Here is a 110,778-nt window from a genome sequence, read left to right as displayed (position 1 = left end):
ACTCAACATCTAAAACATTACATACATCATGTATTGAACAGGGACTAACCAAGTCTTAGGGCCAAGCACAGTACTAATCCATAAACATAACTCCACTTACTTTATATTACATTCTCTTACAAATCATTATCAATATATAATACATGTCCACACTAAAAGTACTAATCTAAAACTATTACATAAGCATAACCTTTGCTCTCGAGACTTCCCGATCAACCTCTAACCTGCAACACTGGGGTTGGGGGAGAGGGGTGAGCTAAAAAGCCCAGTGAGTAGAAACAAAGAAAACAGTTCATTAATTACATGCTTTCATGAAATGCGTCATAGCACAAACAAATCATATCACGGATTGGACCCAACCCCAAAACATCCCTTCCAGTCTCAGTATGCCCGGCCCAGCCGGGTCTCACAACCTTCGTATGCCTGGCCCGGCCAGGTCTTACAACAACTGTAAATGTATGCCTGGCCCGGCCAGGTCTCACAACATCTCTAGGGCTAGTGGGGTCGTCCTTGGTCGAATCTCCATCAACAGTAAATAATGCAATATTTCATATTCGTGTAACTAGTGCAATCAACTTATTACATATAAACATGATGCATGAGCATGCTTTAGGCATTTGATTTCATAAAACAAAGATTAAGTTTAGTTCTACTCACCTCTGGCAGACGCTGGATTAACTCCGCAACAGCTAACTCTGATGGCCTCCTCGGTCCCTCGGGTCCGATCCTACACAGGTGGACTCGAATGAGGTGCCAACACACTCTAAACAACTCCCCAAAAACCCTCTAAAACATCACTTAAACATGCATAGAAAACAACCTTGAAAAGGCTGGACAGGGCACTTTCGGCGGCACCTTCGGCGGCCGAACCCTCTCTCCAGAGACGAAACTCGGGCACTTTCGGCGGCACCTTCGACGGCCGAAAGTCCCTCTCCAGAGACGAAAGTCAGGCACTTTCGGCGGTCGAATCCTTCCTTCGGCGGCCGAAAGTCTGCTTTCAAGCCAAAACTCAGCTTTCGGGGGCAAGGTTAGGCGGCCAATCCCTACATCCAAAGGCAGGTTCGGCGGCCGAACCTGAGTTCTTCCCAGAAGGGCAGAACTCAGCTTATCATGCATTCAAGCCTCCCAAACCTTCCAAACACCCCAAAACAAGCACTCAACCTTACCAAAACATGCATAAACCCTTAACCATGCACAAAGGAGCTTAATAGCTTGATTAAACTCCAAAAACAACATCAAAACATACATAGATAGCTTATGACCCCCATAGGCCAAAACCATCAAAACAACCCATAATCTCACTTGCTCTTTCCCACTCATGCATACACTCTCCCACATGCATAACCTAGCCTAAACATTCAACATAGCATCATATGAACATACATGAGCATCACATAATATACATTGGGCATAAAACCCACATAAATCCCAACATGCATATCTACCCATACTCTACCATTAAAACCTTCATAAAACTTCAAAAGACACTAGGAAAGCAAAGATCTACACTTACCTTTTGAAGATCGAGGGTTGCGTGATCTCTAACTCGGAGGTGTGGAGAATCCAAGCCCCAAAAGCTCCAAGCTCCCAAAACTTCGATCTAAGCTTGAAAACTCTTCAAAAACAGCCATGGAACTCATGAAAACATGAAGGAGATGAAGAAAAACATGAAAACGGCCAAGGGAGAACAAAAACTCACCTGAGCTCGAGAATGGGGAGAAAACTCGCCCATTTCCGATCTGAGGGCCCTTTATAGGTGGCCTGGTCAGAGACCTTCGGCAGCCTAACGTGCCCCTTAAACTCATGCATGTTCGGCGGTCGAACTTGAGGTTCGGCGGTCGAACTTGAGGTTCGGCGGCCGAACCTTGGCTCGTTCAAACAAGACTTTCGGAGGCCAAAAGCACTCCCGAAGCCTTCCCATGTTCGGCGGCCGAACTTCACTTTTGGCGACCGAACCTGGCAAACGCCTCCTTGGTCTTTTCTTTTCAAAACTCAATTCTTTTTCATTTAAAACCATGAAATCAGTAAAAACCTTTTAGAAAACACATTTTACCCCTCTAGAAGCCTCTGGCATCTTCGGAATTCTAGATTCCAACGGAGATTCCGCCGGAAGGTAGGGATTCCGATGCCGGAATCTAGCCGGGTATTACATTTGCAATAACAGCTCCATCTCTAGCCAATGTCAAGTGAGCATTCATAGCTTTGAGTGCAAACAAATGTTTCCTGCTAAGAGCATCTGTCACCACATTTGCCTTGCCAGGGTGGTAGTCAATAATACAATCGTAGTCTTTTAACAGCTCCATCCATCTCCTTTGTCTCAAATTTAACTCTTTTTGAGTTGGCAAATACTTTAGGCTTTTATGATCCGTATAAATATAACACTTTTCACCATATAAGTAATGCCTCCAGATCTTTAATGCAAAGACTATGGCTGCCAATTCTAAATCATGAGTGGGATAGTTTCTTTCATGTGACTTTAATTGCTTGGAAGCATAAGCAACAACCTTTCCATCTTGCATCAACACGCAACTAAGTCCATTGTGAGAAGCATCACTATAAATCACAAAGTCCTTACCGACACTGGTTGTGTAAGGACAGGTATAATACCCGGCTAGACTCCGGTATCGGAATTCCTACCGTCCGGTGGAATCTCGGATGTCGGAAGCCTCTAGAAGGGTAAAACTATGTTTTCATAAAATGTTTTAATGTGTTTTATATTTTAAGCATGAAAGAAAATGAGTTTTTGCATGAAAACAACCAAGGAGGAAAACCCAGGTTCGGCCGCCGAACCTCAAGTTCGGCCGCCGAACATGCATGCGTTGCGGGTGTGCTTTAGGCCCCCGAAAGCATAAGTGAGGGAAGTCCAGGTTCGGCCGCCGAACCTCAAGTTCGGCCACCGAACATGGCATGCATGCGGAGGCACATTCGGCCCCCGAACGTGGTCTGGCCAGCCACTATAAAAGGGTCCCTTAGCCGAAAACGGGCGAGCTTTTTCCCCATTTTCGGCCAAGGTGAGCTCTCCGCCGTCCCTCACCAATCTTTGATGTTTTTCCTCTAGATCTTTCAAGATTTTCATTTATTTTAACTTTATTTTGAAGATTTGAGCTTTTGAGCAAAGTTTTGGAGCTTGGAGGTTCAAGAACCCAATCTCTCCCAACTCCGAGTTTAGGTCGTCTCTCTCTCGATCTTCAAGAGGTAAGAGCCGATCTTAAGCTCATTGCATGTTTTAAGTAAGTTTTAAGTGGATCTTTGGGTTAGAATGCATGTTTAGGTTATGGTTATGTTTTTGGGTATAAATGTATGTTCATGAACAATGTGGATGCTTGATGTGTTGTAGATGGGGTTTATGATGGTTTGAGGCCCCTAGGAACATGTATGCTTGTGTATGTGTGTTGTAGAATAGGTTTGATGCATGTTTGGAAGGTTTGGAGGCGAAATGTGCAAAGGGAGCCAAGTTTCTGCCCTTTGGCAGAAACCAGGTTCGGCCGCCGAACATGGCTGGGGAGGCAGCCTTTCGGCTGCCGAAGCTTGCCCCCGAAAGGAGACTTTCGTCTCTGTCTGGCAGTTTCGGCCGCCGAACATGCATGAGTTTCGTCTCTGTCTGGGAGTTTCGGCCGCCGAAAGTGCCCTGTCCAGGCCTCCTTTGCATGTTTTTCTATGGTTGTTCCATGGTGTTTTAGGGGGTTTTTGGGGAGTAGTTTATAGTTATGTTCAGGTATGTTTGGTCCCTCATTTGAGTCCACCTGTGTAGGTTCGGACTCGAGGAACCGAGGACCCCAGCAGTGAGTTCAGCTGCTTCGGTATTGTCAGAGTCAGCCAGAGGTGAGTGGAACTAAGCTTAATCTTTCAAATTGAGAAATTAAATGTTTTATCATGTTTCATGCATCATGATTATGCAATAGGATGATTGCATTAGTTTTCACGAATATGCCGCATTGCATCAATTGTTGTTGATGTGGGTGAATATTGGATGACCCAAGTAGTCCATGACAGGAAGACCAGGACCCCATTCTACGGCCTGGCACAGAGTAAGGAAAGACCAGGACCCCATTTTACGGCCTGGCACGGTTATGGGACTCGAAGACCAGGAGCCCAGAGGAGGCCCTGGGAAAATGGTAAGTAATGTATGTTATGACAGGAAGACCAGGACCCCATGCTACGGCCTGGCACAGAGTTAGCTTGGACTAATTGGTGACAAGTTCACCCAACCCTTATGTGAATTGTCTGTGTTATGATGCATCTCATTGGAGCATAGTGTTAATATGTTTTATAGTTCAACTCACTGGGCTTTTAGCTCACCCCTCTCCCTTTTACCCCCAGGCTTGCAGGTACAGGATAGAAGAGGAGGTCGGTTAGAGTAAAGCTTGTTTATGTAATAGATAGAATGTGGACATGACAAATCGTAGAACGATGTAATGTAAAAGTACAGTATAGTTATGTAATGATGTTTATGGATATTAGAGGTGTGCTTGACCATAGAATGTTGTTATCCCTTTTAATACATGATCTTGGATATTTTATGTCATTTATGCAAACCAACTCAACATATGTTATGTCACCCATTTGGGGGCACTGATGAGATCCCACAGAGGGATCAATGTTTATGATTTATGTTATATACAGAGCATGCACAGGTTGAGTATGGTTGATGTATATGGAAAGAAAAGTTTTAATTTTTATGTATGTTGTTGATCATGTATGGGATTATACAGGTTTACAGGGTATATGTCAGGCTTGCTACGGGTCCCGACGGCCTTAAGCCGATCTGGATCCTAGCGCCGGTAGCGGTCCGATTTCCGGGTCGTTACAACAGGTGCCTCTGTGAGCATAGCCTTTAATCGATCAAAACTGGCCTAACACTTGTAATTCCATTCAAACTTGACATTTTTCTGCAACAACCTTGTCAGTGGAGTAGCTATTTGAGAGAATCCTTTTACAAACCTTCTGTAATAACCATCTAACCCCAAAAAGCTTCTGACTTCTGTAATGTTCTTGGGTGGCTTCCATGCAAAGATAGTCTCTATCTTTTTGGGATCGACCCTTATGCCTTTTGCAGATACTACATGTCCCAGAAAAGATATTTCATTCAGCCAAAATTCACATTTGCTGAATTTAGCATAAAGCTGTTTCTCCCTCAGCGTTTGTAACACAATTCTCAAGTGCCTATCATGCTCTTCTTTTGTCTTTGAATAGACAAGAATGTCATCTATGAACACAACAACAAACTGGTCCAAGAAAGGGTGAAAGATACGATTCATCAAGTCCATAAATGCAGCTGGAGCATTAGTCAATCCGAATGGCATGATAAGAAATTCATAATGCTCATATCGGGTCCTGAACGCAGTCTTTGGAATATCTGTGTCCTTTACTCTGAGCTGAGAATAACCTGATCTTAGGTCAATTTTAGAAAAGACACCCGCTCCCTTTAGCTGATCAAACAAATCATCTATACGGGGCAGTGGATATTTATTTTTGACGGTCACCTTGTTGAGTTGTTTGTAGTCCACGCACAATCTCAGCGAACCATCCTTCTTCTTAACAAATAGCACTGGTGTACCCCAGGGAGAGATACTGGGGCGTATGAAACTCTTATCGAGTAATTCTTGTAGCTGCACTTTTAATTCTTTTAATTCTGCGGGAGCCATTCTATAAGGAGCAATTGATAAGGGTGTAGTGCCTGGTACAACTTCTATGGCAAATTCCACTTCTCTTTCTGGAGGTAATCCTGGTAGTTCATCTGGAAAGACGTCAAAGAAGTCGCAAACAGTAGGTATATCTTGCACGATAGGTTTCTCCTTCTTAGCCTCCAAAACACAGGCTAAGCATGCATCACAACCCTTCCTTATCATTCTTCTGGCTGCAATAGCAGAAATAACATTGGAGAGAAAGTCTGATCTCTCGCCCACAACTACTACTTCTTCACCATCCGGTGTCTTTAACATGATTCTCTTCTTTCTACAATCAACTATAACATGGTGTCTAAACAACCAATCCATTCCTAGAATCACATCAAACTCCTGAAAAGGTAATTCAATCAAATCTCCATGAAAAATGTGACCGTGAATCAAGAACGGGACATTTGGGGAAGAAGAGGGTCTCTTACTCTTTTTATTTTCTTTTCTTTTTCTTTCTTTCTTTTTTTTTTTAAAAAAAATTAATTTAGTTAAGTGGCTAATATTGAGCCACTTGCCTAAAATTCAATTTTTAATTTACCTTTTTTATAATACCCGGCTAGATTCCGGCATCGGGATTCCTGCCTTCCGGCGGAATCTAGGGTGTTGGATCTCTCTAGAAGGGTAAAATGTGTTTTCTAAAATGTTTTCACATGATTTCATGGTTTTAAATGAAAATGATTTGAGTTTTAAAAAGGAAAGACCAAGGAGGCATTTGCCAGGTTCGGCCGCCGAAAGTGAAGTTCGGCCGCCGAACATGGAAAGGCTTCGGGAGTGCTTTTGGCCTCCGAAAGTCTTGTTTGAACGAGCCAAAGTTCGGCCGCCGAAAGTCAGGTTCGGCCGCCGAACTTGCATGAGTTTAGGAGGCACGTTAGGCCGCCGAAGGAGGTTTAGCTGGCCGCCTATAAAAGGCTCTCAGACCGAAAGTGGGCGAGTTTCTCCCCATTCTCGTGCCCAGGTGTGTTCATGTCCTCCCTTGGTCGATTTCAGGTTTTCCTTCAATCTTCTATGGTTTTCATGAGTTTTATTCTTGGTTTTAAAGAGTTTTAAGCTTGGATCAAGGATTTGGAGCTTGGAGACCCCGGAGCTAGTTTCCTCCACATCTCCAAGGTTCGGGTCACACCAACCCTCGATCTCCAAGAGGTTAGTGTAGATCTCTGCTTTTCCTTATGTTTTAATGAGTTTTAAGTAAGTTTTATAGAGTTTGATGGTTGAGTTTGGGTAGAAATGCATGTTTAAGGATTATGTGGGTTTTGTGCCAATGTATGTTTATATGATGTATTGTTGAGGTTTAAGCTAGTTGATGCATGGGGGAGTGAGTATGCATGATTTGGGAGAGAGTATGTAAGAATTTGGGTGTATTTGAGTTTGGTTTTAGGCTTGGCAGAATCGGACCTGTCGTCCAGAGGGGACCAGGTTCGGCCGCCGAACCTGCATGGGAGGCAGTCTTTCGGCTGCCGAACGTGCCCCCGAAGGCTGAGTTTCGTTTCTGTCCAGGGGTTTCGGCCGCCGAACCTACCCGAGTTTCGTCTCTGGAAGGGACTTTCGGCCGCCGAAGGTGCCGCCGAAAGTACCCTGTCCAGCCGTTTCTTGGGTGTTTTCTATGCATGTTTTAGTAATGTTTAGAGGGGTTTTTTTGGGGGTATGTTTATGAGTTGTTTAGGGTATGTTTGGCACCTCATTCGAGTCCACCTGTGTAGGATCGGACCCGAGGGACCGAGGAGGCCAGTAGTGCTAGCAGTTGCAGAGTCAGTCAGCGTCTGCCAGGAGGTGAGTAGAACTAAACTTAATCTTTATTTTATAAAAAATCAAATGCCTAAAGCATGCTCATGCATCATGTTTATATATGTAATAGGATGATTGCACTAGTTTCACGAATGTGATGCATTGCATAAATTGTTGTTTATATGATGAGATGGGTGGACCAAGGCGACCTCAATAGCCCGCAAGTCTGTTATTGAGTCTTTGTCAGTCGGGCGAGTACATGTAGGAAAGCCCCATGAGAGCTCCTTCGGGGCCGAGTGTTGACAGAGGGAATGTTGGGGTCATGTCTAACCCTGAGGGGAAGGACGTTTCGAGAACCCTCTAAAATCACCCGCGAGAGGAAGAGAATGCTAGCGTAAACTCAAGCGGGAGTGAAAGGATTGTTGTGATTTCTTTGTGTTATGACGCATTTCATGAGAGCATGTAATTAATGAACTGTTTTCTATGTTTCTACTCACTGGGCTTTTTAGCTCACCCCTCTCCCCTAACCCCAGGTTTGCAGGTTTAAGTCAGAGCTCAGGAGTCAGCAGGATAAGAACTAAGTGATGTGTGTATGTAATAGTTTATACCTATGTTATAGTTTAGTAGTTTTAGAAGTGGACATGTAATATAAGTTGATGTAATGTAATTTGAGATGATGTGTGTAACTGATAGTAGAGTGTGCTTGGCCCTATAGATTGGTTAATTCCTGTTGATGCATGGTTATGTAATGTTTTAGATGTTGAGTTGTTTGAACTAATCTGGTGGCATGTGTTGTTTACCACGCTATGGCTTGATGAGAACCCTAGTGGAGGTCTTATGTTTGTGGTTTGATGCATGCACAGGTTAGGTTCTAGTCCTTTGGATGTGACTCCGGCTTGATGTATGATATGTTTACCCAGCTAGAGCATTTGATGAGGGCTCTAGCAAGGGGTTCTTTATGTTTTCAGTTATGTTGCATACAGGTCAAGCTCGGTATTAACATCAGATGTTTAAGCTTTTATGTTAAAGTTTTTTATCATGCATGGGATTATACCAGTTGTACAGGATGTATGTTTGGCTTGCTACGGGTCCCGGCGGCCTTAAGCCGATCTGGATCCTAGCGCCGGTGATGGTTCGGGCTGTTACATTTTTCTTTATCTTTTTATTATTTTTTTTTCTTTTCTTTTTCTTTTTCTTTTCTTTATTCATATTCTCTTCTCTCTCACTTCTCTCTCAAGCTCTTACAGCTCTCACTCTCCATGAAACAAAAGGCTCTCACTCTCCTAGAAACTAAGGTCCAAAAATGTTAATCAATTTTAAAAACACAGAAGAACCCGCAAAATGAAGTCCCTCTAGAAATTCCTTTTAAAGGCTTTATTATTTATTTTCTTTTACTTTATCTTTATGTTAATGAATTTTAGAGATAATCTTTAATCTAACTTGAGTGTCAGAGAGTCTCCACCGGAGCATCTCCGGTGGACCTGTAATCATTTTTTTTCTATCTTACAGGTCCTTTTTCTCAAAATCGAACACGGAGGGACCTAGAAAAATCATTTATGGATCAATGGTCAACCCATTCAATTGAATTGCTGCCCATGTGTCCCCATCCAGATACCCTGATGGATCTCCCCTTATCAAGTGGCGCTATCTGTGGGAAAAAAGGAGACTATCCCGTCGCCAGAGTTTCCAAATCAAATCCATTGAGATCCATATGATAAACTAAGAAAAGCTAATAGCCAAACAACAAGAAAGACGAAAAGAAAGAGAGAGGGTAAAAAGACTCAGGAGTCACCAGTTGCATCTAAAAGCCACATAGAGAAAAATCAGATAGAAAAAGATGTTGATGCGAGAAGAAAGAGCAACCATGGAAAAGGAGCGTGCACGAGTTACCCAATTTGTAGAGTTACTTTCTTTAACTCAAAGTATATTTGTTATTACAAACTAGTCAAAAAAGTTACAATCTTAGATAAAAGCCTTGTGTATGTGAACCCTAATATAATAAGTACACTAAAGAAGCTTAAAATCTCCCATTTGTGATTAATTTTAGCATAAAAAAATATTATCTGTTTAAAGTATATTGCATTATGATTTAAAAGGTGTGAAGTAATTTATGCATGAGAATACTTATTGGATTCTTTGGAATCATATGGAATAATATAGTTGCATAGAATTAATATTTGTTGTTAATCGAACCACGAATCTGAAATATCTTGCTATTCAAATTAATAACGGTCATTCTCATTACATGCACTTTGGTGCAAGTTTTTATTTTTCAGAAAAATTCAAAAGCAAGAGAAAGACAAAAAATTGAGACCAAGAGTTCGAAAATCACTCAAGGTAAAAATGCTAAGGAGCAAATCTAGGACTAAAGAAGTCCGAAAATCAACCAACAAGCCAAGGAGCTGGTCAAAGCTAAAAAGCCAAAAGGACAAGATAGAGCTAAGTTTATCGTACGCTCAATATTCATTAACAAATATTACTCAATTAACGGCAAGTATTCTCACTACATATATATACATGCATAGTACAAGTTGTTATTTTGCAGATAAACTCCAAAAGTAAGAAGAAAGGTTAATAAGCCTAAAATCGCTAATAAGGCCACGAGTCTGAATTCCAAAAATCGCCAGTAAGGTTATGAGTCTGAATTTTCGAAATCGCTAGTAGGGCCATGAGTCTGAATATTTAAAATCGCCAGTAAGGCCACGAGTCTGAGTCTTTGAAATCCTCAGTAAGGTCACAAGCTTGAATCTCAGAAATCGCCAGTAAGACCACAAGCCTGAATCTCAAAAATTGCCAATAAGGCCATGAGTTTGAATCTTTGAAATCGCCAATAAGGCCACGAGCCTGAATCTTTGAAATCGCCAATAAGGCCACGAGTCTGAATCTTTGAAATCGTTAGTAAGACCATGAACATGAATCTCAAAAATCGCCAGTAAGGCCACAAGCCTAAATCTTTGAAATCGCTAGTAAGGTCACGAGCATAAATCTCAAAAATCGCAAGTAAGGCCACGAGTTCGAATCTCATAAATCACCAGTAAGGCCACGAGTTTGAATCCCGGAAATTGCCAAAAAGGTCACAAGCTAGAATCTCAGAACACCAAGAAAGGCCAAGAGCCTCAACCATGAAGCTAAGTATTTTATACAATACACTGTTCATTAATGATATTCAATTAACAATAGGCATTCTCGCCGCGTATAATAAAAGTAAGGTCATGAGCCTAAGTCATGAAATTTCAAGTAAGGCCACAAGCCTATATCCTTATAAAAAAAAATTAGGGCTAAGAGTTCGGAATTGAAGTTAGGGCCAAGTGCCCAAGAGAAATGAAAGAGCGAAAATGCCCAAAAATATGCTAAGGACAAAAGAGTCCAGAAGCGAAACCAAGACTAAGAGCCTGAAAGCAAAATCATGGCTAATAGCCCAAGGTTGAAGTCAGGGCTAAGTGCTTAAAAAAAATAAAAGAACAAAAAAGCTCAGAAACACGCTAAGGGCAAAAAAGCCTGAAAGCAAAATCATGACTAATAACCTGGGGTTGAAATTAAGGTTAAGTGCTCAGAAAAAAAAAAAAAGAATGAAAAGGTTCAGAAACACGCTAAGAGAAAAAGAGTCTGAAAGCAAAATCAAGGCTAATAGCCCGGGGTTGAAATCAGGGCTAAGTGCTAAAAAAAATAAAAGAGTGAAAATGCTAAGAAACATGCTAAGGGCAAAAGAACCCGGAAATAAAAACTTAGGTTTGTGAGCTCGGACTAGAATAGAGAGCCTGATCATCTTTTTCTATTTTATAGGTCTCTTTCCTCAAAATCAAATACAAAGAGACCTAGCGAAATTATTTATAGATTAATGATTAACCCATTCAATCGAACTGCTGCCTAGATGTCCACATCTCGACATTCGCTAGATCTTCAAATATCAAAATTATATATTTTACCTTTATTTAAACATCAAAATAATTTTTTTCTTTAATAAAATAAAAGAAAATTTTTATTTTTATGGATTATTGTTTATTTATTCAAGTAATATGAGTTGTTTTTAATAACTATTAATTAGATTTTAGAAGAATTAATATTGCACTCACAGGCTTAACCTGTTAATAAGTGTATTTGAATAAATCTGAAAAGTTTCATGTTATATTCCCTCCCGGTCCCCATTTAAAAAAAAAAATATTTTATTATAATTAACTATTTCAATCATAACACTAGAATTCACTGCCAAAAGAAAAAAAAAATGGTGGCACACACTGTTTCTCATAACTAGTTTGAATTTGATGGTAGACATATGGTCTTAATAATTTTGACTTGTGGAAAATGATTTTACCAGTGAAGGTGGCGTCGCATAAAGAGGAGGAAGAAGTGGGTAGAAATTGAAAATCTTGATGAACCCACACACCCGTACAGGGTTCATACTCCATGGCCACCAAAGCCACCATAGCCACCAAAGCCACCAAAGCCACCATAGCCACCAAAGCCACCAAAGCCACTCAGGCTGTCCAAAAACTGTATGGCGGTTCCCCGCATCTTTCGGCTTCACACAAAAGAGAGTGCCAACCTCAACTTCCCTATAATCTTATGTAATAACCAATTTTCTAGGACAGCCCAGCCATCTCCCTCCCCTTTTCTTAACCAGTATTAATTTACAAAAACCAACCTTGTCTCCCCCCTCTCTCTCTATATATATCCCCCCACAACTTATAATTAATTACTTCCTACATTTGAATTAGCTAAGACAAGTTGCTGTCATATGTTAACCATTGTTATTTTATAGGCTGCCCTGAAAGAAAACTTCGATTTAAATTCAACTAAATAAAACAAACATAAGCAGAACCATGTCGCGGGACGTTACACATCAACCAACCCAGCAGCTCTCAATTGTAATTTCTTCTTCATCCTCTTTTTCTTCTACTTTGAAAAAAAAAAAAGTATTCTTAGTCTTTTTAACATTCGTTAATGTGAATGTGAATGTGAATGCATGTATGCATTTATACGTAGTTATAAGTTTACATTCATCGTAATAATGTCTGCAATCATCTTGCTGTGTTATTCGTTAACAAGCATTTCAACGTTGTTTTCTGATTTTGGGAATATATATGTCCGAAGATTTCTAATATTGGATTCTTACATGATTAACTATATTGGGTCCTCTTTGGTTAATTCCCTCTCAGTATTGTTTGTTTGAACAATATGGCGTTTCTATATTAATTTTGAGTGAAAATTAAAGAAAACCTTATAATGAAGTTGCTTATTGTTAATGCTATTTAATTGTTCTTGCTAATCTTGACTTGTTACTACATGACACATGGAGCATAGATACACACGCCTCTTCCTGCTTTTCTTACATACAGAAAAAATCCACCATGATTTTGTCCTCCTTTGGATAATTGATGTTTTCTTAATCAAATATGGAAATTAGACTTGTGCTTGTTAACCATTCCATGAAGTAGACTAGCTATTTACGTGTCCCATTTCAATTGCTCCACTGTAATACGTAGTATAAATATATTGATGAAAACTAAAAGCTTGATTAAGTGACATCTAGCAAATTTTAAGCATATGTTTGGACGGGAGGAAAGAAAATAAGAAGAGGAAAATAGATTTTTTACATGTGGGAGGGAAATATTGGATAGAAAGTTATTTTTTAGACAGTAAAATTACAATTTTAACCACCTATATATTCCAAAGAGCATCATAATATTTTTCCTCTCATCCAAATTTTCTTTCCTCTCTTATCTTCCTCCAACCCAATCATAGTGTTAGAGTAACCACACCCTTGATAGCTTTCAGGCATAAATTCAGTTACATTATAGAATATTGCCATTTTAAGTTTGATATCTTTATCAAATCATGGTCTATATGAACAGACACATCGCATCGATCAAAGATCAAGAATTAGATCCAAACCCATAAACAATGAAGAATCATGCTTGGCGTGTGCCTTAAGGAAGGCCGAGTCTAAATCATATTAACATCGTTTTCACTGTCTTACAGGATGAGGTTTCAAGCCCATTCAGTGCTCAGATTTTGGAATTCTGCAACCCTGAATTCTTCCTGCAAGATTCTGAAGTCACTTCAACCATAAACTTTTGCTATGAGGAGAATTCTTCCTATACGAATAATCTTGCAATGCCACTAGACAAAGAGAAGTTCAATAGTTGCCCAGACAATAATGGGAACAATAGCAACACAACTACTAGCACCACCTTAGCAAATGTAAACAATATGAACAATAACAGTTTCCCTATTATTTTTTATTCCCAGGATGAGCTCGATAATGAAATTTCAGCTTCCATAGATTTTTCTTCATCTCCTACATTTTCCGTCCCCCAGTTGACCACTACCCAACGTGATCAGTTTGATTTCTCTTCTGTGCAACCTCAACTCACATTATTAGATATGATGTCTGCTGATGGACTAACCAGGTATCCTGCTGCTGATTCTGTTGCTCCACTTATGAGGAATTCATTGCGATCAGTTCTTGAAGAAGATTGCTTGTCTTCATTTCCTTCTTATGTACCTTTAAACCCTACGTCCCCTTGTTCTTTTCTTGGTCCTGATATGAGCACATGCATGTCTGCTGGGACCTTGACTGCTGCATTATCTGTTGACAGTTCTAAGGTCTTCACTGGAGACGTTCTTCTGGGTTCTGAATTGCAATTGCAAGAACTGAACTATCAGGGTGATAATAGTGGAATTTACTACCCTGATACAATCCCTGAAGTCTTTAACCCAGGAGATCTACAGGTACTAGAAACTATAAATATGTAAATAACATTATGAATTAGCTTTATATCTTTAAATAACTGAGTTTTGAAGCCCAACACAGTTAATTAATCCTTTCTGAGCAAGGTTACGTCCTTGCATGGAAAGTATCATGTCTACTTCTCAAATGGCAGAACATAGGAATTAATGATCGTTTTTACTCTTCTTAATTTTGTTGCCATGTCCTCCGAAAGGCACTCAGCAATGAAACGCAGCAATTGGTGGGTGGAGCTGGGAATTCTACTCCTTTGGCATCAAATATTTCAAAATTGGAAGATTCAACTTTCAAGGTCGGCAAACTCTCAGCTGAGCAAAGAAAAGAGAAGATCCATAGGTACATGAAGAAAAGGAATGAAAGGAATTTCAGCAAGAAAATCAAGGTTCTCTCTATCTGTCTCAACAACGTGCCTCCATGCCTGTATATTTTCCTTCAAAGGCATTTTGTTCTTTTGTCACTAATGGTTAAGCAAATTTGCAGTATGCCTGTCGCAAAACACTTGCAGATAGCCGACCTCGAGTCAGAGGAAGGTTTGCAAAGAATGATGACTCTAGCGAGGCCAACAGGACGGCTTATATTAATCATGAAGAGGATGACGAAGACGAAGTAAGGTTTTACTCGATCTACTTAGCATCATTTTCCTTTATCATCAATATCAGTAAAGTCCAGAGTACTGTTGCACTTTCACATTGATATTGCTTCTTCAAATTTAGCGTGTGATTGCTTTGCTTTGCATGCAGATAGTAGTGAAAGAAGAAGAAGACATGATTGATTCCTCAGATATCTTAGCTCATATCAGTGGTGTGAACTCCTTCAAATGCAACTATTCCATCCAGTCCTGGATTTAATGAGCTTTGAAGTATCAAACATCTCTACAATTTTGCAGATTCCCTCCTGGTTTAATAACTGAACATAGAATATTTTGGCTCGTTTATATATCATAATCTATGTAAGCTGAAATAGTTGACACATCCAACACAATCTTCTGTGAGATTTACATGGAGGACTTAACTTTCACAAGTCCTAAATTTATTTATGTATCTCAGAATTCTTTGTATTAGTGGATGATGATAGAACTTTCTCGTTATCTAAGATTTCATCGTAATTTTAAACCAATACTAACGACACAGGCACAGACACAGAATCCAGTTTTTCTCTGCTCTGTCTTGTTGCCTTTTGGTCCTGAAGTGCTCTTTGCGATTGTAAACTTTGAATGTGGACCACATCCTGGTTGGGCTACTTATCATGAGTCTGATATTATTATTTAATCCCATTACAAACTGGGAAAATATGTGAAAGAAATTATTGGATTTTTCAATATTCTGTTCTCAAGGATTCTGACGTAAAATGATATCGAGGTTGAGGTTGAAAATTTTGTATGATTAATTTGAGCACAACGAAAGTCATCGTCCTTGAACCTTCAAGGCATGGGTTGGTTAATCTCTGGTTTTCATGGATTAGGAAATTTCTGTAGTAATCTGATCCACCATGATCGATTTAAATAAATGAGTTTTTTTATGAAGCAAGTAAATGCATCTATTTTAATATTTTTTAATTCATAATGAAGAATTTCTCATTTCTTCATCACCTTATGAATTTTCCAGAAAAACCCATCAATGCTTGGCCGGGCATCTAACATAGTTAGTAATGACAAATGATTTATACTGTCAAAATTGTATAATACAATTTTTGTAAACACAAAAATAAAAATAAATACTATAATTTTAATAAATAAGTGATTCGTAAAATTATTAAAATTAAAATTAAAATTAAAATCAAAATCAAAATCAAAACTGATCGATAACTTCAAATTATAACCAATTAATTCAGTTTAAAAATCTATTTATAATTGTTAATCGATAGCTAATTATTAATTATAGCCGAAACATTAAAAGCATTTGATAAATTATATTTAACTATAACTATTTTGTATTCATAAGTTTAGTCTGATGGTAAGTTTATTTGGACATTTCTGAGAGATCTCAGGTTTTACTCCCCAATTTTCAATTCAAAAAGAAAAAAAAAACTAATATATAACTAGGTTATATCTAATTTGTGTTGCACGTTTTTATATCTATTATAATACTGGTGATTTATTCTGTAAATAATAGAATTTTAAATTATATACTGGTGATTTATTCTGTAATTAATAGAATTTTAATTTGTATATAATTTAAATTTTATATAGCTTATTTTTTATATAATTTTATATAAAAAATATAATAAAATTAGAATTTAAGTATATTAATAATTATTTTAAATTTTTTAATCCTAAATATTAAATTTATATTAATTTTTTTAACTAAAATTAGTTTTATTGTAATAATTTTAAATTATCCTGAGTAATTTTAATAATTTAATTATTTCATTTTTTTAACTATATATATAGTTTTGTTAATTTTATTTTAATAGATAAAATAATTTAAATTAATTAGTATTACTTATTACATTTAGATGGTAAGATTATTTAAAATTTAAATTATAAATTATAATAGAGTTTTTGATATAATTAGAATTATTATTAAAATAATTTTAACTTGTATTTATTATTAATTATAATAATATTGATAGTTAAATTTATTTATAAATGTAAGATTTTACATAAATTTCATTATTTAATATTATTATTCACATAATACTTGCTATTAAATTTTATTAATGATAATTTAATATATATTAATAATAAATTTATTATTACTAACCCTATTTTTTTACAGTGAAACATGAAATAATATTTTTTAGAAAAATATTTAATAATTTTAATTTTTTTATAAATTTTATTTTAAATTATATAATAAATTAAAAAAAAATAAATTTAAACATAAGTAGGATAAAGACTTTAAATTTATATAAAATTTAAAATTATATAATTAATTAAAATTAAATAAAAATCAATTTTTAAATAAATTAAAATTTTAAAATAACAAAATTTTATATTATTTCTTAACCAATCAAAATAGAAGATAAATTAATTATTAAACTTAAATAGGAGTAGTTTATATATATATATAGTATAAATTATTAATTAAAATAATAATATTATTAAAAAATATTTTAAAATAAAAAATAAATTAATTTATAAGATAAATAAAATAAAATACATCATATATATTATATATAAAAAACACAGACTATTAAGAAAAATAATTTTATACTAATTTTATTCAACAACTAAATTTTATCATCTAATAAATAAAATGAATGAAAATTGTGCAACATCATATCTCAGAACTTAATTTGTGAATTGCCCTTTTCATTATTTATCTCTTACTATCAATGCTTCAAACTCTTAACAGTAATTTTTTACTATAATTTTATATAAAATTATCTCAATTAATTTTTAATTTATTACTTAGATATAATAAATCAATTCATAATAATAAAAATTAAAAATATATATAAATAAAAAATAATTCACTAACAAAATAAAAAAAATATAATATTACATATTCGGATAATTTAAAATATGAAACATGGCAGGTTATTCTAATCTAAATATAGAATTAACCTAATTTATAGATTATAAATATTACTATTATGGGGTGCATTCGGTCGGTTCGGTTTAAAACCAAACAGAATCGAATAAACAGAAAATCGAAATTTTAGTGTTTATAAAAACCGAACCGAACCGATTTTGATCAGAAACCGAACCGAACCGAACCGGTCTGATTCGATTCGATTCGGTTCTGTTTGATCAGTTTCGAATTTTAATAATTTTTTTATTTTTTACACTTTATTTTTAGTATTTTAAAATTTAATTAAAATATTTTAATTTTAATATGATTTAATTTCTCTATATTATTGAAAAAACATATTATTATTACTAATCGGTTTGGTTCGATTTTTTCAGTTTTTTTCTGATCAAAACCGAACTGAACCGAAATTACTAAAATTTTTAAAATTAAAAATCAAACCGAATCGAAATATATAAAAAACCGAACCAAATTTTTAAATCAGTTCGATTCGGTCAGTTTTTTCATTTTGAACCGAATACTGCTCATCCCTAATTACTATTAATAAATTTATTATATTTTATAATTAAATTTAAATAAATTTTTAATTAAATTAAAATACTAAATAATAGTTATTTTATTTTTTATTGTTTAATAATCATAATAAAAGTAATTGTGAAATTTATCAGATAAAATTTTAATAATAAAAATTTATTTTTACAATTAATAATATAATTTTAATTTATATATTATTATTCTTTTATAATATAATAAATTCAAATGTAAAATAATCTATTTAATTTAAAGTTTTTAAATATTAATAAATTTATATATTTTATTATTTTCTTAACTAATTTTTAAAATTAACTTAATAAATAAATAAAAATTCTCCTTCCAATATATATAGTATTGATAAATTATAAAAATTATAAAATTAAAGATATTTAAGTGAAATAATTTTTAAATTATTAATTCACTAAAAAGTTAGTGATTTTATTTATTTTTATTTTATTTTATTTATTTTTATTAATATTTTTAATATTCATTAATTAAATTTAACTTTTTATATAATTTATATTTTAAAAATATGAATTTATTATTTTAATAATCCTTTTAATATTTATCTATATTTAAACATGGTATTTTAATAATTTTTATTTTAAAATCAATTTAATAATATTTAAATTAATTTAGATCTTTACTTTAAATTTTCTTAATAAACTCTAAAATTAATTTAAAATAATAAAATTATAATCTAATGTATACTTATTTAAAAATTTAATCTTATTGTATTTTTATATATCTTTTAAGATTTCTTTAACTAATTAAAATTAATTTTAAAATATAATTATAATCTATTTTAAAAATTAAATTTTAATAATAAATTATCAACTACTTAAATAATTAAATAAATTAATTTATAAATGATTTAAAGGTTTAAGGACATTATAAAAAATCCTATTATTTTCCCTTTTTATTCTTATATATAATATAAAAATAACGAATGAAAACATATATTATATAAATTATTTATTATTTAAATACATATAAAGTTAATAATTTATAATATAATATATATAAGATTTAAAAAATATTATTAATAAAATAAAATTATTTCTTATGGATATATAAGTTATTTTTATAATATTTATATTTATTTTATAATTATAACAATTTATTAATATGTATTAAAATTTATATTAATATAAAAAATTAATAGTTAATAAATACTAAAAATGATAATATAGTGTAAATAAAATATAAAATTTATCTACTATTAACTGTTAAAAATAAACTCTAAAATTAAAATTGATTGAAAGGTGGTTATAACAGGGGTTCAAAAAAAAAATTCTAAAATTAAAACTGAAGGATGAACCAAATATCCTACGATTCATATCCTCTGATCTGGTCCTGGACTTTGGTTCTAATTGGGAAATCGGCCGAAACCAAACGGGGACGACTCCGACTCTCGTGGTCCTATAAATGTTTGCCTAGCAAGAAATTGCAACTGTGAATATGCAAACCATTCTAGAACTTTTGCTATCTGATGGCTGATGCTACTAGCGCGTATATGGCCAGTGGGGAGGGAAAGAAGATAGTGGTGCCCTGTATCTATCATGGGTACCAGCTCATTTCTTCATTCCCTCTCTCTGTTAAAAGCTTCACCTTCTCAGAATTAGTATTATACTGGACCTAGAAAATTATATAACTTAATTCGTTGAAGCTAAGTGCGTCTTACACGTAACCCTGGATTTGGTGTGTGGGGACTGGGGAGTATAGAGAAGCAATGTGCTTAGTGGAACATCGTGTATTTCTGGTTTGTTGCTCTTTTTCTTTCTTGAAAATGAGCTCAAAATTGCAGGTTAATTTATTGTTTGCTTTCTTGACTATCACAGTGTGATAAGAGTTGAATATTTGAGTAAATATAGTAGAATTGAAGTGAGGTACTTGAATTGACTGAAGCTGGATTTATATTCTGCAATTATATATTTCAATGAGTCTGAGAAGCTCCATCAATTTTATTGAGCATGTATATGATTTGTTCTCTTTCTCTCTCTCTGGGTTTACTATATTACGAGATTGGATGTTTGGATAAAGTTTCAGTCTATTTCGATACCGTTCTAAAAATGTAACTGCAAGTTCTTTCTCTTCCTCTTTTTTTTTTTTTTTTTTGCTCCTAAAGTTTGATATGATTTCCATTTGCAATTTGCATCTTCCATTTCCATATTGACTCACAATTAGGAAATTAACTTTTTCTTTCTTGTGTAACTTTGATTCTGATTTATACTTGGTAATTTTGGCATGTTTTGTCTTAATTTCTGATTTCAGATAAGAAACAATATAAAATAAAACCAAGAATGGAAAGTACTTTATTGATTACTTGCTTCTTTTAAGCCAAATATGGATGCTTGTGCTCTGCCTTTTCAATGCTCTTGCCGTCAAGTTTTTTCATACTAGTCTCTCTCTCACTCTCTTTCATTGATGCAACTCTATCTGATTCTCATTCGAAATTTATGGTGTTCTTCTCACGTATGCTTCTTTTTTGCAATTATTGATGCCAATCAGTCATATTCCATTTCAAATTCCATTGAGATATAACTTGGAGAAATAGGAGAGTGTCTAATATGGTTGCTTTCATTTTCATATTGTTTAGTCGGAGGCAGAAGATGCAAAGAAAAGTTGCCTGCCATATGCCCTATTATAAAAGGTATTCATGATGGAAGAAACATCAGCTGATGCTCAGAAGAGTGGCCATGCTACAGAGGATTCATCATCAAATAACTCCAACAAGGATGGAGGATTATCGAGTGGCAATGGTTCAAATTGTGCAGAATCAAAATCAAAAGGATTGGTGAGACAGACAAAATCACAACATACTTTGATATTGAAAGTAGAGCAATTACAGCGTAGCAGACGTTACAATAAGCAATCTTTTCTTTGAAGCATTTGTGTCCTGGAGAGTTGGATCCCAAAGCATATGGTAACCGTAGATGAAAATATCTTCATCGTTGCCTAGAATTAATTCATATTAGTGTGCATCAAAAGCAGTCCCTTGCAATATCTCCCTAAACTTGGAATGGGGGGAATGGACATTTTGTCTGATGGTTAGTCCAGCTAAAATTGAGAGTTAGAATAGATGTGATTTCGCTAGGTTTCATCTTGATGCCGATTGTTACCTGAGAATGGCAGTGTGGTTGCTACTCCAGCAGGACCGCGGATTGTTGGTTCTATCATGGGTAATAAGAGTATGGTAAATACACTTAGTAGCCCTTTGTTTCACAAATATGGTACATGTGATGGTGATGCCAATTTTGATGAACTGAGTTTCAGTGGCATTGAAGGTTCTACATGTTATTATGACATGAACTCTCCAAGTGTGTTGAGCAATTATTCATCAAACAAGCTGTACAAGGGAGCATCTATATATAAATCTGAGCCGCAGCATGAAAGGCTTGCTTTTGTCTCAACTACAAATTCTACATGTTCTGATCCATCGTCTTCATCTCCTTCTGCCACTCTATTTGTTAATCAAGGAATGCTCCAATGCTCATGGAAGGATGGGAGCCCCCATTTTGTTTTCTCTTTGGATGATCAAAAGGTGGTTTATGTGGCCAACTTATGGAAGGTTGAATTCATAGATGATAAAGCTGTGAACTATACCTATCTATTCTATTTAAGGATGGGTGGCCAAAAGGAACAAGAGATTTGTGATAGTGCCTCTCATCTTGTAGGTAAGATGAAGGTATCTACTTCCTTTACCCTGTGCCCAAACAAATCTAGAATCATGGAGAGAGAGTTTGTTTTATTTGGTTCTAATGAAAATCTTGTGCGAGTGCAAACTTCAAGCCATGACCTCAAAAAGAATGAGGGATTGTCAAAGAAGGTGGCAGAAGTGTTCCGGACCAGTCAATCAATGAAGAAGAGAACTGCCTCCAGATTTATTGGATCCAGTGCCAAACCAGCGGCCATTCGTTCTTGGGAGCCCTTCCAAGATACAGATAACAATACTGATGCCCTTTGTGGGGCCAATCTTTTAGAGAATCATCTTCCACCAAATCTTGAATTAGTTGCTATTGTTGTGAAGGATCATCTTCCTGGGAATCTTCAAGGGAAGGGTGGAGGTTGGGGCTTGAAATTTCTCAAGAATGTGAAACAAACAGATGATCTCATGGAATTCTCACAACCTTCTGGTTGTTGTGTGCAAGATACTGGTGACTGTTCAACAAGTATGGATGTTCTTATTCCAGCTGGTCTTCATGGTGGTCCAACGACCAGAAATGGTGGTCCTTCCAGTCTCATTGAAAGGTGGAGATCAGGTGGATGTTGTGACTGCTATGGCTGGGACTTAGGGTGCCCATTAACAGTGCTTAAGAAAAGATTGGGTAACAAAGAGCTTTCACCCCAACCAGACATGCAGGGAGGGTGCAAATTAGTTGATTTCATCATACAGGTATGAAGATCTCTTTCTTTGCTTCTATTCATGATGATGTGAAGTGACCAATACTATCAGTCTCTCATTGGCTCTAAGCCAAAAGGACCTTGTACACCTTTTTAATTTTAATTTTTTTGTCCTCACATCATTGTTGTTTCCTTTCTTATTTTTAGGCAATTAATCTTCTGATATTTTCCATGTTCATAGTTGAGGTTATGCATTATCTATGAATATTTTAGAAGTTAATATTTTCTGCTTCTGTCATTTTTTTGTTAAAATTTTCAGGAACAAAACGTGGTTCTGGTTTATTAAATTTTTGTTTCTATGAGGTTGCTTGGTGGAAAAAGTTATTCCATTCGTCGTGGGTTCTAGCAATGGAAACAGCCTCTCTGCAAAGCAGGGTTAAGGCTGCATACATCAACTCCCTCAAAGCCCACAAGCATGGGGTGCTTCATGCACTGGATCACCCTTTACTTTTTGTTTTAACACTTCCATCATTTGTCCACCAGATTATATACATGGAGCTATCTAGGTATTTATAGGAATTCTATAGTTATAGTGAGACAAATGATTATTTTATAATCTATAGATGCTATATGAAAGCTAATGTCCCTGAACTTCTTAAGTAGCCCTGAGTTCACTTGAATAAGCACCATTATCACACTGACTGAAATTCAAATTTTCAGGGTTCAGAGAACAGTGCTCCCCCCTTGAGGATGGTGAATGTCCATAGTGGCTTGTATTTTGTTAATTTTCAGTCAATGCTTTCGGCTTTGCAGTCTTTCTCAATAGCAGTGGCATTTATTCATGCCCAAAGTCCTGCTCTCCGACCCCAAAATGTACAGGAGTTCAAGTGGCAAGATTCAGGATTGAGCTTTAAGTAGCTAGTGTAACACTCTTACTGTACTACTTACAGCACTTTGTAAGTCAATATTTAAGTATTTATACACAAATTCTGAAGTTAACTTTTGTCATTTTTCTGATTAGTTAACTTGTTTGGCGTCAGATATCTTCTGATCATAGGTTTGTTGGCTCCTGCTACTGCCAGTTATTGAGATTGTTTATCCTCAATTTTCTGATGAGAAAACTCATGTACTCAGTTAAAAATAACCTAAATAACTTTTGAATTATAATCTGGTAACCTCTCTCAATGTAATCATATGTTGTTGAAGGAACAGAGTGAAGCTCTTGTTCTCGTTATATCCTTTAGAGGATGTTAAAGTTGGAGCCTTTATGAATCTAATTTTTTTTTTTTTTACTAATTTTAATAGTATATTAATTTATTTATTTAAAAATAAAATTATGTTATAGTAAAAAATTTGAGTTAATATAATTTATTATTTGAAAAATAATTGAATACTTTTTTTAATCACTTTAATTAAATACATAATTAAGTATTTGTAAATTTAATTAGCTTAACATTTTTGTTAATTGTGTGTGAATTTGCAAGTATATATATGGGAAAAATCCAAGTATTGGCCCTTAAAACTCTTTTGGTTTTACATTGAGATCCTAACTTCTGCATCTCCTATGTTGGAAATTAGTTTCAAAATTTTATTTATTATTTCTAAGTGAGTTTAATGGGTCCAAACACTGAACATCAACCATTCTAAGGACTTTTAAAAGTCCTATTTGGTATTGTAATAAAAAAAATATGATTTGAAAAAAAATATTTTATTATTTTCATCTTGTAATAAAGAAAATATTAATTTTTATTTTAAAATTATTTTTTTATCCCCAAAAATAAGTTAATTTTTTATTCATTATGAATTATAGAGCATTGCTATCAAAAAATTATAGAGCATCTTATAATAGTTTATTTATTAGTTTTATATTAAAATTACAATAAAAATTATATATATTTTTTAATTTATGAAAAAGAAAGTGAATTTATCTTTATTTAAAAGTTAACATAATTTACTTTTTCTCTTTTGCATAAAAAATTAATTAACATTTTACTTTTTAACTTTATTTTTTTTTCACTAAAATATGATTATTTAATCTCTAAATTTAATAAAATATAATTTTTAAACTCTTAAATTTTATAAAATATAATTATTTAAATATTTATATATATAAAAATGAAATAATTATGTTTTTATAAAAATTAGATATTAACGGTTAAAAAAACAGTTATGTCAATTAATATTTTTTTATACAAGTCAGGGTAAAAATCATATATTCAGGCTCCTTTAAATGGTGTGTTTTTAGTATATTTGAGAAAAGCTTTAAATAAAAATATCGAATTAATTAATTGGTATTGGATACAATGACCGGGGAGTGGAGCGGAATTACAATGGAGAACAAACCCTAGTCGGCAGTCGCTGAGCAGTCTAATATAAATTTCTGAAAACCCTACATTTCTTTCATCGTTTTCCCTTCAGCTGTCGAAAATGTCGAAGCGAGGTCAGTTCTCTCATTCTCTTTAAGCCTAGCATTCTCTATTCTATTTTCTGCCGTTTTCTGCAGATCAACCATGAAAAAGAGTGAAACCATAGATCTTGTATTTGGTTCAATCTGGGAAAACAAAATCACTTTGTTGTTTGCTGGTTTTTATAGGACGTGGAGGATCAGCGGGTAACAAGTTCAGGATGTCACTGGGTCTGCCAGTTGCGGCGACAGTTAACTGCGCCGATAACACTGGTGCCAAAAACCTGTACATCATTTCAGTGAAGGGAATCAAGGGTCGTTTGAACCGCTTGCCCTCTGCTTGTGTTGGGGATATGGTCATGGCTACTGTTAAGAAAGGAAAGCCTGATCTCAGAAAGAAGGTCATGCCAGCTGTCATTGTTAGACAGCGCAAGCCATGGCGCAGAAAGGATGGAGTCTACATGTACTTCGAAGGTCATTATCTATTCCCCGTTATTGTCTTTTCTGCAATCCATATTGCTTAGTATTCCTAACTCATGAGGATCGATAGATTTGATACTTGATTTATAGGTGTATTGCTTGGTTGTTGATTCTGTTTAAGTTACCGGTTAAGCAGCGTACTTGATGCGTGCGTATCTTGATTCTAGGTTTTTGTGCTTACTGTGGTAATATGCTTCCTGAGACCTGACCAGTACTAGTGAGCTAGGAAGTGGAAATTTATCTAGTAGGATATCCCAGTTATGGAATCTTAAACTTTTGGAATTCCATAAAAAAAATTTTGTAGAACCTTTAAACGATTAAATTTTGCTGGCTATTTGGTATTGATAATGTTACCACAAATCTACGTGGTAAGTGCTTTATCATCCCTGTCAGGTTGGGGATGCCTATTGTCTTTATTTACCTATCTTAAGTGTTATACTTGTGTAAACGTCCATTTCCACTTCGGCACTAAGGTATTGCTGGTTCATCAGGCATTACAAAACTTGAGCGATATCTCACTGTTGCACAAACAGTTGTCCAAGTGTTTTACTCTTTTGAAGTGATCTGATAGAATGTGTTAAACCGCCAGACGTAAGTCAGGTATCCTCCTATGTACGTGGTTGATACAGTTACACGTCTGGCAAATTGACTGTGTTCCTCGTTACAGATGTGCTGAGTCTTTTGAAGCTCATATCTGCTCCATTTGAACCCTACATTTTCTGTGAACCCAGTAATTAAGTTCTTTGATTTTGAATCTATGATTAACAGACTTGCTAGTCTGCATGAGGTTTGTAGGTCATAATTGTCGAGGTTGGGCACATTTATGTTGTGAACTTGATAGGCACTACTTGCCATTTATGTAATTAAGTTCTTTGTGCTTGTATTTATATTAGTTAATCAGAGTACATCAGAAATTTTTTGTTGTAACACATTTATGGGATTAAGTAGTTAATATGTTGTATCATCATGTACGGGGTGGTGGTTCCTGTTTGGAAGTCTGTACAGTTGCTCATCTGGCATATGGACAGTCTATTTGTTGTCAGCTTTGTGTCCTGCATTATGTTTTACTATGAATCTGTTGAAAATTTTCTGATTATTCTACAAATGCATTAACAATCTGGTTTATTTAATTTATCATGCTTGCATGTTTCTCGTGTTAGAACAGATATTTGCATTGCAAATATTTCATTTGCCAACTATTATGCACTTTATTGTATAAATTTTCTGAATCAAAAGTGACTTCCTTGCAGATAATGCTGGAGTTATTGTGAATCCTAAAGGTGAAATGAAAGGTACAGACCCCACATAAAGAGAATCTGTATTTTCATGCCATTTAAATGTTAACAAGTTGTAACTAAAGATAGAATATGTAGTGTCATATTGTTCACATGCTTCTAGGTTTATATTTTATAATTCAACTATGGGTTGTTGTTGTGCTTAACCTCCCTCGTCTCTTTATTGGTTTAGGATCTGCAATAACTGGTCCAATTGGGAAGGAATGTGCTGATTTGTGGCCAAGGATTGCAAGTGCAGCAAATGCCATAGTATAAGAGTTTACACACTTCTCTTCCTGTGTCGAGAGTGAATTTCGTGTTTTGTTAGGTTGATGCAGGCTTTTATTTCTTTTTTTTTGAAACCTTAGCAAATTCTGTTTGGATTTTGCATGTGGTTATTAACCATATGAAATAGTTCTGATGGTCTTGATTTTTATTGATCTCAAATTTTGTGGTTGTTGGTTCCTCCTTAAAAGCTGTCTTGTGTTTCTTCATGGGTGCTCCATTTTTCTTCTTTTGTTTAAAATTGGTTTTTTAAAAGTAAATATGATGGTTTGATTTGGAGCTTCATATTTTTGTTTGATTTTGTTGTTTTCTTATTTTGTTTATTCATCCACGCTATCTCCAAGGGCTCGTTTCTTCTAATACTTGATGGTTTGCCGGATTTTCCTCCGAGATATTGTTTCATGTATTACGCGTATGGAGCATGCGGAAAGTTGTACCGAGTAGTAGCTAGTATCTGTACACATTGCTTCGCCCAGAAATGTTTTCTCTCTTTCTTTTTTTGTTTTTTTTGTTAAAAGAAATTAATGTTCTCTATTGCAAGTCCCTTCCATTCGTGATGATTTCACTTGATGGTTTCTGATACAAAATAAAGGTTTTCGATTTTTCCTTGCAAAGTTGCCGACTTGACGCGGGTACTTGCTGTGTGGTTCTCATCTGTTTTATATCAATTCATCTGATGAGTTGTTTGCTAGAACCTACCTTGCCTGGGTCCTGTAATTTTTCTGGCGTTGAGTTTCAAATTCTAAATGGAAAAGTAATCATTAATCATGATGCGATCACATCTGTCGACAGCAAGTCCTCATGCTTGAAGTTAAGGTTGAGATTCATTTTAAAAAAATGTTATTCAATTTTTTCTAACTAAAATATATTAATTATTGATGGCTTAATGGATGAGTTATATAGTGAGTGGTAGCTCTCTGGATCAGTAATACCTTCACTTGTAAAGCGGAGGGAGCAGAGAGATTTAACTTTGATTTAGATTTGAATTCAAGATTTATTAGATTCAGTATCAATGAGTTGTAATCTATTAATAGCAGATTGCGTGTTTATTAGTGGGTGATGTTATATTTATAATTGCTATTTATGCGAAGTGCATGTGAGGCCGAAGGAATAATTTAGCATTGGTTTGGAGCAGGCGTTGATGCATGGACACATAAGTAGAAAATGAATTTTGACTTTGCTGTTTAGGTAAGTATGGTTTTCAATTTAGTTATTACTTGTTAAATCAAGTTTAGTTTGGACCGGTTTAATTTCTGTAGTTTTGATTTTTCAAATTTCATATTTTATTTAAATTTTCAATTTGATTCAAGAAAACAAGGGATTGTATGTATGGATGTGCACATGAATGAGATCCGATAAGGCATAATTCATACAAGGGAATGGTGCACTGTTGCCGTCACATAATGAATTTAATATAGCAAACAGAAACTATTTTTATTTTTAAATAATGTAAATTTCAAACAAAAAATGCATTCTTTGAAAACAAAACATCTGTCTCCAAAACAAAAACATATATACTACAAAAGAATAAAAAGTGTTTGTCTTCGTCAATAACCGAACCAGTTTATTAGTTTAAGGCTTTAATCCGGTTGCCACCGTGTCCAGCATGTGAAGCTCCTGGAAAGCTAAGTGGCTTTCCACCCCCAGTTGTAGAACCCATGTGACCAGTGTCTTAGTTCCTTGATCTAAATCCCCATGTGACCAGTGTCTTAGTTCCTTGATCTAAATCCTATGTACCTTTGTTATTTATATGGGCATCTAATTCCAATTCTCATGTGAAGGAGGGAATGGGAAGAATTCTAGGCTTCTTGTTATGTTTCTCAGGTCTTTTCATCAGTGTAGCAAAGCAGATTGGAACATTTTAAATCTGAAAACAAAGAATGGGTTGAACATGAGCTTGAAAAATTATTGTGAGAGTTGGCGAATGAATGTTGAGCTACACAACATCCAAAACTTTCAGGTTGTGCCTCAGGAATGTGTATCGTACATTGGAACATATGTCATTTCAACTCAATATCAAGTTGATTCTGAAAGAGCAATTGAGGAGTGTCTGGTTTATCTTAGCACTAGCTGCAACCTGAAAAAGGATGGCAGAGATGTGTGGCTATTTGATATTGATGATACCCTCTTATCTACTGTGCCTTATTTCAAGAAACACCAATTTGGGTACCTCTCTTATCTCTTCCTTTCTTTTTTCTTTTCTTTTCATTTCATCAAATGGTAAGTTTGACTGGGTTCTTGAACTTTGAGCAGTGGGGAGCAACTGAACTTGACATCACTCGAAGAATGGATGAGACAAGGCAAAGCACCAGTCTTGGAATACTCTCTGAAGCTTTTCAACGAGTTGAAATCCAGAGGAGTTCAAATCATTTTGGTTTCTTCAAGAAGAGGACATCTCAGATCAGCCACAATAGACAACCTCGTTGATGTTGGTTATCATGGCTGGACCAGTCTCAGACTAAGGTCAGTAACTTTCTTTCTCACTGTCAAGCATTTATGCTCCCTCTTTTAAGTCATGTACATGTGATTCATGGGAATATGCTTCTTGTTTTGATATAGGGGGCCAGATGATGGATTGGATGGGGTGCAAAAATTTAAGGCCAATGTGAGAAAACAATTGATCAATGATGGGTATCGCATTTGGGGCATTCTTTGAGACCAATATAGCAGCTTTGAAGGGCTTCCTGATGTGAGAAGGACATTCAAACTTCCAAATCCATTGTACTATGTTTCTTGAGACATCATCCGTCTATTGCACGTTTGGTTCAAATCATCTGTGCTATGTTTCTAATGTGTTTTTGTGGCTCTACTGATAAACTCTTGTTGAACTTTCTGAGAACTGAAACAATTCCTTAATTTAATTGATTTCTCAAATTACACTAGTATCATTAGTTAGGGCGATCTTTAACGCATCTTAGCCTCACTTCCCTGTTCATTTTTGCACAATGCTCGAAGATGCTGCCATCAGACCAGCGCCGAAATAGCTTCTTTAGACAGATAGCCTTCATCTCTTGCAAGAACGTGGAGCATCCCCCACTCTGACCTGCAGCAATCCTGCAGGCTATTGTTGAAATATAAAAAACAAAGTTTGAAACCAACAAATTAAATAGAAAATTTTAAAGTAAAAATTGAGACAAACCATCCAAAGAGGTCAAAGGAGAGTCGCTGTCCCTCTGTCATGTCCCAGAGCTCTCCAAAGGCTAGCTTGTCAGGAAATGGGTTAGCGTACTTGCTGAAAACGTTTTCAAAATGTACACGCATATATCTGCACGGAAGTTCGGTGACCGTTATTTAGGGATACAGACGAGTAAATATGCTCCAGCGAATCCTTGTCTATTATGAATAATATGAACAATACTAGCAATATTATGAAAAGATTATTCATCAATATTAACATAAATAAGAATCAATGTCTTTTGTAAATGTTGTAAATGAAATTTCACATTATTTTAATTAAAATTAAAAGGATACAAATTATATCTTCTCATAATATCAAACTTGAATTTACAGTATAACTTCAAATTATTTAATAATTCAAACTTTAATTTTTTACATATGTTTTCTTTTCTTAAATATATAATTTTTTTATTTTAATGATTTTTTTATATTAAATCTATGATATATACGAGATAAGTAGCTGATAATGCTCTGGGCTTGGGGTCAATATTTTTGGGCTTTTATAGTAATGGGTCAGAAGCCCAATGGTTCCTAAATCCATTGCCGCAACTAGTGGAAGAACGCAAACCCTGCGAGTCTCTCCGATTGAAAAGACACTAGTCCGCAGAAACTCTCTCATCTTAGCGGGCGAAGAAGAAGAAAATGGCAAGCGAAACCGCAATAGAAGGCACCGCGACAGAGGCTACAGCTTCTGGCGCAGAGCAGCCGCAACAGCACAAGCTAGAGAGGAAGTGGACGTTCTGGTTTGATAATCAATCCAAGCCTAAACAAGGTGCCGCCTGGGGCACCTCTCTCCGCAAGATCTACACGTTCGATACCGTCGAAGAATTTTGGTGGTAGTTACTATTTCTCCCTCTCTTTCTATGTCTATGCAATAGATCTGGTGATTTATTATTTATATTTTAGGGGCTCTTCCTTTTGTTGATTGGTGTTTTTAAGGTTTATGAACTAATGGTTTTTGTCTTGTTTCTGAGCGTTTTCTAGATAATTTGCGCTTTGAGTAGTCTTTTATCAATTTCATTAGGTTTAACACTGATCGATTTAATGACTTACACGGTTTAATATTTTTTTTTGTCCTACATAACCCTCCTTTCTAATGGCTTGCTTTCCTGATGTGCATGCTTGATGAGCTTGCTTAGCATAATAATAATAAATTGAAACTTAAATGCTTTATGCAGTTTGTATGATCAAATATTCAAGCCCAGCAAACTGCCCGGAAATGCTGATTTCCACTTATTCAAAGCTGGAATTGAACCCAAGTGGGAAGATCCTGAGTGTGCTGGTGGAGGGAAATGGTCTGTTACTTGTGGCAGGAAGGCTATCCTTGATACCATGTGGCTGGAGACTGTAATCTCTCTATCTATTATGAACTGTTTTTGCTATGGTGATTTAATCTATGATATTTTCGCATATAACTGACGGGTTATTAATTGGTAGTTGATGGCTTTGATTGGGGAACAATTTGATGAGGCTGATGAGATTTGTGGTGTGGTTGCAAGTGTGCGCCAAAGGCAGGATAAACTTGCATTGTGGACGAAGACAGCTACAAATGAGGCTGCTCAGGTTCAACTCTTTTCTCTCTCTCCCCCTAAAAAGGGTGCCTGCTTCTGTAAGTCATATGGTGAATTTAAATCTCTACGCCAAAGGAAATGGTTTCTTTTGTTGCAAAATTCCAGAGCTCCAATACCAGCAGTCTCTTTTATACATCCCATTTCAAGGGAGGGGGAAAGTGTGATAATATTATGATATATTATCATTTTGGGTTGATGAAAAGAAAAAAAATCCTCTCACATGATCACACCCTTCAATAAACTGAGTTTCCACCATAAAGTATAATACCAATTCGAATTCTACAAATTGATGGGAGTTTGCATGAGGATGGGAATATGGTATTTAATGTGATAATGGAAATGATATGTTATTCTGGTTCTTGCAAATATTTACAAATGCCTAGCGGCTACTAGCAATACTTGATGTTATCATTTTGTGGACTTCCATGGACCCTGATACTTCTTTCACTTTTTTAATCTCCTGCTTATTTGCTCTTTCTTTTCCCCTTTTACTATTTTTGCTTTTATTCTCAATGGTTATTTTTTACTCCCTTTCGTCCCATAATTTTTGTCCACTTTACTTTTTCATACATATTAAGAATGACATTTTTTTATTGACTTTTCAATTATACCCATTTTAAAGATATTAAATTTTATTAAATACTAAGAGATGGTTTGAGATATTTCTTAGAAATGAAATAAAATTAAATAGGGTTATAATAGTGAATTTATTCCTTATTATAGTGTAAAAAGGGAAAGTGGATGATAATTTTGGAACAATTAAAAAAAGAGAAAAGGTGGACAAAAATTATGGGTAGAGAGGGAGTATTTATTTGCTTATTAATTTATCATTGTGTTCCCAGTCTCTTTGTTTATTTGATCACATCTATGTTTATCAGCCTACATAAGGTGCTAGACAATGTTAATGCTAGAACCCCTTTTTCAAGATTAGTTCCCTTTTTTTTTTTCCCTCTTTCTTTTTGTGTTTAATGATGCTTAGGATACCATTATATGCAACCAGTCTCTCTCATTTTTTTTGACATATATTTCTTATGACCTTTTCTTAAGTGGCTGGATATGATATTATCAGAATTTTTAACTATGTTTCAGAGGAAATAGCTGTTGCTTGATTTTAGGCTATGTTGCTCTTGCAATTTAATTTTTCATAAGAGTTTCTATGTGGCAAATCATTTTTTAAGATACTATATTCTTGTGACAAGTAGTTTCCACTGAAAAGCCAGATATTCTGGGCTGTTGTCTATCTTCCTTAAATGCCGTTCTGCCAGATAGTCTGTTTACATTGCTTCTATACATTGGTTTTCTATTGCTTTCTGTAGATGGGCATTGGCAAGAAGTGGAAAGAGATCATTGATGTCACTGACAAGATCACATACAGCTTCCATGTAATCTTTATTTTGTGTTGATATCTGATTATAGGAAATTTTGCTTCTTCTTGAAGGTCTTACTGTGTTGGTAATTGCAGGATGATTCAAGAAGGGAAAGATCTGCCAAAGGCCGATATAATGTATAAGCTCTCCTCAATAGTTTTGCAGTAAAGCTTTTGTTTCGCATGATCAGATATGCAATGAAATTAAAGCGCGCTTCAAGGAAGATTCCCTGAATGGATGTATTTTAGTGCTTGTCTAATTTTGTTATTTGGCAATTTTGAAGTTCTATGGAAGTATTTTAGCATCTGGCAATCTGTATCAGAGAGACTAGAGACGAGGGCAGATTGTTGCGTCTAATACATGTAGAAGAAAATGTCTCAATTCATTTTAATACTTGATTTTCCGCATCTACTAGAGGTTAATTTTGGATCACATGGGTAGATGTGCTATTATTATTATTTATTTATTCAGTTGGCTTCATTTGAATTCGAACTTGAGATTTCATACCTCTAAAACTAAAACTCATTATCTGACTGTATGTATTTTTAGTGGAATCTGTCATGATTTTAATATATATGTAGCAATTTTAAACTGGTCGGTGCATGTATGCAAGTATTCTTGGCTGAATGTATTGTTTTCTTGTGATTGAGTTTGGCATGTTCCAGACCTCCGTCATGACCAAGTATCACAGCCACATATAGCATGTTGCGCTGTGGCAGAATGATAAATACAAGTATTTATGTTGCAGAAATGGATAATAAATTCAATAGTCTTGGATAAAATCAAGTGATTGATCAATTAAAAGAGTAACAAACAATGTCGAGTTTTATTGCTAAAGTTTCGTGATATAATGATTTGTGATAAAAGCTTATTTCTATAATTTGAAGACCGAGTATTACAACTGAAATGAGTAATGACTAAGTTTATATAATTAGTAATATGGTGAACATTATGATTCAGAGGTAACCAGATGATGAGGGCATTAACAGCTGATAGTCCCGTAAACAAAATAAGCCATGGATTTGAATCTTTTCATTTGGTGATGACATATTTGGGCCCTTCCTCAAGCGAGAAACCCAAGTCTTTCTCCATTCTTCTTGGCCAACCTTATCAGTCCTTGCCTTTGTTTTGAGTCTGCTCCTATTGATTTGCAGAATTCTGTAATCACCTGAACATTTTACATGTTAACAACTTAAGCAGCTCAGTAAAATTGCTTGAACTTCATCAATTACTTTTTTTTATTTTAATATCAATCAAATTATTTTGAAATTAACATTTTACGCCTTTCAACCACCACAACAAATAATAATAAAAAAAATCCTTTTAGAATTCTGGCTCCGGCAGACCACTCGAAGCAGTCGTCTAAAAATGGGTTGATGTTGCAGTACAGCTGGGCCGGCGAAATCACACAGCACAGGAAACCACAATAAATAAATAAAAGGAAATATATTTTTAAAAACGTTTGCGATATATATATTTTTTTAGTCTAATCTAATTTGAGGAGATAGTAATACAAAACTATTTGTTTATTTAGAAAATAAATCGTGAAAAGGAAAAATATATCAAATTTCTCTTCTGAATGAGCAGAATAGCAAATCTAAATAAACAATAGTTACAAAAAGAATGGGCTACCTGTGAGTGCAAGGCAATTGCTTTTCCTCTAAGCTGGTTGAACCTTTTCTTTCCAATTATATTGCGGGTGACAACAACAATTGGTGCGAAAAGGCCCTTCCCTTCATTGACGTTCTTCATCATGGGCGCCATTCTTACTGGCTTTGCAACCCTCACATGGTTTCGCATTGTCTTAGCCAACATGCCATACTCTTCCCCAACCATAAATGAACTCATACCAAAACCCCCCTTAAACCCAGTTGCTGAAATTGAAGAAGCCATTTTGGAAAGCCCCCCAGTAATAGTGCTACAAGTTTCTCTCCCTATGCAAATTTAGAGGCTGCCTTTCTGCTTGCAACAATCGGAGCTTTTTTTCTCTTTTTTTCTTTATGTTCTGCGGGTGAGGAGATGATCTGTTTTGGTGTAAAATTTGAGAGCCATAGGATTTTTATTGTGGGGATGGTGCTTCATGGAACACTATTAGCCACATACAGATGGGTTGGATTCTACTGTAGATTTCTAAACACGTGTATTACTTGTGCTGCTCCTCTTCTACAACTTATGGTCCTCAATTAAGTTGGAGACAATCTTGACCTAAAATATTATTGGTTCTTTCTTCTGGGAGGGGCCCACTGAAACCATTTTCCGATTACTGGCTATTCATCTTGGGTAGGAAGATTGCCTAATGAACAAGAAAAGTTGAAATCAAAATAAGAATGGACGACGGGAAATAGAGTTCAAAATGTTCGGTTTGCATAGTAGGGCATATTGATTCAAACTGCATTTCATGGTTCCCAGGTTCTTGGATGTTAGTGAGCTGCTGGCTGCTGCATGTTAACGACATGCTCGTAGAATGTTTGGTTTGAACATTAATCCAAGCTGATTTTATTGATCAGCAGCAACCTACTGACAAAGCTTTTTTAAAGTAGGGGACTAAGGATACAAAGGTCCAACACTAAGACTATTAAATAACTATATATTTTTAACAATTAGACCAAAGCCAAATTAGGCTCCAAGAAAGCTTTTATAATAGAAATTACAAAAAGAAAAAATAGAAAAAACTATTAACACTGGAAAATTTTTAAAAAATAACTGATTATATCTATTCATTCTTAAGTCTTTTTTATACAAGTCTAAATTCGCCCCTTTATTTTTTACCAATAGCCAAATAAATTCATTTTAATTTTTGAGTCCTAACATACTAAACTATTAATTTTTAATAATAAAATGTTAATTCTTTAATGTTTAAACATTAAAACTTATATACTATTTTTAATTAAAATAAAAATAAAATGTGAAAAAAAACATCGTCCCAACAATCCCTTGGCCTGAATCTAAAGTTGTGGGCTGAAGTTTCTCAGATTACCCTATAGACGCCATGGGGTTCACTTTGTTTAAAAAATGCATCACAAACGCCCTTTGCATGGATGATGCCCATACAGTAAGATCGAATTCCAAAAGCTAAATGGGAAACTAACGGTCCACAAATACCATTTTTATTCGCATAAGAATCCTTGAATTAACTGGAAAATCCATGGCAAGATTTAAGTTTAACTGCAATGATGCCTATGCTTGACAGAGGCCATTAACCTCACATTTACCTCATACTAGACAATAAAATAATATTCAAAATCTCCGAAAATATAAATAATGACAATTAGCTTCTTAGATCTCTTTTCTTTTTCCTTTATTTTCCAAAGTTCAGTTGTTTAGCTATTTCTGCCGCAGGCCTTTGGCGTATAAACATTCAATTGAGAAATTTTACTTTGGATTCCTACTTCAGACAATATTGTGACACTTTGCTCATTGTTCTGAAGACAAGGGTGTCTTCCTCATCCCTCCAAGTGTCAACAGTCACCAATTTCAAGCTTCTCAGGCAATGAATGGTATGATTGAGGAAAGCAATCTCCTCTAAAATCTTCAAGCAAGAGCCAGTTAGCTTCTGAAACAACGGAATTTTCCTGTTCTCAATATATTTGAGCTTCTAACCAATTCCTTTAGAGAGCATCTTTTCAGACAAGTCAGAAACGAGAGCATACTTGTTGCTGTCATAGCATGCAGTGGTAAATGCAGCCAAAGTTATTCGATCCACATTACGGTCCTTGTCCAGTAACTTATGAAAGAATAATGCAGCAACTCCTACTTTCTTTTCACTGCAAAGCTTCCTGATTAGTGTATTAACTGTCCGAATCCAGAGTTTTTTCTCTAGTCTCTCCAAGATAATCATAGCGGTAGCAGAATCACCTTGTTTGCAATACTCATAAGCCAATGTTAGCCTAGTAACTTCACATGGAGACAGCCCCTTGTCAATCATGGTTTCATACAACTGACAAGCCTCACTCAACTTAGACTCGTTGCATAAACCACTTATCAGCGCTCCATAAGTAAAATTATCAGGTGTGCAACCATAGTCGCTCATCCTGTGGAAAAACTTTACAGCCAAACTGACATTGCCATCTCGACAGTACCCACTTACCATTGATGTGCAAGTTTCCTTGGTTGGAACCAAGCCAAGCTTGACAGCTTCCTCAAAAAGTTTCTCACTTTCTTCCATTCTTTTTTGCCTACAAAAGGCTGTAATCAGCACATTATATGTGCGCATATCAGGTTTCAAGCCAACCTTGAACATCCTGCTGAAAAATGCAAGGGCCTGCTTATTGTTGTCATGTCTGCAGAACTCAGATATGAGAATAGTATAAGTTACACTATCAGCCACCAATCCGCATTTTAGTCCCTTTCTAAATAGTTTATATGCCTCTGGAAACCTTCCTTTTTTACAGAGGCCATCAATAAATGCATTATACGTAAAGCCATTAGGGGTGAATCCTTCTTTACCCATTAAATCCATCAACTCATATGCCCTTTCAAAATTCCCCACTGTACAGTGTCCATCAATGAGACAGGTATATGTGTTAGTGTTAGGAACCAATCCCTGTTCTTTCATCCTGCTTAACAGCATCTCTGCTCGATTCAATTTTTCTTCTTTGCAATACCCATTAATCATGCTAGTGTATGTATATACATTTGGTTTGTAATTATCGCTCCTAACAAGCTTGAGAAATAGCCTAAAAGCCCTTTCAGTCCATCCCTTCCTACATAACCCATCAATCAATGCTGTATGAGTGTACACATTTGGTTTCCAACCTTTCCTAACCATTTCCTCTAACGTTTCAAATGCTTGCTTAATGCTACCCCTCTTGCACATGCCATTAATCAAAGATGTAAAATTTATCAAATTTGGTTTCAAACCCATCTTCATCCACATATTAAAATACCAAAACACTCTATTCACTAAACCCTTGTCGCAAAATGTGCTAATTATCAAAGTACAGGTAGCATTGTCAACAACGAAACCTGTTTCAAGCATTTCCTTCAACCACCTATCAGCATCCGGAATTCTGCCCATTCTACAATGAGCAAGAACCATCAATTTATAACTAGTAGAATCAGGATACACTCCTCTATCACGCATTTCGTCAAACATGTCACCCGCGTAATCAAGCAAACCCAAAGCATTAGCAGCCTCAATAACAAAATTCAACGTCCGAGCATTCAATACTAAGCCATGGTTTTGCATCTCAATAACCATATTAACAGCCTCTTTCAACCTCCCAATCTCAGCAAAGCTCCTGACCATATGTTGCATAACTTCACGGGCTCTATCCAAATTGCCATTACCAATAAAAGAAGTAGCACAAACGATGTATAACCTCATAAAATGCCTAAACTTGGCAAACCCAGTTGCCCAATTGAAGAAACTCAATGCCACTATCGAACCCGCTTCCTCTGCAAGTGAAGCAACAACCGTAATGACCTGCTCATGGGTCAAAGAATCGGGGTTGATTTGGAGATTGAGATTCGGAGGTGATGGTCTCGAGTATGAGGCTTGTTGATAATAAGATTCACAGACCATTGAACAAATTGATCTGACAACAGATTGAGGAGGCGATGAAGGTAAGGGTGAAGTGAGGGTGTGACTACTGTAATCATCGGTTGTATTGTGGTAGAAAGATTGCGATCTAGAAGAGAAGATGGAGAATAAAGATGTGCTACAAAGGGAATGGCATGTTGAAGGTGAGAATTTGGCTTTAAGTCCATGGGATTTGAAAATGAGAAGAGGCACCATTAACCATCCGGCAATTGATATGGAAGGGGCGCAGGCTCTCTCGCTTCACGGCTACAGTTCTAAACGGGCCTTTCCCTTTCCATCCCCATATAATATCCACAGTATTATTTTTATCCTTTGTTTTTTTTTTTAACCCTTATATTTTGACCAAATTAACTATTTAAATCTTGTTTTTTTTAATATAAATAAAATGTATTATATTTTATAAAATTAAAATTTTGTCATTATGTTGAAAAATTAATAAATTTTATTTTATTTAGATAAAAAAACTTTATTTATTCTTAATTTTGAAAATATTTAGTTTTTCATTTTAATCATCTGTATTATTTAGTTTTTCAAATTAAATTAAGTAGAATTTCTTAAATAAAAAATTAAAAATTTAATTTTATAAAATATAAAGAAATTTTAATTGAATTAAAAAATAATAATAATTAAGTTTGATAAATCATGGAGAACTAACAGTAATTCATACTTTGATTTGATGAATTTTTTTTATAAAATTATTTTTATTTGAATAATTATTAAAAAAAATAAGATAAGAAGAAAGGAAATAATAAAGTAAAAAATGATAGAAGTTAAAGATACAGACATACTAGCATCAGTAAAACTTGGGATAAACAATATTTAAATTTTATATTTAAAAATAAATAAAATATTATTAAATCTTAACTATTCCATAAATCTCCATTTTTATTTTTTTTAATTTTATCATTAATGAAAAAGAAAAATACTATAATACTTTTGGAACGAGCTATTATTTTATTTTAATTGAATTTTAGTAATTTTCAGATCACTGAACTCGAAAAAACGGAAGCAGGCCAACTGAAAGAACCTGTATGGGTATGGCATTTTCTGACTTCTTCAAAACAATCTAAGACCTTCAAGTACATAGTGGACTGCAGAAACAGAGAAAATACCTCATTATCAGGAGCTAAAATGGCATCAATGGCGACCCATTTCTCCGCCGCCTTGTTTCTTCTTCCAGTTGGGCTGCGCCGCCTCTTCTTCTCTTCTTCTCTCTACCTCAAGAACCCTTCTTTGTTCAGATCCAAAACGTGGTACCTCTCTGATCCCAAATGGAAGAATCTCGATTTATATGTCCTCACTGTAGCCTTCCCAATTGCTTCTTTCTCTGAAATCTTCCTTTTCTTGACTTTTACCGGTCACCCCACTTACCGTTTCTCATTCATGCATCAATCCCTGGTTCTTTTCCTTTACTGGGCGTTGGCCATTTTATTTCTTTTGCGAGATAACATCGACCCATTAACCCTTAATGATAACTTTTTGTTTGTATTAACGGGGATTGTGTTTTTCATAGAGTACACAGTTATTGGAAACGGGATTTCTGGTCATATTAGTGAGGTTTTTTACGGTTTGTGTGGTAATTTGACCGTTATTTGTTGCTGCTGCTGCTTGTATTTGGCTATTAGGCCTCGTGCTTTTTTCATGGAGTTTTGTTTTTGTTGTGGATTGGTGTTAAGGGGAACTTGGTTTTTTCAAGCTGCTTTGTGCTTGTACACTGACGTTTTTGCCTTCAAGGGGTGCCATAAAATAATGGTTTCGCCGGAAAGTGAAAATGCTGAGTTGAAGTGTGATCTTGAAGATGATGGATTGAGGGGTGTGGCATTGGTTAATTTGTTATTTATTGGGCATGCAATTGGGGTGTTGCTTGTGAGCTTTGGGGTGTTTGGAGTGTTGTCAAGACATAGGAATTCAAGGCATGGTGAGGCAAGTGGTCCATTGCTGGCGGAGCTCCAATCAGACAGCACTGTGACGCTCACACTTCCTGAGTTTGAGCTGGAATAGAGTGGGTGTATGGCTTTCTTTGCCTTTCAAATCTCCTGTACAATTTTGCTTTATAAAGTTTAACAGATTCTTTTTCTTAGAAGTATGGACATTCTATCCTCTGACATATTGGCCATTTGCACGAAGAAAATTGTTAAGTAGCTTCTTTGATAATGAAACTACTCTCATCTATATTAGTTTACGGTCAAGTTTTGAATTGTTTTCTGAGGTTGTTAATGTTGGCAATGGCAACATTGGTAGTGTTGTAAAACTAGTAGAGGTGGATCAATTTTCTGTCTTATATACGTCCTTTGACAATTGGTTAAGCTCATAATTTTAATGCCTCAAAGAAGTCTAGAGCAAGAAATTTACATTTTGCTTAAAATGCTCATATATATTTAGCATAATATGAGATTGATGCTGTACAAAAAAATGGAATCAAAGTTTTTGCTCTGTGGTGAATGAAGCACACATGTTTTTAAGGTTAAAGGAAAACCTCCTTTTTTATCCTTCAATTTTGTTTAATTGAAAGAAAGTGTGATCAGAGGTTCCAAACCACTTATGTTCAGGAAATAATTTGCAATTGGGTTGTCATTCACCAAAATAAAATATTGAATATATTTAAGTTGAATATGGATAGAAAACTGCATGTATTTGAGTTATGAATCATATTTTAGCTTGCAAGAAAGGGAGGGGGGGGGGGGGGAGGCGGAAAAGAGACATGCTTCTACCTAATTTTAGAGTGTTACACATACCCTCCATGAAAGGAAAAAAAACACAGATAGACATGATTCTTGTAGTTGCACTGTTAACCTGGGCTTGTGTTGATTGATCAGGACAAATATAGAAAATTGATTATTACTATCAGTTTCCGCCTGTTTCCATGGGCATATAATGAAGCTGGACAGAAATGCACAGAGAAGTTGCATTTGGCTGATATTTATAGCAGAAAAGAATATTCAGAATGCAGGAAAATGAATATCATCTTGATGAGTATTCGGAATGAAGGAAAATAATAGCCTCTTACAGCTTTTATCTTACATTTTGTAACCTTGTTCAGAATTTGGAGTGGCTAGATACCTCAAGTTTTCCTTTCTTTGGAAATTGCTGTTTGCTTCTGCTATAGTTATGAAGATATAATATTGTCTGATCCTAAGAAATCAACTGGGCGATCCTAGCCACAGATTCATCAGAACTCAGGATAATGAATTGTAATTGATCTTTTGTCCATTATTGCTACAAACCTGCTGCAAGTTTTAGTAGAGCTTTTGTTCCATTCAAAAGTAAGGATTTATTTAGGTATTTAATTTGAATCCACAGATGTAGAAAATCCTTGTATTTACCTTGGCAGCTCTTCCTCTCATTTACCTCGGTAGCTCTTCCTCTCAATCCTGAATCTTTGTATTTGGACATTCATATTCACTCTCTCAATATGTTTATCCAATGCAACATAAGGAAAGTTCTGTCAACAATATGTTAGTATAATACTTTTGTTAAGCTGTTTGAATAATGACTTAGTTCTTGCATTCCTATGAACCACTTTTGGCCTAAAAATATACTTGCATACTTTTTATACTGTTAAATTGGCATCTCATTGATCTCTCTCTCAAACACACACACATCACACATGTACACACTCCTACACAAAATTTTCTCGGAAAGCTGCAGTTGAATAGGACTGCAAATTTACTATTTCTTGAAAATTTTCAGCAGCATGTCAGTTAGCTGGTTGTTCATTGACACTTTTCTCAAATTTATGCATCTTAATATTCTACTTGGCTTTTGTTTTAATAAAACACTTTCTACAAATGCTAATAGAAGATATATCTCTTGTTTGACTGATCAAATCAGATTGGTAACAGTGGAACTCCTCTGACAGGTAAACATCCTACTTTTAAGGTTTATCATGGAGCTTTTCTTTTCTCCAACATATTATTACAGTATTCACACTTACCCATGTTGTATTCTATTTCATGTTTGAGCAGTAGTTGATAGTAACTGTGAACTTCTAAATTTGTGAAAATCATCAACATGACTAGATAATATTTAATGTGATGTGTCTGATGGCTCCTGAAATTACTTTGCTATCATTTGCACAATTTAAGTAGACTTGGAACATACAGTTTTGCACTTACTATGAGAAAAGGTTTGTGGTAACAGTCACGGAAAACATTGAAGTCCATAAGTGGCAGCATATTGCATGTCCTAACTGCAAATGAACTATTAAATGTAGAATATGAATTAATCTAGTTTAGTATATCTCATTGGAGAAGGAAACTTTGAGGTTGTCAACCATCGTCTCTGAAAACGTCCAAATCCATGGATTTTAATTCGAGAACGAATTCGCTTCATCTTTTTGGTGAATTCACCACATCTTTGTTTAAGCATTGCAGATTTTGGGAACTTTACCAGTTTCCTAACATATTTACACCCTGCATTTTCTGGAAGGAAAACAAAGTATGAATAAACGGAAATGTAGAACAGAACATATTTCCATTTTTCTTGTTTTAATTATCACTCCGCTGGAAATGTTATGCTGACAATATTGATGCACAAACAAGCTATGTATTCTTATATATCCTGTTTCAATAAGTTCTCTAAACGTTTGGATGATGGAATGACTGGTCAGTGGATCGGTTATCAGTTTCTTCGTATCCATCAGTTTGGAAACACCATTTGGTGCAAGAAATAAGAGTATCATTTTCATTTTCTTTAAATTCTTTTCTAAGTTGTCCTTAACAATGTTCAAAAGCCAAAAGCATACCTTTAACCTTTATAACATCTCCATCTTCTTCCTTATTTTCCTTGTTCAGGACCTGCAAGTTGGAACAAGATAATTAGTCTTGCTGTCTTGTTACTCATGAACTTGTTGAAGGTTCCACGAGTAAGTTTGACTAATATTTGTTTGCTTTTGCAATATTAAATTCCTAGGTTCAGCCCAAAAGTAATATTTGGCTTGCAGGACAAGAAAAGAGGAAAAGGCCCTATAGCAAGAAGGGGAAAAGCAAATGCCTTTTGGTTTCTTGAATCTGCTCACTATGAACTATTAAGCTGCTTGAGTTTTTTTAAGTTTTGCAGTTCCCTACCTCAACCAAGCGTTCCAAACACTTCTGCATCCTTCTTTGTATGAATCCTCTAGTGCACTATTCAAAAACTCTCATCAGCCAAAAATGTATGCAGTCCACTTAAACACCCTGTTCTCCCCAACAAAATATACATGAAAAAAAATGTGCCTTGGTAGAATTGTTACCTTTATGTGATTTTTCACATAGGCATAGAAGTTTAATAGACTCCACACAGTCTTATCTAGTTTTTTACCTTCAACATGACGTGATGAAATATCTGAAATATGGCAGTAAATTGTCAGTCTGAAGGTGCACAAAAGTGGTGCTTGTATGTGGAAAGTAACTCAAAAGTGGAGAGGAAAATTAAATGCTGCCACTAATATTAAACGGTCAAACATAGGGTGTATTTCAATGGATTTGGTTCTTGAATTTTGTTTATTAAATTAGGATTAGTAATGTGATTGTTTTCTACTAATGAAATCTGTGCCTAAGTTAATGCTAATGTTTTTTTAACCATGCTATGCATGGTTTTAGATTCAGGACAGGACAGTAGGATACCAAAAGAAACAAACCCTCCATTGGTGCTCAAATCTTCTATAGGTTCTCCTCTCAATTCTGGGGGAGGAATGGGCGACCAGGTGCAAGGTGGTGCTTTAGCCCACTTTTCTGAACTGCCAACGTCCATAAGTTCCTATTGAAAAAGACATAAATGGAGAAAAATGTAATAAAATACTGTTATTTCCAAGATTAGGGGGAAGTGGATCACGGAGCCAAAGATACTGAGAATATCTAATATTACAAACCTGAAAAAAGGCTGTTGCAATAATCACATCTGATGGTTCTTTAAAACGCATTGGGAATACTGCAGTGATTTTTTGTGGCTGTCCCACACATTAATTTACTTTATGTTAGACTGAATGTTGATTAAATATGCAGCAATCTTTATTCTATATAATTTGTTGGAGGCCTTGTTGCCAACCCAGAAGGACGAGTGCAGCATATTGCTGATTGTGTCAGAAGTGAAGGGAGTGGTCTTTGGTTGCTTTTTATGTACATTTCAATTTTGGTGAATCCATATTCGATATATTTGAAAGCAGTTAAGGAGATTTACATAAGAGACGTAGAAGGCTTCATGAACTTACCTTGCAGGCATCTGGCCAGAATGATCTAATGGCATTTTTTACAGAGTCCACATGGTTGGAAAATTATTTTCATATACTTGGATATATACAAAAATTCTGAGTTTTTCTTAGCAGATGGTCATTTTATCATTCAAATGACATGAAAATATAATGTGCTGTGAATTGAAGTTATTGATGGACTGACATTTTTAATTCTAAAATTTTGCGTAGTCCTAATATCTCTTGAAGCCAAATATCCTCCTTTGAGCTTTTATTGACACCTTATTGTGCTGAAGAATTTAACAATTGCTTGTGTAGATATTACCTGTTTGATGACATAAAAGGGTTCTCTTGGGTGGTAGACAAGTTTGATTGGCTTATACATCCCCTGAGACGCATCTTGAGAATTGACATTCTCCAACATTTCTTTCAGCTGGGAACTTAAAATGACTGCTTGCACTGAAGAAATTTGTCTAATCACCTTTTCAGATTCTGGAACAGAAACATACGCATAATCATAATAATGGAATGTCTAATCACCTGTTCAGATAATGATATTTGAAAGGCATCTTCATTGCTGTGATAAAACTTTTGTTTTACACTGTTAATTATGATTTGGTGTCAGAGCTTAATTGAGAATTACCAGCATACAATTTTATCACTTATACTTCTGTTGAGTTTACGGATTGAAAGCATATCACTGGGCACCAATATGCTGTGATACATAGTATAGGTGATGTGGAGTGGCAGCAAACCTTTTTCAGTTGGAATCTTGGAAAAGTCAAGTTTTAGAGTGAGTTGGTATCCTTGTCTTGGGGGTTCAACAATTTCCACAGCATCAGAACAAACTTCCTTCAGCATCTGTTTTGACAACCCATATGAATGCTCAACTCCTTGGGAAAGCAATGGCGTTGATATTGACAGGTAGATGCAATTTGGATCTGCTGCTGATGACTGTTAAAAACACTCATCAGCCCAATTCTCATATACATACATGTAGATGTGTGTGTTTTGAATGCTACTTACCAGCCAAGTGTTGAGGACTTACCTGAACATGGTACTCTACAGATCCAAATTCATACAAGTGATGATCAATCTCCACATGCTTTTCAGCACTGTCATAAAAAAAGTATCCTTGATTGTTATTTACCTCAATCTATAAAAATCATGCCTCTTGAGTTGCGTCTTGCAGAGAAGAGAAGAAAAACATAAAATTTTCATAGATCAATTCAATGCCAGGGAACTTCATTTTCTGTGGGGGCTATGTTAGTATTTTGTTTTGCTTTCTTGAGTGATGGGATTTCACTCTTCGTAATTCCATGTGTTAATCTCATCTGGAAAGCTTGGGCCGTAACATATGTGCAGAGTCTTTTATCCAGAAACACAAAAGAGATAATTACTATCCGGATTTTTTGAAAATTCGTTAATTCATCTAAATTTTAAAAACACTAAATTAAAATAATTTTTATATTTCTTAAAATTAAGTTATTTAGTCTACTGTTAAAGAAATTGTTTGCCATTTTATATTTTTATATTATTTTGCTTCTATAATTTTAACCATATATTATCTAATCTTTATTTTATTTTTTTGTTAGATTAATTGAAATAAGAAATTCAAAATGAGATAAATTCAAGGTGAAATCGGACACTAAAACAAACATTTTATTTCCTAGAGGAATAAACATTAAGTGGAGTTTTACCGATACAACTTGAGCAGTATCCCCTTCAATGCAGGTGATGCCCTCTCAAAGCAAGCCATGCTGAGCTCTCTTCTCATCTCCTAACCTAATTCACATTCACCATGCAAATATTTATCCTTGTCATCCTTAAAGAGCATAGATTTTTTTCAGAAATTTTTTGCCGAAATTAAAGAGTATAGATTAAGTTAAAGAGGAAAGATCGCAATTATTTTTAGCTGCCTTGTAAGCAATTGCCTCTTCCCACCCCATCACTTTCCCAGCGTCACTAGCTTTTCCTTGTAATGGATCAGCTATCCTGTCCATATCCTCGATTGTTAGATTTTGTTCACATCTTATTGTAACAAATCTGGTCTCGTCCGTTTGCTATTGAAGCTGATGATTTGGATTATTGTATTTGGAAATTACTGTATTTGATAGAATTGAAGCTTCCCGCATGGAGCCCCCCAAAGCAAACATCACCCTTACAGCTAACGTACAACTATTATAAAAAAAAAAAGCGTAGCATACCAGATTACCACGTGTCATGACGACCAGATTAACTGACAGGACATGTTCTAAGCATCTACTGGGACGGGACCCACGCGCCATGTTTAGTAGCCGTCTGATCTCCATGCCTAACTAGTTAAAATAAAATATCTAAATCAAAGAAGGAATTCTCTCTCTTTTTTTCTTCAACAGTATTTCAATTTTGAAAATAAAAAGTAAACCCAAAACCCACACTCGTTATACCAGCGTTTTGCTTTCTTTATCTCTTCATTGTCTGGTGTATTATCTTTTTTGAGTTCTTCAAGAATTATAGCAGTTGGGTTTAAAATGGTGTCGTTTCCGTTATTGTTTGATCTGCTTTTCTCTACTATTAATCTTGTATTTTCTACTTTTGCATTTATTGCCTTTTTTGTACATCTAATTTAACTTCTACTCGACGTTTTGTGCATCCTATTTTTCTGTCACTTTCTCGGAAGATACGTTTTCATGTCTTCTCAATGATTTCCATTTTCCGCTCTTCTTGCCTTACGTTTCTGGATTTTATATTTTCTTGATTCATTTCTAAGTATCACGTCTTAAGTAAACGTTGACCTTGAAGTTTAATTGTCAAAATTTATTTGCTACCTTAACCAATCCACCCGTGGAAATTTCTAGTTTTCTTGTTAGGGTTTGTTTATTCCTAATGTTTAGCGACCTGGGTAGATGTGTCTTTTGTTAAATAGTATAAGCTTCCCTAGTTCTCAATTACGTGCCGTTTCCTCTTTCTTACTCAGATTTGATAGGATCAGCTTTTGTGTGTGTGTGATTTCTAATGGATAAAGATGTCAAGGATGCTAATGGATTCACAAACGAGCCTTTGATAACTGTAGACCCTGAAGAAGTTGAAAACCATACTGATGATGCAGAATGTTACAGTGAGTCCAACACTTTGTTGCCTCCTAGGAGAGGTGGGATGTCAAGAAATCCAGAAAGAGTGCGGAGAAAAGTTCAGTGGAACGATAAGAATGGGAACAAACTCGCGGAGGTTTTAGTATTTGAACCAAGGTACTTGTAGTTTTTGTCTTTAACTTGAGAATTAATTTTAACACTTTCTATTTTTGCAAGCTTTTTTTTTTTTTAATCTGATGTTTGGTAAACTTGTCTGAGGTGTTGTTTTTAGTTTGAAGACATGGTCTAGTAATGCATATACATGAGTAACGAATATGAACCCAACTGCAAAATCATTCTAAGAATGGAATATGCAACTACACATGCATGTTTAAATGCTATATGAACCCAACTACACATGCATCTTGTTGGTGTGGTCATTGTGTTTTTTAAAACACTTCCGGCACTAAATGACCTAACTTTTGCTTCAGGCACTGTGACATTTATATTTCTGTTATGGTTCTTCTGAGAGTATTGGTCTCTGTAGTCTATTTGCTGTCCACTGTTTACGAATAATTAATTTTTGGGCTTGGCTTTCTCTTATGCAATGGACTGCTAGCCTAATTATGCACTTTTATGAAGGGTCCAATCTACTCATTATCTATGCAAACTATGCTAGATAAAGAAGACTAAGTCTATGATATGTTCAATTGAAGATTTGGCTATTGAGGAGAGGCAATTTCCATGCCGTTGGCTTAACTCCTCCCACATTAGCATATAAGTGCTTCTACTGTAACCAATGTTCTTACTATGTTTAATTTAAGAAGGCTTCCATGCATTAGATGTCTTTGAGAAATTTTTTTTCCAAGTTAAAGCATGTTACTGGACTTAGCAATTATATTGCATGAAGTTGAAATGGTTATTGCAGCTTCTTTTTTTCCTATTATTATTGCTTAAAGACATATAGGAATTTGATGCAATATCGTTGTAACTCAATTGAGATCAGGGCTTAGTTGGGTTGTGTTTTCTGGAATTCCCAGATTAAGGATATTTGAAAGTTTGAAACTATTGGTGATCACAGTCTCATTTTCACTTCCAGCTGTCCTGTTTCTCTAGTATCAGTAGTAAGCTGTGAAATCCTAGTAGTTGCGCAATCTTCTTGAATTGCTTTTTCTTTTTAAATAATGTATAAAGCAGATGTTAGCAACATTGGCATCTATTTTTCCTGCCTGCTTATTGGTATTTCAAAAGAACCTTGGCAGAGACGTTCAGAGATCAAACAAAAAGCAGATAATAATTTAGTCTTTGTTCAAATCTAGCTTAAAAGTTGATGTTTTCTCTGGGTTGGATGCTTGGATTAGAAACTTGTCATCAGAGTTCCCCCCTCTGTCACTGACTGCCCTTATTGTGTTCCAGTAACTTAAACCAGGAAGCAGGGTTGTGAACACCAAGGTTCTCTCTGTTGGATTTGTCCTTTTTAGTGGGAGCCACAGTAGAGGAATTTGAGAATCTTCCATGTTTTGTGTTGATTCACTTCAATTTTTTGGGATAGCTTATTTTTATGTTATTGTTATCATCAAGTATACAAGTAGAGAGCATAGCTAGAACCTATGATCTACCAAATCCTCACTCTCAAATCATCTAATCTATGTTCTTTTGGCAGCTTCATGGACTGGCTACATTAACACATCACTTCTTTCTTATTCAGAATATAGTGGATTCTGTGAAAGCCTCCAGCAACATATGCTGCAATGGTCATTCCTCGTACTAATTACACTAATGCGAAAATCAAATGGAGGAACCATTTGCTTCCTAGAACCTTTGCTGCCATTCTGTCTTTATTATTCTACCAAGGAGGCTGAGATTAGGGACTGGAGTTGAGGAATTAGCAGTTAGAAATTGTGGGTTCACTGCCTTGTCAGAGAAGATTCATGGTCGTTCTGATAATTTTTCTCTCTTATGTGGAAACTGTATCCCGCTTCCTTCTTCCTCCTTGACTACTTTTCTATGCTTGCTTGGAATCGGAATTTTAGAAAAAGGATCACCATATGTTCAAAAAAATGGAATATTCTGTTTCAGGAAACTACATGAATTATTTTCCCTTTTCTGGTTGAGCAAGTATGCTTCTTCCTTTTTTTTATTAATTTGAGGGGAAGAATAAAGAGGGACCATCTATACTTATCACTTGGCTGCGAGGGCCATCTAAAATTCCACTGAAACTTGTGTTTCCTTAGCCTTGTGTATTTAAGTAGTTTAAGACCTGGGAAGGTAGGTCTAGCGAAGCTGTTCATGGGCTCTTTTATTCTTAAGGCAGCATGAGTTACATTCTGAAGAATCAACTACAACCTGTGGTTTCCAGTTATAGTGTATTATGTGGCTTCTGTAGTGCCAAGGCCCTATAATCATAATAATATTTGTCTATTGTTTGATAGACATAGCTTCAAATGTTGGCCTGCCCTCTAGTTTTTTGTAAATATTTGTAAAGAATTGATGATGCATTTTAGTTGAAAAGTGGTTAATATTTTAACTGTCCAACCATGTTATGGTCAGCTCTGGTGAAACACTGAACTGAAACGTCTCTTTGGTTCAGCACCTTGCTTTAGTCATTTGGTTACTCAGAAGATCTTCAATTCATGCATTAAGAAATATCTGAAAATAGGCAACACCTCATGCTTAGGTAATGATCGTTTGATATATAATCAATTACTTGAGTGTTAGTAATTTTGCACCTCACTCCCTGTTTTCTGTTTGTGCCTGCAGCGACAATAGTGATTCTGATGAGGATGATTCTGATTCTTGTGTCTGTAACATAATGTAGATATCACAGTACATTCTTTTATAGATATCTGCTGGATAAGTCAACGAAGCATTCTCCATGATCACACTTTTGATAATTAGAAGTGAATGGGTCTCTTTTCACCTTCTTGTTGCTGGAACCAAAGGGCTGAAGGCTGAGAATGCAAAATATCATGCATTTCAAAATGCAGTTCAATGCCAGTTCATAAATTTTGTGGCGAGTTCAGTTGCGTGGATCTCGTCCCACAAATTGAAACGGATAGCAAATGACGGTCAATATTTAGATTGTATGTCTAATATGTTGATTGAAACCGACTATTTTTGGTATTGCCATACATGTTGATCTGTGAGAAATGAACAACTGTCAAGATTATTTTGGATGATCATTTGCTGAAGATGCAGTTACTTCAAACTCTGGTCATTTTATTTTGGTATTTTTCAGAGATCTTCGTCATAAGTGTTGTCACACTAGTTTTTGTATTCTGCTGTACTCTTATGGATCTAAGTTCCCACTAGGGAAGCTGATGATCTGAGCTCTTACGAGGAACATGAATAAGATGTGCATGTGTCATTCAGTTATAATATAATGGTGATGTTTAATTTCCATAAGCTTTTTCAGAAAATTGTCCTATTTGATTCCTTATGTGGAGTGATAACTTGAACAATATGAACTTAGGAACCTTTTTGAATATCGTTCCCTCTGTTAAAACTTCATCGCGTGCTTAAGCATAAATCATAGTTCCACAGTGATTCAAGAATAATGGAAGTAGTCATCATTCTTTGGAACAAATGCCCACTTTAGCTAATTATTCAACGTTTTTCCTTTTTCCTTGATGGATTATTGAGGACACCTTTGGTTGTGAGCAAAAGTAAAACTTATTGGTGTTGGTTACAGCTGCTGTCAAAACTAGGAATAACTGGCATTTTTCGCCGCCCTCACCGCTATGCATCTTTTATCACCTCTGAAACCGATTCTAACAAACAAAAACTATTTTTAGTTGTTTTATTAATCACGGGAGAAGCAACGAGAAAATGGGCGGATATAAATGAAAGAATGAGAACATAAATATTTTATCACAACCCAACAACATCATTCTTCTGAAACCAATCAGAAGAAGTGATCAAAGAATCATATGGGAAACAAACAACACCCAAAGTTGTTTCACACTTGCATAGTGTAGGAAAAAAAAAAAGAAGTAACTTTCTGAACAAATTCATTTTTGACTCGCATATCCTTTCAAGCCTCCAAATTGGTGATATCTAAAATAGGCATATCTTCTCCGACTCTCCCTGAAAACGTGCTGCCAAATGAGCTTGTCTTTGATGATACAGTCTGCACAGGGGTGGTGCTACTCTTGGTAATGGATGTAGCTCTGGGCTGCCTAGTATCAGAGGAGAACAACCAGTTTGAGAGACTGGCGTCAACTGCAATTTCTTGCATCTGAGGTGTGGGTTTCTCTACTTGTTGCTCTAATGCTACATTCTCCTTTCTCAGGCGCTTCACCGGTGGCATTCCTTTGGCCTTCACTGCTTTCCACTGACTCAGATTTTCTACTGGGTTCAGCACAGAATGAACATATTGACTCCTATCTCGAGCATTTCGATTCGTCCCAATCGATTTAAATCCTCCCTTATTCATATCTCCAGGGGGCTTCAGATTTTCAGATTTCTCCTGAGCAAACTCAGTTGAAGAATCTCTCTTATTTGAACTCACTGATAAGGACATGAATTTCTCAGAGAACTCTTCTTGGCTTATTCCCATATCATCAATATCACCACCGCTTTCATCATCCTCATCAAGATCATCATCATCATCATCCAAGTCACTTTCTTCATCCTCTTCTTCGTTGCTGTCAATGCAGTTTCGATATCTATAATTCGATGGAAAAGATGCCATTTTTGTCTCCGTCGAATCCCCCTCAGAAAGAGAGGGAGATTGGCTTCCTTTTGCAGTGTCTTTGCTAATCTCTTCTTTCTTTTCGTCTTCCTCAGTTTCCCAGAAATGATCTGTACTTTCTTCTTTTGGAATCGGCTCATAACTCTGGACGTTCAAGTTAAAGCTAACTTTCTTCCTAATTTTGTAGTTCAATGGTTCCCTGTTCTTGTTTCTGTGAGCAATAAACAAACAAAAAGCAAACTTAGCGCACAATAAACACACTAGAAAGGAAAAGAATTTAAGACATTAAATCAGCAACTGACCTGAGTTCAGAGTGTGCGTTTACGGGCTCCCCTGTTATATCAAGAACTGTAGAAGCTGAATCCAGAGGTTCATAGCTACCCAACCCCTGCAAGATTCAAGAAAACAAATGACAAAATTGGAATCATGCTCAAAGAGAACATGAATAGAGTGAGATAAACGCTGAAGATAAAGCTTACATGGTGTCCATGTTGAACTCCATTGGCAGGCTTTCTGCGGTTTCTCTTGGAAGAGAAGCCAAAACAGCCAAGAAAGCACCCCATCAGAATTCTCTAAGTTGGGATGAGGAATGAGTGGCTCGAGGGTCTTCTTGTTCATGGAGATTGGAGAGAGAGAGAGATGATGTCATGTGAAGAATGGGAATTGAAAATTAATTTTGGCTCCAACGGGTTTTTGAAAATAGGAACGTTGAACTTTAATAATGAAAGAAATGAACTTTAATAAAATAGAAGCACATCTTTGTCTTCACCATCTACATTTGCAAAATTGCGGCTCCTTTTCTTCTTCACCTTTGTTTCTTTATCATCATTTATGTCTTTTTTTTTTTTCAAACCTTATAGTTTTGAAGGTAATTTTAGTATCACTGAATTCTCTCTATTTTTTTTTAAAAATCAAATATATACATAGAAAAATTAAATTTTAATTGATATTACATGTTTTCCATGTCTTATTGATTTGATAATTTTTTTGAAATTATATATGATATAATCTAATTAACAAATGTTATGTATTTTTTTCATAATGTTTTAAACTTCCTTTATGATAAGGCTTAATGATTCAACCAAAAATATCTTAGTTTGGTCCAGTTGCTAAAGGCATCTTGCTCACTCCTCAAACTCCCAATCTCCCATTCAAAAATAAAAATTCAATCAAAATAATAATAATAATAATAACAACCACACCAAAATCCACATTTGTTTGTAAATTTTTTAAAGCATAATATATAATTTAGTTTTTAAATTTTATCTGAATAGTTAATTGGCACCTTAATTTTTTTAAAAATTTTTCACACTTAAATTTTAAAATTTATGTGTTATTTAAAATATTTTAACTTATTTTTTAAAATTGATGAATTGAAATTTTTTTTATATATTAAAAAATTAATTAGTAATTTTTCTTATATATTTCCCCTGGCCAAAACATGGTAGCGTTGATACACTTATATCTGCTATCAATGTGTCAAAAAATACAGTTAGTATAATCAAAATAATATATATATATATATATATTAAATCTACTTCCAATTTCTCATAATTTATTTATGCTTTTTTTTCAACCAGTTGCAATAACAATAAAAATTTACGTTGAGTCATCCAAATCTATGACAAAGCTTATTATTATATATAAATTTAAAATTTTTAATAATTAAATAAAATAGTTATATTTGTATTTATTTCATGTTATATATGAATAAATACACCTATACCTAATTGGTATAATTGATTATTGAGTATTGGACTAAAATTATCAAGTAGTGAAGCAATTATTCACTGATCAAAGATTACAGCTATTATCTATTATCTATATTTCAGTAGTCCCTATTGGTACACTTGATTATCTTATTTAGCACTATGCACGTAATGGTCAATACAATATATGATCTAGTTATAAGCTGTAGTTCATTTGCTCAGCCGCTGATATCTGCACCCTCCTCTTCCTTTAGTATACAGAAAGTACGTGGAAGCGTATATAGTCTCTTTAGATCATTTCAAAATTGTAAAATTTTCTTTTACGAGTTCTTCGCGATGCATTACTAGTTTTTGTTATTTTGATTCGACGAGGTATTTTATAAGACTTTAAGTGCTCTTTTTATTAGTCTTCATTAGAAACTTTAGCATATGTTTTCTTTTGGTGTCCACATATTAGTGCAATTTGACTAATTGGTCATTGTGAATATAAACCTAACCTTGTAGGCTTTTCTAATTTTGCATTATGATAGAAAACCTTATTGAAAAGTGTTCAAATGGATATAGAGAATCCTTTATTACTGACCTGTAATACCCGGCTAGACTCCAGTATCGGAATTCCTACCGTCCGGTGGAATCTCGAATGTCGGAAACCTCTAGAAGGGTAAAATCATGTTTTTATAAAATGTTTTCATGTATTCTATGGTTTTAAGTAGGAAAGAAATTGAGTTTTGAATGAAAAAGACCACGGGAGGAAATCCAGGTTCGGTCGCCGAACCTCATGTTCTGCCGCCGAACATGGTGCATTTTAGGGAGCACCTTTGGCTCCCGAAGGTGGTCTGGCCAGCCACCTATAAAAGGCCCCATATCCGAAAATGGGCAAGTTTTCTTCCCCATTTTCGGTCAAAGGTGAGTCCATGCCCTCCCATGGTTAGTTTTAATATTTTCCTTCAAATCCTACAAGTTTTAACGAGTTTTAACTTGGTTTTTGAAGTTTTTGAGCTAAAGATCAAGTTTTGGAGCTTGGAGACCCAAAGAGCTAGATTTCTCCCATCTCCAAGTTAAGGATCACATCTCCTCTCGATCTTCAAGAGGTAAGCTTAGATCCTACCCTTCTTGTATGTTTTCTGAAAGTTTTGAGGGGTTTTAAGAGGGTTGATGCATGTTTTAGAGAAAATGCATAATGTTAGGGTTTATGCTAGTTTTGTGAGTAATGTATGTTATATGTGTTGTTAGATGTGTTTTTGTTGGGGTTTAGGCTAGTTTGAGGCCCCTATATGCTTATGAATGTATTTATGCATGTTTGGGAGTGTTGTGCATGAGTTTGGAAAGTTTGGGAGACAAAATGTGCATGAGAGGCCGAGTTCTGTCATTCTGGAAGAACTCAGGTTCGGCAGCCGAAGTCAGGTTTGGCAGCCGAAGCCATGTTCGGCCGCCGAACCTGCCTATGGAGGCAAGCTTTTGGCTGCCGAACCCTGCCCCCGAAAGTTGGACTTTCGGCTCTGGAGGAGAGTTTCGGCCGCCGAAGGTGCACGAATTTCGTCTCTGGAAGGGACTTTCGGCCGCCGAAGGTGCCTCCGAAAGTGGTTGACTTTCAGCTTTGGAGGGACTTTCGGCCGCCGAACCTGCTGCCGAAAGTGCCCTGTCCAGCCTTCCTTTGCATGTTTTTCTATGAATGTTTTGTGATGTTTTAGGGGGGTTTTTGGGTAGATGTTTAGAGTTATGTTGAGTTTATTTGGCACCTCATTCGAGTCCACCTGTATAGGATTGGACCCGAGGACCCGAGGAGCCCAGCAGTGATAGCTGCTTCAAAGTTAGATCAGAGTCAACCAGAGGTGAGTAGAACTAAACTATAATTTAAAATGATAAAGTTTTGAGCATGTTCATGCATCACGAATGCCATGATATATTTAGGGTTGTTGCATTAGAATCTCACGAATATGATGCATTGCATTCTATGTTGTTGATGTGAATGGATGTTGGATGAACCATTAGCCCTCAATATGATATGATGATTAATGAAAGTCCAAGGCTGCCCATGTCTACGCGTCCTAGCATTTTTATATGATATGATGATTAATGAAAGTCCAAGGCTGCCCATGTCCACGCATCTTGGCATTGTATTGTGTTTAAAAGGAAGTCCTGCGGAGCTCCGTCGAGGGCCAAGCACATTGGATGTAGAAAGTTATTGGTGACAAGTCCATCCGTGATGTGAATTGTATGTGTTGTGATGCATTTCATGAAAACATGATTTATGGCAATGTATTATGGTTCTGCTCACTGGGCTTTTTAGTTCACTCCCTCTCCCTTAATCCCCCAGACTTGCAGGTTCAAGATAGACCGGGGAGTCTTCAAGGTTGAAGTATGTTATGTCTATGTAATAGTGCTAGTAGTGGACATGTATTGTAAAAATAGTTTAAGGATGTTATGTAATGTAAATAAGTGTATTGATGTTTAGAATTGTGCTTGGCCCTAATATATGGTTATCCCTTTTGTACATGATCTTTTAAGTGAAATGTTTTAATGATGTTTTTATGAGATATGAACCTAGCTTGACATATGTTATGTTGACCCACTAGAGCATTTGATGAGGGCTCTAGTAGGGGTTTTATGTATATTGTTTTAATGCATGCACAGGTCAAGCTTGGTGAATGGAAAGTTTTAAAATTTTATGAAAGTGTATGATCATGTATGAGATGTTATCAGGTACACAGGTTGTATGTTAGGCTTGCTACGGGTCCCGACAACCTTATGTCGATCTGGATCTTAGCACCGGTAGTGGTCCGATTTCCGGGTCGTTACATGACCTTATTATACTATCTAAAAGGAAAGAATTAAACATATTTTTGAGTTTCTACAACTCGATTTTGCTGTTATATCACATTGTATCTCTGTCTATTTCAGCAGAGTAATGTTTTTGCTGATTCTCTCTCTCGGTCAAAGTCTTATTCAGTTATTGTTTGGTGTCTCCCCTTATGGGAAATATCAAATTTAATAGTGATGTGGCATAGTTAGATTAATTTTTCTTTGCTGCTATTGCTTATGTAACTATAAATAGTAAAAGTAGGACTGTACATACTATTGCTATGCGAATATAGTGTTTTTCTATTATGGTAGAAAAGTCATACATTGTGTTGACAGCTGTTAAAATGATATAGGCTGTATATTTTCAATCTATTACATGTGAAATTAAATATATTATTGTATATAATAATTTTTGTAGTTTATCATTTACTGCATAGTGAGAAATTAGATACATCAATGGTCATATTTGCACTCATGGTGTAATATCTTTGTTGCAATTATTGGTATGCAAATGTCGATTTGCAAAAAAAAATACAAAAAAGTATTTATTATAAAAATTAAAAAAATTATATATATTTATTTATTGAATGGAACCGATTCAGGACTTAATTATATAGTACTAAAAATCAGTAATATTAGTGTTGAATCGGACCGCATTTCCCAAAAATTCCACCAAACGATTCATAGCGGGGAAGCCTCGCGTGATGATCACGAACGTTGCGTGATCAATTTTTGAGATCAAGCAGTGGAACCAGAAAGGCGCAACCTTAAAATGACGAACGCAATCCACCTCCTAAAACCCCACCACATCAAATCGTGACCGTTCATCTACATTTGAGCGAATCTCCACCCTCCAAATAGCACACTCTCCGCATTATCCCTCATATTCCATTTCCCTCTGTTTAAACTCTCCATTTCTATTCCTCCATCTCTAGCTCTCTCGTCGCTCCCGAAACAAAACCCTCTCCACCAAATCCCAAATCCCAAACCCCAAAAACCCCAAGCAACACAAAATCCCCCTATTTCCCATATCTGAAGCCACAGATAATCCTGTACGCATACCTTTATAAACAGGAAATTTATGGATTCAGATCAGGGAAAGCTATTTATTGGTGGGATTTCATGGGAGACAACGGAGGAGAAGCTCCAGGACTACTTTTCTCAATATGGCGACGTTTTACAGGCTGTGGTAATGCGAGACAAGACCACTGGCAGACCCAGAGGCTTTGGTTTTGTCGTTTTCGCAGATCCTTCCACCCTCGATAGGGTTCTTCAGGAGAAGCATACAATCGATGGTAGAACGGTAAGAGTGTTTTTCTTTCTTCTTGTTAATTTTATTAGGCTCTGATGATTTGGTCTGCTATCATTGTTGTTAATTAGGTTTGTGCGTTTCTGGTTCTGTTTTTGGGAAGTGATTTACTTGAATTAGTGATTCAGCTAGCTATTGTTGTTCTCTGTCATTTTTCTTGAGTGCTTTGTATTTGGGGTATATTTGATTATCATTGAATCATTTTATTACCTCGTTAAACGCTATAAGTTTTTCTGGTTTTCTGTTTTTTTTTTTTGTTTTTTTGTTTTTATTTTAAATATTTTTGAAGTCACTTCCAATATTTATGATTAAGTTTGGAATTGTCACTGATTATTTTTATTGTGTTGATATTACCGGCTATTAAAGAAGTCAGTGTTAATTGTTTAAGTAGCTATGGAGTTTTGTTCTGTCAACTTAGTACTCAATGTTATGTAGACATAGACATAGACTGGCAGGCGAGTTGTTATTCATGACCGCTAGGTCTTTGCTACTCGGGCCGCAGTCGAAGCCCAAGCCCACGTAGTAAGTAAAGTTGGGCTGTAACCCACCAGAGTCAAATACACAAGTTTGTACTCTAGCACGCAGTCTAGGCCACGCTTGGGCAGGCCGGACAGAAGAGGCTAGGCCACGCTTGGGCAGGCCGGACAGAAGAGGCTAGGCCACGCTTGGGCAGGCCGGACAGAAGAGGCTAGGCCACGCTTGGGCAGGCCGTACAGAAGAGGGCTTGGACTCAACAGAGAAAGATCCAGCTCACCTTACTTGATGGGTCATGAGGGGAATAGACCACTACACATCCAGGACCTTGTTAATACCGGCGTCGGAGGGAATTAAATAGCTGCTTGACGATGGAGAAAGGGGCATGACTTGGCCTGGGTTTTCGAAAGTAGAGACATTGATGTACTGCATATATGCTTCGTTCTTCAGACAGCTTACAGAGCAGGTCGGTCTGCTTTTTCATTCCCTCGTAGTATTCTTTGGTACTGTACAGCGACTGCGACTCTCTGCTCTTCGAGCTCGACTTCTATTGGCCAAATATTTTTGCATGATGGGGTCTTTTGCATGGTGTGCCCCTATTATTTGGTTGATCACAAGTTGGGACTCCCACTTCCAATGCTATCTGCATCCCATTTATGAGGGCTTCGTATTCTGTCATATTATTAGATGCACAGAATCCAAAGCGCGGAGTATAACACACCCTTAATCCATCCGGTCCTTTCAAAAGTACTCCAGCCCCGCTGCCAACAGTGTTGGATGCCCCGTCTACGAATAGGTTCTATCTGAACTCGTGTGGCTGTTGATCCCCTTCCTTCTCTTTTGCTGGCCTCGGTGGTGTTTCACTCTGTTCCTCTTGGTCTCAGTTGGAAGAGCACTGAGCTATGAAGTCAGCTAAGGTTTGGGCTTTGATGGCATTTTGAGGCTGGTAAATGAGACAATATGGGCTAATTTTCACGGACAGGCTAGCATTCATCCCGAGATCACAGGTCTACAAGATTTTCTTCAAAGGCTGGTGAGTCATCACTACCCATTGGTGGCATTCTAGGTACACTCTGAACTTTCTTATCGCCAACAATAGGGCAAATGCCAATTTCTCAATGTTCATGTACTTGACTTCGACATCCTTGAGCACCTTATTAACATAAAAAAATAGGCTTTTGTGACCCAGGTTCGTCTCTTATCAGCACAACGCTTATAACTTGTTTAGAGGCTTCTAAATATATTAGAAGTTCTTTAGCTAAAGGGCTACTGAGCATATGCAGAGAATTGAGGTACTGCTTGAGGTTTAAAGGCTTCCTGGCAATCTTCTGTCCATTCAAAGTTCGGAACTTTCTTAGCTTTTTGAAGAACGGTACGCATCTTTATGCAGGTTTCGACATGAACCGGTTGAGCGCCACTACTTTTCTGTAAGTTTCTGCACATCCCTCACGCAAGTCGGTTCTGACATTCTTAGTATAGCCTTTACCTTCTCCAGGTTGAACCTCATTTTGTATCGCTGTAGCATTTCGAACACCTCCTTTAGGCTGGCTAGGTGCTGTTGGAAGGTTTGACTCTTTACTACCATGTCATTAATGTAAACCTCCACATTCCTTCCTATCTGATCCTTAAAGATCTTATTCATCAATCGTTGGCATTTTGCCTTTGCATTTTTCAGCCTGAAGGGCATGGCCTTGTAACAGTACGTCCCATCTTCAGTAATAAATGAGGTATTTTCTTCATTCGACCTGTCTATGGGGATCTGGTAGGCGGATCTAGTGTTACTCTGACATTGCATCAAGTGACGACATATAATCAAAATCGGTCGTAGAATCAAAATTTTATTAATATCGGGAATGGGATAATAGTCTTTTGGGCAGGACTGATTAAGATCGGTAAAGTCTACACATTCTATATTTTCCATTGGCCTTTTTGACTAGCACATGGTTGTCTAACTACTCTGGGTACATGACTTCCCTAATGAATCCTTCTCTTGTGGCCTGCTGCTTCTCCTTTCCGAACACTTTTTTTCTACTTTATTGGTTTGGCTTCGTGGAGGACATTTAGCTTGTGCATCATCACCTCTAGGTCTATCCCCGGCTTGTCCGAAGGCCTCCAAGGAAAACTTGAGGCATGCCTTCTGATGAGAGCTATTGCTATCTCTTTCTGGTCTTTTTCAAGACTTGCGTTGATATTGAAGACCTTGCCACTTTCCTCCTCAGACAGTGGGAATGTCTCCAACATATCATCCGGCTCTGTTCTGGCTTTCTTCTTCTCATCTCGGACCTCCATGACCTTGGGGTTTATATCTTTTGGCAGGGTGCTTGGTTCATCTATAGTGGCTGAATATATAGCCCCTGCCTCCTCCTGCCTTCCATGCACTATGCCCACCCCTGATTTTGTTGGGAACTTGGTACTGGATGCTGGTTACTGCCTCGAATTCGTATAGTATTAGCCTTCCCAAAATAGCATTGTAATTCAGGGGCAGTTTCACCACGAGGAACACTGCGTAATGGGTGCAGGACATGGGTGGTTCTCCCATTGTCAGGGCTACTTTCACCTTTTCGTCATCGCCACGGGGTTTCGCCTATCCCTTTGACTGGGGTTTGATCCCTTCCCGGTTGCTCTTTGGGTATTTTTCATCTGTTGAAAGACCCGGTAAGGTAGCAGATTCACCTTGCTCCCATCGTCCTCCAAAACTTTGTGGACCCGGATGTTGTGGATAACAGCCTCGATGACCAGGGTGTCATCATGAGGCATTTGGACGCCATAGGCGTCTTCTGGAGAGAGAGATGGTCACAGGGGAGTGTTCTACTATCTACATGATCTTGGTACTGCTTCCCTTTCCATTCCTCTTTCCATTCTTGTTCCTCTTCTTCCCCCTCCTGCTCATTCGTTTTCTAGTTCCTCCTACGATCATGTTGATCGTCCCGTTGGAGCCGTTGTTCACAGGTCCTCTTGTCTGCCTTCGAGATCTCTTTGCTACCGCATTTTGCTGAGGTCTCTGCCCTTCTAGTTTCTTCACAAAGTTCTTGAGATGCCCCTTTTGATGAGTCTCTATCTCATTTATCAGTTGGTAGCAGTTGTTCGTGTCGTGCCCATGCATCCGATGATAATGACAGTACTTGTCCGAATCCCTTCAGCTGGTCTCGGCTTTCATGAGTTTGGGCCATTGTATAAAGTCCTCCTATACAGCCACAAGCATCTCGGCCCTAGACACATTCAGAGGATTGATCATCTCGAGGATCTGGGGTTGGTACGGCCTCTGCTCTTTCCTCTCCCACGGGTGCCTGTTCAGTGTCTCCTACCCTCAATTATGTCTTCTCTCCTGCATTCCTAGTTGTTTGTCCTCCACTGTCTTCCCCCTATCTCCTATTTCCCTAGCGAACCTACTGGTGATTAAGGTGTCATCTTGCCTTATGTATTACTCAGCCCTTTTCATCAATTCGGCCAAGGTGGTGGGCGGCTTTTTGCATAACGAGCCAAAAAACTTTGGGGATGTGGTCTCTTTCTGCATGCCTCTATCGCTCTGGTTTCGTCGAGCTCGGGAATCTGCATGGCCTCAGAGTTGAATCTGGCTACGTACTCCTTCAGTGACTCGTTCCTTCTTTGCCTGACTGTCTTCAAGTAGCTCGTTTTTCTCTCTGTCGGAACTCCTGCAATGAACCTGCTGATAAATACTATAGCCAGGTCCAAGAAGCTTTTAATGCTTCTCGCTTCTAGGCTGTTAAACCATACCCGAGCTGGCCCAATGAGGGTGGTAGGAAAGACTTTACACATCAGTGCATCAGAATGGGTTTAAAGCTCCATAAATGTCTTGTAGTTGAGGACATGCTCTTGGGGGTTTTCCGTGCCATTGTATGCGGCTATCGGTGGCATTATAAACTTCTTAGGAACAATCTCCTGCCGCACCCATCTCGCGAACGGGGATGAGGTTGGTAGTAAGGGGCTGCTGTTATCTCGTGTCCCCAGTTCTGCCAAGAGCTACTCCCTCAGCCTCTCCATTTTTTAGTCTACATCTGCCTCTTCCCTTCTCAGCCGCTTCTCTAGGCAATAGCCTCCCCCCAGCTCTTCACTTTCGGAGGAATAACTTTCCACTTCGTCATTTTCGATGAGCTCTCTCACTACCCGGCCCCTTGCTCTAACTGTGAGCTCATTTCTTCTGCAAGCCTCTCCATCTTCTTCCCCTGTCCTCCTGTTGTTTTGCTGAGGAATTTGGTGGTTCAAGGTAGGCTAGGGTTCATTAATGTTAAGTCCTGGCCTCTGCTACCCGGGCTGCTGTCGAAGCCCACGTAGGAAAGCTAGGCCGTAACCCCATCAGAGTCCAATATACAAGTTTGTCTAGCCTAGGCCATGCTCGTTCAGGCCGGGCAGAACAGGGCTCGGGCCCAACAGAAAAGGATTTAGCTCACCTGACTTGATGGGTCAGTGAGGACAACAGACCCTTCCGCATTCAAGACCATATTAGCACGGGCGCCAGAGGAAATTAAATAGCCGCCTGACGATAGAGAAAGAAGCAGTATGTTCATACGTACGTATGTTCATACGTACGGTTCTGCATGATAGCTATATGTGGTACTGTAGTAGGGCGGCAGTTACACGTCACTAGAGGACAAAAGGAAAAAAGGATAAAGGAAAAGGGCGTAACCATCCAGACCAAGATTATACACACATATCCTAATCTTGCCCTCTTCGCTTTTGTACATGCTCCTTTGCTTATGTTTCCATTCTTACCCTTGATGCATATAAACTCTTACATGAGGTCTTCTTGTTCTATCCGATGGTGGCTTTCTTCAAAGAGGTGTGTTTGTTGATGGTTGGAGTGATGGTTGTTAGAATTGATATCATTTGCACTTGTATTATCTAGTCGCATGACCATGAAGTTTGTTCAAGTCAATAACTGATTTATTTTAGTGAGCTCTTACTATTATTATGATATTATCTAGTCACATGACCATGAATTTTGTTAAAGTCAATTACTGATATTTTCTGTGGGTCCTTTTTGTTATCTAACCTACTTGGTGTTTCTGTGTGTTCTTCCTACTTTTGCAAAATCTTATAGTTTGTGGTTGTCACTTGTGACATGCACGTGTTCACACATATTCGAAAGACACAGCCTTGTTTCCTTTCTGAGTCTCCATGCTCATTAGCTCTTCTTGCCATATCAAAGAGAAGGCAACGATAAAATTGAGACTTTCAAAAGTGTCCTCTTTGTGCGTGTGTGTGCTGCCACCCTTTGGCTGTTTTGCATAAGAAAGATTTTTTTCTAGTAGAAATTTGGAAGCATATCAAAGAGAAGGCAACAATGAAATTGAGACTTTTAAAGTGTCCTATATATATGGGTGCCACCCTTTTGACTGTTTTGCATAAGAAAAATTTTCTTGCAGAAATTTGGAAGCATATGTAACCAATTGACTAAATTTAGCAGCATGATTATAGTAGTGTGTATATCTCTAGTTTGAGTTTACTTTGTCAGTCAACTACTACTTCTGGTTTTTCAGGTTGAGGCGAAGAAGGCCTTGTCAAGAGAGGAGCAGCAAACCAGTGCCAGAGCTGGAAACGTGAATCCATCTAGAAACACTGGTAATGGTGGAAATATCAGGACCAAAAAGATTTTTGTTGGAGGGTTACCTCCCACTATGACTGAGGATGGATTCCGTCAGTATTTTGAAGATTATGGCCATGTTACTGATGTAGTAATAATGTATGACCAGAACACCCAACGGCCTCGTGGATTTGGCTTTATTTCCTTTGATAGTGAGGATGCTGTTGATCGGGTCTTGCATAAAACTTTCCATGATTTGAATGGAAAGCAAGTTGAAGTAAAGCGGGCTCTTCCTAAAGATGCTAATCCTGGTGGGGGAAGCCGCTCCATGAGTGGTGGTGCCAATGGTGGTGCTGGTGGTTATCAGGGCTATGGTGCTTCCGGGGGCAATGCAAATTCATATGATGGTCGAATGGATTCAAATAGGTATATGCAGCCTCAGAGCACAGGAGGTGGCTTTCCTCCTTATGGTTCATCAGGCTTTAATGCACCTGGTTATGGATATGGTCCTGCCAATAATGGTGTTGGATATGGTGGTTATGGTAGTTATGGCGGTGCCAGTGCTGGCTATGGTGGACCTGCTGGTGCTGCGTATGGGAATCCTAACGTCCCAAGTGCTGGGTATGCAAGTGGTCCACCTGGTGCCCCTAGAAGCTCATGGAGCAGTCAAGCTCCATCTGGCTATGGTGCCATGGGCTACGGACATGCTCCATCTTGGGGCACACCAAATGCTGGTGCTGGGAGCACTGGTCCTGGTCCAACTCCTGCTGGTCAATCTCCTGGTGGGACTGCTGGGTATGGGAATCAAGGTTATGGATATGGTAGTTATGTTGGAAATGATGGATCCTATGGGAATCCAGCTGGATATGGAGCTGTTGGGGGGCGTTCTGGGGGTACTCCAAACAGTAATATTGGGGGTTCACCACCTGAACTACAGGGGAGTGGCAGTGGCTACATGGGAGGTGGTTATGGGGATGCAAATGGAAATCCAGGGTATGGAAATGCAGGTTGGAGATCCGAGTCACAACTTTCTGGAAATTATGGGACTCAGGGCAATGGACTTCATGGTGGGCAACTTGGTTATGGTGGGGGATACAGTGGTTCTCAGAATCGGCAAGGCCAACAACAATGATCACAAACACATTGATGCCAACTGGATCTTAATCACCACTTTACAAGAGGTCCTCCAAAGGTTTCTTGTTCCCAGCAGCAGGGAGAGTGGCTCAAATTGGATGCTAATGCTCATTGGGACCGGTTGGATTGCTTAAATCCCTGTAGTTTGCACTACCCATTTTGCTAGTCTATAATAACTAGTCCAACGCATACTAGATGCTCTTCTTTTTAGTATTTTTTGCTTGCTGAGTGTAGTCTAAATTTGGCGTGCTTATAATTGTTTGCTAGGTTCCTCAAAACTTCCATCCCTATTCGTAGTGTTTAATCTATTGCACTTTTAAACTTCCTTTGTTGGTTTGATTGCAGTTGCTATTCTGTTGACATCTTACCATCGTTAACTGTTTGGTGTGTCTGACTTGGAATAAATACAAAGGAAATCTAACTTAGATATGCTTGATTTGGATTTATAGTAAGCATGCAGAGGTTATTTACTGATAGCTGTGGAGCTTTGAGCCACTTGGGTTGATCACTTCATAAATGGGTAGCGATAATCATAGTGGTAGTTGACACTCTGAGTATGGCATAATCACTTTCCCCCTGTATTTGCCATTGTGTTGTACAGGAGGAGATGCTCGAGTTTTAAGGTGGAGCGACATGTCCACTCATGGCCCGAGCTTCATACTGGGGGGTGTGTTCAGTATGGGGTTTTTTCAGCATGGATTGGAATCTGAAGGCTTGTCAGTTGAATTGTAAGTTAAGGGCCATTTTTCAGCCAGGCAATATATCACTGTCAATCTTGTTTGCAGATTCTTGGCATTACAAATTATAAATTTCTCAATCATTCAAGTTCCCTGGTGGCTAATCAATTTTGTGGTAAACATCTTTGCGGTATGTTGACTGAGCTGTTAGCTGTTTCTTGTGACAAGATATAGCAAATCATATGTCATTCCAAATGTTTAGAGCAGCAGAGATGCTGTCTATAGCTGAAGTGGTGGTATATTTTGGAATGAAGCAAATGACTTTAATCATGTTTATGGCAAGTTATTTTATTGATGGTCTTTGCTTGTCTACTATGATGATTGTTTGAACTAATGATGTGTTGAAATGGTTCAGGCCCTTCAGGGCTTCAGGCTTTACAGAGACACCACTACCTATGCATTTCTATATATCAATAGGAGAATGTTTATCAAATTTGGATGGGGAAATGGTTTTGATTGCTTCCATGGATATTGTGTAATGGGATGTCCTGAAATGGTTCAGGCAGAGGTACTGTAGCAGTACTACTTGCCTATGAGTTTATTCATTAATGTTTATCAAATTTGGATGGGGAAATGGTTTTGATTGCTTCCATGGATGTGTAATAGGATGTCCTGAAATGGTTCAGGCAGAGGTACTGTAGGAGTACTACTTACCTATGAGTTTATTCATTCCAGTAGGAGTTAACATTTAGTTTTTATGAATCCCATCTGCTTCCATAGATGGTGTGTAGTAGGATGTGTGAATTTGCCACATGTGAATATCAGACCTAAATTTGTTTGTAAGAGATAAGATGTTGGTTATTGATGCACTAGTTAGAGTTTGCACATATTGAAGGTTTATTGATGTTATAGGCGTTATTTCAACTTCAAGTGGAGCATGTTGAACCAAGTGGGGAGAATTTAGAATTGGTGTTATTCGAGTGGGTACCAAGGGTAATTCTGTTGGTTAGGACAAGGATGGTTTCACAGCCTTCATCGATGTTTATCTCTTACGCCTGCGCCTTGGAACTAATTAATGCATGTTTTGATTCTCTCCTCTTTCAGAACGTGCAACCAAATAGACAAGTTTGTCTTTCAATGCTGGAGAGATTTCTTTAAGAACTAGATCTCAATCCAACAATGTTTAATAATAATAATGACCAACATCTAGACATTTCTTTTTTTGTTTTGTTTTTTTAAAAAAAATCTATTTGACATACAAATGGAGGGGGAAAAAAAAAAGAAAACATGAAAATTTTACTCTTTTCTAGGGGAAAGAGTACAGGTCAGTATGTGGATGGATGATCCTTATATGGGTTGGGTGGGGGGAATTATTCAGTTCTCCAGGAGTATTATAGCATAAATAACGTGTACAATTTACGTAGCATAAATAACGTGTACTCTCGGTGAATTAAATTAAAACTTTTATGTGCATGAGACAATTAAAAATAATAACTACCAATCCATTAGATTATTTTTATTCACATATTATCATAATATTATATATAAGTAGTCAGAAATACCACTTCATTGTGTCATGTGATACTCTGGTGAATTGTGAATTGTAACAGAAAATGAATTGTGTACTTTTCTGTTACGTAAATGAAAAATACCGTCTGTACTACCATGAAAAGGAAAGGAAAAAAAAAAAAAGGAAAAAACCTGTCCGACACAAAAACCAGCCGTTGATGCTGCATTATGAGAAGATTATTGAAAAAGCAGTTCCACACCTTGTAAATATAATATTGTAATATTCATGTTGATAATTACCTGATAAATTACAAGTCTATATGACTTGAAGGCGTGATGAACATCAAGAAAATGTGCAACTTTTCCTAAATGCTTAGGGAACAGACTCGCAAGTCTTCATCTTCTGTCTCCAAAATATTTGAACAAAAACAAATTAATAGGTCAGAAGAAAAGTTCATAATCGAAATTCCTTGATTCCTTTCACATTAGCCATTTTAGAAGATACCGGCAGAATGAGGAATTAATCATTTCTACATGATATCATACCAGGTCATGTTGATAAATACGAAGAAAGGAACAGGAAGATCAAGATAGAAAAAGACTTGAGAGAAGAAAATTTTTATTGGCAAGGACTAAACTGAAGTCTTACAATGATGAATCTCACGACCCCCATAGCGCACACTTATTTCTTCTCCCTTTTATAACACACACACACACGGACGCACAGTCTTTCACTAGTACACAGCACACTTGGCAACCCAAACGATAATGGCCACAGGTGAAGTCGGTGGCATCGAAGCTTGATGAAGCACCATAATTCCAACAGCCTTCAGAAAGTTTATGGAGCTTCAGGAGGTGGCGATGTGACCCTTCAGGTCACGATGAAGGGAGATAGTCCGTGGAGCTTTTTCTTAGTCGATCTTGATGCATGCTTACACTTATCACTATTGGCATTGAGAACCTGCACAAAAAAAAAACAGGTTTATAAAGTTTATATGTAGAATTTAGAGTATTTGGCATAGGACTTCTTGGATCAATTGGCTCACCATTAAAAGATTTTTAAGACCTGCATCTTTGTCAACAAAGGAAAAATCGCCATTGCTATATGCATCCGCAAGGCCTAAATCAGCCTGTGTCATTATCTGATACAAATTTTCATCGCTAGCTCTCAGTAAAGGTGGCAATTTTGTACTAAGAATAAGTTATCATTCTAATTTTCTCGACCTTTTCTTTTATGTTAAAAATTTTTCCCATTTTTGATGACGCATCATCACCCTATAAAATAATACCAGCAAAGCACATACCTTCCAGTAAAACTGGGGATTCTGAACTTTCAGAACTACTTTGGGAAAACCCTTCTTTGGCATTCCCTCAAAGGTAAGAACTTTGCCTCCATCCTCCAATAAACTGGCATATAATAATTTATTTTCATCAAATTCTCCATGTACTGTTAAATTTAGTTCAGTATCAAGACAGAGATTCGTCTATGTAGACTTTTTGAGAGTGAAGGATGTGTGAGTTAGTCAAGTGTTCTGTTTTTTTATGCATTATAAGGCAGCAGCAACGACTAGCTAAATCAGACAAGCAAGGCCTATGATTGTCTTTATATAGCTGAACTCACGTCAAAGAGCCAGTAGAGATATAATGTTCAAGAAATCTGCAGCTACAGATGGGATTATATGGCTAGTTGTCCACTTTACTAGCGTGTGTTCTGGTGTATAATCTGGATTCAGCGTCACAAAGAAGGGTAGACCAGTATCACCAAGGTTCTGCAAGAGTTTAAAAGCATTTAAAGAGCAGAATTTAAAATAAGGGTGCAAAAAACTGCATAGATAGTGCCCATTCTGCTGACACAAAAATTCAGCAACCAGCACTACAAGTTCATTTTCCATAAGAAAACACATTACAAACCTGAAGCACATTCAGCCAGTATGTTAGGCATACTTTGTTGTCATTACTACCCAGGAAATTCCATGCACTCCATGCTGCTGGGTTCTGGGGAATAAATTTTTTGTCACGGTGAAGGAAGATATCACTGCAGGTAAAAAGAGTTGGACGTTTGAGTAAATGAACTCTTTAAGAATTCATAATTGCATCTTCTTGCTGTTTCTCACTTTTTACATGCATTTGTTTATGCTATGGTGACTGGCGAATGTGTATATAATTTCTTCAAATTATATCTAGATGATTTGCATTCCTGTTAAGATATCTGGTATAGCCAAATATTATTGATAATTGAAACATAAGAGTAAAAGCTGATACCTGGATTCATACTGGAAAGCACCAAGTATTCTTTTTTCATCAATTGTTGCTTGCTCTCCTAACATCTTCAAAGCATCCGGGGCATGAGCTGCTATTATACACCCATTGAACATTTCTTCAGAACCATCGCTGCAGATTACTCTGCAACCTGCCGAAGAAGTGTTCCCAATTACTACTAATTTTACCTAGTCATAAGTATCATTGATTAAATAGAGTGAAGTTTACCAGCCGATATTTTAAATGCATGTTATAACAATTACTATTAAAGCTTACCCTTATCATCAGTGGAAACCGAGACTACCTTACAGCCTGTTCTGATTTGACAGCCCCAGCTTTCAAGCCTTTCTCTAACCTGATTTATTTGTTTCCCAAATTTGCCAGACATTCATCATAAGAGAAACATTTAGCTCTAGTTCAGTTAAAAAAAACTATAATCTCATGCTTGTTGAAAAGATTATTCAGCCAAAATAAAGATTCGAACTTGCAACATTATAAAGCAATTAAGCAAACACCTTGTTGACGTAAGTATGGGACCGCCCTCTGACGGTAAGCCACTGCGGGCCGCCAGTGAACTGCACAGAGAATTAGAAAAATAAAAAAAAAAAAATTTAGTAAACCCAATAAAGGTGTATCACGACTCAACAACTAACTAGTAATCACATAAAATTGATTCGTGCATACTATAAACCTTGGACTTTGTATAAGAGAGAACTGTGTGTACCTGAAGTAAATGGTGATTACTGCAAAATGAGAGTACAGAATAAGCTGAAAAGCTCATAACTTTTTCTGGGCAGCAGGACCATATTGAACTGCACAATGGAATCTACATAGACAACAAGTAACAAACAAGGTTTAAAATGCGACAAAGAAACACAGAAAATGAGTAATGAAACAGTGAAGAAAGTGTCAGAGATCTCACAAGATAAGCTTTCTTAAATACATCAGAGTAATCCCCGGACTCTATAAAACTCCCCAACGTTTCATTCCGATCAATGTCAGGGTTGTTTTCGAGCATCTCAAGATAACTGTAATGGAAAAAAATTAAAAAAATAAAACTTGTCAACTCCAAGAATATATCAATGATATGGGACCTAATACCTATAGTCATATCGAAAGTGAACCCAGTAAAGTAATAGCCCAATACAGACAAAAGTGTCACCTGAGGACATCATCCTTAAACTTGGCAAGTTCTTCAAGCATCCGCAAGAAGCGTGGATCGACAAGATTTGTCTTCTGTGCAAACAAACCCGACAGGTGATTTCTGGTACCCCATTCATAGCCCTTGCCCTGGTCCAAGCTAACTGAGAATGACAAATCAGTCAACTCCATTTCCACTCCAAGGCTCTCAAAAAACTCCACCAAATTTGGATATGTTACCTGTCAACCAACCAATATGCATATATCCAAATAAGTTAAGTTACTCACAAGCACTGCTCTTAAAATTGATTTTCTCTTCCCACCATATATATGTAGGGCAGTGTTAGGATTTATACATAAAAATTTTATGTGAATTCTGCATAATTTTAAGATTATTGTAGGTTTATATAGACTTCATTTACGTAAACAAACAATTAAATTAACCTGACATAAACAATGTGTAATATTAAAGCCATGTCTATATATAATATAATGTAAAACATCGATGTTCATGAGGAAACATCATGTTTAACATTTAATCCAGTTTAGACGTGGATAGTAAGGTCCTAAGGGAAACAACAGAATGCCTGTCTCATAATCAGTCCCATAAATCATTAGATTATATTCTTCTGATAATATAAACTAAATAGTAATAACATTTGCGGTACAGAGAAAATGGGGAAGGAAATAAAGAGTGATAGCATACGCGATTGAAGGAAGTGAAACCCATGTCCAATTGGAGGCCATGAAAGGTGACAGTCTTGGAATGGCCACCAAGGGAGTCATCTTTCTCATAAAACACAACATCAACTCCAGCTTTTGCAAGAGCATAAGCTGAAACCAGCCCACTAATCCCACCTCCAATCACTGCACTCCTCATTCTTCACTCCAAATACTCTCTTCTTTCTTTGTTGAATGTGGTGTCCTCACCCTTTCCCATCTTCTCTACTTATATTTCTTTATATGGATTAACATATTCATCACGTGGAGCATGAGGAATTTAAAATATCTTATCCACTTGAATAAAATATATATATATATTTTTATTGAAAAACTATAATGTAATATAAATATTTTGAAAGGTCGGTGTCGTATTGTGAAGTAGCTGGTGTCAATGGCAATATAAAAACGTTAGCGTTCATGATATTATTTGGGTGGACACATGGCAGGTGTTTATAATTGTCTCTTCCATGCAATTTTAGTAAAATTTATGTTGACATGAATGCAGGAAGGTACGGTAAGTAGCACGTGCCGTACCGGCGGTCGAAAAATGCTTTGAAGGAAATAAAGGTGTGGCAGCGGCACAGTCGATGATGCCGTAGCTGCACAGTCGGTACCTTACTAAAAAAACAGCTTCTGATTCCACCACTACATGAATGTGAAATTAGTTATGAATGTTTATTTTTTTTTTCACATAAAGATTATATTCATCTCGTTATAAATAGTTAAATGTATTATAAAATATTTTTTTATATATAAAAATAAATAAATTTCTCGTAATAAATATTTATTTTATTTCATAAATATATGTAAGAGTACTGAATCACGATTGTCAAGACTATTTTTAAAGTCCCGAGTATTTGGCATCTATTAGGATTTGTGTGATCTTTTTTTGCTCTTTGATCTTGGTGGTCCCCGGGGAGTTGGGTATAATTTTTTATGGGAAAGCCCGAGAATCACGTGCTTTCCCTCGCTTGGATTTGCAGTTTATGAAGATCTGTGCGTATTTAACTTTTTATATAATTTTTGACCAAAAAAATAACATTCTATACTAAACTCACAAAATCACAAAAATCTGATTTATCTGAATCTAATATATAAAATTAAAAAATATATATATAAGCCAATCCGATTTTAGTCGTCATAAATTTTAATTTGTTTACTAAATTCACTTCAAGTTCAAATCTGATTATATATTAAAATTTCATCCAATTAAATTTCTAAAAATACTCTAGTGAGTTGGCCTTCCTAAACGTGGACTTCTGTTAGTCTTATCCGAGACTCCAACGTAATCCGAAACTCACGACTTCTGAAGCAATGGCACGCAGTATGAAATATCCTCCCATCAAAGGTTTGAAACAGAATTTGGGAGGTGGAGACAATGGACCTTTCGACTTCCGGGTTTCAGTATTGGGCTTCATTTCGGGTACAAGGTTTCAAATGCCTATTTATATTTGGGTAACTTTACAGACAATACCCAAAATAAATATTTCAGCTCACCAAAATAAAAATGAGAGAGATTTATAATTTAATTTTTGAGTATTATTATTATTAATAAATTAGTTTCTATATTTTTAGAAACCTATTAAAACGTCATTATCTTTTCTCTCCGTCAACGAAATAGTCTTTCGTCTATTTTTACCGTTAAAAATATAATAAAAGACTAAATTATCCCACATTCTTTTCCTTTTCCTCCTCCTCCACCTCCATTTTCTTCTTTATCAATTCTTCCTCCTTCTTCTGCTTCTGCTTCTTCTTCTTCTTCTGTTTCTGCCACCTCCATTTTCTTCTTTATCAATTCTTCCTCCTTCTTCTGCTTCTGCTTCTTCTTCTTCTTCTGTTTCTGCTTCTTCTTCTGCTTCTACTTTTGCTTCTTCTTCTTCTTTTCTGCTTCTACTTTTGCTTCTTTTTCTTCTTTTTCTCCTTCTTCTGCTTCTTCTTCTTCTCCTTTTTCCCCTTCTTCTTCTTCTTTTGCTTCTTGTTCTTCTTTCTCTTCTCCTTCTTCTCCTTCTTTTTTTTTTTTTCTTCTTTCTCTTTTTCTTTTTCTCCTTCTTCTTCTTTTACCTTTTCTTCTTTTTCGAAGGAGGAGGAGGAGGAGGAGAAGAAGAGAAAAGGTAGGGACTATTTCGTTGACAAAAAGAAACGATAATGACGTTTTAATAGATTTCTAAAAATATAGGGAGGGACAATTTCGTTGACAAAAAAAAAACAATGAGAAGGGACTATTTCGTTAATGAAAAGAAATGATAAGGACGTTTTAATAGATATGAGAAAAGATAGAGACTATTTCATTGACGAAAAGAAACGATACGCACGTTTTAATAGATATGAAAAAAGATTAAAACATTTTAATAGATTTTTAAAAATGTAAGGATTAACTTATTAATAATAATAATATCTAAAAACTAAATAAAAGATTTTATTTGAGGGTAAAATTGAAATTTATAAATTTTCTCTCTTCTCTTTTATCTGATTTTAATGAAAAAGAGGACAGAATAACTATTTCGTTGACCGAAAAAAATATAAAAACGTTTTAATAAATTTTTAAAAATATAAAAACTGACTTGTTAATAATGACAATACTCAATGACTAAATTATAAATTTCCCTAAAAATTGGAATCTCTTTTCTCATATAATTTGTATCTATTTTTTTATTTTACAATTATTATTTATTTTTCTAATTTTAAAACATTTCTTAATTTTTAATAAAATTTAATGTCTTAAAAAGAATATAATTAAAAAATCAATAAAAAAATACTTTTTTAATATGATGAAAAAATAGGGTGGACTAAAAGGAAATAAAATTGTTAATGAGAAGTTAACTAATCCCAACCCCAAATAAAAGATTGAAGAGGAAATGAATGGCAATCTAGAAATAGGCGTAGCAGAAAAACTGGTGATACAAAGCAATGGACCTGTCTTAACCGCCATATCTTTCTCGTTTTCTTCGCAAAACAACGTTGTTTCCTGGCCATCAACCTCGTTTCTCTCTCTCTCTTAACACAAAATCGTTGTAATAACTACGAAACCATCACAACTTCCATACACATATTTCTTGTCTGACGTTGTTTGCGTCTCTATTCCTCTCGTGTTGTTTTCAAAAAAATGCTCTCCTTCTCTCCCTGCCCTCTCCCGCTGGACGTCTGACCAGAGATTTTGTGTTGTGTGTTGTTATTGCTACTTTAATGGCCCAACATACCACACGAGATTCCTTCTCTGGTCCCATTCTTTACGGCCCTTCCGCCACCGCCATCGACCCTGCAGAGGCTGACCTCACATGGCCTTTTGGAGACCTCGTCAGTCTCGACCGCGAGGACATCCGAGAGACTGCATATGAAGTCTTCTATACAGCTTGTCGATCCTCCCCAGGATTTGGTGGTGGCAGGAATGCCATCACTTTTTACTCTAACCATCATCATCTTCATGATGCTGTAGATAGCGGAGGATCTGGGTCGACGTCGGGGTCGGGGTCAGTGTCTTCTAATGGTGGCCGGGTGGGTGGCGGCTCTGTAGTTGTGACTACTCCAACAAGCAAGATAAAACGGGCTCTTGGTCTAAAGATGCTGAAGAGGTCGCCGTCCAGGAGAATGTCTAGCGGGGCTAGCGGTGGGGGCGGAGGAGGCGGTGTGGTGGGGTCAACACCAGGATCTCCATGCAGTAGTACTCCATCAAATCATAGCGGAGGATATAGCCCCTTTTCGACGCTTCAGACTGTGCCGATGTCGAGGCCAAGGCGGCCTCTGACTTCAGCAGAGATAATGAGGCTACAGATGAGGGTGACAGAGCAGAGTGATAATCGATTGAGAAAGACGCTGATGAGGACTCTAGTTGGCCAAGTACGTAATGCAGTATGTATTTCATGATAAAAACATCATTCCACATTCTGCATGCTGGAATTTATTTTATATTATAATTTTTTTAAAACATTTTCTCGATTTTAAAATGCATGGTTTTTTGTTTTGAAGGAAAAAAAAAAGAATTATTTTCTATCAATTTTTTAAATATTTTATAATATACAATTAAATTTCTATACAAAATAAATTAATAATATTTAAATTAAATATTTATATGTTTTCAAAAATAATTATCAAATTTATATAATCAATTAAAATATATAATTAAATATTGTGTATATAAAATTTTCTTTTATTATTAAAGATTTTGCCACTTTTTCAGATTTTGCGATTTCTTTTCTAGGAGGGAATTTCCCTTATCTGCTTAACAGCCTGTGATGTATGTCTTCTTAATATTTGACAGGTGGGGGGAAGGAAAGCAGAGACGATAATCCTGCCATTGGAGCTGCTCCGCCACCTTAAACCATTAGAATTCGGTGATACGCACGAGTATCATCTTTGGCAAAGGCGCCAGCTCAAAATCTTGGAGGCCGGCATCCTCCTCCACCCAACAATCCCACTAGAAAAATCTAATTCCTACGCTATGCGTCTTCGAGAAATTATCCGTTCCAGTGACACAAAACCCATTGACACAAGCAAAAATTCTGACACCATGAGAACCTTATGCAACTGTGTTGTTACCTTGTCTTGGCGAAGCCCTACCGGTGCACCCAGCGATGTCTGTCATTGGGCTGATGGCTTCCCTCTCAACCTTCACATGTACACATGCCTTCTTCAAGCAATTTTTGATTTCAGGGATGAGACATTAGTCCTTGATGAGGTTGATGAGCTTGTGGAGTTGATGAAAAAGACATGGTCTACACTCGGAATCAATAGACCAATACACAATCTTTGCTTTACTTGGGTGCTTTTTCAACAATATGTGTTGACATCTCAAACTGAACCTGATCTTCTCTACGCTGCGCATGCTATGTTGTCTACGGAGGTAGCAAATGATGCAAAGAAGCCAGACAGAGAGGCAATCTATGTTAAGCTTTTGTCTTCTATGTTAGCTTCGATGCAGGGGTGGGCTGAGAGGAGATTGCTTCATTACCATGACTATTTCCAGAGGGGAAATATTTTCTTGATTGAGAATCTTTTGCCTCTGGCTTTATCAGCATCAAAGATTTTAGGCGAGGATGTTACTCTCATTGAAGGAACGGGGAAAGAAGACTGGAAGATAGTGGATTCTTCTGGAGATAGAGTGGATCACTATATTCGAGCTTCTATAAAGAACGCATTTGCAAGGGTCGGTTATTAATGGGTTCAAGATTTTGACTTCTCTAATCTATAGTACTACACATATAATATCTCTAATTTCGTTGTTATTTGTGAATTGCAGATAATAGAAACTGGAAGCTATAAGAGAACGTGCGTGGAAGTGAAAGATGAGGCCAGCGAGGCTCTCCTCCAATTAGCTAAAGAAACAGAGGATTTGGCCTTGAGAGAGAGGGAAAGTTTTAGTCCAATACTGAAGAAATGGCAACCAATTGCAGCTAGTGTTGGGGCTGTAACACTACACCAGTGCTATGGGGTAGTTTTGAAGCAGTATCTTGCTGGGATGTCCTCGCTCAACTGTGAGTCAGTTGAAGTACTTCAGAGGGCTGCAAAGCTAGAAAGGTTTTTGGTTCAAATGGTGGTTGGAGACTCAGCAGATTGTGAAGATGGAGGCAAATCAATCGTGCGAGAGATGATTCCATATGAAGTTGATGCAGTCATAATGAGGGTCATGAAACAATGGGTCGATGAAAGGATGAAAAAAGGGAAAGAATGTTTTGTCCGAGCCAAAGATACTGAAGTAAGTCATGTTAATTTTTATTACAAAAAATAGATGGAACATTTACCTTTTTATGTCGGAAGTACCTTAGACTGAATGGTGCAATCTATGTTACAGACATGGAATCCTAAATCCAAAAGTGAGCCGTATGCACAATCAGCTGTGGAGTTGATGAAATTTGCAAAGGAAACGGTAGAAGAATTCTTTGAAACTCCTGTTGGAATTACTGATGATCTCGTTAGTGAACTTGCCGAAGGCTTAGAGCATCTCTTCCTGAAATACATCAAATTTGTAGAAGCTTGTGGTAAGAAAAGTCACCTTCTTTGTTCTTTTCTCCTCGCTCGCTACTATCCTGGTTGAAAACTTGAAATCACATTTTGGCTTGTTTATTTAGAAGGAAGAAAACCGACTTTCCTGTGAAAATAAGTTATTCACAAAGAAAGTAAAATAAACAATCAATGGGAATTTCCAGATTTTGCTTCAATAATATAACTTTGATTTGGGTATCTTTACAGGCTCAAAACAGAGTTATGTCCCCACTCTACCTCCCCTAACCAGATGCAATCGCGACTCCAAGTTCTTCAAGTTGTTTAAGATGACTACTCCATGCAGTGTTTCCACAGAAGAAATGCAGCGAGAAGGAGTAGCAGAAGCTCACCATCCAAGGCCATCAACAAGCCGAGGAACACAACGTCTTTACATCCGTCTCAACACTCTGCACTATCTACTCTCTCACCTCCATTCTTTGGACAAGTCCCTTTCCCTTGCTCCAACAACTATTTCTTCAGGCCGTACTCGTCATACTAGCCATCGCAGGAACCGTTCTACTGCCTCTTCTTTCTTTGAAGGAGCCTATTCATCCATTCAATCTGTCTGTCAACATGTATCAGAAGTTGCTGCATATCGTTTGATCTTCCTTGATTCGAATTCTGTATTCTATGAAACACTCTATGTGGGTGATGTAGCACATGCCAGGATTAGGCCTGCTTTGAGAATCCTGAAGCAGAATCTTACTCTTTTAACAGCAATTCTTACAGACAGAGCTCAGGCTTTAGCATTGAGAGAAGTGATGAAGGCGACGTTTGAGGCTTACCTCATGGTATTGCTTGCTGGAGGATACTCCCGGATGTATTTTAGATCTGATCATCCAATGATTCAAGAAGATTTCGAGAATCTGAAGCGTGTTTTCTGCACGTGTGCTGAAGGGTTAATGAATGAGGAGCTGGTTGAGAAGGAGGCCGACATAGTTGAAGGGGTAATAAAATTGATGGGTGAAAGTACAGAGCAGCTAGTGGAAGATTTCAGCATCGTGTCTTGTGAAACAAGCGGTATGGGAGCTGTGAGTGCAGGGCAAAAACTACCAATGCCCCCAACGACGGGAAGGTGGAATAGAGCAGACCCAAACACAATATTAAGAGTGTTATGTTACAGAAATGATAAAGCAGCAAATCAGTTCTTGAAGAAATCTTTCCAATTGGCAAAGAGGAAATGAAAGATAATGATAATTTTGACCTTTGTAAATTATAGCCGGCTAAGGTTGTCTAACTTTATAGGCATTGTAATTTATGCACTTCCAGCGTATGTAACAAAAATGAACAAAAAAAAGAAAAAGAAATTATGAGAGAGCTATTGTAACATATCAAGAACTGCTTGGCCGAAGTTCTTTGTAGAGCTAGTCAGCTAGGAATTGTTTGTAGTAAATATATGCTCTGGCAAACTTTTGTTGTGAAGTTATCGGAACTAAGTTATGTGAAACGCGTATATTATGCTTTTGTTCATTTTGTATATCAATTAATCAGAGTGGCGCAGCGGAAGCGTGGTGGGCCCATAACCCACAGGTCCCAGGATCGAAACCTGGCTCTGATAAAAGAATGGCCTTTTGTTTTATTTTTTTTTTTTGCGCTTTCGATTTTCCTTTGGGCTCTGATAGTTGTATCGTCTCTGTAAAAGTCGGATAATCCTACACTAGGCTCTTAGCTAGCCCATAAGGTTGGGCATTTATGGGCTTGAACCTCAGCCCACTAGCAGATTGAAATCCTGGCACAGGATCAGCCGATGGAGCAAAACAAGAGGCCTCAAATGAAAATGCAGACACCGTTATCCACTCATTCTCTCTTCCTCCTCATAACGCAGAAGAAATGGCCATGGCGACAGCTGCAGCATCTGGATTCTTGTTCGCAAACACTTGCTCTAACATTTCTTTCCGCAAGTCACAATCCCCAAAGTTGTCCTCTTTGAAGGCCAGTGTGAATCCGGAGTTAGGGTTTGTTACTTCTCAATTGAATGGCGTTAGAATTTCCTACAATCTAACTCAGGAGTCAAAGCTAGTCTCATCTCCTTCAGTTCCTTCTTTTCAACCTGTTGTTGCCCGTAATTTTACTCTTCCCCCTCTTCTTGGTTTTTACTTGCTTTGCTTCTGATTTTCTTTAATTGACCTCTATAGCTGTTCCTAGGAGTTGTATGTAATAGGAAAGGATTTGGTCATGATGGGTTCTGGGAAAAGTTTGGAACTTCCTGCATTTTATTACATTTTCAATCATTTTTGTAGACATTGCTTTTATAGGTTTGAATGCAAATAACAGATGCCCTCTTTGAAGGTGATATTTGATTCGGTTTGTATGGTGCACAATCATTTTTTGAAGATCTTAAGATGCTAGTCTTTATCCTCCCCCCCCCCCCCCTCCCCCCAATCAAATCCTTGCTTATTTAGCTCTGTTTTGTGCATAACTTGCTATTAACCTTTCTGCTGACCTTTACTGAAGTTGTTTAATCTTGGAACGTGATTTGGGTTCCAGGTAGAGTGTGTCCCTTTACTGGGAAGAGAGCAAACAAGGCAAATAAAGTTTCCTTTTCAAACCACAAGACAAAGAAGTTGCAGTTTGTGAATCTGCAGTACAAGAAGATTTGGTGGGAAGCTGGTAAACGCTATGTTAAACTGAGGTTGTCCACTAAGGCTTTAAAGACTATAGAGAAGAATGGATTGGATGCTGTTGCTAAGAAGGCTGGCATAGATCTTAGCAAGAAGTAGAAAATTCGTCCCAATTATTACTTGCAATTCTGTTTGTTCGAGTTCTTCAATTGGTCTGTTGAATTATTTCCTGGAAAACGCCATTGGTACATCCTGCAAGTTTTGTGAATTCATTTTTCTCATATGATACCATGGACCTTTTGATCTGTGTTCTTACTAACTCAAAGTTCACATGAACAATTTAACATTTTATAGTCTGCCAGGTTTTCTTTGCACTCAATTCTATGGTTCTGCTTGTCTATAGAATCAAAGTGAAATAAACAAATCATTAGCATTTCTTTCAGAATTTACCAAATCATTAAAATGAACAAATTCTCTCGTTTCAGACTTTTCATAACTCCTACCACTTTTTATCAATATTCACGTTAGCTATTCTTATTTAATCAAATAGAATTGAATGAAGACCTGAGAAGAATTTTCTGAGAATAATGGAAAGAAAAATCACTGGACTATTTTAATTTAACCACCAGGTCAAGATGAATGTCGGTAATAGTGAGCTGGGAAGATTTTCAATTGAGAGCAATCTATTTTTCTGGGTTCGCTGCTGGCGTGCCACAGTGTGATTGGTCAGCCTTGAATTGTATAATCATCTTCCATGTAAGCTCCAAAGAAACAAAATCCACATCTATACATAAATGGAATCTTTTCATTAATAAAAGCTTAAGTTAGAAATTACAACAAATGGGTTTTCAGTGAAAGCAAAATCACTGAAGAACGCTTCCTCTCCTTTTCCCCATCTATTCTTTTCTCTCTTCGCCAGTGTCATCCAACAAAAACTTTCAACAAGAAGATGCCCAAATCGTATGGAAAAATTTTTCAAAATTTACAACTACATGTGAACTTACAGAAGCATAATGTACGTTTTATGATCTGAAGGGTTCAACTGGTGCAGATTCTTCTACAACTGCTGCAGCCTCAAAGCACTCGGCTGCTTCAAGTGCTGATGCACTGGCATCATCCTTGTAGAGAAGCCCAAGATTGTACCATGCAGAATGGTTCATTTTGTCAAGTCGAAGAGCATCTGTAAGAAAGCTTCTGATAATGGGCATTGATTGGCTGCCAAGCAGTCTGAGTACACTAGCAGTAGATATCAAGCTTGGAACATGCGAGGGATCAACATCTAGTGCTGCCCTGAATGATTTCAGAGCATCTTGGTGCAAACCCTTGGCTTCATACAGGAAACCTAACGAAAATCACAAGGTCTTTTAATATTGAAACACTATTGGAAAATGCTGTAAGAAATGCCCCCAAACAATTTCAAAGAACAAAATTTAAAGCTCATTCTGATCAAAGATAATCAATGAACCAAAACTCACAGACGTCTGTGTTTGATTGTGTTATGTGTAAAGAAGAGATGAATGAAACATCTGTAAACCATATATTTACCTGTGGCGTGCCATCTTGAAGCAGAGTAAGGATTAATAGCCTTAGATTTTGCAAGACAGATCTCAGCATCCCGCCACTGAGACAAACTTGTATACACATAAGCTAGATCATGCCATGTTTCCATTTCCAATCTTCTGTCATGGTTTCCCCTACTCTGTGAATTTGAATGAAAAATAATACGAAGTTGTGATGGCTAAAAGAGACAACAAAAAATTATTACTAAAATGTATTCCTAATACATCCCCAATTCACAAGAAAAAAACCTCTGCATGTCCTAAAAGATTATTGTTAAAATCAATAACGAACTCCCTTTTTTTCTGGATGTCAATTCTTACAGGAAAAGAACTCCAACTAGACGAAATCTTAATTGTCCATTTCTGACATCCTTTAAAACTGCTACAATGACAAAGCTAATGTGCATGTCTATCAGCATACCTTTAGAAGCTTCTTTCTACCACCAAAGGTTTTAGTTTGAACTTGGACAACAGCAAGAAGATGAGTATAGGTCTGTATAGCATTCTTTAACTGGCCCTGTGCAATCTGGAGTCTAGCTTTTGTTAGTAACAGTTCTCCTTGGTCCCACTTCCCAGTCTGATCTAGAGCAGCACTGATTACTGTCTCTGCATCGACAATCCGTTTTTGAGCTGACAATATTCGAGCCAGAAGGATATAACTTTTAACACTAGATCCAGCCTCCAGTTTCAAAAGCTGTTTTGCATAATAAAGTGCAATGTCCAACTTCCTCTGCTCAGCGTTTTCTAGGCTAAGATGAAAAATTATATGCGGATCTCTTTCTCTCATTACTTTCTCAGCAGTTCCAAGTGCCTCAAGTGCTTCAGACTGCTTAGAAGTCCGCTCAGAATCAGAAGGAACTGATCTGGACTGAGTTGACAGTAAAAGACCCAGTAAGCAGTTTGCAACGCTTACCATCTGGCCACATATACCTTGCAATTCAGAAATTGCTTTGGAAGTGTATGTCATCCCTTGTTCAACACAAATCATATTCTCTGCACAAATCTTTGAAGCTAGTAGTAATTCCAGTATGCAATCTGGGTTCTCTCTGTTATTAAGTAGATTCCTCAAAAGATTCAAAGCCACCATAGCCTCCCCATCTTCATGATAACAGAGTGCTAGAGTGCAATATCTTTCTTTTCTTTCCAGGATTCCTGGAAGCAACTCCTCTATCTGACGGGCTAGTGCCCTTAGTTCCCCGGAAACAGACAGGGCAAATGAAAGGTGATCAATGATGGTTGGGTCCCACCCAATCCTTCTGTTAGCAAATTTTCTTAACAGAATCATCAACAGAAGAACAGCCTCTTCTACATTGTTTCTTGGCACAAATGATCCTTCCATCTGTGAACGGAGATTTGGAGGGCTTGCCTCAGTACCACTATACAAAAGAAAAATAGCAAATTCCTTTTCTATCTTTGCTTTCGTCTCTGTCTCCAGATTCCAATAATAGAGAAGTGCCAGCCGGTATGATAAGATAGCTTCCTGTGGAGCCCCAGCAAGTATCCACAGCTCTGGAAGTAATTCAACAGCTTTGTTTAGAATCTCTTGTAGTTTACAATCGCTAGAAAAATTTTCAGGCACACCTTCTGGCAATGCAGACTCAACAGTATCCAAAATCGCTTTACATGATTGAGCAGCTTCTGCAAAAACAGGTCAGGAAGAAATGTTAGCTACAAAATAGTAGTAATTCCAACCATACTGCCCCAGAAAGCCATTAATTCCTCATATTTTTTCCTTTTTTTACTTTTCTAACAGCGTTGCTGGAATTCCGGCCATAAATGCTGATGAACAAATAAAGAGAGATAGAGAGAGATTGATTCCCATGATTAGAAAACAAATAGGCCGCACTACCATACAGAAACCTTAAAATATTATCAAAACCAACCAAAACATGTTTACTTGACATATGCTACACAAGAGTATCAGCTGCTAAACCAGCAAGTGAAAGTAATGACGAGATTCATGCTTGTTTACTTCTTTTAAAGAAAATTATTTTCATTATCTATTGTTTAGATTTGGTGTAGTGGTAAAGTTGCACCAAATTATTAAGAGAATAATTTAGGTGTAAAGGTAAAGTTGCTTCATTTGTGACCTGTAGGTTGCAAGTTCGAGCTATTGAAACAGTCTCTCTGCAAATCAAGGGTAAGGCTACCCGTAAGTTTATAATGGTTCACCGTTCTATTGTTTAGATTTAAACAGATTCATAACTTGAAGCATTCAGGCAAAGTGAATTTTAAAGGAAGTTTCTCAACCATAGTTGGTCCTGCAAGGACAAGGAGTGATTTGCTAGGGCAGGGACTCTCAAGACTCAGATTTACACATTGATGATTGGAGGCAACAAGATTTTATATCACTCGCACCCACAAAAATTAATAGAGTAATGAGCAATTGGAACAGAAAATAAGATGATGAGCATACCTCCAAACCTTCCAAGACCCTGCTGTGATTTTGCTTTGAGAAAAATAGCTTCAAGGAGTAAAGTAATAGCATGCATAGACATGGTTGGGGCAGCATCACTTTGAGAGCGACGTCGATTTTGCTCGCACCTTCTAGAAAGTGAGACTTTCATCTTGGAAGTCACAGCAGCAATGTCAATTCCATCAAACACCTGAAGAGCTGCTTCTATATTTCCTTTCTGATACTCAAGCCTTCCCAACAATGCTCTTGCCTCCTATAAAAGAATATGATATTTTAGCTCAATGACATGCTTGGAAGGTAAATTATAAAGATAATTAAAACCCACTGCCACATGATAACAGCAGAACCAAAGTATAACATAGAAATGAGGTTTGAAATTCTAAAAGGCTTTACTAATATCAGTCCGTTTTCCATATGTAAACTTTATCAGTGAGACCCTAATTTCCACAGAACTTAGTTAAAGGATTTATTTTCATGTCAGGCAGAAATATCTTATAATAAAATCTTACAACAATAGTAATAACAAACAAAGAAGCAGAAAATAAAACATTACAAGTGTGACACATGAATTGGCCCAATGTTTAAGGCCAGATTTACAAGTAATTGTTATGTAACTGTGTCCTCCATGGTCCAATGCACCAGAAATGTAGAAGGGAAGAAAGGAGAACAAGGAAACACAAGAAGATTGAGAAAGAAGAAGAAAGAGACAGAGAATTTGGGAACTAGAGAGAGGAAATAACTGTTGTATTTATTGATTTTGATGAATCATTACAAGCTATTATGTTACTTTATACAACATTCATCTCATCTCTTATTATCTATATGCCACTAACATTCTATAGTCACCAACCCCACAACACCTTAGTTATAACCGTAATCCAGCAAGAGGAAACTGCTGCATCCAGGAGTTTATGAAATAAATGGGGAAACCAAAATTTTCATATGAGCCAAGTGAAACAAATTGAACCCCATCCCATGAAACTTAACCAACAGTATCCATTATCAACTTTGCAGTAAGTCGAATATCACCATTTTCATCTTTAGATGATCCCTTGAAAGGAATTGCCCAACAGTACTGTTGCATCACCGTTACAAACTTTACAGTAAGTATGCTTAATTGCTATCGCCATAAATATTTAGATGATCCATTGAAGTAACATGTAAGAAGGCAACAAAAGAAATATGATCCATAAACCCCAACCAGAAAGGATACTATTATATTAACTATCCATGTCCTTACAAATTTCTTCCTCTCTGTATTTGAAACGATAAAATAAACATATCTAACACACTACTTAAAGCAAACTTTTCCACATAAGAGTGTAAATAAGTACCACCAATAACAACTTGCCTGTGACATTTTGATGGTAATGATTTTGCCAGAATTAGTATTAAGTATCACAGCAATACCAAACTGTAGGAAATTGATAGACAGCTGTTTTTCACAACAATATATATATCAAGTAATTAAAAGGGCATAATACACTGACATATATATAGGAAATTCTTGATTACAAACAGGGGTAGTGGAAGGAAGAAGAAAAAAGTACTGACCTCATAGTTGAGATAACCACTCTCACGAAGAGATGACTCTGCTTCCTCAATGTTGCTATTATCAATCTTTGTGTCTATCTCACCAGCTCTAGAGGAATAACCACTCGCTGAATAGTCCCTAGTTGCCAAGGACTCTGATGAAGCAGCCATGTCTTCTACTCTTAGCTGCTCCCCTGAACGAATACACTTCATCATCTTCCACAATCTCCCTCTAATGCCGAGTCCCCACTCTTTCGTCCAATCCTTAAGTCTCATAATGTTTCATTACACTAGATGCTCTTCTAACAGAATATCGATGGCAGGACATGAAATTAGAAGTGATTCAGAAACATAAGCAACATAAAATTTAATTCACATGTTACTTCCACTGTTCTTGGAAGAGGAATGAAACATAATCGCCAAAGTAAGATAATCTGTAAGAGTGATGTTTATTATGTTCTCACCAAAGAAACGAAATTGACTTCCTAATCAACCAATGAAGTTTGAGAAAATAGCCCAAGGATTTAACACACTGCAACTCTTCAAAATCACAAACCGAGAAATCAATCATCCAAATTATTTTTCTTGACATGGAAATCCAATCAACGTCTTTCAATTAATTTCATAAGTGCACCATGATCAAGCAATCAGACCATAAACATACTACTAGCTCAAGAAAGGAAAACAGGAAAGGTAAAAGAAAAGGTTAACTTCAAAACTCAGGGGAAAAGGGAAAACCCAGCTAAACCTATAGAATTTGAGCTCAATGACAAAAGATCATTGATTGCTAATATAGTCGAAAGTGAAACAAACCCATTACAGCATAGACAAAGTAACAGCTGGGATCATAAAGAACCTCTAAAAGAAAGTACCTTTCAGCGAAAAAAAGCATTGACGGAGCCCACAATACATCGAAACCATCACAGTGCATCTCCACAATTCAACCAAGAATCCAGAGCTCTAAAACGCAGTGTCTTTTCCTTCGCTAATTGTTAAAATGATCCCCCTTTTTGTTCTAACCCTGTAGAATTTTCTTTATTCCTCTTTTTAAATTACGTTAGCTCTGTAATTGTTGAAGTTTCAGATAATAATGGATGGCTGAGGATGTACCAACCTATGAAAAATGAAGTATTTGATATTCGTCTGTGCCTAAAGGTGTGAACGGGAGGGAAGATTTGAGAAGAGAATTGCAGATTAATTCGTTTAAAATAATAATCAAGTAATCAGTAGCTTGATGGAAGAAAGGACGAATGGGACCCAGTTTGAAATCTACCACTGCAACTCCCACTCCATTTTTGTCAACCGCCTGCCCCGTAATATTAATATATAAATACAATAATTCAGTTTTTGATTTATTTCAAAATATAACAGCAAATTAAAAAATTTAATAATATATCTTTTTCTTGTCTGAAAGCAGGTATAAGGTATGGATTGGATTAATTAGATCATCAGAGGGTGGAGCATTGTCATTCTCCGATGACAGCAGAAGGAGTAATGTTGAGGAAGACACACAGGTTTCCTCCTTAGTACCTACTCTAGAGGCCATTAATTTGCTGGTATAGTTCGACATGGGCACTGGTCCCATCATAATTCGTAAAGAACAAGAAAAGAAAATAACGACAAAGCTTGTGGCGTGGTGAGCTACAAGACAGTTATGGCTTCAAATTCCTGAGTTTTGGGTTTGGGTTTGAGGAATAATAAATAAATGCTTTTACAGGATAGCCATTGGCATATGATAGATGTATTTGTTTGCAAAATTTTATTTTAGTTATTTTTGAATTACATATAATTCTACACTGATTTGGAACTGCATTTAATTAATATAGGATTTAGTGTTATTACAAGTTCCATACAAAAATTATTCGACTCTCGTACAATGACAAAGAAAATCAATATATATAATCATCAATATAATGCTCCCCGTGGCATATATGTCGCGTGCATGCATGCATGCAATGTTTACGTTTAATGGTGTCCAATTCCACCACCCCCTCCGCCTCCAAAACCACCACCACCACCACCAAATCCACCTCCTGCTCCTCCACCAAACCCACCTCCTACGCCTCCTCCTTTACCAAAGCCACCACCTCCACCAATGCCTCCGCCTTTTCCAAAACCTCCTCCAACTCCTCCTCCTTTACCAAAGCCACCACCGCCACCAATGCCTCCACCTTTTCCAAAACCTCCTCCAACACCACCACCTTTGCCAAATCCTCCCCCTGCTCCCCCACCAACTCCACCACCTTTGCCAATTCCTCCCCCAAGACCCCCACCCTTACCAATTCCACCACCTAGTCCTCCACCTTTTCCAATTCCACCACCAATGCCTCCGGCTCCACCCTTTCCTATCCCACCACCATGGCCCCCACCCAATCCACCACCCTTGCCTATTCCACCACCAAGGCCTCCCCCTCCACCCTTTCCTATCCCCCCACCATGGCCGCCACCCAATCCACCACCCTTGCCTATTCCACCACCAAGGCCTCCCCCTCCACCTTTTCCTATCCCACCACCTAAACCACCACCCTTACCTATTCCACCACCAATGCCTCCCCCTCCACCCTTTCCTATTCCCCCACCATGGCCTCCACCTAATCCACCACCCTTCCCTATCCCACCACCTAATCCACCTCCCTTTCCAATGCCACCGCCTAAACCACCCCCCTTTCCTATCCCACCTCCAATGCCACCACCCTTTCCACCTCCACCACCTAAGCCTCCGCCCTTTCCTATGCCACCTCCAATGCCTCCACCTGCACCACCGCCAGCACCTCCACCTACTCCACCTCCATGCCCTCCACCACCACCGAAGCCACCTCCTCCACCAGCTCCGCCACCGAAGCCACCACCACCACCTGCACCTCCTCCAAAACCACCGCCACCTCCAAAGCCACCGCCTCCACCTGCACCTCCTCCAAAACCACCGCCGCCGCCAAAGCCACCACCTTTTCCAGTGCCTAAAAACTTCTCATCATCATCCTTGGTTACAGTGGCCACATCTCTAGCAAGCACGGAAAGTATAAAAGCGTGAAGGCAAAGCAAAGATAAAAAAGCAAGTCTCCCCGTAGCACGTACCATTTTATTTTTTTAAGACGGAGGTGAGTTAGCTGATACGATAAGTTGAAGACGTAAAGGCTCTTTATAGCCCATTCTGAATCTACAATAAATGATCTCTCTCAACTGCTAGCTGCTCGAAATTAATAAACAAAACCGTGTAAATTAACATCACGCGATTGACATAGCTGTAAATTAACTACCTACTTGCTTAATTTCACGGAAAGAAAGCCATGCACGTAGCTAATTAAGATTATGATAACTTGATGCACATGTGATTATTATTTGAGTTACTGAACTTTTTTTTTCATATTTCTTCAGAATTGACTGTCTAATCTTTCTCCTCCTCTGAATATATATTCAGTTTTGATATTTCAAATATTCACGTTACAAAGATAATAGCTAATCCAATCCTGATATACATGTGGTGCAAGTGGCAATTTCAATTCTTCTTATTGTCTGAGTAGAAGAAAACGATGGTTGTCGCAATTATATGAAAGAAAATGAATGGGTGTAGGCTGTACACTAGGTTGTTAAATTGCATGTGCTTGGTAGATAAAGTAATTAATTGCAAGCTCTGAAAATGTTTCCCCTTAATGGCATCCAGCTTTAATCTAATGTATATCCAACTATAATATTAATTAATTAATTCTATTATCAGTATATCTCTTTTCATTTTCATTAAAGAGTTCCAACACTGACATTACTGAAAAACTGTTAGGTGCCTCCCCATTAATACGATAGGAAATTTTCAAAATTGACTTAATTTACTATGATAGTAATTATCATAACTAATATAAATATTTTAATGAAAAGGTGAAATAATTAAGAAAATAAAATAATAAGATAGATTTTAGTAAATTGTATAACTTGTATTTAGTAGAGATAATAATAATAATAAAATTAGAAAAAAAATTAATATTCCTAATAATTTATTTAAAAATGACCGATAATATTAATACTAACAGAATGATGTGTTCAATCAATGTCGGTGTCTTGAAATTGATTTATTTTCAATGGAATATTGAACAATTAAATATTGAATTCCATATTTTCTTGCTATATTGGGATAGAAGGAGGGCAATGGTTATCCTAATAATTTATTACATAACATGAGATTAATGACACAACACAATAATTTATCAATCATTAACCATGTTTTCTTTATTAATTATCTTAATTTTTATAGTGATAGATTAATAGAGAAAATTATTAAAATTTGGAGTAATTAAATAAGGATAATGATATTTTAACTAAATTAATGAATATTTTATTGTAAATTTAGGGCCATTAATAAAGGAAGATTGGGTGTGTGGAAAATGAAAATGACAAGCCTATGATCCAACTTCATCGGCGTCTAATACTAGGGCTTGCTAAAATTTGGAAACATGGAGGGCTGTAGCCAGTTGGGTCAGGCCCTCTGGGTTGCAACTTGGGCTACTCCTTTTTGGCGACTCATCTATCTGCTTGAACTCGTTCCATGTGTGCAAGCATTTGGCATGCATAATAATTAAAGGTAGAGGAATGATGGAGTCAACTGAATTTTAGGTGAGATTATATAATTTTCCAGAACCAGTCATAAGAAGTTAAATAAAATATATGCTTGATTCACAAGATTAAACAAACATCTACCCTCAAGACACCAACACATCTACCAAAGTCCTAGAATAATATAATTTGTGGTTTTAAGTTCTAACAATATATGTAGTGAATTTAAAAGTGCAGAAAAAGAAAACTAGAAGATAAAGGCTGTTCTATTCTATGACTGCTTAATTGTGGAAGTCCTCGCTTTCAGATTCAGAAAGATTGCCCTGCAGTTGATGCAAAGAACCAAGAGTGCATTAGTATCATAGAAGTTGTTCAGTTAACTAGTGACTACTGAAATTTGCCAATCCCTAAAAACACCACGTGGTCTTAACACAAGCAGATTTGCAGAAGTTTGTAATATACTTTGCAAGAAAATGTGCATTCAATGTGATTTTTCCTCATTTTATTTGAAGCTTGAAAAGCCATATCAGCTCCAGTCCGCATTTCCATGAGAATAAACATCATCCACATTCAAAAGCTAAAGAAAAAGCTCCATTACAATCATCAAACAATTAAGAGGCAAAATTGACGGTTTCTTAGACGACAAAATTCATAAAAGACGTGGGGCATTACAGATTCATGGCAATTGCTAATGACTACAGACATAGAGTTTGAAAATTACATTTTCAGTGGTAAACATATAAACTTAATTATCATATTTATCCATCCATGCATAAGAAGGAACAAGACTAAGATGTAGTTATTCAAGGAATTAAGATAATTTAGTGAAACAAATAATCAAGCTTAAGGATTTAGAGCGCACCAACATGAAGCAACAAAGCTTTGAAATAGAACACGGAACTGCAATGGCATATACTGGTGATTCACCCAACCGACTATAGGCCAGAACTGAAGTCATAAGCATCATTGTTTTAGTTACAAATTTGGACAACAACTTAATGTTGCCTTTTGTCTTTCAAACAAGAGGATATACAGAACTAAATAATAACAATAAATGGTTCATATTTCTGTACCTTCCAGGCTGTCAATTGAACAGAAGGAAAGTCATTACGGACCTTACTCTTCACTAAACCCCATGGTCTTCCTGCAGTAACAAGCAAAAGTTTTTGATATAGCAGATTCTATATAGAAAATATTCCCTTTTTCCTGCATTTAACATTATCTGTCTTTTCCTCAACATTTGATTGCATAGTCATTTTTCAGCAAATATTAAAATCAACAAAGCATTTTGATAATTCTAGCTAACAAAAAGATGTAATGAAAACATAGCACATAACTTAAAGATCCTCCATTCTGTTCAATGTTGTGACAAAAAGGGAGTATATCTTCCTGAAAGAAACAAAATCAATAATTTGCCAATTGTCCAGATCAGGCTGACACAAAGCAATTGAGTGATACAAACATGCCTTAAGATGGTGTAGTAACTATTTGGGTCCTTATCTCACACGAAAGTACTACTCACTCAAACATCTGAACGTGTATTAGAATGAGCCTCCACTCATGCATTTCACTATTTTGACCAATGTGAATACATAATTAACACAACTGCATAATGTTTATCTCAGGTTTAGAATCAGATAAAGGTGGCAATCAGGAGGCAATGGCAATCAGGAAAAGGAAAAAAAAAAAGAAAAGAAAAGAACTAGAGATGAGTGAGCTTAAGTTAGAAGCATATCAAATCTTCCGGTTATGAAACTTGTGATTCGCATGATTGGCATTACTACATCTTGTTGACATTGCTAATCTTATTTAGCAGTACAAACAAGAGAGATTTTAATTTGGCAAGTTTAGTTTCTTTATTACATAAAACTGCCGAAAATTAAATGATGCTATTGATTCTGCAAACCATGCCAGTCTTTAAATGGACGATTATTTGATAACTAAAAGCTGGAAATAATTGTGTAATCCACATCAACAACCAGAATAAGATAGGCAACAAAATAAGAACTATCACACTGTACACTAAATGGCTACAATGTATCAAACACACAACGTCAAGAGATTGCTTAACATATGTACCTACCTTCAAGTACCAAGCCATAGTACAGCATAAAAAGCATATTGTTCCAAGGAGAAGAAGTGAATTGTTCCAACAACACCTAGTAAGTAGCCAGAAAACTTTCAATCTTTAATCTCTAATCTCATCAGCCACACAAAAGAAAACGAAATTATAACCTAGGCAACAAAACAATCAAATCTATACATAATAAGGGCTACCTTCTTCGCTACAGTTTTGTTGTCTTTCTTTCCCTTGAAAATAATATCCATCAGTTTGTGAAAGAAGTGCCCAAATGGTCCTCCATATGCAAAGCCATAAAGCTGAAGCAAAAGGAAGTGCCAATATGTTTAACTATAAAAAAAAATCATAACTTCATTCTTTTCAATGTACATATATCAATTCAGTTTCTGTTCGGTTATTAAGAAATTAACCATTGGTGTCAAGACTTTCCACTATTTATGCTCAGTCATAAAGTTGAAGATGATTGTACGATTCCATTAGCATTAACAATAAGCCACAAATTTTCCACTCTCTTTTTTGGAACCAGATCCAATCCGAGTTATTGAATTGAAAAATAATAGAAGAGAAGTCAACGTACCATGATAAGCAGCAATCTTCTCAACTGAAGCCTTTTGATCCCAGAAATCTTTTGCGCAATTGCATCGCTGAATCCAGCTAACACCCCAGAAGTTATTGCCTGATGCACCCAAAAAATTATAATCAAACAAAAAACTAAATTCAATAGGAACCAGCACAAAACAAGAAGAAAGGCAGGAATTTGAAAGCAGGGAAGAATCAACAAGAGATATGAACTGCGAAAAGACCTTGGTTCTAAGAGGGTGGGCTTGAAGTTGAATAAGATATTTTCTCCATGCTTCTTTAGCTATGTCAGACATGATGTGATTAATCCTCTCTCTCTCTCTCTTTCCCCTGTCAATAGGAATCGGATCTTGGGGAGGTTTAGAGAGAGCAACGCAGAGTGAGAGAGTTGACGGAGTAGTTTGAGTCTACAGAGGGGCGAAAAAATAATGACACGTTGGGGTTAGGTGATAGGCAGATCAAATGCCTTTGCACGGCACTGCCAATGCCATGCTAGGTAGTAGGTACCATCTTCCTTTCTTCTTTCTTTTTTATTTTATGCCACAAAAGGGAATTTCCTTTTTTATTTTCTCAACCTGTTTGGTATCAATATTTATAAAAAAAAAAAATCAAATAATTTTTTATAAAATTATCTATAATTTTATTTCTATTCAAAATAAAATTTTAATAAGTTAAACAAAATTAAACTAATATGAATTCTCATAGAATTTTTTATCCAAAACAGGGGGTTAAAGAATTGGGTTTTATAATATAGATAGGACTGGGCATCATTAAAAAAAAAAAAAACGTCCCAAGCCACCCACCAAGCAGGATTAGAGGCATAGATGATCCGACAGCACCACAGCCCAACGGAAGAGCCCAATCAAAGCTTCGACTGCAACAATGGCAAGTGTCGGCTAACCAAACGTGTCCAGTTTCAACGACCGTGGAGATAGTTGCCCCATGGCCTAAATGGAATTGCAACCCCCGCAGCAAGATATCACCCACCAAACTCACATATCCTTAGCCAGTGGCCTTAAAAACGATCTAAAAGAGCAGCCCGAGGGGAAGAAACCTCCAACAACTTGTAAGATAGAAGATCATCGACCAAGAGTCCGAAGCTCCACCAAAACCAGCTGACTTGCATGAAAAACCCCAAAGCAACAGGACCAAAATCACCATCAACAGAGGAACTAAAATTCACCAGACTCAAGATATTAATTAAGATTGCACTACTCAATTATATTATATTTTTCTTGCTGGTTGGCATAAATAACATTTTTCTTATAAAAAAAATAAATAAATACATTTAGTCTTATATGTAAACTTGATGACTGTATATACAATGATAAAAAAAAATTGATATTATATAATCCATATTTAATAAAAATGTATTTATAATTATTTTATTTTATTTATGTTTATATTTTTTTAATTTATAATCTAATAATAACAATTACGTAATTAAAAATAAAATACCACAAAAATGTGCTCCGTTAATTAATAATTAGGAGGAGGGTGGTGGTGTGGGCTTCAATTGGGCTAAACAATGGCCCAGTTTGTGATTATGTGAGGACTGAGAGAGACATTTTCAAATTCCATCGTAACAACACTATTTTGACATTTCAAAACACTGACTGTGTCAGTCAACAGACATTTTTGGAAATAATAATTCAGAGCATACATTTCTACGTAGAATAATAATTGGCTAAATGTATAATTTTATTTTTATATTTATTAACAAATACAATTTAATTAACTTTTAAACTTTTGTTTAAATATCAACTTGCTCCCAAAAAATTTGTGAACTAAATTTATGATTTATTCTAAAAATTACACTCACCTTTTTTAGTTAAATTGAGTTTAAATTAATATTTTCAGTGAATTTACATAAAAACAAATTAATTATTAAAGTAATAATAATTTAAGCCAGTGGATTGCACAATAAACACGTGTTCAACTTTTGTTTGAAAGCTCGTTTAGTACTGAGATGGGCTTTTGCACAGAAACTACTGAATTTAAAAGCCCATTTTTTTGGCGAGTTGTACGAGAGCTCTCAAATCCCAATTGTTCGACTCTCTTAATCTATGCATTGTATTTAGAGTCAATTAAAATTTTCTAATTTATATGATAAATCATTTGTATTTTAATTTAAGTATTGTAAAAAATAAAAAAATAAGTTAATTTTTCTCTCTGTTATTTTTTTATTTCAGACATTATAAATTATTAAATTGTTGTATAATTTACTTTAAAATAATTTTTAAGTAGTTTAAATATTTGGGTAAAAATGTTTAAAAAATAATTTAATTTTTTAAAATAATAAAACACAATGTATGACTGGGTAATTTGAAAATAGGTATATAATTTATCTTTTTAATTACTAAATATTTAATTATAATACTAAATATTAGGTTGAAAAATATTATCAAATAGGTCCTTAACCCATGCTTGTTGTTTTCTACTTTTTTTAATTTTTATTCTAAAAGCAAGCCAAGCACCCTTTCCTTTATTGAAAGGATTTCTGACACGGACCAAATAGTCTTAGATTTTATGGCAGACTTGGACCGGAGCTAACTTTTGCATTTTAATTATTATTTTTAGATATTTTGGATATTTTCATATTTTTACATATTAGGATTTTATTTTTATTGTAAATAGCCTCCCTTAACTATTAGGATTTTAGACTCCTATTAGGATTAGGATTATTTTTGCATATTAAGATTTTATTTCTATTGTAAATAGTCTCCCTTGGCTATTAGGATTTTAGACTCCTATTAGAATTAGAATTATTTTTGCAATTAGGATTTTATTTCTATTGTAAATAGCCTCCCTTGGCTATTAGGATTTTAGACTCCTATTAGGATTAGGATTATTTTTGCATATTAGGATTTTATTTCTATTGTAAATAGCCTCTCTTGGCTATTAGGATTTTAGACTCCTATTAGGATTAAGATTATTTTTGCATATTAGGATTTTATTTCTATTATAAATAGCTTCCCTTGGCTATTAGGAACTCACTTTCCAATTTTTAAGAAATTTCAATAAGACTTTTCGTCTTTTAGCCTATTTTTTCTCTTATTTCGTCTTAACCAAACGATATTGGTTACAACTCCTGACGGAGTCTAAATAGTCCTGTATCAGATTGGTATCAGAGCGAAGTTCGACCATGGCAGATAACCAAGAGGCGCGACTTGCTGCGATTGAGGCATCCTTGGCAGAATTGAGGGAGATGATCGGATAGCTGACCCTGCAGCAGGGAATCCACCAACCCGCCGCCGCCGCACATCCCCATGTGGCCGCCAATCCTGTGGCAGCCAATCCTGAAGTCACCTATGTGGTGAAGAAAATCTTATGTTCAACGAAACAAGAGGATGAAACACAAAGGAGGAAGATTTTTCAGGCAAAGTGTCGAATAGGAGAGGCAATTTGAAGGCTAATTATAAATAGCTGCAGTTGTGAGAATCTGATAGCTAAGCAATTGGTGGAGAAATTGCAGTTGCCTACATAGCCGCATCCTTGGCCATACAAAGTCGGATGGATTAAGGAAGGTCCGACAATTGAGGTCAACAGAATCTGCAGCGTGCCTATCTCGATCAGTAAATCTTATACTGAACTTGTTAATTGTGATGTTGTAGATATGGATTGCTGTAGAATTTTGCTAGGTCGCCCTTGGCAGTTCGATGTTGATACTTTGTATAAAGGGAAGGAGAACTCATACATGTTCACGTGGAATCAAAAGAAGATTACTATCTTGCCTTCCGGTTCTGCGAAACATTCTAAAGTGGAAGAGAAGAATGTTGTTGCTATTTCTACAGGAGTGCAGAAGCTATCAAGCGCAGTTGAGAAATCTGGGGGCACACTGGCTTTATTGATGAGAGAAAAAAGTACAATGGAGAATGCACCACCTTTACCACCATCCGTCAAAGAGCTGTTGAAGGAGTTTCCTAAAATAGTGGAGGAATCATCAAAGCTTCCACCTCCGCGGGATATCCAACATCATATTGATCTCATTCCTGGATCAAAATTACCGAATCTGCCTTATTACAAGATGAGTCCAAAGGAGAGTGAAATCCTCCAAGACCAGGTGGAATTTGCTTACAACAGTATTGCAGCAAGCAACTTGGCAAAGCAGCACGTAGATGTTTTCAAACAGGTACAACAATACCTTACAGAAGCCGATGACAAATATAAAGCTACAGCTGATAAATATAGGCGTTTCAAGTCCTTCAATGTCGGTGACCAAGTTATAGTGTATTTACGCAAGGAGCGTGGTGGAGGACAGAAAAAGCTTGACGCCAAGAAGATTGGTCCATTCCAGATCATTCAGAAAATCAATGATAATACCTATGTTCTTGACCTCCCACATGAAATGAAAATTTCCAAGACGTTTAATGTGGCAGATCTATTTCAGTACTACCCTGCTGATGGCAACTCGAGGATGAGTTCTTTACAAGTGGAAGGGAATGACACAGAGCAACTAGCCTTAGATTTTACGGCAGACTTGGACCGGAGCTAATTTTTGCATTTTAATTATTATTTTTGGATATTTTGGGTATTTTTATATTTTTGCATATTAGGATTTTATTTCTATTGTAAATAGCCTCCCTTGGCTATTAGAATTTTAGACTCCTATTAGGATTAGGATTATTTTTGCATATTAGGATTTTATTTCTATTGTAAATAGCCTCCTTTGGCTATTAGGATTTTAGACTCCTATTAGGATTAGGATTATTTTTGCATATTAGGATTTTATTTTTATTGTAAATAGCCTCCCTTGACTATTAGGATTTTAGACTCCTATTAGGATTAGGATTATTTTTGCATATTAGGATTTTATTTCTATTATAAATAGTCTCCCTTGGCTATTAGGAACTCACTTTCCAATTTTTAAGAAATTTCAATAAGACTTTTCGTCTTTTAGCCTATATTTTCTCTTATTTCGTCTTAACCAAGCGATATTGGTTACAACTCCTAACGGAATTTAAATAATCCTCTATCAACTTGTATAAACACTAATCCAATCAACTTCCCACAATTACAAAGGGTCTTTCATCCACATCATCATCAACATCACCGTAGCCAATTGCACCACTCACTCTCTCCCATCATTTTTTTTTTGGTGAGTGTATAATGCTTAAAATCATGATATGAGCTGGAATAGGATGATTTTTTCTTCTTTAATAATTTTCAATTTAATAATACAAAATAATTTTATTGTTTTAAAACTGATGAGCAGGTCGATTACGATTCTTTAAAAAATTTGCATCTCAATTAGATTATTTAAAAACTTCAATATTTTTAGTTTTAATTTTAATTTAATTTAATTAATCCAATTATAATATAAAAAAAATAATCCATTTTTAAAAGGAAAATTTATGGCTTTTGGTGTTTTTGATTTTCAGTTTGCTTTTTCAATTTAATTCAGCCATGATTCAAAAGCTAACCCCAATTTCAATTGAAAACTCTATTTATTTAATCAATCAAAATATGCATCACGTGAATCTTAATGTTGTTGTTTGGATCACAATTATTTAAATATGTACATGTAAAATAAAAGAAAATATAAAGTGCGTAGCGTTTAATAATTTTTTTAATATTTAAATTAGTGTGTAAAAAGTAAATTATAAAATTGTTTGATAAAAAGAATAGTTTACTTGGTTATAGAGATTGTGAATTCGTTGATACAGTGAATTAGATAGAATTTATATATGATATGAAATTTTAAATAAAATAAAATTTAAAGTCTATAAAATATGAAATCCTACAATATTCTAATACGATAATATATTATTATAATTCTATTCCTTTATTAGAAATTATAATATTTAAATAATTGACGTGTATTATTAAAATTTAAATTTAATATATTTTAGTATTATCTCCATTACTTACATTGAATAATCTAATTTCTATTTTTGGACATTAAAACTTGTAAATCATTTTAATTTGGCCAAAGATTTGCCCATTAAGTTAGAATGATAATGGTGGGATCAATATATGCTTATAGCCATATACTCTCTTGTCAACTAGGAAATAATGGGAAAATTTTGCCCATCATGAATTGAAATATGATGACATTTTGAGGGAATTTTGCTGAAATATATAATTATTTTGGAAAATGAGTCTAATTAAACTTTAATACTACATTTTTTATGCGTAAAATAAATATGATTTAATATAATATTTTTTATTTTAAAATATAAAAAATTTAATATTTTAATTAACATAAAAATTAAAAAATAATAAATAATTTTTAAAATTACAGATTAAACCCGTTCTGGGTTTATATTATACGGACTGATTCAAAATCAAACCAAAACCTGCCCTCCCTCATCACCTGGTCTATAGCTCCCACCTACCAGCATCAGGGGCACTTTCGATCTCATAAGCATTATTCCTAATCAGGATACATCCAATCTCCAAGACGCAGTCGTTTCATAAGAAATAATATTACAACTCCACCTCAATTAAAGGAAAAGGCGATCTAATTATGTTAACCTAGAAATGTCCGAGTGTCATCAACAGAGGCTGACCTCGTGTCTCATCCAACTTCATAGACAATGACCCAAACCCACCCTTTCAATTCCATGATCTCCTAAACAAAGCTGCATCGCACTGCACTAGTATCACTTCAATCCTCTGTAGCATAATCTTTTAAGCCTATATACTCTAAAACATGATTGGTTCCTCTTGTTTCTCCATTTCTTTTTTTATAGAAAAGAACCCACTAGACAAATCCCCATTAACGCAATGGGTAATGATTCAACGTCATGTAACACTCATATATACAAGGATTGGACAAATCCGAAGGACAAAAGAAGAAAAGGGTTTGTATGATTGGCTTAGCAGATTCCACTAAAACCAGTGTCTTAGTCTCCCGTACTGCACAAAACAACTCCCCTACAGAACTTACAATATAAATATACATCTGTATACGTGTCTGAACGCACAAAGCCATCCACCAATTACGGTCTAATTTCATGCCATATCTACTGTGAATTTACACAATGACTTTAGGTATTGTTAGTATTACTTGTAGTATATAATAATTTTTCGATATATATAATTAAAATTTTATTTTTTTTATTTGTGTTTTTGTTTAATATAACATTAGTTTAATTAAATAATAGATGATATTAAAATAAAATTCATTTAATAAATGAAGAAACCACAAGATTATCCTTTTTCATATACTATACAAGGCGTAATGAAAAGTAAGCAATGGGCAGGCATTGCTTGTGGAAGATGAGAAGCAATGATGACAATGTTAGAAATGGTTATCAACTTAAAAACTGATTTTATATAGCCAATGCTATTAATTGGAATATTCTCTGAGAAGATACTTACACTTTCTCTTTTGGGTGTCCACAGTAGAAACCACAAAAGGAATTAACAACTAATTATAAACTCAATCAATTTTTCCCTCATTTTATTCTTAATATGTAATACATATATTCTCTAATAGATTTATAGGGCAGGACTACATAATAGCCCATCCCAACTTTTGTAAAATTTTCATTTATATTTATATATATATTTTAAAAAATTTTATTAAACATATAATTATATTAATATTATTTTACAACCATTATTAATTACATTTCAAATAAATTGATTTTATTTTATGACTTATTGAGTTCGTCTTTAATATATATCTAGTTACGCCATGAATGACATTTACGAGAAAATGAGAATGAGTTTTATAATATTTTAGATATTTATATAAAATTAATTTAAAAGATATATAATAGATAGATTTAAATTAAATAAATATTTAAATTATTATTATTATGAAATTTAATTTTATACGAAATCAAATTAATTATAATAATAGCAATCACTCGCTAAAATTAGTGTTAGGTGCTTTTAAACATTTTAAATGTAAGAAATGTTTTTAAAAGATAAATTAAGTTTTATTAATTATAATATTAGCAAACAATCACTAAAATTAGAGATAGATGCTTTTAAACATTTTAAACATAAGAAATGTTTTTTTAAAAAAATAAATTCAATTTTGTGTGGATCAAATTAATTTTAATTATAGCAACCAATAGTTATAATGAGACACCTTGCTAGTAACATTAATTTTTATCAAGTTCTTTTTAGTAGGAATGTTTTTTTTTTTTTTTTTTTTTTTGTTAAGGTTCATATTCAATTTTTTTTTTTTAAAAAAAAAAGAAAAATTCATGTTCAAATCTCCTTATAGAGAGAATTACCTAGTATATTTCTACTAAATTTGTAGGAAATTTAGCCATTTATCTCTCCATATATATGTAGATACACATTATTTTCTAAGAAGCAAAAAAAAAATTAAAATATTAAAACTGGTTATGAATTAAATATTAACACCAATTTAAACAATAGTTAATTAATTAATTAAGAACCAAAAGTTTCACCCTTAAAATCAATAAGTATTTAACTACGCTCCGCGGAATTAGGGTTTATGTATATCCTTAAGGTCTATCTTTCAAGATTGATATCATTTATCGAATTTAATTATTAATAGTTGTTAAATTCTTTCATTTCTTATATTAAGGAAAATGAATATAATTGACTTTTAGATAAAATATATAAGCTGAATATTTTAGGGTACGATAAGGGTGCATTTATATAAATGATTTTTTTTTAAAAATTATATATAAAAAGGAATTATAGCTAAAAAAAATTTAAAATGTAATTAATATAAATAAGACATTCATGAAATTAACGATTAAATTTATTTTAAAAATTTATCTGAATGAACTTCCATCAACCAAAAGCTAGTTCAACGCTACAAAGAAATAACAAAAAGATTGTACATTACATTATCAACAAGCAACATATTTCCCCTCACGTCTCTCCCTCTCTCCCTCTTTTTCTCTCTTCATATATATAAACCTCGTTAATCGCTCTCTGTCTCACTTCTAACAAGCTCCTTCTTTTCTCTCTCTCTTTCTGTCTTCAGTACCTTTAATTAGTAATTCCTTTGCGTTGAGAGAAGAAGAAGAAGGAGGAGGAGGAGGAAATGGTGAAGTTCTCAAAGGAGCTTGAAGCTCAACTCATCCCAGAATGGAAGGAAGCTTTTGTTAACTACTGGCAACTCAAAAAACACATAAAGAAGATCAAACTATCCAAAAAACCCCAACAACCTAATAAACATGATTTTGGTCTCTCCATTTTCGACTTCATTCCATCCTTCCCTATTAAATTCTCCCTCAATTTCTTCCGTTCCGATACCAAAACTGAGATCATTCAGGTAAACTACACTTCATCGTCAAGTCTCCAACTCTTCTTTCTTTATGTTTCATTCATCTCTTTATAATCTATCAAAAACAAAACTTGGTTTCTCCTGTCTACCCCCCCCAAAAAAAAAATGGTGGGTTCTGCTCATTTTGGCTTTCCGGGTGATTCGTGTCTCACATGCACAGAGAAATCGGGGTTTGTTTCGGATTTTGCTGTATTATTTGTCTTGTCGGCTAATAGCAAGAGAGCAAAGTGGCATCATTTACAGGCCAAAAAAAAATATAATGCAACTATCGTGGTTGCTAAGAAGGGAAAAAACATATATCAGGACTTTCCGACATCTGAATATATCAGCCGATATTTCCCTCGCACCTTTACTTTTGATGTCCTCAAGTTTCGGTGTCCGGTCTGCGCTTACGTGCAACATCAACATCTTTTCGTCATAAGCATGCGTATATATGAAATTAATAGCTGGCTAATACATTATTTAATAATAATAATAATAACAATAATATTTTTTACTATAAACAATCTATTAGATATAAAACATAAATTGTTTGAATTTTAATTAGTTAAATGAATAAATCGCTTTGAATATGAATTTTCCATTATCTTCTAATCTCTGGCTTCTCTACTTCTACTTCCAAGACTTCAATCTCTGGACATAATTATATATGATCTCTCTCTAGAAGGAAATGGATTAGAAAGGCATAATAGGTTTGAAATGGAAAGATTGTCATATACCAGCAAGCATTCTGCTAATACTGAAATAGATAGATTTTTTTTTTCTTTTTCTTAAGTGCTTAATTAATTCAGAGAAGGATTTCATCATCATCATCTATGAAAAAAGATAAGGAAAATTGTTGTATAAGGATGTGAAAATCACGAAAATAACGCGAATAATAAGAGGCAGCGTGCATCCATGAAAAAGACAAAAGGAGAATATATATGTATGTATGTATGTATGTATGTTAATGTTTATTTGGTTACAGGTGAGAAGCAAAACCATGGATGACGATGATGGTGAAATCTACCATACTGAGCTTCTCCAGTTGTTCTTCCAGGAAGATGAGGTTTTATTTATTAAACAAAATAATAATATTATTAATTCATTCATGCAGTCATTATGAATTTTTATTTTTATTTTTTCTAAACAAAATGGGTTAGATAAGGGTGTTTTTTGAGAGACTAGATGAAGAACTGAACAAAGTGAACCAGTTTTACAAGGCTACAGAAAGTGAGTTTCTTCAGAGAGGAGAGCTTCTCAACAAGCAGCTACAGATTTTGTTTGATCTTAAGCAAGTCCTCAACAACCGCCGCCGGAAGCCCGTCGACACCGGAGTTTTTAATCCTTCTTCTTGGTCATCTTCCCACCGCAACCCTGGTAAACTTCTCCATATCTCTTCTTTTTTTCAAAAAAAAAAAAAATATTATTAATAATATTTTTAAAAGTATGCATATATTTAAAATATTTTTTTCTCCAATATGTAATGAATGCCATTGGTTACAGGCTACGTGGTATTTTATTTGCTTTTTGCATGCTTTGTTTGAAAGATGAGTGAACTTGTCTGAATTGTCCATTTAGTTTGGAATATATATATATATTTTTAGTTTTATGTGCTGTCCCTTTTGCCGCCTCTGTTATGATTGTTTTACGTACTGATATGTCGTAATAAAGTTTATCTTTTATTTTTTTTTTCCTTTTCAAGAAAATGTCAATGCAAAGAGACATTACTAAGTGATTTTCAAACACATACTCGTTTTCTTACAATATACGAAACCTGTTCCTTTTAATTTAATGAATATTTTTTCTTTATAAGAAAAAAAAATTTTTTTTCAGTGTTCCTAAATTATTTAGCCAGAAACGAAAAGCAATTGGAGCGAGTATTTACGATATTCCGCAGCTAAAACAAATTAAGCTTTATCTCCAAAATAATATGTTGTAATTAAAATTAAAATACTAAAATATTTATTATAAATAAGTGAATATATATGCATATATTCATTTTAAAACTATATTATTATTATTATTATTGTAATTTAAAGATATGTCACTTTCGGAAAATAGAAGTTTAAATTGGAATTATATGGCATGCTTTTGCGATTTTAAATTGATGATGATAACTTGTGCTTACAATACTTTTCTTCTATGGGGCTGTTGGCCCCTAATCTTATCACCCCTATCTGCCACAACTTCGCAAAATTTTTCTCACACTTCCACATTCGCTTTACCCTTTACACACGATTGGTTTTTATTTTTAATTTTTTTTTCCATTTCACAAATCATAAAAATTAAAATTTATCACATCTTTAATTTTTATAAATCTGCATAAATTTAAAGAGATATTTAATTTGACAATGAAATACAACTAATTGCTGATATATATTCAAACGGCTAAATATATCAGAGTATGTGATAAATTTTTAAAATGATAATTAATAGTTAATATGTAATTTAAAATGTTTATTAGCTTCATAATTAGAGCGATTTAATTTTTTATTTAAATTATATTATTTTTTAAATTTTATTAATTTTAAAAATATTTTTTAAAAAAAATAAATTTTTACATTAAAAAATTATTTAAAATTATAAAACATATTTATAAAGATAAAAATATTATAAATAATAATTAAATTAATCATAATATTCATATGATAGGATAAACAATACTTGTATATTTTCAAAAATATTTTTTAATTATTATATATGTTATACAATAAAATAATAATTTATATATTTTTTATTATAAAAATAAGTTGTACATGTCTTTATTAATTATTTTACCTATCCATGACGGTTAAATATTCTTTATTAAATGGCAAGTATATATCAACTATCAGCTATGAGTTATATATAGCAGTTAAACTAAATATGTTCTAAATTTAAAAAAAAAAAATCAATTCAATTTAATTATTTTGTATTGTTTGAGTAAAAAAAATTCAATAACATTATTGAAAAAAATTATTTTAAAAAATAAAATTTAAGTTAAAAATATAATTATATGAAAGTTAAATTTATTTCTTTTCTCAGATATGTTTTATTCCGAACAATTGTATATAAGAAAAAAAAAACCAAATAAATCTATTATTACTAGTGGACTACGTACTACTTTTGTTTCTAATTCTGATTGTACAGGGACCATCAAGGAATCAAATGACAACTCTGGAGAATCCTCAGAAACTGATGAAATAATCGCAGTACTGGAGAAAAATGGAGTGAATTTAATAAATTCAGCGACAAGGTCGAAAACAAAGAAAGGGAATCATAAAAAAATGGCCCTGAGAATCGACATCCCTGCTTCAACACCAAGAAGAACAATCTCAGCATTTGCTTCAATGCTCTGCTGGGAAGATTTGTTTAATAATCCACAAAACGCAGCAGCTCCTCAACATCTCATTAACAAGAAGAAGATCCAGTATGCTGAGAAGATGATTAGAGGAGGATTTGTGGAGCTCTATAGAGGCCTTCAACTCCTAAAAACTTACAGGTTAATTATTGTTACGTTATTCTTAATTAATTAATCTTCAATTAGAGATAATTATTCTAGCAAATGTCATCGATGAAGTTAAGCATTTTAATTAGACAATTATAAGTTGATATGCATGCCAGTTCATGAAGGATTTCACGTAAGGCTCACGTTATCTATTGAAAGGTTGGTGATGGCCTGTGCCTCAGCCTAGCTATGCCGTTTTCACAAGCAACTGAAGCCTAAAATTCCAGATATTACTTGTTGAATTTTATGCCATGAGTTCACACCACCTTTGTTTTTTTTATTATTTTAGTCAGTATATTCAATTAAATTACATTGGTTTTCACACAATATCTAGTTGTAGAGCAGCATCTGGTATCGAGTTTGAATTTCAGTCTAAATAAGTGTAAAAAAAGCCACGTAAATATATATATTTTTTTCACTCTTTATGACCAGATTCTGATCTTTTTACTATTTCTGTAATGCAGCTCTCTCAACATGGTGGCTTTTACCAAAATACTCAAGAAATTTGACAAGGTAATTAATTGTATGGTATGTCACACAGGAAGGTTGTGAGTCTATACTCCAAAATCTTTTGGTAAGAGAGAATTTATAATTGATATTTTTTTTGTGTGTGTGAAAATAAGCAGGTATCAAACCAGCAGACATCAGCAAGTTATCTAAAAGCAGTGAAGAGATCCCACTTCATTAGCTCTGATAAGGTAAGACTTCATCTCCCCATAATTAATACCAATTTAAAAGGCCATGGCTTTTGGTTCTTATCCTTTCACCAAATCAAAACTCTCTGGCAAATTCACAGACCACGATTTTAATTTTCAGTGGTTAAAAACGTTTTGCATTTGGTTGGAAGGTTGTTAGACTAATGGATGAAGTGGAGTCCCTATTCACAAAGCACTTCTCCAACAATGACAGGAAAAAGGCAATGAAGTTCCTCAGACCCCAGCAGCGCAAGGAGTCTCACATGGTCACCTTTCTTATAGGTAATATTACCTCATTGTGATTGGCCCCGTGACATGAAATTTCAGCAGAAACTTCTGATATTCAGGAATAGTCTGCTCATTTTGCAGGCTTATCTACTGGTTGTTTCCTCTCTCTCTTTAGTGTATATGCATTCTTGGCATACATGGCTGGCATTTTTAGCCCCAACGTTAGAAGATCATATGTGGAGACTATCTACCCTGTTTTCAGGTGTTTATTTACTCTTCGCTTATTTTCTATTGTCTATAATATTCAACTTCTAAATGGCTTTATCTTTACATGCAAATGATGCACTAAAGGGTTGGTTTGATTTCCTGCAGTGTGTTTGCCTTGTTAAGCTTGCATTTGTTCATGTATGGCTGCAACCTTTTCATGTGGAAGAGTACAAGGATCAACTACAATTTCATTTTTGAATTTCAACCCAGCACTGCTCTCAAGTACAGAGACGCCTTCCTCATTAGTACCACTTTAATGACCTCTGTTGTTGCTGCTTTGATAATCCATCTTCTATTAAGGGCTAGTGGCTTTTCGCCAAGCCATGTTGATGCCATTCCTGGAGTCCTCTTCCTAGTAAGTTTTCCCTGTTTGATTCTTCTCAATGACAAACTCCAATTCAATTTTTAATATTTTTGCTAATTAATTTCCAATTGCATTATCAGATTTTCATGGCCTTGCTCATCTGCCCATTTGATTTCTTCTATCGCCCAACGCGTTACTGCTTCATTCGTGTTATTCGCAACATTATCTGCTCTCCACTTTATAAAGTACATTCACTTCCTAATTTTTGTTTCTTGTTCAGCATTCAACATATATAAAATCTAATACCTTTGAAACATACATGACTCCTGCAGGTTCTGATGGTGGACTTTTTCATGGCAGACCAACTTACCAGCCAGGTGATTTCTCCTCATACAATTACTGCAATTGCTTAATACTTTCAATCGATGATCTGTTTCCCTCATTTGCATTTATTGTGTAAACTTCCCATTTCCAGATTCCACTAATGAGGCATTTGGAATCCATGGCATGCTACCTCCTAGCTGGGACTTTTCGAACACATAGATACGCAACCTGCAACAGTGGAAGGCTATATATGGAGCTAGCTTATGTCATTTCGTTTCTGCCATACTATTGGCGAGCAATGCAGGTAAAACCGCTTGACAGAAATTGGAAATTTTCTTACACAAAATTTTTAGTCAGCTAAATAATTTTGTTTTGCATGGAAGTGTGCAAGACGATGGTTTGATGAAAGTGATGTGAACCATTTAAAAAACATGGGGAAGTATGTTTCTGCCATGGTGGCGGCCGGCGCGAGGCTAACTTATTCTAGGCAGGAGAATTACTTATGGTTTTGTATAGTGTTGGTCTCTTCTGCAGTTGCTACAGTTTATCAGTTGTACTGGGATTTTGTCAAGGATTGGGGCCTTCTCAACCCAAAATCCAAGAACCCATGGCTAAGAGACGACTTGATTCTAAAGAACAAGAGCATCTACTACATTTCCATTGTGAGTTTGCTTTCAAGTAGATCCTGTTTGATCTTTTTCAATCATTAAAGTTCTTAACATAGTGCAAAATTGGATTGTAGGCCTTGAACATAGTTCTGAGAGTTGTTTGGGTGGAGACTATGATGCAGTTCCGTTTCAATATTGTTGAGTCAAGGATGTTGGACTTTTTCTTGGCTTCTTTAGAGGTTATTCGGCGAGGCCATTGGAACTTCTACAGGTTAATACCTGGTTATATATTAGCCCTGGGAATCGTAGAATGGTAAAAAGAAAAAAAAGAATCAACCTAATTGTTTGTTTATTTAACAGGTTGGAGAACGAGCATCTGAACAACGTTGGCAAGTTCAGGGCAGTGAAGACAGTTCCCTTACCTTTCCGAGAGACAGATTCAGATGGCTAAAGGCTGGATTATATTCAACAAAATTTAATACAAGTCCCTGACAGTTTCATCTTGTGTAAACTCCCTAGCATGCTGACATTAAGGCGCTTTCAGTACTTTGCTGCTATAATTAGACTGGGATCCACAACAAATAAGGAAAAAATAGTGTGATTATCCTTCTCATTCTTCAGAGATTCAATCAAGTTCAAATTGTACAGCCCCCAAGTTTATTGAAGAAAGAAAGCATCAAATAACATGTTGAGTTTTGTAAATTTGGAAACTCTAATTTCAATTCAATTATTTCCTTTATCCCTTGAATAGATGAACTGGAAGAATTTGATAGAAGATCAAATGTCAGATGTAAAAATAGTTGAAAATTTTAGCAGTAGAATTTTGATCTATCAGTATTATTTAGTTTTATCTGTCAATAGCATGCATGTCTCAGCATCCCTCAACCAGCAGCTCTAATTATACACTAACTAACATCAAGTCCAAAAAATATTTTGGTTTGCGTTTTCTACTTATCACTTATTCTTATGTTCAAAGAAAAGTGCACAAGCCTTCACAAACTGAGTATTTTTTTATTCAACTTACATGACAAGGAAGGGAAAAAAAACAAAAAACAAACACACACACACAGGCATCTGAAAGGTAACATCAGAATTGGACATCCTATATAAACACAAAGCCTAGAACGGAGAAAACATTACCATATAAGTGCAAAGTTTGAGGATTCACTAAATGCTAGACTGTTCTCTCCTTAACAGACTCGGCTAATCTCTTTGAGAGACAGAAAGCTGTGGACTCGACAGTGATCATGGGGTTCACTCCGATGGCACTCGGAAGAACACTTGCATCACAAACATATAAGCCTTCTGCTTCCCAAGTCTCCCCGTTCTCATCAACTGCACCTTCTGTTTCACTAATCCCCAACCTGCAGCTCCCCATTTGATGGGCTGAAGTATAGACCATCCAGTCCTGTACTGGTGTTAATGGCCCTCCAGCTGCATAAACTGTGTCTAAAAATTCTTCCAGCTCTTCTTCACCAATCCCTTCACATTTGATTCTCTGGCCATCACTTCGGTGTGTACCGACTTCGACAGCCCCTGCAGCTACTAAAATCCTCAGTGATTGTCGTAGCCCAGCCTTGAGGTTTTCTTTGTCTAATGCATCTAAATTATAACTTATCCTTCCTTCCGCCTTAACTTGACCAGACCCCCGATCCCTGATTATTGTAATCATGTGAGCAGTTCTTGAGTATCTAACCATTCTGGTCTTTATGTCAAGTCCAGACTCCCAAGGAGCCAATGAAGCAAAAGATGCTGGCCCTAGTTGAGGATTTTCTATGATGGCCCTGACAGTAGAGTCTTCTGAGAGCACATTATGAACTGATGTAATTATTCCTCCCTCATATGATTTCCCCTTGAACTCTGCATTTGATTCGGGAAAGTAACCCCAGGTCATTAAAACGGGGTGAAGATGAAGGTTTCGACCGATGTTTGGATTCTTCAGTCCACTAGTGATCAATAAAGGAGGCGTAAGAAGAGCTCCGCATGCTGAGATTGTTACTTTTGCCTCAATTTGCAACTTCATCTGAATGTCATTGCTCAATGATTTTGCCATCACTCCCAAGCATTTCTTTTTCTTTTTACTTCCACTCTTGTTTTTTTCCAAAATGAATCTCTCCGCCTTGCAACCTGTTATGATTACTGCACCATGTTTAACAGCATCAACCAGCCATGTAGAATCGATCCCCTTCTTGTCTCCTTGTTTACAACCGTAACCACAGCTTCCACAGTAATGCGTCTCCGAGGAATTTCGAGGTACTGGATTGACTTCAAGTCCAAGTTTCTGACACCCTTTTCTAAGTACTTGATTTTGAAATCCCTCCTCTTTACAGTTCACCGTAACTCCAATTCTCTCACAGACAGCATCCATGGCAGCAAGATACTCAGAGCTTCCAAAAAGCTTAAGTTTATGATTCTCAGCCCAGTCCTTAAGCACAGGCTTTGGTGTGTTGAGACATGCAGACCAGTTAATGGCAGAGCCTCCTCCAACTACTGATCCTGCCAAAATCATCACTTTCCCATCAGCAGTTGGAAGGATCCCCCCTGATTCATATAGCTGTTTGTGGGAAGGGCCTTCCAGACCAGAATAATCCTTAGCAGTGAAATAGTTTCCTTTCTCAAGAACAA

The 110,778-nt window shown here is 35.9% G+C and overlaps 20 protein-coding genes and 1 non-coding gene across 37 annotated transcripts in view; 12 read left to right on the top strand and 9 right to left on the bottom strand.

Annotated features, from left to right (window-relative positions):
• Positions 1-12,217: 12,217 nt before the first annotated feature.
• Positions 12,218-14,993, top strand: LOC110601533 (histone-lysine N-methyltransferase, H3 lysine-79 specific). The gene is made up of 5 exons (XM_021738698.1): positions 12,218-12,262; positions 13,377-14,129; positions 14,342-14,527; positions 14,626-14,751; positions 14,886-14,993. Exons 1-5 carry the CDS (start codon positions 12,218-12,220, stop codon positions 14,991-14,993), a joined length of 1,218 nt encoding a protein of 405 aa, XP_021594390.1.
• Positions 14,994-19,621: 4,628 nt separating this feature from the next.
• Positions 19,622-23,762, top strand: LOC110601414. 5 transcript variants are annotated; one of them, XR_002485826.2, is made up of 4 exons: positions 19,622-19,914; positions 20,752-22,548; positions 22,816-23,062; positions 23,217-23,355. XR_002485826.2 is itself a non-coding variant. In XM_021738536.2 (3 exons), the coding sequence occupies exons 2-3, from the start codon at positions 21,331-21,333 to the stop codon at positions 23,412-23,414; spliced, it is 1,416 nt and encodes a 471-aa protein (XP_021594228.1). In that variant the 5' UTR covers positions 19,622-19,914; positions 20,752-21,330; the 3' UTR covers positions 23,415-23,762. The 5 variants fall into 5 exon arrangements, 4 of the variants coding, with proteins under 4 accessions (XP_021594228.1, XP_043806888.1, XP_043806886.1 ...); XM_021738536.2 differs by lacking the exon at positions 22,816-23,062 and having other exon boundaries at positions 23,217-23,762; XM_043950953.1 differs by having other exon boundaries at positions 22,816-23,359.
• A 1,014-nt stretch (positions 23,763-24,776) lies between these two features.
• On the top strand, positions 24,777-27,129 carry LOC110602742 (60S ribosomal protein L23). Its single transcript, XM_021740338.2, has 4 exons — positions 24,777-24,936; positions 25,090-25,374; positions 26,631-26,672; positions 26,848-27,129. Exons 1-4 carry the CDS (start codon positions 24,924-24,926, stop codon positions 26,928-26,930), a joined length of 423 nt encoding a protein of 140 aa, XP_021596030.1. The 5' UTR covers positions 24,777-24,923; the 3' UTR covers positions 26,931-27,129.
• Positions 27,130-27,282: 153 nt separating this feature from the next.
• On the top strand, positions 27,283-29,813 carry LOC110602741 (acid phosphatase 1). The gene is made up of 3 exons (XM_021740337.2): positions 27,283-29,105; positions 29,193-29,402; positions 29,499-29,813. The coding sequence occupies exons 1-3, from the start codon at positions 28,753-28,755 to the stop codon at positions 29,593-29,595; spliced, it is 660 nt and encodes a 219-aa protein (XP_021596029.1). The 5' UTR covers positions 27,283-28,752; the 3' UTR covers positions 29,596-29,813.
• Positions 29,814-30,676: 863 nt separating this feature from the next.
• Positions 30,677-33,546, top strand: LOC110602186 (eukaryotic translation initiation factor). The gene is made up of 5 exons (XM_021739641.1): positions 30,677-30,952; positions 31,295-31,463; positions 31,554-31,679; positions 33,004-33,069; positions 33,150-33,546. The coding sequence occupies exons 1-5, from the start codon at positions 30,759-30,761 to the stop codon at positions 33,195-33,197; spliced, it is 603 nt and encodes a 200-aa protein (XP_021595333.1). The 5' UTR covers positions 30,677-30,758; the 3' UTR covers positions 33,198-33,546.
• Positions 33,547-33,852: 306 nt separating this feature from the next.
• LOC110602187 (protein PROTON GRADIENT REGULATION 5, chloroplastic) lies at positions 33,853-35,095 on the bottom strand. The gene is made up of 2 exons (XM_021739642.2): positions 34,687-35,095; positions 33,853-34,222 (listed from the first exon to the last, which is right to left on the bottom strand). The coding sequence occupies exons 1-2, from the start codon at positions 34,945-34,947 to the stop codon at positions 34,118-34,120; spliced, it is 366 nt and encodes a 121-aa protein (XP_021595334.1). The 5' UTR covers positions 34,948-35,095; the 3' UTR covers positions 33,853-34,117.
• Positions 35,096-36,139: 1,044 nt separating this feature from the next.
• LOC110601003 (pentatricopeptide repeat-containing protein At4g19890) lies at positions 36,140-38,893 on the bottom strand. The gene has a single exon (XM_021737971.2). The coding sequence runs from the start codon at positions 38,789-38,791 to the stop codon at positions 36,650-36,652; it is 2,142 nt and encodes a 713-aa protein (XP_021593663.1). The 5' UTR covers positions 38,792-38,893; the 3' UTR covers positions 36,140-36,649.
• Positions 38,894-39,575: 682 nt separating this feature from the next.
• LOC110601058 lies at positions 39,576-43,919 on the top strand. The gene is made up of 2 exons (XM_021738053.2): positions 39,576-40,604; positions 42,428-43,919. The coding sequence occupies exon 1, from the start codon at positions 39,728-39,730 to the stop codon at positions 40,595-40,597; it is 870 nt and encodes a 289-aa protein (XP_021593745.1). The 5' UTR covers positions 39,576-39,727; the 3' UTR covers positions 40,598-40,604; positions 42,428-43,919.
• LOC110601057 (actin-related protein 2/3 complex subunit 2B) lies at positions 42,622-46,995 on the bottom strand. The gene is made up of 10 exons (XM_021738052.2): positions 46,463-46,995; positions 45,811-45,877; positions 45,518-45,716; positions 45,088-45,254; positions 44,445-44,522; positions 44,200-44,332; positions 43,827-43,918; positions 43,663-43,719; positions 43,341-43,392; positions 42,622-43,017 (listed from the first exon to the last, which is right to left on the bottom strand). The coding sequence occupies exons 1-10, from the start codon at positions 46,537-46,539 to the stop codon at positions 42,818-42,820; spliced, it is 1,122 nt and encodes a 373-aa protein (XP_021593744.1). The 5' UTR covers positions 46,540-46,995; the 3' UTR covers positions 42,622-42,817.
• Positions 46,996-47,101: 106 nt separating this feature from the next.
• On the top strand, positions 47,102-51,217 carry LOC110601868. 5 transcript variants are annotated; one of them, XR_006348669.1, is made up of 3 exons: positions 47,102-47,992; positions 50,406-50,492; positions 50,576-51,217. XR_006348669.1 is itself a non-coding variant. In XM_021739245.2 (2 exons), exons 1-2 carry the CDS (start codon positions 47,760-47,762, stop codon positions 49,528-49,530), a joined length of 240 nt encoding a protein of 79 aa, XP_021594937.1. In that variant the 5' UTR covers positions 47,103-47,759; the 3' UTR covers positions 49,531-50,336. The 5 variants fall into 5 exon arrangements, 3 of the variants coding, with proteins under 3 accessions (XP_021594937.1, XP_021594935.1, XP_021594933.1); XR_006348668.1 differs by having other exon boundaries at positions 50,366-50,492; positions 50,576-50,638; XM_021739245.2 differs by lacking the exons at positions 50,406-50,492; positions 50,576-51,217 and adding an exon at positions 49,524-50,336 and having other exon boundaries at positions 47,103-47,992.
• A 441-nt stretch (positions 51,218-51,658) lies between these two features.
• LOC110601431 (uncharacterized protein DDB_G0283697) lies at positions 51,659-53,177 on the bottom strand. The gene is made up of 3 exons (XM_021738557.2): positions 52,988-53,177; positions 52,811-52,896; positions 51,659-52,719 (listed from the first exon to the last, which is right to left on the bottom strand). Exons 1-3 carry the CDS (start codon positions 53,069-53,071, stop codon positions 51,849-51,851), a joined length of 1,041 nt encoding a protein of 346 aa, XP_021594249.1. The 5' UTR covers positions 53,072-53,177; the 3' UTR covers positions 51,659-51,848.
• A 4,733-nt stretch (positions 53,178-57,910) lies between these two features.
• On the top strand, positions 57,911-66,515 carry LOC110601325 (heterogeneous nuclear ribonucleoprotein 1). 2 transcript variants are annotated; one of them, XR_002485814.2, is made up of 3 exons: positions 57,911-58,322; positions 64,301-65,598; positions 66,080-66,515. XR_002485814.2 is itself a non-coding variant. In XM_021738421.2 (2 exons), exons 1-2 carry the CDS (start codon positions 58,101-58,103, stop codon positions 65,474-65,476), a joined length of 1,398 nt encoding a protein of 465 aa, XP_021594113.1. In that variant the 5' UTR covers positions 57,911-58,100; the 3' UTR covers positions 65,477-65,803. The 2 variants fall into 2 exon arrangements, 1 of the variants encoding a protein (XP_021594113.1); XM_021738421.2 differs by lacking the exon at positions 66,080-66,515 and having other exon boundaries at positions 64,301-65,803.
• A 1,742-nt stretch (positions 66,516-68,257) lies between these two features.
• LOC110601326 lies at positions 68,258-71,964 on the bottom strand. The gene is made up of 12 exons (XM_021738422.2): positions 71,770-71,964; positions 71,086-71,303; positions 70,846-70,951; positions 70,648-70,749; positions 70,439-70,498; positions 70,200-70,278; positions 69,927-70,074; positions 69,576-69,699; positions 69,286-69,433; positions 68,969-69,071; positions 68,711-68,806; positions 68,258-68,625 (listed from the first exon to the last, which is right to left on the bottom strand). The coding sequence occupies exons 1-9, from the start codon at positions 71,941-71,943 to the stop codon at positions 69,287-69,289; spliced, it is 1,158 nt and encodes a 385-aa protein (XP_021594114.1). The 5' UTR covers positions 71,944-71,964; the 3' UTR covers positions 68,258-68,625; positions 68,711-68,806; positions 68,969-69,071; position 69,286.
• A 2,609-nt stretch (positions 71,965-74,573) lies between these two features.
• Positions 74,574-79,477, top strand: LOC110601532 (protein unc-13 homolog). Its single transcript, XM_021738696.2, has 5 exons — positions 74,574-75,620; positions 76,042-76,926; positions 77,020-77,475; positions 77,572-77,758; positions 77,970-79,477. Exons 1-5 carry the CDS (start codon positions 74,970-74,972, stop codon positions 78,944-78,946), a joined length of 3,156 nt encoding a protein of 1,051 aa, XP_021594388.1. The 5' UTR covers positions 74,574-74,969; the 3' UTR covers positions 78,947-79,477.
• Positions 79,249-79,320, top strand: TRNAM-CAU. The gene has a single exon. It is a non-coding gene; the product is annotated as a tRNA-Met (tRNA).
• A 40-nt stretch (positions 79,478-79,517) lies between the features above and the next one.
• LOC110601599 (50S ribosomal protein L28, chloroplastic) lies at positions 79,518-80,669 on the top strand. Its single transcript, XM_021738791.2, has 2 exons — positions 79,518-79,824; positions 80,250-80,669. The coding sequence occupies exons 1-2, from the start codon at positions 79,593-79,595 to the stop codon at positions 80,480-80,482; spliced, it is 465 nt and encodes a 154-aa protein (XP_021594483.1). The 5' UTR covers positions 79,518-79,592; the 3' UTR covers positions 80,483-80,669.
• Positions 80,670-81,108: 439 nt separating this feature from the next.
• Positions 81,109-87,480, bottom strand: LOC110601598 (protein NPGR2). 7 transcript variants are annotated; one of them, XM_021738789.2, is made up of 7 exons: positions 86,704-87,480; positions 86,296-86,371; positions 85,853-86,133; positions 84,299-84,551; positions 82,304-83,520; positions 81,869-82,022; positions 81,109-81,665 (listed from the first exon to the last, which is right to left on the bottom strand). In XM_021738789.2, the coding sequence occupies exons 3-7, from the start codon at positions 86,105-86,107 to the stop codon at positions 81,346-81,348; spliced, it is 2,199 nt and encodes a 732-aa protein (XP_021594481.1). In that variant the 5' UTR covers positions 86,108-86,133; positions 86,296-86,371; positions 86,704-87,480; the 3' UTR covers positions 81,109-81,345. The 7 variants fall into 7 exon arrangements, with proteins under 7 accessions (XP_021594481.1, XP_043807029.1, XP_043807028.1 ...); XM_043951094.1 differs by having other exon boundaries at positions 85,853-86,130; XM_043951093.1 differs by having other exon boundaries at positions 86,296-86,363.
• Positions 87,481-87,628: 148 nt separating this feature from the next.
• Positions 87,629-89,096, bottom strand: LOC122721921 (glycine-rich cell wall structural protein). Its single transcript, XM_043951095.1, has one exon. The coding sequence runs from the start codon at positions 88,907-88,909 to the stop codon at positions 87,797-87,799; it is 1,113 nt and encodes a 370-aa protein (XP_043807030.1). The 5' UTR covers positions 88,910-89,096; the 3' UTR covers positions 87,629-87,796.
• A 1,368-nt stretch (positions 89,097-90,464) lies between these two features.
• Positions 90,465-93,556, bottom strand: LOC110600961 (peroxisomal membrane protein PMP22). The gene is made up of 7 exons (XM_021737915.2): positions 93,257-93,556; positions 93,031-93,129; positions 92,651-92,752; positions 92,457-92,532; positions 91,447-91,517; positions 91,236-91,321; positions 90,465-90,696 (listed from the first exon to the last, which is right to left on the bottom strand). The coding sequence occupies exons 1-7, from the start codon at positions 93,326-93,328 to the stop codon at positions 90,645-90,647; spliced, it is 558 nt and encodes a 185-aa protein (XP_021593607.1). The 5' UTR covers positions 93,329-93,556; the 3' UTR covers positions 90,465-90,644.
• An 8,295-nt stretch (positions 93,557-101,851) lies between these two features.
• Positions 101,852-108,993, top strand: LOC110600886 (phosphate transporter PHO1). The gene is made up of 15 exons (XM_021737798.2): positions 101,852-102,246; positions 103,226-103,306; positions 103,401-103,617; positions 105,370-105,721; positions 106,192-106,240; positions 106,354-106,425; positions 106,575-106,704; positions 106,792-106,912; positions 107,023-107,272; positions 107,362-107,466; positions 107,554-107,598; positions 107,697-107,849; positions 107,929-108,207; positions 108,288-108,424; positions 108,514-108,993. The coding sequence occupies exons 1-15, from the start codon at positions 102,016-102,018 to the stop codon at positions 108,602-108,604; spliced, it is 2,313 nt and encodes a 770-aa protein (XP_021593490.1). The 5' UTR covers positions 101,852-102,015; the 3' UTR covers positions 108,605-108,993.
• Positions 108,994-109,144: 151 nt separating this feature from the next.
• Positions 109,145-110,778, bottom strand: part of LOC110600887 (long-chain-alcohol oxidase FAO1) — a 4,760-nt gene continuing 3,126 nt past the window's right edge. The window contains exons 3-4 of one of the 2 annotated variants that reach the window (XM_043951450.1): positions 109,423-110,778; positions 109,145-109,351 (exon numbers count right to left, since the gene is read on the bottom strand). The exon at positions 109,423-110,778 is cut by the window's right edge and continues 289 nt beyond it. In XM_043951450.1, coding sequence (XP_043807385.1) covers positions 109,344-109,351; positions 109,423-110,778 — 1,364 coding nt within the window. In that variant the 3' untranslated portion in view covers positions 109,145-109,343. The other variant, XM_021737799.2, reaches the window with a different exon arrangement.

This window comes from Manihot esculenta, chromosome 15 (genome assembly GCF_001659605.2).
Source record: "Manihot esculenta cultivar AM560-2 chromosome 15, M.esculenta_v8, whole genome shotgun sequence".
NCBI lineage: Eukaryota > Viridiplantae > Streptophyta > Magnoliopsida > Malpighiales > Euphorbiaceae > Manihot > Manihot esculenta.
The sequence above is the reverse complement of the archived record's forward strand: the minus strand, read 5'-3'. Positions and strand labels throughout refer to the sequence as shown.

What these genes read in the sequence shown, in the direction of transcription:
- LOC110602742 (XM_021740338.2), top strand. An exon ending in AGTCTACATGTACTTCGAAG is followed by an intron (nt 25,375 to 26,630) that starts GTCATTATCTAT and finishes ACTTCCTTGCAG; the next exon opens with ATAATGCTGGAGTTATTGTG. An exon ending in TCCTAAAGGTGAAATGAAAG is followed by an intron (nt 26,673 to 26,847) that starts GTACAGACCCCA and finishes TTATTGGTTTAG; the next exon opens with GATCTGCAATAACTGGTCCA.
- LOC110601868 (XM_021739241.2), top strand. Translation starts at nt 47,760, where the DNA reads ATGGATAAAGATGTCAAGGATGCTAATGGATTCACAAACGAGCCTTTG. An exon ending in GTTTTAGTATTTGAACCAAG is followed by an intron (nt 47,993 to 50,575) that starts GTACTTGTAGTT and finishes TTGTGCCTGCAG; the next exon opens with CGACAATAGTGATTCTGATG.
- LOC110601431 (XM_021738557.2), bottom strand. Translation starts at nt 53,071, where the DNA reads ATGGGGTGCTTTCTTGGCTGTTTTGGCTTCTCTTCCAAGAGAAACCGC. An exon ending in GAGTTCAACATGGACACCAT is followed by an intron (nt 52,897 to 52,987) that starts GTAAGCTTTATC and finishes TGAATCTTGCAG; the next exon opens with GGGTTGGGTAGCTATGAACC. An exon ending in AACGCACACTCTGAACTCAG is followed by an intron (nt 52,720 to 52,810) that starts GTCAGTTGCTGA and finishes TATTGCTCACAG; the next exon opens with AAACAAGAACAGGGAACCAT.
- LOC110601599 (XM_021738791.2), top strand. Translation starts at nt 79,593, where the DNA reads ATGGCCATGGCGACAGCTGCAGCATCTGGATTCTTGTTCGCAAACACT. An exon ending in TTTTCAACCTGTTGTTGCCC is followed by an intron (nt 79,825 to 80,249) that starts GTAATTTTACTC and finishes TTTGGGTTCCAG; the next exon opens with GTAGAGTGTGTCCCTTTACT.
- LOC110601414 (XM_021738536.2), top strand. Translation starts at nt 21,331, where the DNA reads ATGGGTAATAAGAGTATGGTAAATACACTTAGTAGCCCTTTGTTTCAC. An exon ending in TAGTTGATTTCATCATACAG is followed by an intron (nt 22,549 to 23,216) that starts GTATGAAGATCT and finishes TCAAATTTTCAG; the next exon opens with GGTTCAGAGAACAGTGCTCC.
- LOC110601325 (XM_021738421.2), top strand. Translation starts at nt 58,101, where the DNA reads ATGGATTCAGATCAGGGAAAGCTATTTATTGGTGGGATTTCATGGGAG. An exon ending in ATACAATCGATGGTAGAACG is followed by an intron (nt 58,323 to 64,300) that starts GTAAGAGTGTTT and finishes CTGGTTTTTCAG; the next exon opens with GTTGAGGCGAAGAAGGCCTT.
- LOC110602187 (XM_021739642.2), bottom strand. Translation starts at nt 34,947, where the DNA reads ATGGCTTCTTCAATTTCAGCAACTGGGTTTAAGGGGGGTTTTGGTATG. An exon ending in CAATTGCCTTGCACTCACAG is followed by an intron (nt 34,223 to 34,686) that starts GTAGCCCATTCT and finishes TAAAATGTTCAG; the next exon opens with GTGATTACAGAATTCTGCAA.
- LOC110602186 (XM_021739641.1), top strand. Translation starts at nt 30,759, where the DNA reads ATGGCAAGCGAAACCGCAATAGAAGGCACCGCGACAGAGGCTACAGCT. An exon ending in ACCGTCGAAGAATTTTGGTG is followed by an intron (nt 30,953 to 31,294) that starts GTAGTTACTATT and finishes TGCTTTATGCAG; the next exon opens with TTTGTATGATCAAATATTCA. An exon ending in CTACAAATGAGGCTGCTCAG is followed by an intron (nt 31,680 to 33,003) that starts GTTCAACTCTTT and finishes TGCTTTCTGTAG; the next exon opens with ATGGGCATTGGCAAGAAGTG.
- LOC110601058 (XM_021738053.2), top strand. Translation starts at nt 39,728, where the DNA reads ATGGCATCAATGGCGACCCATTTCTCCGCCGCCTTGTTTCTTCTTCCA.
- LOC110601003 (XM_021737971.2), bottom strand. Translation starts at nt 38,791, where the DNA reads ATGGTGCCTCTTCTCATTTTCAAATCCCATGGACTTAAAGCCAAATTC.
- LOC110601533 (XM_021738698.1), top strand. Translation starts at nt 12,218, where the DNA reads ATGTCGCGGGACGTTACACATCAACCAACCCAGCAGCTCTCAATT. An exon ending in CAACCCAGCAGCTCTCAATT is followed by an intron (nt 12,263 to 13,376) that starts GTAATTTCTTCT and finishes ACTGTCTTACAG; the next exon opens with GATGAGGTTTCAAGCCCATT. An exon ending in ATTTCAGCAAGAAAATCAAG is followed by an intron (nt 14,528 to 14,625) that starts GTTCTCTCTATC and finishes GCAAATTTGCAG; the next exon opens with TATGCCTGTCGCAAAACACT.
- LOC110601532 (XM_021738696.2), top strand. Translation starts at nt 74,970, where the DNA reads ATGGCCCAACATACCACACGAGATTCCTTCTCTGGTCCCATTCTTTAC. An exon ending in TGAGGACTCTAGTTGGCCAA is followed by an intron (nt 75,621 to 76,041) that starts GTACGTAATGCA and finishes AATATTTGACAG; the next exon opens with GTGGGGGGAAGGAAAGCAGA. An exon ending in TCCGAGCCAAAGATACTGAA is followed by an intron (nt 77,476 to 77,571) that starts GTAAGTCATGTT and finishes TCTATGTTACAG; the next exon opens with ACATGGAATCCTAAATCCAA.
- LOC122721921 (XM_043951095.1), bottom strand. Translation starts at nt 88,909, where the DNA reads ATGGTACGTGCTACGGGGAGACTTGCTTTTTTATCTTTGCTTTGCCTT.
- LOC110600961 (XM_021737915.2), bottom strand. Translation starts at nt 93,328, where the DNA reads ATGTCTGACATAGCTAAAGAAGCATGGAGAAAATATCTTATTCAACTT. An exon ending in ACAAAACTGTAGCGAAGAAG is followed by an intron (nt 92,533 to 92,650) that starts GTAGCCCTTATT and finishes GCTACTTACTAG; the next exon opens with GTGTTGTTGGAACAATTCAC. An exon ending in CTATGGCTTGGTACTTGAAG is followed by an intron (nt 91,518 to 92,456) that starts GTAGGTACATAT and finishes TTGTTACTGCAG; the next exon opens with GAAGACCATGGGGTTTAGTG.
- LOC110601598 (XM_021738789.2), bottom strand. Translation starts at nt 86,107, where the DNA reads ATGAGACTTAAGGATTGGACGAAAGAGTGGGGACTCGGCATTAGAGGG. An exon ending in GGGTCTTGGAAGGTTTGGAG is followed by an intron (nt 83,521 to 84,298) that starts GTATGCTCATCA and finishes CTGTTTTTGCAG; the next exon opens with AAGCTGCTCAATCATGTAAA. An exon ending in TTCAAGATGGCACGCCACAG is followed by an intron (nt 81,666 to 81,868) that starts GTAAATATATGG and finishes GATTTTCGTTAG; the next exon opens with GTTTCCTGTATGAAGCCAAG.
- LOC110601057 (XM_021738052.2), bottom strand. Translation starts at nt 46,539, where the DNA reads ATGAGAAGAGAGCTCAGCATGGCTTGCTTTGAGAGGGCATCACCTGCA. An exon ending in TTGCAACAGCCTTTTTTCAG is followed by an intron (nt 44,333 to 44,444) that starts GTTTGTAATATT and finishes CTTTTTCAATAG; the next exon opens with GAACTTATGGACGTTGGCAG. An exon ending in TGGAGGGTTTGTTTCTTTTG is followed by an intron (nt 43,919 to 44,199) that starts GTATCCTACTGT and finishes GCCATATTTCAG; the next exon opens with ATATTTCATCACGTCATGTT.
- LOC110602741 (XM_021740337.2), top strand. Translation starts at nt 28,753, where the DNA reads ATGTTTCTCAGGTCTTTTCATCAGTGTAGCAAAGCAGATTGGAACATT. An exon ending in TTCAAGAAACACCAATTTGG is followed by an intron (nt 29,106 to 29,192) that starts GTACCTCTCTTA and finishes AACTTTGAGCAG; the next exon opens with TGGGGAGCAACTGAACTTGA. An exon ending in TGGACCAGTCTCAGACTAAG is followed by an intron (nt 29,403 to 29,498) that starts GTCAGTAACTTT and finishes GTTTTGATATAG; the next exon opens with GGGGCCAGATGATGGATTGG.
- LOC110600886 (XM_021737798.2), top strand. Translation starts at nt 102,016, where the DNA reads ATGGTGAAGTTCTCAAAGGAGCTTGAAGCTCAACTCATCCCAGAATGG. An exon ending in TACTCAAGAAATTTGACAAG is followed by an intron (nt 106,241 to 106,353) that starts GTAATTAATTGT and finishes GAAAATAAGCAG; the next exon opens with GTATCAAACCAGCAGACATC. An exon ending in TCTGCTCTCCACTTTATAAA is followed by an intron (nt 107,467 to 107,553) that starts GTACATTCACTT and finishes TGACTCCTGCAG; the next exon opens with GTTCTGATGGTGGACTTTTT.
- LOC110601326 (XM_021738422.2), bottom strand. Translation starts at nt 71,943, where the DNA reads ATGAGGAGTGCAGTGATTGGAGGTGGGATTAGTGGGCTGGTTTCAGCT. An exon ending in GTAATCACCATTTACTTCAG is followed by an intron (nt 70,499 to 70,647) that starts GTACACACAGTT and finishes TTCTCTGTGCAG; the next exon opens with TTCACTGGCGGCCCGCAGTG. An exon ending in ACTGGCTGAATGTGCTTCAG is followed by an intron (nt 69,434 to 69,575) that starts GTTTGTAATGTG and finishes AAACTCTTGCAG; the next exon opens with AACCTTGGTGATACTGGTCT.